General features: G+C 47.5%; 1 protein-coding gene across 1 annotated transcript; it reads left to right on the top strand.

Moving 5' to 3' along the window:
- Nucleotides 1-78,629: 78,629 nt before the first annotated feature.
- LOC140219512 (hemicentin-2-like) lies at nucleotides 78,630-142,479 on the top strand. Its single transcript, XM_072289350.1, has 12 exons — nucleotides 78,630-78,870; nucleotides 112,729-112,832; nucleotides 114,213-114,396; nucleotides 114,842-115,111; nucleotides 118,664-118,939; nucleotides 119,474-119,761; nucleotides 122,010-122,084; nucleotides 123,394-123,560; nucleotides 130,891-131,005; nucleotides 135,353-135,640; nucleotides 141,402-141,615; nucleotides 142,464-142,479. The coding sequence occupies exons 1-12, from the start codon at nucleotides 78,630-78,632 to the stop codon at nucleotides 142,477-142,479; spliced, it is 2,238 nt and encodes a 745-aa protein (XP_072145451.1).
- Nucleotides 142,480-144,179: the final 1,700 nt, after the last annotated feature.

The raw sequence follows: 144,179 nt of genomic DNA, 5'->3' as shown, positions 1-144,179 counted from the left end.
TAAAGAAAGGCGTCAGGCAGGGAGATACGATCTCTCCGATGCTATTCACCGCGTGTTTACAGGAGGTATTCAGAGACCTGGATTGGGTACAATTGGGGATAAGAGTTAATGGAGAATACCTTAGTAACTTGCGATTCGCTGATGATATTGCCTTGCTTAGTAACTCAGGGGACCAACTGCAATGCATGCTCACTGACCTGGAGAGGCAAAGCCGAAGGGTGGGTCTAAAAATTAATCTGCAGAAAACTAAAATAATGTTTAACAGTCTCGGAAGGGAACAGCAGTTTACAAAAGGTAGTGAGGCACTGGAAGTGGTAAGGCAATACATCTACTTAGGACAGGTAGCGACTGCGGATCCGGATCATGAGACTGAAATAATCAGAAGAATTAGAATGGGCTGGGGTGCGTTTGGCAGGCATTCCCAGATCATGAACAGCAGGTTGCCATTATCCCTCAAGAGAAAAGTTTATAACAGCTGTGTCTTACCAGTACTCACGTACGGGGCAGAAACCTGGAGGCTAACGAAAAGGGTTCTATTTAAATTGAGGACGACGCAACGAGCTATGGAAAGAAGAATGATAAGTGTAACATTAAGGGATAAGAAAAGAGCAGATTGGGTGAGGGAACAAACGCGAGTTAATGATATCTTAGTTGAAATCAAGAAAAAGAAATTGGCATGGGCAGGATACGTAATGAGGAGGGAAGATAACCGATGGTCATTAAGAGTTACGGAATGGATTCCAAGGGAAGGAAAGCGTAGCAGAGGGCGGCAGAAAGTTAGGTGGGCGGATGAGATTAAGAAGTTTGCAGGGACAACATGGCCACAATTAGTACATGACCGGGGTAGTTGGAGAAGTATGGGAGAGGCCTTTGCCCTGCAGTGGGCATAACCAGGCTGATGATGATGATGATGATGATGTCTTCACATAGCTTTACACTCGCAAGTGCTGCTTGCCAATGGCCGGCTCCCTTCGCTAATAAGTCTCAGCACCAAGATTGACTAGAATTTGCTCCTAGGAACACTCCTAGCGCAAGAAACATTTGTGAACGCAGGTACAAATTGCCGCAAGCACAACTGACTGCGTTCTTCTGAACTCAAGGGATGTGAAAGCGGCACTAACTACAGCGTCGTTAGCGGACGCAGAGCGGCCGTGAACATGATTTCCCGCGCCCGAAAATAAGCTCACTGAGCAGTGCATGTTAGTGTTTGCCTCTTGCTCATTTGCGTGTATTTTTCTGACACTGTTTTTTGTACAGGTTGAGATGCCGTCGGAGACACTGAACAAGAATGAATAGGCGTTAAGCAGGCGTTAAACACTCCTCATACGTAGACCGATCCCGAAGGTAGTGCAATACCGGCCCGACCCGCGGCGGAGGTGAAGCAGGCGTTAAGCACTCCCCATACGTGGGCCGATCCCGAAGATAATGCAATGCCGGGCTGACCCACGGCGCAAGTGAAGCAGGCGTTAAGCATGCACTCCCCATACGTGGGCCGATCCCGAAGATAATGCAATGCCGGGCTGACCCGCGGCGCAAGTGAAGCAGGCGTTAAGCATGCACTCCCCATACGTGGGCCGATCCCGAAGATAATGCAATGCCGGGCTGACCCGCGGCGCAAGTGAAGCAGGCGTTAAGCATGCACTCCCCATACGTGGGCCGATCCCGAAGATAATGCAATGCCGGGCTGACCCGCGGCGCAAGTGAAGCAGGCGTTAAGCATGCACTCCCCATACGTGGGCCGATTCCGAAAATAGTGCAGCACCGGCCCGATCCGCGGCGGAGGTGAAGCAGGCGTTAAGCACTTCCCATACGTGGGCCGATCCCGAAAATAGTCCAATGCCGGGCTGACCCGCAGCGGAGGTGAAGCAGGCGTTAAGCACTCCCCATATGTGGGCCGATCCCGAAGATAGTGCAATGCCGGGCCGACCCGCGGCGGAGGAAAAGCAGGCATCAAGCACAGCCAATACGTGGGCCGATCCCGAAGATAGTGCAATACCGGCCGGACCCGCAGCGGAGGTGAAGCAGGCGTCAAGTACTCCCGCTGCGTGGGCTGATGCCGAAGATAGCGCAATACCGGCCGGACCCGCAGCGGAGGTGAAGCAGGCGTCAAGTACTCCCGCTGCGTGGGCTGATGCCGAAGATAGCGCAATGCCGGGCCGACCCGCAGCGGAGGTGCAGTTCGCCATTAAGGGGCCCACATACACAGCTTCGCTGGTCATCCTTCTTCACAGAGTGGAAGGGCACTGAGTTTTTCCTTGTATATATATATATATATATATATATATATATACATATATATATATCCCGTGGTCCGTAAACTTGTGTGTTTGACTGTACTTGCGTGCACTTTATGTAACGGGTGTAATGTACTCTTCAAACATAAATAATTTTTGCCGATGTGCAGTGCCACGTCAATGAGAGATTATATTCCGTGCGCGTGACTGTCGATTCAATTGCCTCACACTAAAGGCTTAAGTGGAGGCAAACCAGAAAAAGCTTCTAATTGCCACTATGACCACCAAGAAGCCAATAGTGAGAACGTTCCGAAGCGAGTACATTTGTTAAATTGCATGGGAAAGGACGTTTGGCTCTTGGACTCTAACCAGCTCTGCTGGTGCGGTAGTGATTCCGACGATGTAAATCTGCAAGAAGTTCAAGATCACCCACGTCACGACATCGACAGGGTCAGAGCTTTCAGGCCCTCCGTAGCGCAGTGCTGTATGTGCAGCGACAGTCACCAAATAACTGGGCTACACTCTGTGCCTCAAAGGCAGCCATCCAATCACTATCATCAGCTTTACGCCGCAGCCCACATGAACAGCTCGCAGCAGAGATACGATTACGCTACCATCAAGTGGAGCACAGAGGCCACGACGTTGTATTTCAGTGGCTACCTGAGCACTGCAACATCACTGGCAATGAGGGGGCTGACAAAGCTGCCCGTGAGGAACATGGTGAATGTGAAAGCACCTCGATACCGAGAACGGATGCAACGTCGCACCTCGGCGGTCTTGCCCATATTATTACCCTAGGGAAATGGAACACACCGGAGTTTCCCAACTGGCGCCTATGTGCCATGGACCCACCATATGAGATTACAACTTCTCCCTTATTATAACCGACGGGAATAAACGTCACCGTGCCGCCTGCAAGAGTTCTTTTTTCACAAACGCCTACTCATTCCTAATTTGAATAGCGGACAGTGCCAACTGCAGCACATGTGGTGTCGAAGGAGGGAGGGAAGAGAAAAGTAGAAGGCAGGGAGGTTAACCAGAATAACGTCCGGTTGGCTACCCTACACCGGGGGAATGGGAAAGGGGAAAACAAAGAAACGGCGAAACATCTCTTGTGTGAGTGTGCCACATACGACGATGAGAGGAGTGCCCTTCGGAGAGCTTCGGGAGACTTAGACGACAGGTCCTTCACAGAGGAGAAGATCTTGGGCAAGTGGCCTCGTGCGTCTCCTATGTGCAAGGCCACAAAGGCGCTGGTGCGCTTATTGAAGTGCACCAGCCTGTATGACCTCCTGTAATTGACTCAGCGATGAACGCTTGTGTGTGTGACAGTGCAAATTGTGAACTTCTTTCTTCCTTCTCCTCTTTCAATACCCTTTCCCCTTCCCGAGTGTAGGGTAGCCTACCGGGCTGAGTCTGGTTAGTCTCTCTACCTTTCCCTTATTACTTCTCTCTCTCTCTCTCTCTCAGATTCTAGTTCGATTAGTATTCTAGGTGTTTCTTTAGCGTCACATTGACCGCTAGCTACCCGATATATAAATGGCACCCTTATTGGCAATGTTAAATGGCGCAACTAAGCAGATTTCTGTCAATTTTGATGTTTCCACAACGTAGAATGCCTGGCGATACAGTGTGAACATTATTGTTCGCTTCTGCATGCTCCCTGGTAAAATTGAGCACACCTTTTTTTGCAATTTTACAACAATAAGGTATTCGTATTACCACTGCATCATGGACAAATTTCTAACTAGCTAGCCTACTTAGTAATCGGTGCTTAGATTTGGGCTCGTTGGCGCATTATCATGAATGGTTTCTGGTGTAGCGCGGCTATAGTACAGAGACGCACAAACAAGAAAAAGACGCACATACATCGCTGTGTGTGCGTGCGTGCGCGTGTGTGTGTGTGTGTGTGTGTTTTGTGTGTGTGTGTTGCTTTCGCACACTACTATATGCTACACCAAAAAACTTACTTCTTAAGCAGCCCCAGCTAAGGAAAGCACGCAAGCGATTCACGTAAAAAAATCTGCCATATTGACTGTTTATCATTGCCAACGTATATAGTCAGCTTTTTCCTCAATGCAGTGTGGCCAACTATACTCCCGGACAACTTTCTGTGGCAATGAAGAGAAGGCTAGGGAAGCAAAGCGCGCACAAGTGAGAGCGCTTCTGAAAAGAGCCCCACGTTCTAATCCACTGTAGTGTAGGCTGGGGGAGACTAAAAATAAACACCTTATTAGCAAAAGTTAAAGAAGACAGAGCACACCACTGAGTGCAAAGGTTTACTAATTTCGCGGCTTTTCCCTCCCGCGTTTGGGGAAATGCAAGACCGTCGTACGCGAAAGGTGCGTCGATTCAGCTTCTGTTCCGAGCAACCAAAAGCACTGTGGAACGCTGCCGGACTACTTGGCGCGGTAACACATGCGCAGCAGCCACGCGCCCATAGCTTTCCTTTCATTGCGACAGAAAGTTGTCCGCGAGTATAGTTAGCCTTCAATCCTTTTAGCAGCTCTTAGGCGCTTATTTCTTCGGCGAGCGTCGGTGTATCCGAGTGAACGAGCGCCGCGAAGAATGAAGGCGAACGCGGAGCGCAGCGGGAGATGAAAGCAACGCGGTAGTGCAGGTGGATGGTGCAGTGGAACCATGAGCCGTAATGCGGAGCAGGAGCGCAGGGCAGACGGCCTTGCCATGCGCTCCCGAACGCTAGCCAATTTGTCATACCTACGAGCGGTTGCGCGAGTACGTGTCTGCCGGCGTCTGCGGTATGCTTATGACCTTAGCGTGAAACTTGTATGGCTCTAACATGGGCGATGGGCACCTTTCCGACCTAAGCACTTCAAGCTTGTTGACGGACGTTTTGTTCCAAGCAAGGTTTGACTACGGGCTAGTTGGAATTCCATGTTATAAATCGTCACTTACAGCGCAAACATAGACGGAGGACAAAAAGGACGACGTAGACAAGCGCTGTCTTCCAACTGATTTTTATTTTCAGAAACAAACGTATATACCCTAAAACACCAAGACAAAAACGCCCTCTAGAAGCGACAACCCGACATGAGAATGCATACAGAATTTTACCTAAGATGAACCAGCCTTTATATTATAGCGAAGCTGTTTACCTCTAGCCCCTGAATGCATCACCCGCATGCTTTGACGTGGCCGGCTTTCGTCCGTTTAGGCGACAGGAACGTGCCATACCGGTCATGCACTTCCAGGGGGGCTTGTACCATGGCCGGCTTGCGTCCGTATGACGGCACGCGGACAGGAATGCGTAGGTCTATCCTGGAGATAGTGCAATACCAGGCCGACCCACGGCAGAAGTGAGCAGGCTTCAAGCACTCCGCGAACTTCCGCAAATAAGTTTAGTATCTTGCGTGCAAATAGAACCACATAAATTCGGTGTTGTAAAACAATATATATATATATATATATATATATATATATATATATATATATATATATATATATATATATATATATATATATTGTCACGGCTCACTTCAGACAAAAGTGGAGAGCGGTATTTAATCGAAACAATTAGAACAAGCGCTCAGTTCAGGCTTCTTCTTCTCTAGCACCCTCACTTGCACGCACGAGGTCGTCGTCCTCGTCGTCAGCGTGGTTGGGCACAGATGGCGTCGCGGCATTTGCCCCCCCCCCTTCAAAGGAGCATCGTCCCGATGCTCGGCGGGTAGCACCCAGTGTCCAGCCGACCAGCAAGTGCCCATGTCATTCAGCAAAATAAGGTTTCATGCGCACCACGTGCACAGTCTCAGGCAGGTGCTGACGGCGCCTCGAGCAGGATTGGCTGTCAGGAATGACTTCATAGTTGACGTCGCTAAGGCGTCGTATAACCTTGTACGGTCCGAAGTATCGGCGCAGAAGTTTCTCCGCGAGGCCTCGGCGGCGTACTGGAGACCAAACCCAGACTTTTTGGCCGGGCTGGTAGACGACGCATCGATGACGTTGATTGTAACGTCGCGCATCACGGTCTTGCTGGCTAGTTATGCGAACGCGTGCAAGCTGTCTTGCTTCTTCGGCGCGCTCTGTAAATTCTGCGGCGTCAGTCTCGGAATCGCTGGAATCATGAGGAAGCATAGCATCCAGCATTGTAGTCACTTCTCGACCGTGGAGGAGACGGAATGGCGTCATTCTTGTTGTTTCTTGCCGAGCCGTATTATAAGCAAAGGTTACGTAGGGTAATATTTGGTCCCAGTTCTTGTGGTCCACATCGACATACATGCACAGCATGTCTGCGAGAGTCTTGTTGAGGCGCTCCGTAAGTCCATTGCTTTGCGGGTGATAAGCTGTCGTCATTCTGTGTGCCGTGCCACTGAGCGTGAGTACAGTTCGCAAAAGTTCAGCCGTGAACGCGGTTCCCCTGTCGGTTACGATGACCGCTGGAGCCCCGTGCCTGAGGACGACGTTTTCGATGAAGAACTGCGCGGCTTCGGCTGCTGTGCTGCTCGGAAGTGCCTTGGTTTCTGCATAACGCGTAAGGTAATCTGTTGCAACTATGATCCACTTATTTCCTGCAGTTGATATTGGGAATGGGCCCAAAAGGTCCATCCCAATTTGTGCAAACGGTGTTTCCGGAACTTGAACGGGATGTAATAGTCCGGCAGGTTTCGTAGGTGGCACTTTTCGTCGCTGACAGTCAAGGCACGTTCGAACGTAGTGCTTCACCTGTGTTGCGAGCCGTGGCCAGTAGTATTTCTCTTTGATCCGTGCTAATGTTCTTGTGTAGCCTAGGTGGCCCGAGGTAGCTTCATCGTGACAGGCCTGCAAGATTTCACTGCGGAGAGTTTGAGGGATGACCAGTAGATATCGCTTCCCTGTTGAATTGAAGTTCCTCTTAAAAAGAACACTGTTGCGTATGCAGAATGATGACAAGTTCCTTGAGAACAATCTGGGCTTGTTTGTGGTGCGACCTTGTAAGAAATCAATTAGTGAAGCGAGCTCCTGGTCCTCTTGCTGCTGTTGAGAGATGGTAGCCGCACCAAGAATTCCTAAAAAGCCTGCGGATTCGTCATCATCTCGGCCTGACAACTCGATCGGTGATCTGGAGAGGCAGTCAGCGTCTAAGTGCTGCCTTCCCGATTTATAGACCACTGTCGTGTCATACTCTTGAAGCCGTAGGCTCCAGCGTGCCAAACGTGCAGATGGATCTTTCATGTTGGTCAACCAACAGAGAGAATGGTGGTCACTTATGACTTGAAATGGGCGGCCATATATGTACGGACGGAACTTGGTAACGGCCCATACTACAGCCAAGCATTCCTTCTCTGTGGTAGAATAGTTCGACTCGGCACGTGACAGTGTTCTACTCGCGTAAGCGATGACTCGCTCAGCGCCGTCTTGTCGCTGAACAAGGACGGCACCTAGACCGACATTGCTGGCGTCGGTGTGGATCATTGTCGGCGCATCCACGTCAAAGTGGGCAAGAACAGGTGGAGTTTGTAGACGGTGCCGCAACTCGTTAAATGCCGCCTCCTGCTCCTCGCCCCACACAAACGTGACATCTTCTCTGGTTAGGCAGGTGAGCGGTGAGGCGATGCGTGCAAAACCCGCAATAAATCGCCGGTAATATGAGCATAGGCCCAGGAAGCGTCTGACTGCCTTCTTGTCTGTAGGCCTTGAAAACTTTGCGACGGCTGCGATTTTCTCAGGATCAGGTCTGACACCTGTGTGACTTACAATGTGGCCCAAAAACTGTAGTTCTTCATAGCCAAAGTGGCACTTTTCAGGTTTTAAGGTAAGCCCAGCGGACCGTATGGCTTGAAGAACTGACCGTAGCCGACTGAGATGTTCATCAAATGTGGCAGAATAAACAATCACATCATCTAGGTACACTAAGCAAGTCTTCCACTTAAGGTCTGAGAGAAGCGTATCCATTAGCCTTTGGAACGTGGCTGGGGCAGAGCACAAACCAAAAGGGAGAACTTTGAATTCATACAGCCCATCAGGCGTCACAAACGCAGTCTTTTCGCGATCCCGCTCATCGACCTCTATTTGCCAGTATCCACTTTTTAAGTCCATCGATGAGAAGTAACGTGCATGCCGTAGCCTGTCGAGGGAATCGTCGATGCGTGGTAAGGGATACACATCTTTTTTCGTAACCCGATTGAGCTTGCGATAATCGATACAAAACCTCAGGCTGCCATCCTTCTTCTTAACGAGTACCACGGGCGATGCCCAAGGACTTTTCGACGGCTGGATGACATCATCTTCTAGCATTTTCTTGACTTGCTGCTGTATTGCTTCACGCTCTTTTTCAGCTACGCGATACGGATGCTGTCGGATGGGTATTGCTGTGTCCTCCGTAATGATGCGGTGTTTCGTCAGTGGTGTTTGACGCACTCGGGACGTTGTAGAGAAGCAGTCCTTAAAATGGTCAATCAGTTCTCTGAGCCTTTGTTTCTGCTGCGGCACTAAACCTGGGTCGACGTCGACGACGGGTGTAGATGGCATCGTATCGGTGGTTGATTCCTCTTTTACAGCAAAGCAGTGTTGGACGTGGTCAATTTCGTCAAAGTACGCCACAGCGGTGCCTTTACTGATGTGCCGGCGTTCATTGGTAAAATTTGTCAGTAGTACCTCTGTGCGACCGCCGATTAGGCTGACGATGCCCCGAGCGATGGCAATACCTTGATGGAACAGAAGTGCAGTTAGTTGTTCAGCTACACCGTCCTTGTCAAACTGTTCTCCGCAACTTACGGAGACAAGACTGCATGATAGTGGTGGTATGCAGACGTCGTCGTCGGCTACATGTAACGATGTACGTCGGCGCTCTTCGTCTCGGCTCGTGTCTGTACTAGTTGACAAGGTTATCTCGCCGTCCCGTATGTTAACCACGGCGCCGTACTCCCGCAAGAAGTCCATTCCAAGGATGAGTGATCTGCAGCACTCCTTTAAAATCATAAAAGTGGCGACAAAAGCTGTATGTCCTATCTGGAGCCGTGCAGTACATTTTCCTGTAGGTATCTTTATCTGGCCCCCGGCATTTCGAATATAAGGGCCCGTCCATTGCATTTTGACTTTCTTAAGCCGGTCTGCCAACTGTTCACTCATGATGGAAAAGTCTGCGCCAGTATCGACTAAAGCTGTCACGTCGTGCCCATCAATTATTAAGGGTAGGTCGGCACTTACAAATTCGTCGGCGTCCCGTTTCTCCGGGTTGCTCTGCTCGTTTCTCAGTAATAATGGGGGATTTTCGGCGGTTCGACGACTTGCAACCTTCCCCCCGGAGGTCGCTGATTTCAGTTTCCCCGCCGTGGGCTTGGAGAACGGCCTCGTACCACGTCGGCGAAACTGCGACGGTTCGGCGAAGAATAGCGTAATGGAGACGGCGAGCGCGACCGAAGATCAGCTGAGCTACCTTGTTCCCGAGTGACACTGTCGTCGAAGCGTGGATGTCTCTCTTGAAACTGGCGCGGAGTGGCAGGTGACATTTCCTGGATGCCACCCTGGCGATGAGGGCAAAAACGATAAATGTGCCCTGGTTCGCCACAGTGAAAACACAATGGTCGGCGATCAGCAGTGCGCCATACGTCGGTCCTGCGAAGCTGTGGTCGCCTGAAATGCTCCCTCTGTATCCAGGCAGCAACAGGTGGCCGCTGGTGGTATTGCTGTACCGGCATGGTAGAAAGCGGGCGACGGACAGCGTCTGCGTAGCTATATGCGCGTGGCTCGAAGCGAGGCCCGGGACTCGGTTCAGGGAGTGGCTCAGGAGGTGCTAATGCTTGCCGAATTTCTTGGCGAACAACTTCAGCGACCGAAGCAACAGTAAACTCCTTCGGTGTCACAGTTTGCTTCGCAATCTCCTCGCGCACAATGTCCCTTATCAGTTGACGCAGCGAGGTCTCGTCTGTCACTGTGAGTACTGCGGCTCCTGCAGGCGCATCGTTAGTCAGGCGTTCGTATTGCCGACAACGCTGCTGGAGCGCCCGCTCGATTGCTGTGGCTTCCTTAATGAATTCTTCCACTGTTGTAGGCGGGTTACGCACGAGACCAGCGAATAGCTGTTCTTTGACGCCGCGCATGAGATGGCTCAGCTTCTTCGAATCCGGCATATTGGGATCCGCGCGGCGAAACAAACGAGACATGTCCTCGGCAAACATGGAGACACTTTCGTTGGGCTTCTGAATGCGCAACTCGAGAAGGCGTTGTGCATTATCTCGGCGATCAGTGCTTCCGAAGGTGTCAAGTAGCCGACGGCAAAATTCGTCCCACGTTGTCAAATGTGCCTCGCGGTTTTGGAACCACGTCCTTGCGCTACCTTCAAGAGCGAAGTACACATTGGAAAGCTTCTGGTCCGGACGCCACTGATTGACCTTAGCTACGCGTTCGTACTGGTCCAGCCAGTCTTCGGCGTCTTCGTACGTGTCACCGTGGAAGCTTGTGGGGACTAGATTGTTTTGGATAGTCACCTGTGTTGGACTCGCAATCGCCATTTCCTGAGTCGGTGAGGTCGCTGACGAAGTTCGTTGCAAGAGACCGAATTCCGGGCACAGACCTTGTAGGCGGCGGCTTGCGCGGTGCACAGGTGTCTCGACGCGTGGATGATGTCTTGAAGGGCTGGACGGAGGGTTACTCGTAGGAGTCGTCCCTATCATTAGGTGATGATGCGATACCCAGCACCTCCACCAGTGTCACGGCTCACTTCAGACAAAAGTGGAGAGCGGTATTTAATCGAAACAATTAGAACAAGCGCTCAGTTCAGGCTTCTTCTTCTCTAGCACCCTCACTTGCACGCACGAGGTCGTCGTCCTCGTCGTCAGCGTGGTTGGGCACAGATGGCGTCGCGGCAATATATATATATATATATATATATATATTAATACGGCACCACACTATGCCAACACAAGCGCTGCCGCGGTCACCGCACTTCCTCTGCTTCCTGCTTCCTCCCTGTCATTACTCGTCAAACAAGATTATATATATATATATATATATATATATATATATATATATATATATATATATATATATATATATATACATTGTAAGGAAGATAACGAACGTGCGCACTGGGTCAGCAGCATCGGCAGCATCAAGCGCGCAGCAGAAGCTCGAGCTCGGGAACTGCTCGGTGCATCGTAGAACCGGCGGTCGCTACGAACCCTAATAAATCTCCTTTACAAGTGGTGGAGGTGCTGCGTATCGATCCCAGTACCTCTTCAGCGGAACCGACGACAACGACGTTGAAGAGTGGCTGTCGTCCTACGAGCGGGTGAGCGTTCATAACAAATGGAATGACTCAGATAAACTGGCTTACGTATCATTCTATCTCGCGGGCGTGGCCAGTCTCTGGTTCAGAAATCATGAAAGGGATATCCGAACGTGGTCGGTGTTCAAGACATCGATTGCCGAAGTATTTGACCGACCCGCCGTCAGGAAACTCCGAGCCGAGCAGCGCTTGCGTACACGCGCACAGGACACGGGTGAGACATTCACCAGCTATATAGAAGACGTTCTAGATTTGTGCAGGCGCGTGAACGCTGCCATGACGGAAGCGGAAAAGATAAAGCACGTCATGAAGGGAATCGATGATGACGCGTTCCAGATGCTTCTGGCCAAGGACCCACGCACTGTTGGCGACGTGATCAGCTTGTGTCAGAGCTATGATGAGTTGCGTAAGCAGCGAGCTCTGACAAGGCGACATCCCACACCAAATACGACGTCACTCTGCAGCCTGACCACCGGCCCAGAACAAGCCTCCCTAATAACCCAAATCAAGGATTTCGTCCGCGAAGAAGTTGCACGACAGCTATCTCTGGTGTCCGTTACTCAGGAGTCTGCCAGCACTTTGCCGTCTCATCTCCGTAACGTGATCCATGAAGAGGTCGCGGAAGCGCTGCCGGCTGTTCACCAGCAAGATGTCGTGACTACACCACTCACTTATGCTACGGTTGCTGCAATGGCCCCTAGCACTGTGCCCGTGCGTCACTTCCAGCAGCCTGTGCACCGCCCTCCCCCTCCCGTCCCCTGGACCACCACTGCCGTCACTAACCCGTGGCGTACGCCGGACAATCGCCCTATATGCTTCGCCTGTAGGTATCCCGGTCATGTCGCAAGGTTCTGCCGCCGCCGATCGCAGGCGTTCGATGGCGATCGCCGCGCGCCCTATGTGCCGCCTGATCCACCTGCGCCTTACGGATTCTTCGACCCATCACCAGCTCGCTCCCAGACTGATCGCCGTCCTCGCTTCGAACGCCTCCGGTCGCCCTCCCCACGTCGGCGATCGCTTTCCCCTATGCGTCGACGGCCCGTCTCTAACGAAGAGGGAAACTAGACGACGCAGTTCCTGAGGCAAGAACTGCGCAAGTGTCGACATGCCGAAGTCCTCCTCCTTTACCTGCTAATGTCATTGATTTGTTTATCGAAGATGTCCCGACAGTCGCCTTCGTCGATACCGGTGCCGCTATTTCAGTTATGGATGCAAGATTTTGCCGTTCGCATCGTAAAGTGACGACGTCTCTGTCTGGATTGTCGCTCCGAACGGCGAGTGCTCAACCCATTCGCCCTACCGCTGCTTGTACTGCCCGTGTGACCATACAGGACGTTTTGTACACGACTGAATTCATAGTTCTTTCATCGTGCTCCCACGCCGTTATTCTAGGATGGGATTTTCTCTCACGCCACAATGCCATCATCAATTGCGCTCGGGCTGCAGATTGAACTTTTCCACCTTGGTGACCTGGCCTCCGTCGATACTCATCCTGCCGCTAAAATTGTCGTGAAAGAAGACACCTGTATTCCTCCGCGCTCTTCAGCATTCCTACCAGTCTTCTGTAGTATCATATCCGACGGGACGGTCTTCTTCATGCCCTCTCATCACTTTGTTACCCGAAAAGCGCTTCCTTTGCCCTATGCAGCTCTTGACCTTGCCGCCGGTGTCAGCACGATGCCCATTTACAATCATCTTTCATCGCCGCTATCACTGCTCCGCCGCGAATGCCTTGGTTACGTCGAGTCGGTCGATTCAACACGAATTGTCTTCGTCCTCGACGAAGCGCCTACTACTGCGTTCCATGAACTGAGTGCCCTCTCCGTACCCGACTCAACATGCACTGGTGTGTTCAGCCCATTCATCGCCGAAGATGTGCCGCATTCGCAGCGATCTCAACTTCTCGCATTCCTTCAGCACTTCCGCCGTTCTTTCGACGTTGCGCAACCATCTCTTCGCCGCGCATCGACGGTCGAGCATTACATCGACACTGGCTCTCACTCACCGCTGCGACAAAGACCATATCGCGTGTCCGCTACGGAACGTCGCGTCATTGCAGACCAGGTCGATGACATGCTCCGTCGAGGCGTCATTCAACCTTCCCAAAGCCCATGGGCCTCTCCCGTGGTCCTCGTCCCAAAAAAAGACGGTTCCATCCGCTTCTGTGTTGATTTTCGACGCTTGAACAAGATCACGCTGAAGGACATCTACCCATTACCACGCATCGATGATGCTCTGGACTGTTTACAGGGAGCCGAGTTCTTTTCTTCGCTGGATTTGCGGTCAGGCTACTGGCAGGTTCCGATGGCAGAGGCCGATCGCCCGAAAACTGCCTTTGTTACACCAGACGGCTTGTATGAATTCACCGTCATGCCTTTCGGACTTTGCAACGCTCCTGCTACGTTCGAAAGGATGATGGATAATGTTCTACGTGGCCTCAAATGGAAAATCTGTCTTTGCTATCTTGACGATATTGTGGTGTTCGCCCCTGATTTCGCAACGCATCTGCTCCGTCTCCAGCACGTACTCACTTGCTTGACCAACGCCGTGTTGCAACTTAACCTGAAGAAGTGTAGATTTGCTGTTCGTCAGCTCACAATTTTAGGCCATGTCGTGTCAAAGGAGGGCATTCGCCCGGATGCCGAGAAGCTACGTGCTGTTACTGCGTTCCCAAAACCTACCACTATGAAAGAGCTACGCAGTTTTATAGGCCTCTGCTCTTACTTCCGACGATTCGTTCGAAACTTTGCGTCAATTATATCGCCTCTCGCGCAGATCCTTGGTGGCGCTAGAGATCTCTCATCATGGTCTCCAAAGTGTGACGACGCCTTCGCAACCTTGCGCCGTCTTCTCACGACGCCACCCATTCTTCGCCATTTTGACCCTCAAGCGCCAACCGAAATCCATACCGATGCAAGCGGTGTAGGCCTTGGCGCTGTGTTGGCACAGCGTCAACCTGGCCACAGAGAATACGTCGTCGCATACGCGAGTCGCACGTTAACCAAGGCGGAAACCAATTACAGCGTTACAGAAAAGGAGTGTTTGGCCATTGTGTGGGCGCTTGGCAAGTTTCGCCCATATTTATACGGCCGATCGTTTGACGTAGTGACCGACCACCACGCACTATGTTGGCTGTCGACGCTCAAAGATCCATACGGCCGCCTTGCCCGCTGGGCATTGCGAATCCAAGAATCCGCGTGGCTTACCGTTCCGGGCGAAAGCACTCCGATGCTGACGCGCTATCCCGATCGCCGCTTCCCCCGAAGACCCGTGACGACTCCGCCTGCGAGTGTGCATTATCCTCTCTGGACGTTCACACTATCGCTGCTGCACAGCGTAATGATCCCTGGACTGCATCTCTGCTCGACCTTCTCTCGGACACGTCGAAAGTTCCAGCGTCACGTACGCTTCGGCGCCAAGTTCCTCATTTTGCGATTCGAGACCAGCTACTATATCGACGCAACTATGCCCCAGAGGGACGCACCTGGTTACTCGTCATTCCGAGAACCTTGCGATCAGAGCTCTGCTCCTCGTTCCACGTCGACCCTCAGTGTGGCCACGCGGGAGTCTTCAAAACCTACGAAAGACTTCGACACCGCTATTACTGGCGGGGAATGTACAATTTCGTTCGAACGTTCGTCCGCTCTTGTCGTGAGTGCCAACGCCGTAAAGCACCACCACACAACTCCGCCGGTGAACTCCAGCCTCTGCAATGCCCATCCCGACCCTTTGATCGCGTGGGCATAGATCTCTACGGGCCACTTCCGTTGACTCCTACCGGCAACAGGTGGATAATCGTTGCGGTAGACCACTTGACCCGTTATGCGGAGACCGCTGCTCTACCAAATGCTACAGCGCAAGAAGTCGCCAATTTCATACTTCACCGTTTTCTCCTTCGTCATGGAGGTCCACGTGAACTTTTAAGCGACAGAGGCCGCGCCTTCTTATCTGAAGTCATCGAACAACTGCTTGCTGAATGCGCTATTGCTCATCGTAAATGCACTGCTTATCACCCACAGACTAACGGTACTCTTGGTGTACTAACGGTACTAACTCTTGGTGACATGCTCGCCATGTATGTTTCACCTGATCACTCTAATTGGGACCTCGTTCTTCCGTTTGTCACCTATGCCTACAACACCGCGACTCAGGCCACTCGCACTTTTACCTTCTTTACGGCCGTCATCCTTCGCACACAATCGACACCATTCTGCCCTACCGGCCAGACCCATCCGAATGCCTGCCGATCTCGGAAGCCGCCAGACACGCCGAGGAATGTCGCCAGCTGGCCCGCTGATTCACCTCGGACGACCAGAACCGTCAAAAAGCCGTTCACGATGCCCAGAACTCGACTCCCACTTTTCTCCCGGGCGCTCTCGTCTGGTTGTTAGTGCCACACCGCACGCCTGGGCTCGCTTCAAAACTTCTTCCGAAGTACGACGGGCCATATCGCGTTCTCGAGAGAACATCACCCGTGAATTACCTGATTGAGCCGCTAACGCCGCCGTCCGACATGCGACGTCGTAACCGCGAAGTCGTTCACGTTCAGCGTCTCAAGCCGTATCACGATTCTACCGTCCTTCCAGAAACCTAAGTCGCCAGGATGGCTCCTTTATTTCCGCGGGGCCAATGTAAGGAAGATAACGAACGTGCGCACTGGGTCAGCAGCATCGGCAGCATCACGCGCGCAGCAGAAGCTCGAGCTCGGGAACTGCTCGGTGCATCGTAGAACCGGCGGTCGCTACGAACCCTAATAAATCTCCTTTACAAGATATATATATATATATATATATATATATATATATATATATACTGGGACGTGCACTTAGTAGTGTCGAACGTTGTCCTTCGTGCTCTTTAGTTGTTTTAATTCCTGTTTGGCGAATGATCTGAGGGAGGAAGCGAAGGAAGTGCGGTGACTGCGGCGGCGCTTGTGTCGGCATAATCTGGTGCCGTATTAAAAGAATGTATGATTTAATAATATATGCAGCCAATATATGTATCCCATGTAAGCAGCTTAAACAGCTTCACTGGTAATCCGTCCCCATATGAATGCTGCGGCCAAACGACTTTTTTTTTTTTTTGGCAGGGAATGCAAAGTGCAGATCTCAGGCGTACGGTGTTACAAAGATAGCGAATGTGGACAGGCTGTCTGTGCTCGGCGGAAGGCGTCACCGCACCAACTAGTGCTCAACTTTAATCCTTGGCACCAGATGCTTTACTAGGTACAAGGGTCAGTATGAATTCATCGCATATTGTTGTTCTACTCCTAGGTTGTCGGCACGGACAAGGCAGGCTACCCTGTCAACCGGCTCACTCCTACGGCAATCAAGGCTGAGCCTCCAGGTAAGATCCGATTCCCTTGTATCAGCTCAAGGTCAACAGATCTGCTAATAACGGTTGTTGGCAGAAACAAGTTCGTCCATGGCGTCATGGTAGCGACCTCGTGAAAGGGCCTACCATGCAAACCTGCGTGACTATATTGGAATAACAGATATGACCTAGGTGGAATCGGAATAGCTCTCCCTGGCTTGTTTGGTACCCATATCCCTCGGGGGCGTCCAATGCGCTTTTTAATTCAGCACCAATTAGCCCAGAATCAAGACCCGTTGGGGTTTTACTTGTTGCCTGGGGACACTGTTAGTCAAATTTGGTCTCTCACAAGTCACTGGGCTCACATGGAAAGCAGTTATATATGTTCGGTAGCTAATCGCTTGGTCTACAATGTAAATACTTGGAGGCCTCAGCGTGGCGACGATGAGACAGAATAGCGGCTTGGTGTTTTTTCTTTTATTTTTTTTCTTTACAATTTGCGATAGAACGCAAAATATATCACTCGTTTACAGAGCTTTCCTCAACATTCCCACAGAAATCGCCACTACGGCGTCCCTTATATATCGTGCAGCTCCATCGCTTAGGCGGTCAAGTCCCATCGTGCGTTCGTTCATTCGTGCGTGTGCGTTGTGGTTTATAGTCAAAGTTTATATGGTTTATAGTCAAGAAGCCTTTCTTGCACTAAATGCCTTTTTTTTTTTTACGACAGTACTTTTTTGCAAAGATGAATCGCCTCTGAACATCGTAAGGTCGCAAGCGTAACTGTCAGCTACACTGCTTACAGCTCAGCACAGAAGCGATTTGGTGCACGGTTCAATTAGCTCAGCTAGTGCACCTCAGCCTCACATCGACGGAAACGACAATACATGCTTCATCTCTGTCATGCGATAACAGATGTGTGCTCGCAATAACTACGGTATTTCGAAAAGTACTGAGAAATAAATTTTGCCGGGCGTTTCTCTTCATATTTTATTAGATAACTGCCTACTACATCAACACTATCAGGCTCAGTTTGTTGAACACACAACATATCATTAATTATGTAGCGCTGAAAACGCGCGCCAAGTGGTGCGCAGTTTGCCTGTTATGTCACAGAAGACAGATGTGTTCTTCCCGTGCCATACCTCAAACTACGGACGTGCTGATCGGTCAGCCCAGTGCAGGGGTTGTACGAGACTCCGTGAGTGCTCTCCGCGCGCTGAGCGCATTATTAGGCCGGGATCTTCTACACTTTCTTTCTGGTCACGAAACTCCGCCGAAAGTTTCACATAGGTACAGAAGGTGGCACCAGATGCGCTGGCGTAAGTACTGGTGGAAGGAAAGTAGGGAAACGTCAAACAACGGAGGGCGTACAAAAACAAAGTTCACACTAGGGATTCAGAAAGTTTCGTTATGGGAATTAATCGCTGTTTTTTTTTTTTTTTTTAGCACGGGTAGCGCATTAGGCAACATAATCACAAGATCTTGGTGGCGCAATCCATCACCCCGTTCCAGAGGGGACGCTCATAGAATCCATCCATCCAACCGATGTTTCTTCTGTGCAAATAAAGAAGGAAACGGAGGCGTTTCCTACAACAGTTTAGGAATATAAGCAATTGGTAGTCGTTATGCAGCAGGAGATAAGAAAGACAAGAAAAAAATACTGTTGGATTGGAAAGAGGAAACCACGTAAGTGGTGGAACAGGGAAATAAAAGAAGCTATAGAATAGCCTAAGCAGCCGTCTACGGATCATCGAGAAGCAAAGAAGTTCGGATTACACGAAGAAGAGGTGCTCCTTAGACGGAACAAATACCGAGAAAAGAAAAGGGTGACGAGTGAGCTCATGCAAGCGAAAATTAAACGCATAAGGGAACGTTACGTGCATAACATTTGCAAAAAAGAAAATGGCGCACCAGAAAGATCCTGGAACCATGTAAGGACACTCGGAGCTCCAATTAAAAATTTGCAGACGGCTATAAGGGATGAATACGGTAACATCTTCGAAGGAGACGATGCGTCGCGGCACCTCACAGACGGCACCTCACAGACACTGTTAGGGTTAACTTCGGTAAAAAAAAAAAAGCGTAGTTCAGACCTAAACAAATCCAGCGTCAACATGGAAGCATGAGAGATCGAAACTTACCATAGAACACTTTTACCGCAAAAAAAGAAAAGAGCCGAAGGAAATATCCCTAATAACTGCCGCAGGACCCGATGCCGCAAATCCCATTACAGCTAATCAAAAACCTCGGTCCAAAGAGCAAGGTACTAACTTCAATGCTGCAATTGCAAAGACCAATGATGACTAATTGAACAAGTGATTAAAAGGAAGAAAATTCTGATTGGATGCCGTGAAAGCAAGGTGAGCCTCATTTACAAAGGCAAATGTTATAAGGATAGGACGAGCTCGTACAGGCCAGTTACATTAATGTCGGTGCTATACAGAATGGCAACGCAGACCATAAAATTACAACTGTCGAAATGGGCGGAAACAAATGATGTACTAGGGGAACTACAGAATAGGTTCAGACCTGGTTCGAGTGCCACCAAGAGACACCTAAGTCAAACATTAGGGTGACGTATTATTATTATTATTATTATTATTATTATTATTATTATTATTATTATTCTGAGGACACCTGTGTTTTGTGCTCCGGGCCTTTCTTCGGCAAAGAGCAATTATTTCGCTCGATTTCTTGCGGAGAACGTGCACACGCAAAGGGTATTGCGTGGCCGGACAACGACCTCGAGCTGCTGATGGTGGGTGAGCAGGCATTTACCTGTAACTTGTGCCAGAAAGCCGGCATTTTTGCATTTAGGCTTAGCGGCGTCATCCATCAAGTACTCATAATTGGTGATTTCAGTACGGCTGGCAGTTCCTGGCAAACTGGTGAAATTTCAACCCATTCCTTTTACTCATTGCGGCAAGTGCAACTCGTTACTTGTTTTTATATCTTTTACATCTATGTGCCAATTTCACGATATTCTGAACTCTTGTGGCAATGTATTAGGCATATGCCTTAGTAACGCAGAAGCTGTGAATGTGTCCTGTGGCGCTTTCCCCTTGCCATGCCCGATAAATATCATCCCCCGCTTCATATTTTTTTTTTACAATTCGCCATATCTAGTAGCAGGAGATTAAAGGATATAGCAGCACCTCGGTCTTTTAATTTCTGAGGCGGAGATGACGTGGGTCTTTACCACTATCTTAATAATGCGAGCTAGTCCTTAGTCGCAGAACAAAGGGATCTTAATGACCAAATCACAGTATTCACGAATATACTTCACGATCGATTGAAGACCTTTAAACCACTGAAAGGTGCTAAACGCTCTAAATTTCCCCAGTGGTTTTCTGTTGAACCGAAAACAGCTTTAAAGCTTCAAGACCGTGCTCATAGAAAGTCACAGCGTACGAATCAGGAACACTGGCATATATGTTTCAAAATCATTCCATCCATATAGTAGTACTTCTAAAAAATCAAAATCTTTCTGGAGACACGTTCGTGGGCAGTCATCCAACAATACGAAACAAGATATCCCTCTACTTAGTGGCTACAGTCAATCTGTTCCACATGTCGCGGGAGCCTTCGCCCTATACAGTTCGGGTCTGTATACGCTGAAGGGCACAGTGGCGGAGTTAGTGAGATTTCCAATCACCCTTCCCTGAACTCAAGTCGATCGGTCTCAGAGGAACTTCTTTTTAAGAGCATCAAACGCTTAACACCGCCTTTTTCGTGTGATCCTGATGACATTCCGCTTGCTTTGATTAAGACGTACGTGGTCTTGCTTGTTCCATCTGCTGACTTGTATTTTTAATTCTGCTTTAAAGGCAAACACATTCAAAACTCGTCAATTTTGTTATATGCTGATGACGCGAAATTTTTCTAAGTGGTAAAATATGTTAATGATTGCACCGCTGTTCAGACGGACATTGCGAATTTTGCCTCATCGTGCGGTGGAAACAAGCTTGTCATAAACGTAGCAAAATCGAAAATTGTAAGCTTCACGCGGAAGACTAACAAGACCTTATTTCCCTATAGCGTTAAAGACGTTCTCCTGCCAAGAGGTCGGGGAACGAAGGACCTTGGAGTGTACTTCGATAGCTCTTTTATTTTCTCGCCCCACGCTCAACAGACGAGGCAGCGGGCGCTTCGAACGCTCGGGACAGCATGTCGGGTGACCAGAGACTTCTAACAACCTGGGCCATCTATAATTTTATATGAGAGCGTATGCCTTCCAGTTCTAAGTACGCCTCCGTCGTTTGGGGCGGTACTTGTAGGTCAAATTGTGAACTTCTCAAAAGTGCGAAAAAAGTTCACATCTATATTTCAACATCAATTCTCTCAAAAGCCTCCCATCTCCATAGAGCTAACAGCGACTCTCGCATTACCTACCCTCACCTGTAGACGCAACAAGTCGGATGTTCTTTTTCTTTGCGAATTAATACGTGGAAAAATCTGCTGCTGGCGCTTGCTTTCTAATGTGCGCTTTTACATTCCGAAGAAAAGCACAAGGAAACAGCGCGCCTTTCAGCCTTCCGATTTTTGTGACCCTGTATCTAGACTGCAGGCGACATATAGCGCCCATTCTGAGTGCCTGGATATCTTCGTACCTAACTTTAGTATCTTCCAGAAAGTAGTTAGAGAGGAATTTCAATAACTGAACAAAAACTCTTATGTCTGTTGTGTGTTCCGTCATTCTATAATAATTATCTGTTTCTTCCCTTTTGCTTTGTATTCTCTTCGTGTACACATTTTATGCTGTGTTACAATCTGTAATCGCGAAATTGATGTTTTTTTGTGTGTGTGCTAGCACGCGTGTGTACGCATGCGCTGCACACAATGTGTGCGGGCTTGCGCTGTTTTTCCTGTGCATCGTTTTGCCGAGTGCGCCAGCACCAATACGCTCGACGTTGTTCCTGCGTACTTTAACATAAACTTTGATTGATTGATTGATTGATTGATTGATTGATTGATTGATTGATTGATTGATATTAACCATATCATTCACCGAGGATACCAGTCTTGTTGGATTGGTTGGAAATTAGGGCCAAAGGCGATATCACGCTGATACCTAAACGCTTCTTTCCCCCTTAAGACGTTCCAGAGGTAGCTACCCGCCAGAAGGTTCTCGCCGTAGCCGGGGGGAACGTCACGCTTCGTTGCACCCTCCGCTCCCTCTTGCCTGCAGTGGTACATTGGCTCAAGGATGGCACTCCGCTGGCTGGTCCACAGCGTTTCCGGTAAGCCTTGGCATTGCTGTTTCTGCATTCCAGCAGAATATGATACTGGTTTGCGCGCGACTTAGCAAATGTGATCTACGCACCGGGAAAAGGAAACAAAACACCATTATTGATTTAGCTCAAACTTTTCCTCTGAAGGACACCATTTTTGTCGCAATGCAATTGTTTCTGATATACTGCTGATCCCGTATTGGCAATTCTTGTTGTTTCATATTTTTAGCGCAAGCGTGTTTCAAGTGAGCACCAATGACCAAGCTAGTTCATTTATATTAAAATTCAGTCTGCTAAGGTTTTGTAGACTTTCTTTTACACTGTGCTTTACACGAGCACAGCATATGATGGTATTTTACGAAGGAACACTTCTCGCTTAATTTTTTTCGGCATTTCGTCCATACGTGTTCTTTAGAGAGAGAGAGAAGAAACTTTATTAATGAATGGCCGGCAGTTTCGTTGTGGTGGCCTCAGGTGGCGGCTCCAAGTCCTTGGACTCGGGCGGCATCTTTGGCTTGCCGGACGGCCCAGAGCTGGTCTGCCAACTCTGAACTTTTCAGAGCCGCCTCCCAGCGGTGGCGACGCCGATGGAGAAGGTCCCCGGCGGGCCCCGCAGCTGGGGCGGCGTCGGGGAGAAGCGAGCTCGAGGCTTCCCGTACTGTGGTAACGGCCGCGATTACGGACGCGTCGCGAACGGATGTGGTCCCATTACCGTGGTTGCCGGCACATTCCCACAGCATATGTCGCAGCGTTGCTCGCTGTCCGCAAGCTTTACAGGCATCTGTTGGATATAAACCTGGGTAGATGTGATGTAGGACCGCGGGGCTAGGGTAGCTGCCTGTCTGGTTAAATAGGAATGAGGCCGTAACATTACGTGTTCTTTAAAAAAATTCATTTCTGTCATCCATGCACACAATTCGTAAGTTTCGCAAGCTCCCTCCGATACCGTCTGGCACTTTTGCCAGGGCTGCACAGAACATGAACAAAAAGCCGATGGTGCTGCTTGCAGAAGCGAAGTACTTTCTCTAAGCATTCGGCTATTCGCTTACGCTGATAATCATCCGGGGATTTCGGAGCGCAATTTTATGGCACTGCTTTATCAAAACGCTAGGAACGGTGCGATGATACGCAGCGCTGCTTCTAAAATATGGTATGTAACAAAATGTGCTGGCTTCAGCGATTCCTCTGGCTCTGAGCACATCTGACGCAACAGTGGCTGGCGCACTCAAAGCGGACACGCAACCTTTTACAGAACGACTTCTTTGCGCTGCACACAACGTCAACCTCGCGCGCCGCAGTATTGCCGACTGTGGCCTATGAAAATGCACATGTAGACGCCACTGATCACTGACCCGAGGGTTCTTGATTAATTTCTTACGCCTCGCGCGTTTTTATCAAGCTGGAACACCGTCTCCTGCTGCCACACAATACCTAGTCACATATATACACTGACGACTTCATAAGAACTGAATTATGGGCCATAGCTGCGTGAATTCCATCAACAGGTGTCATTACTTCCACGAAGTTTAGCCGCAGGACCTCCATAAATGCCACGGAGCTGGCTGCACTGTCTAGCTTTAATTTACATATTAAAGAAGCCAGTGAGCACCTGGGACACCTTTACGGTTTCGCGTGCTCCCCTACCATCCCTATAGACCTCAGACTCTGCCCAGGCGGCGCTGCGGAAAAACCCGTCACCAGCGCCCCCATCGCAGCCTTGGTACAAACTGAGTAGTGCAAAAAGCTGTGCGGAAGCGAAGGTGCATAAACCACAATGGAACCTCCTCTTTCGGTTGTGTTGAGACACGGTTTCCTGAAAATCAAGGACCTGCTAAGCTTCTTCCGCCCATCCACGTTTCGGAAAGGGAGGAAGCTCAGCAGGGCGAAGTACGTGTACAATATAAAAGAAGTCTCATGTGTTTTTTCGGCGTGCTGCAACTCGCAAGTACAGAGAGTATCAGGCTTGCTTACAGGCATATCAGCATAAAAATCTAAGCATTTCCAATTTGTTCATATTGAAAATGTCCTGAACACAAGACTTAAGTATCTCCTATATTTTTATGCATCTTATCTTAATATTTTTTCTCGCAATTATTTACAGAGAGTAAATCCTTCCATAACCTTTTTCAGGGCAGCATACAGAAAACGTTTTCCCAGGCAGCAAACAGCGTGCCAACATGACGAAAGTAAGCTCCCTACAGTGCCTGCGCGCCGCGTCTTTCTGTCTCGCAGGAGCTACATCATCGCGCAGTACCTTTTAACTTTTGCAGACGCTTCAAGCAACACACGCGCACATATAAATGTAAATAAACGCGACATTCTTTTTTGCACACGTGCGTTACTTCGCAATTATTCATCCAGTGCTCCTACAGCAACTTCATTGCTCACTTGTGAAAGACGCAGTCGAGCAGGCTTAGCACATTGCCAAACGTGCTTGTTGTATCGGCGCAGGACATACAAAATACCGAAACTAGAAATGAGCTCGCGATACAACGATACTCTAGAACAGGATTTTCAATTCATAAACGAACCAAAATGTTTGGGTAAACTGACCAGCCAAATCTCTCAGTTCCGCTTGTTGAGTCAAGCGGAGGAGGACGTCTGTTAACAGGTGGAAATATCGATGGCACATACACAGGATGGTTCGCAACGCCGTTTTTTTCTGTTGCCAACGAAGTGGTGGCTGCAGATTCTTGAATTTCGCTTGGTTGCCGCGGTCCTCTGTCAGGGCTACGCAGCACAATTACAGCAGAACAACATCATCGCACTTTCTCATGCGAGCCGCTGTTTTCTGGGGAACGCAAGTAATTTGATCATCCAACACGTTGAACGGCCCGTATCCAGCGCTCTCGCCTTTCCCCTTCATACAATCGCGATGGAAATCGGTAAAACTGAACGTTGTTATTCAGTCCTTCACGTTCATGGCAATTTATAACACAACAGTAGCGTCGATTGCAGCGTTTCTTCGTAGCGCGCGGAGCTATCGAGATTGCCGTTGTTTCCTCCATCAGCCAGCAAGCGCTTGGAAGTTCGGCTGGTTCGGCCACAGAACATCTATTCGACGGCGCGTCCTACTAGCGGAGAAATTCATAGCTCTGCTAAATGCGCAAAACACTTCCAATGTGGACCAAAATCTAGTTAAATCTTTGTTTCGCAGTCGCTAGCTGAATAGGCAACTTATCAAGGGAGTCGGGCTTACTGAATTACTGTAACGCTACATTTGGGCCTAGTTGCTACATAATTCTGGACTAAACGTAACAGCCTGCGCTGTTACGTTTAGTACTCAATTACTGCCTCTTCGCACCGGCAGGTGGCGCTACGCGTCTTGCAAAACTCTAGAGTCTGAGTTTTATAGTAGCCACGCGCTAATCACCTATAACCAGCTTATCAACAACGTGAGGCGATTGCTCACCGAACCTTATGTTATGCAACACAGCACATCTTCGCAGTCGCGACCCTCTCATTGGGAAGTATCGGGTCTAGACAATCGACCGAGATGGGAAGCCCGCGCAGAAACGGACTCGTGGGGCATGGGCAGTCCTGATGCAACTGCGGCGCATGCGTTTCGCACACCGACGTGTTCCACTGCTTAATGTCTCCACCACATTTCTTGCATCCGACCACAGCACAGGGATTACCTCTCAAATTCCACATTGTGCAGAAGAAGGTTCCTCATCGCCCGCCAGCGTTCAGCAAACGGCGCTTGGCAGAAGCCGCTGGCTGCGCTTTCGCGGCGGAGCAATGGCACTTTCGTTTTCGCGCCCGCGGCAACGGATATTTCCAAGCGCGCGCCGCGCCAGTGGCGCCACCCAATTTCAGTTGCACGAACCGGCTGTTGCGAGGCGTCTACGTCGTCTGACGTTCCTTCTCGCTCTCTCCTTCATCCCTGTATGCGCTTTCTTGGAATGATTTGCGCCGTTCCGCGCTAGATCTGTGCGCGTTAAATTTGAAGATGTAAGCATTTTTATCTGTTAAAATAACATACGCATATCCGCTAAGTAACTGGAATAGGTGAATAACTTTACTTGCGTTTGATAAAAAGGTACTTGAAGAAACCGCGATTAGATTGCGCAGAACACTTGTTGCTCCATGGAGATTGTATTATTGGTAGGGTACTGCGGCCTGTGCTTCTAATGTTGATTCTAAACAGTCAGGCACATGAGAGCAGTATGCATGTTTCAGGACTTGTGATGTCTGTCGACAAGTGAACGTTTACCTCCTGCAGCGCCCTCCGGGCGCTTAATCAATTAATGGAAGAAATAATTTCGCATTTCGGTGGGGGCGAAATGCGAAAATGCGTGCCTCATAATCAGAAAGTGGTTTTGGCACGTAAAACCCCACAATTTAATTTTTTTAAAGAAAAAAACAATTTTGACGTTACCCTTGAGTAGTATGGGTGATCGAGAGGTTTCGTTTTCGCTCGACTCTGCGCGCTCGACTATGCGGCGCGCGCTTTGGAGTTTCAGGTGTTTCGTTATCGCGTCGTGCTGCGGTGGCCCTCCTGGCTCGCGAAACTTGCATTTGGAACAAGCAGCGAGAATGCCACGTCCATGTGATGTGGGATGCGCAAACGTTCCGCGGAACTTGGCCAAAGGCAGTTGCAGCGGCGAATCCAACGTTACTTATCACTGTGTTCCAATGAGTGAACCTCTCCGTTCGAAGTGGTAACGCGCCGTACCTCTGCCACAGCGCGATGGCAAACTGCCGAAAAATCACGTAGTGTGCTCGTTGCACTTTCGTCCAGAGGATTACGAGTTCAATTCCGACTTACTGAAGTCGTGTGGAGTGCCTTTCAAAGTAGGCCGCCGTAGTAGTAGTACGCAACGACGCCGGCAGCGCGAGCCCTCAGCAGCAGGTCACGTTCATCAGTGCTTAAAGGGAAGCTGAAACACTTTTCGAAAAAAATGAGTTCTCTGCGGCATTCTACAGTTTTGAGTCCCCTGAACACGAATATCTGGTTCAAAAAGGGCGGAAACAAACGCAAGCGGCTGTTTTTCCAAGAAAACGCGCACTAGCGCCTCAGGGCATCGCGCGAACGCCGCTGTTGCCCGTGATTGGTTGGGGCCGCTGTGACGTCATTCGCGGCAGTCGCCGGTCGGCGCCGCCGTTTCAGAGCGCAGCACGCTGTTCTGTTCTGGCTTCATAGCTGAGTCAAAGTTGTTCTTTATTCTATGGCTGAGTTGTAAGCATTATGGAACGTTCTCGCTGTCTCGGACAGCGTGTGTTTTCACCGTACATGTTCGAACCGACAACCGATACGGAAAACGATGGCGGCAACGACGATGTTGAGTGTGCCAACAGCGAGAGCAATGTGTGCACCTTCTCGCGCGTTGGAAATCTCAGCTGGTACGTATGTTTATTTTTTTTTCCACGTAGCTGCACGTTCCAATGACGGGAGAAAAAATGCGCTAAAGTTTCACTGGGAACTTGCTGCTGGAAGAATGCCGAAGCACTAACTTCTCATTAGATTGTAAACACGGGTGCAATTACGCGATTTCAAGCACCTTGCCGCTGCTTGTCTAAATTTCCGTGGTTTTTTGCGTGTTGATACACGATCGCGAACATAAGTGCGGCGTTTGGCTACTTCAAGCTCTTCAACATTATCTGCCTGTGTCCCACTGGCTGCTTCAAACTCTTCGATTGGTGATGGTAGTGGAACAGGTTCATCAGGGGCTCGGTTCTCTAGGCGCTCTGCTAGAACCTGAAAGAGTGCAAGGCATGGATGTCATGAATTTCAACATATCATACATATCAGCAAACATGACAACAGTTGGATTACTTCCAGTAATTGAAATACTTTTTCAGTAATTTATGTGATGGATTAGTTGTCTAGTGATTTAGCAATGTGAATTATTTGGTGTCTGTAATTTCATGGCTGAAGTAATTTATTAATTGCGTTAAATATGCACCAGTAAGTTGTGTACGGTGCCAGAACGTTGGTAGTGTCGTGAGGTGTCGTGGAGGAAGATGGGGGGGGGGGGGGAGGGCATGAAATGTTGGCAAGTGTATGTTACCTTGAAGAAAGGTTGGCGTCCCTTTAAACTTTGCTTTTTGCTTCTTTATGCATGAAAACTTTTTGGAAGCAACCGTAAAGTAATACCATTTCTGAAAGCGGTAATCGGTAATGTAATTCAAATCGATGATTGTAATAAGAAAGTAATGAGTAATGTAATATAATTACTTTCAAATAATAATTTTGTCATGCCTGATACATAGCTAGTTCTCTAGGTACAAAGGCAAGAAAACATTTTTTGTGCAGCAGCGATGCCTGTATTAGGCTAGACGACGTCGAACGTTGACAAGTTCAATACGTCACAACGTTACTTCATTATTTGAGCCCGTTCGCCTTGCCACGGGCGCGGCTGTGCCGACGCTTGTTTTTGCGCCATTTCGCTGTGGTAGCAAGCTGTGAGTGCGAAATCTACGGAATGAAGTTTTTACACGCCGAGTTCAACTACTGTATCGCGAGCATGAAAATATTACCGTAACGCCTCATGTCGTGCGATTTGAACACGAATGCTGAACAGCTAAACCTGCGGGCACCGCGTGGTAGGACGAATAGCAAATATCACGTAATGCACAAGCGTACCCCCGGTCAGTTATTTCACCGTATCACAATAGCACCGAACAAACAGCCGTAGTACAGTGTTCCTGACACACCGGAGGGGAAAAACAGGATGAAAACGGCAAGCTGTTTGCACGCATGTGCATATTCCCGGCTGTGCCTCCACCTCGCTTCGTCAAAGACCGCTGTAAGGCCGTTTGTTCGACACTCAGGTGATCATCTGTTTAAAACATTGCCCGTGTGCACATTAAAACCCTTACCTCACCCTTTCTCCTCTTGGCGAAGGCCACTCTTGGAGGTGGCGAGGTGTTTGTCTTGTGGGAGAATATAGACGGAACAACGCCGGGCTTCAGTCGCGCCGATTTAATTGAAGTACCGATTGCCCGCATCGTTCTCAAGCTCCGATGATAACCACTATCGCGGAAATGCTCCGAGCACAGCACAGTTGATTTCGTCGGCACGAAATTATCTCTCCTCACCGCACGGACCCACTGCGCTGCAAGTTTCTTGTCCTTCGGGAACTTGTGAAACACCAGTCGGCCGCCGCGACGGCGAAAACTGCCGGTCGTTGCTATCTCGAGTGCGCACGACTACACCAACGCCTTCATACAGCATGGAGGTTCAGGTGCAAGGTACCGACATGGACTCGAGCCAGTATGACCCTCGGGACTGGACCCAAGTCCTGAGAACACAGGCGAATCACCGGAAAACCAGAAAAGCGACCCAAGGTCCAAGCGTCGATCCTGCCGATCGGGAATCGCAGAGTCAGTCGCGGGAAATGCGGGATACCGCCGCAACTCCTGCACTACACAGCTAGCTCCTCGACGCAGCTACGCGTGCTCCGTACAGCTGCACAAAAGATCAAGCAACTGCCGGCTCTTCCCCCAGACGAATATAAATTCGTCTTCCGCTCCCAGGGAGGCCTTGACCTGACGATGCTCCAGCCACGCTACCTCCTCACCGCTCTCACGCAGGCCGCTGCACTGACCGACCCATCTACGCTGACACTTCGGATTCACCCGGTCAATAACACTTGCATAGTGTCTGCGGCGAATCAAGCTGACGCTCTCAAGCTTGTACAACTCCAGCACATCATCTACAACCAACGTGAGTATGCCATGGCGGCATATATCGCACCCCCTGATGGCTCAGTTAGGGGAGTTATCACGAATGCCTACTGGAAACAATCGCCGCAAGAGCTTCTAGCAGACTTCATCGCCCGCAACCCCTACGCTAATATACTAGATGCTCGACGGATGGGACTCACACGCTCGATACTTATCACCTTCGGTCAAGCCATCGTCCCCCGAAATATTGTTTATGGCGGAGGACTGCATCTGTGCACGCCTTACACACCAAGGGTCGAGACCTGTAGTAACTGCCGGACCATAGGCCACCGCACGGATGTCTGTATCCAACCTAGGACACACAAGTGCCCCAGATGCGGCGAGTCACACCCGAAGGAACCAACTCCAACATGCACTCCCGTCTGCATCATTTGCCAAGGCCCGCACTTGTCCGGAACCCGGGAATGCGAGCACCGAAACCTCCACAGGACAACGAAGCCTACCCCCGAACGCGAAGCACGATCCCGGCGACAAGACGACCACCACTCACCGCGCAGTTCAGGATCCGAACGCCCGGAACCATCTCCCGGCCAACAAACAGGGCGCTCTAAGAGCTCGGACCGACCGACATGGGCGGACAAGCTGAAGACGCCCAATGTGAACACAAAACTGGCAAGCAACACCCCGCATACCCCGGACCCCCGCGACCAGGAGCTTCGGGCTCTGCGTGTGGAGGTAAGCCGCCTCACAACACTTTTAACACACAACCCCGTTCCCCCCTCCACACCCCAGCATCCCTCCCCAGAGCGAATCCTCCCACCCACTATAGAGTCACCCACCGCATCTGCCATACCAGCCTCACCCCCCCCATAAAAAGAAACGCACATCGGACTCGCATGCCGATTATCAGGCTGATCTCAAAGACTTGGAATCCAAATTTGACGCCAAATTGGTAGCTCTGGAGGCGCGCCTCGAAACCAAGTTCACAACACTCGCCGAACAGCTATCTTCTCGCCTTGAGCAACAGATGGACACACTTTTCACACGCTTAAGCCTAACTCTCGAACGTACTTTTGCACAATTTGAGACGCGCCTTCAGAGGCTAGAGACAAATACCAGCTCTTCACAGGAGGTTTCCCCTACCTCCATCCTACACCTAACTACTTCTCCTATTCCACTACCACCAAGAGAACCTATCCTCGCCCCACCCACGCTCCAATATGGCGGGCCGGGATAATTCTACCCACCTATCACTAATTCAATGGAACTGCCGCGGCTTTCGGGGCAAGCAAGCGCCGCTGCAGCTCTTAATACCTACCCTCCCTGCCATACCTAAGCTCCTTTTGTTACAGGACACACAACACCAAGCCAAACTTCCCAGTTACCACGCAGTACACTCAGACACCACCGCCAACCCTCGGGTATCCACACTGATACATCGCACTATTACCTACCAAGAACACACAATCACCTCCACCACTCCGTCTGTCCTCATTGAAATCATCCCCATGAAACGTAATACACCTCCGATCTTTATTGCCAACATATACCACACCCCACGCCAAGCTATGACCACTCTCGATACTCTACTCCATAAAATTCATAGCATCGCGGGCCGAAATCCCCTACTCATAGGAGGCGACCTTAACTCTCAGCATACAGACTGGGGTTATCGGTACACCACAGCACGGGGTCGCAGGCTTTGCTCTACTGTCCAAGACCTGCGCCTTACTACACATAACAACTTTCACACACCAACCCGAATTGGCAACAGTGTAACCATGGATACTAGTCCGGACCTTACACTTAGCCGTTGCCTCAAAGGTATCTCGTGGTCACGAACGCAACACACACTCGGAAGCGACCATTACATTATAGCCATCCAAATACCTCACACACAACACAGCCCTCGACTCCTCACCCACAATCTTATCAAATGGGATGCAATCCGGTCCGCACGACAAGAACACCCAGACGCCCCGATACAAGACATTGATCAGTGGGTCGCATCTCTCCTAAACGATATAACCGCACACACACAACACATTACCTCATCACCCGACACCCCAACACTGGATACGCGCCTAGCCCACCTCTGGAAGGCACACCACAGCATCCTAGAGAGATGGAAAAGCCAAAAACATAACAGAAAGTTAAAACGAAGACTGGCCACGCTACAGACACAAATCGCTGCACACGTCGAGGAGCTGTGCCGTTCCAACTGGGGTCAGGTGTGCAACAGTATATCTGGCAACCTCTCTACCAAGAACGCATGGCAACTCCTACGGCATCTTGCTGACCCCACACACTCGCGCACAGCATCACATCACATCACACGCCTCATTCACAACTCCACGCTCTGCCCCGACACCCTTCTGGACCAACTCCGGACAGAACACACAGCACCCGGCACCTCCCCCGCTCTATCACCCTACACAGGAGCCGCGAATGAGGCCCTTGACACCGATATTTCGGAGCAAGAGGTCCGCATGGCCCTGCAAAACCTCCGCACAAGCTCTGCACCGGGAAAGGACAGAATAACAAACTCTATGCTCCGTAACCTGGATGATCAATCTATCACACAGATTACAGAATATTTTAATCAATGCTGGAGAGAGGGCACCCTGCCACAGTCCTGGCGCCATGCCAAAATTATCTTCATCGCGAAACAGAACAAACCCCACACCATATCAAACCTCCGCCCCATATCACTCACATCATGTCTCGGGAAGCTTCTGGAGCATGTTGCTTTAAACAGACTCAATCAGCATATCCACGACCACAACCTATATCCGCACAGCATGGTGGGCTTCCGCCCAGGTCTCTCCGCCCAAGATGCAATGCTTCAATTGACGCACGACATCTTTGACCCTCTCATCCCCGCTCATACTAAAGCCGTCTTGGCCCTGGACGTGTCCAAGGCCTTTGATCGCGTAGAACACCAAGCGATCATGGCGGCTCTCTCCCCCCTCAATGTAGGCGCCCGCATGTACGCGTACATACAAGCGTTCCTCTCGGGACGCACGGCCGAGGTTCATATGGGCTCCCATGCGTCCCCTCCGTACACCCTCAGCGGAGTGGGTACTACGCAAGGTTCTGTCCTTTCCCCTTTTCTCTTCAATTCCACACTCATTCCCTTAGCCCATGCTCTTCAAAATATCCCTCACCTTCACCACACCCTCTATGCAGATGACATCACTCTGTGGACCACCCACGGCAGTGATGGTGACATAGAGGAAACCTTACAAACCGCTGCAAACACCACACAACAGCACGCACAAAGCATTGGTCTCTCCTGTTCCCCGGAAACGTCTCAGATAATTTTCATGCGTCCCTCACCACGTACTCTTCCCATCGCCCCAATCACCGTTACTCTGGCCGGACACCCTGTCCCGGAGGTCGACACACTGCGGATCTTGGGCCTACACATCCAGAGCAACGGCCGGAACACTTTCACTATCCGGAAACTCAAGCGGGTGACGGAAGCGCTGTCGCACCTCATCCGAAGAGTTTCCGGCAAACACTATGGCATGAAGGAGCGCGATTTGTGTCGTCTCATTCACGCCTTCATACTTAGCCGTTTCCTCTACACAATACCATATCTTCGACTTCGACAAGAAGAAATCGCCACCCTAGATGCTATGCTTCGTAAAGCCTACAAGGTGGCCCTACACCTCCCCCCTAACACGCAAACCACCAAACTTCTCCAGCTTGGGCTCCACAACACCACACACGAACTCATAGAGGCCCATAGACAAGCACAATACACTCGTTTAGCTCAATCTATCACAGGACGTTACATACTAGACGCTCTCCGAATTCACATACCAGCAGCCGACCCCACACTCCTATCAGTTCCCCGCCCCATACACACTCAGCTCATAGTAAAACCCCTCCCTCGGAACACCCACGCCACCTATCATTCGGCCCGCCGCAAAGCCCGCGCAAGAGCTCTACACAAATACTACGGTATCGAAGCTGACGCCGTATGGGTGGATGCGGCCTGCACGGGCGAAGACGCGGCAGCTGTAGCCGTTAACAATACTCTCCAACCCATCGCAACTCTCCACCTTCCTGGCGCATCCAACCCGGAATCCTCGGAAGAAGCGGCGATCGCGCTTGCCCTTACACATACTAATGCTCGGTACGTCCTTTCCGACTCAAAAACCGCACTCCTAAATTTTGCACGAGGACGAGTCCACGAGACCGCCTTCCGCATTCTCAGATCGCCCTCCGCAAACCCGCCCCGCCAGGTGGAACTGATCTGGGTGCCTGAGCACTCTGGGAACCCCGGCAACGAAGCCGCCAATGACCACGCCCGAGGTCTCATCAACCGGGCGGCGGCGGAATCGGAGTCGAGCTCTTCCCGGGAGCGCATGCACTCTTTCAGCGAGCTGACCCAGGCATATCGCGCCGAACGTCAGCTATACCCACCGCCCCACCAATCCCTTGGCAACTATCACCAAATACTATGGCGCCGCCTCCAGACCCGCACCCTTCCCTCCCCATATTTCCTCTCCCGCATCCGCCCGGGAGCATACACCCCCTCGTGTGCTCAATGCACTCACCCCCATGCTACGCTTACCCACATTCTCCTTGAATGCCCGGCGGACCTTCCCCCGCGGGGCCCGGAGCTCCTGACTACCTGGGAGGAATGGGAGACCCTTCTGCGCTCGACGGACCCGGCCAGGCAGAAGATCGCCACTGACCGGGCCGCCCACGTCATGGAACTCCATGAACTCACAAACGTGTAGTGCAGTGGGGTCGTGCGGGGACCCTGGGACCTACGTGCCCGAACCCCTTGGTCAATAAAGTTGTTTCTCTCTCTCTCTGTGAAACACCACATCATCTCGGCCGCCTGTGTTCGCACAGCCGAATGTGCACAGAACGAGGGCAGGTTAGGCGCCCTTGGCTGTAGGCACTCACGCAGCACAGAAAGGAAGCACAGTTCACGAAAATCGCAAAAAAAAAAAACGTCAGCGGCGGCATATCTCTTGTAGCGTGTTTAGTAAAGCGCAGGACGGGAAGAAACATGCCAGCACGCCGGTCCGGCAGTACGGTCCCCGCGAGTGACGTCACTCTCGCCGGTTCTCTCCTCTGGCAACCACCTCACCCGGCGCTCCGGGAAGCGACGGGGGCGTGTCCGCGGGGGGGATTTAGAAAGGTATTTCTGCCCCTTATATTAACAAAACAAAGAACAAAATTTCAGAACCGTAAATGAATAGGTCTGTTCTTCCCAACCCCAGCAATTCATGGAAATTGAAAACCGCTTCAGCTTCCCTTTAAATCGCTGAAGTCGAGCCCAGCATCACGAGCCAATGTGTCGTTGTCAGGGTCGTCCATGGCAACAAGCGTCGAAGCTGGCGTCATAAAATAAAGAACCAGCTTATCGTCGCGCGCTTTCCCTTCCGCTAGCCACGATAGTTCCGCTTTCGCGCTGCTGTCGGCTCTGTCTTGGCTCTGTTTCTGGCCGCGCTTTTGCGTTTTGCGCAGAAAAGCCGTAGCGCCGTCTGCGGGTGCCGTTTTACTCACCGACGGCGCAACGTCACTATGAGACCATGACGTCACCACTTCTCGATCGGTGGGCGGGCGATTTGAACTACGCTAGAGGCACGCGGACGCTTCAGAACGCATTTTCTCTTAAAATAAGTCTCTTCTTCGCACGAATCAAACGTTTCGAGGTTTCTGGGATGGTATTTCAACAGTCCACGTTGACTTAATATTAACTTTTAGCGTCCCTTTAAGAGCAGAAGTACACGGACGACTGCACGTTTCCAAAAGAACTTGACTTCAACCGACGCCATAGTACGCTACGTACGTACGCTACACACGCTCTCAACTAGACCATGTTAGACGCTCCCAGAATTCCTTCTACTCGTACTCAAGACAAATGCGCAGGCGCAAAGCCTGTTTTCAGTAATTCGATCAGCAGACGGAATTTTCGAGTAACGAGTGCCTGGTTTGAGACCTCTTGGGCGTTATCTATTACACGTTCTGCCGGCGCAAGCAACACACTCCCGTGTTATCACTCTTGGAAATCGCTCTTCGCGTTTTCGACGGGCGTGAGTACCGACAGAAGGTGTATTTGGTTATGGTGGGAGGGGGACATAAAAATCGTCACAAACTTGTCAAGTAAGATTCAGTACACGCGAAACTGACTGCGTCACTACGGTCGAGCTGCGTTTCGCTAACTGCGTCAGCGCCAGGTGCGGCGCGCGCACCCAAAAGGTACCGAAATAAGTTCCATTAATGTTGAGGGTCAGGAAAAGCGTCATAAACACGTCCCAGAAAGATTCAGTACACGCCCAACTAACTGGCCACAACGGCCGAGCTGGTTTTCGCTAACTGCGTCACAAGGTTCAGTGCCGCGCCGTATAAGTCTAAATTGCTTGAAATGTAGCACAGACGACTTTCAAACAAAATTTCTCACCTAGTCGTAGTCCAATAGTGCAGTGGTGGCGCATCGAAGTGGAGAATGAACGCAGAATGCGCCGGGAGCCAAAGAAACAAGGCTACATCCAAAAAAGACAGACAGGTCACCCAACAGGCGGGAGAGAGAGAGAGAGAGATATGCAAACCAGAGAAAGGCAGGAAGGTTAGCCAGAGTTAAAGCCTCCGGTTTGCTACCCTGCATTAGGGGAAGGGAAAGGGGAAGTGAAGATGGAAAGAAGAGCGGTGACAAAATTAAAAGCGTGAAAAGAAATAAAATAAAAAGGGACGGGATGGGATTAGATCATTATAGTCTTTATAATAGGCCACTGCCACGTAAAAAGGTCAACAAAGCCTTGACCGACTTTCTGTGCGACGACAGTTCATGTCGGCATTCCAAGGCTGTCTGTTCTGAAAGTGGCCTGTCGTCAAGCCGTGCCAACACGGCCTCTAGTGCCAGCCGGTGTGCGCTATATCGAGGACAGTGGCAAAGTACGCGTCCTATAGTCTCCTTGGCGCCGCAGTGACTGCAAGCCGCGCTCTCGTTCATACCGACTCGGAAAGCGAAAGATCTTGTGAAAGCGACACCAAGCCACAGTCGGCAAAGTACTGCTGTCTCGAGTCGAGAGTGTCCGGATGGAGGTCGAAGTCGAAGGGATGGGCCCAGTCGGTGTAGACGTGTGTGCTTCAAGTTTGATGTGTTCCATAAAGATCTTATGGTTTCAGTTGTAAGCACACCAATTTTCATTGCTGCGTCTGTTCTTGAGAATGGAATGTAGTCTTGCAAGCCCTCCTCATGTGCAGATCGTGCTGCTGCATCGGCATAATCATAATCGGCAAAGTCTATAACTTGTATTACGCGCAAAACATTTTTATTTTTAGTGGGGAAAATAAAAAAAAAACATTGTAAGTTCACTTCACATTCTTTTTTTTTTCGATACTCAAGTTAGCTAACGGATGGGGCGAACACTAGGCGTGACGTGTTTTCTATTGCCAGTTTTCGCCGAGTGTCCCCTCATGTTGACTTTCTTTCTCTATGCAAGCGTCTAGACTTGTCACAGATGGCCCGACAACTATATGCCTAGGAGAACTGCCGGTTGCATGAATTAAAGTTACTTTCACTGAGAAACCTTACTTTTCTGTTGTGGTCAGCTCTAATAGACATGTTGTTGGCATTTTACAGTACGAGAAAGAGGTCTTGCGCTTCGAGCACACTTACACAATTTGCTGTATATATTATGCCAAACTTGGTGAGAACGCAGCGCATACTGGAGAACGCAGGACAAACACTGACTAAAGTGAGTCATGTGTTTGTTTTTCTGCTGTTGTCGCACTACTCTCACCAAGTATAAATAACTTCGCCCAGACGCAGTCTTATTTCGCCATAATTATTCACAAGACCACGGTAAGCTGTTGAAAAAAGTGAAGCCTCCGCCATTGCGGGGCTTTCAACGATTGTGATTCTATTTCGTGCTTGTTGAACTGAGTGGGTTTTTTGTCCACAAAAAAAGTATTTCGAAGTCGGAGATATTTGTAAACCGCTACCAGAGTCCTTCAATCTTTTTTTACTCGTCATAAAACTTCCGCTGAAGTATGCTTAGCGACATAAGCCGCGGCTACGGGAGTGACAGCTGGTCGACGTCATTCTCGACTGACGCCGAAGGGAACAGATGTGTTCCCCGGAACTCCCTTCTCAGCGCAGCCGGAAGAGCGCACAAAGGGATAAGTTTTTTATTTGATTTTTTTAGAAGTGTTAGGTTAAACGAGCAATATATATTTTTTTCATGCTTTTAATTACCTGGTCTTCTTTTGTAAAATAGAGGTAGGTAATATTAGATTCGTCGGACGATCCCACCGCTTTCAATCAGATGTAGGAGTTGTCAGACGATCTCGCCGCTGCCACCATTTGAAGGAGTTGAGGGTCGTAGAGAGGAACTTGGGAGGAACTGCCTCCCAGGGTTTATTTACATTATTTACAGTTTAAACAAGACATACATCGACAGTCTAGCGTGACTCCCAAATTGAGCCCGCAAGACAAAGCATACAGCAAACGAGCACACAGCTCACGAGTACATTTCGAGCACGACAACGAGCACACTCTAGTAGCCGACAATCGCTGCTTATAAGCACTCCGTTCGACGTCATCGTTCGACGTCAACGCAGACTAAACGCCTTTATGGAGGAGGAGGGCTCACAAACACGTGCCGCACAGGTTTCAGTGCTCTCTCGAGGGCAGACGACCTTTGCAGCGCAGTCGTCGTGGTATCCATTGTCCTGCGTCCCCGTAGTCAGGTGGTCACGCCCGACCCCAGCCGGCGCCGCTAAATTCCAGAGCTGCCTTTTTCCTGTAGTCGCCACGTGTGTCAGCAGACTGTGACGAATCCTGGGGCCCCCGTACCGCAAAGCACCCTTTTGCCAGGGCGGCTCCCCCTGCCGCAGAGAGACCATGATGACCCGGCAAATTAACCAACAATGCACGGGGCGCCAAACGTGGCCAGCCCTGCTGTCCTCACCGATCCTCCAAACGCGGCGCATGGTCGGTTAGCGTTGTCGTCCTCGCTCGTTCTCTGAAGGGCGCCGCCACCGCGGGTCGGTCGAAGCACGTGCAGCGGGCTGAAATAGCTGGCACGTTGCCACCCCGGCCGTCTATTTCTAACAGTAACCAATAATTGTACAAGTAGGCATATTTTTCAAGGACGCCTTGCTAGTAAAGATAATGGTTGGTAGCAGGAGCCCAAGCGTGCGTTTCTTGGAGTGCAAGCGTCCCTACGCGTAAGAAGAAACGCGGTTTGATTAGGCAGTCGAGGCAGCTGTGACGACTTTTATCTGTGGGATTTTGTCTGTGCTAGGGTTGTGACTTGATCTTCTAGAGAAGAAGAAGCTATTCAAGCGGGTAGGAAAGCTAGGAAAGAGCAAGCACAAGCAGAAGGGGGTGGAAGATAAGCTGGCCAACGTAGAAATCAAACTCAAGAGCCGCCACTCCGCAAAGCAGTGGTTAACGCTTCGGATTCTAGCACCGTGAACGGGACTGGCGCGAACCAAAAGAACAAACCTCCAGGAACTGACCAAACAGGAACAACCAGATATCATCGCTATCCAAGAAACTTGTCACACCAAGCTGTGCATACAGGGATACGATGCACACACCGGATCTCAGAGAACAGCCATCCTGACGAAGAATAATCTCACCACGCAAGATTACACAATCCACGGAACAACCGTGGAACACGCGCTAGTGGAAGTGCTACCTGAAGACACACCAAAGACTATACATCCTATGCTTATATAGTCCACCCAGGGATCCGTCATCCGACTTTGTAAACTACATTACGCAAGCCAGAAGACTATCTAAAGGCCATAAACTCGTAATAATGGGGGATTTTAATGCCCAGGACAGTACAAAGAAAGGAGCGCGAGTTCATAGATTCGGCGCAACAGAATCACTTCACTGTCTGTAATGATTCTAAACTAACGACTCGAATGGACAACAGTGTGTCCAGGGATACAAATCTCAACCTCACCTTTACAATAGGAATATCCAAGGCCGAATGTTCCCGACTGGAAGAAAATCTCGGAAGCCATCACCACATCCTCCAGCATGAAATCATAAACCATAAGAAGCCGCGCAAAACCGGAACGGCAAGGCTTATAGACTGGAAGGCCTTCTGAGAACATGATATAGAAGAAAACATCAAAAATATTCAAGAGTGGTTCACTGAAGTGGTCAAGACGGCGGAGAAGCACACTAAAGTCATCCAACTCACATTGGACACGCCGGCCGTAGACTCTCACCTCCTACATCTTTGGGATGCCAGAAGCTTGAGGACTACTGAGGCGGTGGAAAAAAAATGAAACTTACCCGCAAACTACAGAAACGGATCACCCACATAACAAAACAAGCAGAAGAATACGGAGATAAACTCAGCAGTCAGAACTGGCATAAGCTGTGCGACCAAATTCAAGGCAGACTTAGTACGAAGAAGACCTTGCATGTACTGGGAGCCCTTCTAGCTACTACCAAAACCAAGACCTAACAAAGACATGACCTCAAGAAAATCATTAACTCCCATCCAGGAACTGAGAAACAAATTTTGGAAGAAATCAAGCGTAAACTTCTCGGAGACAATGCCCCCAAGGTCACCGATCCCCGATTGTACAAAGGCGAACCAAACCTCTCCCTCGACAGCCCTTTCAAGCTTCCTGAACTCCACGCAGCCCTAGCCAAATTGGCCCGTAACACATCGCCAGGAAATTACAACGTGACCAACAAGATCCTACGAAACTTCCCAGACAATGCCCTAAATGAACTCCTCGACTACATGAATAACTGCTGGGAAAAAGGCGAGCTCCCGGCAGCATGTAAGCACACAGAAGTCATTATGATCTCAAAAACCAACAAGCCACTACAAATCAGTAACCGACGGCCCATCTCCCTTACTTCCTGCGCTGGAAAGCTTCTCGAACACATGGTTCACGATCGCCTCGCCAAATACCTAGAAGACTCAGGACTCATGCCTGACACAATATTTGGCTTCCGAGAGCTCCTCTCAGCACAAGATATACTTCTACAGCTCAAGGAAGAATTCTTGGACTACCTAGAACTCCCCAAAAAGTTGTCTATTTTAGCAACAGATGTAAAAGGAGCCTTCGATAATGTGAATCATGAAGCAATCCTCCAGAATCTCCAAGACACAAACTGCGGAATCCCGACCCATCCCCCCCCCCCCCCCCCAATACGTGCAGGACGTTCTCAAAGATCGCCCGGCAGCGGTGGGTATCGGCAACATCCGAAGTGACAAATTCGAAATGCTCAAAAAAGGAACTCCATAAGGGTCAGTCATTTCACCTTTGCTATTCAATCTCGCTATGATTAAGCTCCCGCAACAACACGATGGCATCGAAGGTTTAAGCTATGCAATATACGCAGACGATATAACGTTATGGACAAAAGCGTCCACAACCGGCCAACAGCAAACTACCCTCCAAGAGGCAATGGATCAGATAGAACAGTACCTATCAAGATGTGGTCTCCAGTGCGCCCCCGAAAAATCAGAGCTTCTTATACTCAAGGCAAGGACCCGGGGAAGACCACCAGCCTACGTCGCCCCAGATCCCAGCGTCAGACTCAATGGAATCGATATCCCTCAAGTGGGCTCCCTCCGCGTCCTTGGCCTCGCAATATCTACAGATGGTTCTGGCACAGCTACACTTCCGAAGCTTCAGAAGACCCTAACACAACTAACCCATCTCATTCGGCGTAGAACTACCCAAAGAAGAGGACTTAATGAGCACGAAACCGTCCAATTAATCCAAGCACTCCTTATAAGCCGGATCACATGTGGCACCCCGTATCTACTCCTCAAGAAAGCTGAAATTGAAAAACTCAACGTCGTCATCAGGAAAGCAATCAAGAGCGCACTAGGACTTCCCAGTACAACCTCAACCACGACACTCCTCAAACTTGGCCTCCATAACACCTTGGAAGAAATGAGTGAAGCGCACAGAGCTAGCCACCTTAAACGAATTAAGCTGACGCAAACAGGCAGAGCAGTACTTCGCAAACACGCATACAGCGAAAACTAAATATCAGACTCAGACGCGAAAGCCCAATCGCAGCCACTTCTTCCTGACTCTATCTCAGTCTCTCCAATACCTCGCAACATGCATGCAACACACCACAAAGACAGAGGACAAGCACGAGTTAGAGCGATCAGCAAGAAATTCTCAAGGAGCCCCAACGCGATATATGCAGATGCGGCAAAATAGCCAGGCAGAAGATCATACGCAATTACCATGACCAACAACCAAGAAAATGAACTATAGTCGCTGCCACCATACGGCCGGAAATCCAGAAACGCGAAGTGGCCATCGTCCTCGGCATCGCCGCAATACACAGCAGTCATCTTGAGCGACTCGCAAACAGCATGTAGAAACCTACAAAGAGGCCGAATTTCTACCGCATCAGTAAAGATTCTAAAAGCGATAACAAGACGCTAAGAACTACCCGAAACCTACGTCGCATGGACACCAGGCCACGAACACCTGGCAGGAAACAAAGCAGCACATGCTGTCGCCCGAGAGCATACCAGCCGGGAATTCCTGCCGCACGGTCTCCGGTAAGCGACGAGGGTGGAGGACATTCCCATAAACTACGCCGTAATACTGAAACATTACCGATTTGACAGAAGACACTATCCTCTAACACATCCAAAATTAAGCAAGGAAGAAGCCACCGCCCTCTGCAGACTGCAAACGAATACGTATGTCCATGGAATTATCACGCACCGGATGCACCCCAACAAATTCCTATACATATGCCGATATTGTGATGTACCAGGCACCCTCCAACACATGGTGTTGGTGTGCCCACACCGCGAGAAAAACAGTCAAGATCATGCCTCAGAACCGCTACAAGCCATCGAAGAAACGTGGGAGGCAATGTTAAAGGCACAGAGCCTGGAAGATAAGCGAAGTCTGGTGGACCAGGCCCGAGCTGCGGCATTAGCCAACGGCTTTCTGAACTAAGAGAGCTGCCCACCTAGGGCGAAGAAAGAACACTTTCCCGCTGTTTCTCACAATAAACGTTCATTCCTCCTCCTCCTCCTCCTCCTCCTCCTCCTCCTCGCAGATGTATAAATAGTTTAATAAAAGCTTAGAAACCTTTGCGTTATGACAGTGGCGGTAGTGACGCAGCACTACTGAACGCAAAAAAAAAGCACCAAGCAGACGCATGACTCCTCCGAAGCAGCTCGGAACACATCGCAGGGGACGCTTTTCACCAGACGCGCTACGGCGCAGCGATCACGTCAGAGGCGTCCCGCATCGGACGCTGCACATAGCAATCGCGCTGTGAGCGGAAAGAGGAGCCGCGTCGCCTAAACACGAGGGTTCGAGTGATGCACGCTGGAAGTTTGAAGGGGAGAGAGCGAGAAAACTTATTAAACGCAAGGGTAGTGGCGCATCCTCGTACCGGTCCCCGCACGGCCCGAAGGGGAGAAGCGGGCGAGTGGCGCGCCACGCGTCGGGGCAGCGCCGCACATTGCGAGGAGGGGTCTTCTGTGTTTGCCGCAAGATGGCTCTGCGTGTGCTCAGAGCGCAGCAGAAGAAATGTAGCGATAACGTACTTCGCTACTCGCGTAATTGCGACTTCTGTAAGTTACATGCTCATAATTACCGATATACACCGCAGTATAACTTTCTACGGCACGTTTCTAAGGTAACACCGCATTCACTAGAGGCGCTTTTGTACCGCTTTGAAGCAACGAACGCGTTTGTTTTGTGTGCGTGTATGTTCATATGTAATGTAACTGCATTGATTTGACACTACCATTATTTCCATGCAATAAAGAAAAAAAAAAACGAACGCGTTGCTGAATGGTAGCGTCTCCGTTTCACACTCCGGAGACCCTGGTTCGATTCCCACCCAGCCCATTTTGCAGGTTGTTTTTTATTTATGAAGTGCCTCCCGGTATTTATCGCTCAGGGCCAACGCCGACGACACCGGCTTTTCTTAAAGCCCCTCAATCTCCCAGAGTAGCGCCATTCGCTTCCCTCCTCCTCCGCTCGGCGCGGCCTCGATGGTGGCGCCGCCGGTGGTGGGCCTGCCGTAGCAGACGACGGCTAACACGCTACGGGAGGAAATCCGCAGAAAAGTTCTTTCGAGCCCTGCGGAGCAGTTTTTTCAATCGAGATCTTTCTTCGTCGGTCGGTAACTGGCCTTTAGAATTTCTTGTTGGAATTGCGGAAGAAATAGAGAAAATGACCATTATTCAAGGCGTATTTAAGGCGTAAAGCGCGCGACGTTGAGAGTTCATGTTGCTGAAACACGACGCAAGCACGCGGTGTACTCAAAAACGCGCGTAATTACCAAAGTTTCAGGTGTTGACAGCGTGGAAGTATGTATACGTGGTTTCGTAGGTTCATTCACGTACCTGCAGGACACTTTTGTTCGGTCGGCGCGTGAGAGATTCCGGCTGTGTGCGGTCAGCAATGCCTGGCAACAGGGCCGTTATTTTCATTGCGGGGTGCTTTGGTAATCGTGACGATATATTGTTTTTTTTTTACAAGTACTGCTCCAGGAGGGCACATGTAATGGCTCACGGAGGCCTCTGAAGAGTACGTAACATTACACTAATGCAGGCGTCGCAGGGAGTGTTCGCATACAAAATTGGCTCTCCGCGATCTTATACCCCCTTGGCATGCACAGGCTTCGGCGAGCCCCATCCAACCCTGGTTCTAGCTTTGGTGTTCCGGTTGCCACTTTGGTGCCCTGGAGGCGCCGTCAATAATACGAAATAATGACAAGTTGTTACAACTAGTAAATAAAATTTATTGAAGAAATACAATCGCGCCGAGGAGCCAACTTCTAAAGCAGCGCTAGAGCGCGAGTATTATGAAACGCCAACGAGGAATTTACCGGCCCACGTACGACTCTACGATCAAAGCGCACGTTAAACATCCCCAGGCGATCTAGATAAAGTTATCCGGAGCCATCCACCGCGGCCTCAATCCTAGCTTTAGTCGCTTCGGAACGTTAAAAACGTTAATCACCACAAATCAAATCAATACATGCGGGCGTACATTCGAAGCTAAAAGACTGCATCGTAAGTCATAGTGAGCCTTGCAAAAGCGTCGAGAATGTGCTAACTTCTGGTGGAGCTCAAAACACACCCTGAATAAAGTCGCTTTTATGTAACAGGCCAGCTGCAGATGCGTGCATTTCACCGCAAGACGAAACTACATGAAACAAAGAGAGCACATTCGAAAAAAAAAAGTCAAACAACGCGCTAAATACCACGCAGAGCATGAACACACACTTTTTCGAAGCGGAAAGCGTGAACTAGGCTCAAAATAAGAGGTTGTGAGGAGCCGTGGCCCTTACTTCACTAAGCCGTGCGTTCTTTGCCAATTCCTCGAAGTCAGCCCGCCCGATCCTGCGAACCCACACTTCTTTTTGCGTTGCGCCCGCCGGACGGCAAAGCACAAAACTTTTTGCCCTCGCTGTGTCTGTTGCGGCAACCGAAGCCGCAGCAGCATGGCATCGCAATTAAGTTCTCGGCCCTGCACATTCTATTACGCTAACGCTCTCAGTCAGTCCGCCTGCCGTACTTTCGTCGCGCAGGCCCAACAATGGAGGTCGGCGCGCGCTGGAAAGAAAAAATATACAAAAGCGCGGCGCCTGCTGCCACGTGACACAGATTGGCCAATGGGGGAGCAGAGGAGGCTGGGGCGACAGGAGGCGTGGAGGAGGACGCGCCAGGGTGAGCGGGGTGGCGGAAAGATCTAAGAATGGCGCCACTTTTGAAAAATTGAGGGGCTTTAGCTTTTCTGCGACACGAGCTCCTTAACGCTGTCGCGTTAAAAACAGGTTTTCAAAGGAGTGCGACATCAAAGCATTGCCGTTAAGCACTACCATAGTCTCGTTGCCCGAGCGTCCGTACACAAACAACGAGAAAGACCAACAGCCCGCTGTGCTAGCCCGAAATGACATCAGAGTCACGAGGGAAAACACGAAGGTAATGCTTCAGTGCCACGACAGAAATGGCGCTCAATGTAGCCGCCCCCCCCCCCCCCCCCCCCATATAGGGACAAAATATTCCTACGTAAATGTCCCTTACCAACTGGCCGTTCCCTCTCCTAAATACATCGTGTTGAACTAAACAGATCTGACATTTGTATCAAATTCACATATAACCAACTTGCTTCGATGTCCGACGACAAACAACACAAAATAAATGGGCACGCATTTTCTTACTGTATCAGGTTTGTTTCGCGTTGTTCAACTTCTGTTGATCCTTGTGCCGCACACGTACAAGCTCTGGTATTGTTCTGCTTAACTCGTCGACTTGACCCTTGGTGACCATTAATATAAGTACCACGGCAACGTTCTATACCTCGAAAAAAAAGACGTTACCGAATACCGATTCGCAACTGCGAATGAGCGTGCTTGTATAGTTTCTCCTCGTCGGCCTCCCTTTACGTTATTCACCCCCTACGCTTATATTAAAGCTAATGTTTCTCTGCGAACACTTCCAGGACTTTCCCTACAGCGGCGCTTGGGTGCTGCGGCTCTCTTGCCGAACAGTCCATGCTTAAAGAAAAAAAAAGAATACTGAATTACGTCTCCAGTGGTGAGTTCGAGCTCCTTCCCACTGCACAGCAGCCCGGTGCTGTAACTATTAGGGCTTGCAATCGCAAGTAAACTTCCATCACTCTGACACCAACTAGCTGTTCGAGATTATTGCCGCCGCGTGTGTCACATATAGCGTATAGCACGGGTGCGCGACAGCGCATGCGCTCGCGCCAGCCTCCTTTGCGCCAAAGACGCAGGAGCGAAATGGGCCAGTTTATAGCATTTGATTAACCGCGTCACATGGATTCCAATATGCGCGTTGCGTCTGCGTAATCTTTTCTTTTTTAAACGAGAGCCCCCCTTTTATAGCTGTTATGTTACTGTGCGTTGGTTTGTGCTGTGAGCCACCTCCTCCGTGCCCACATCTTCCGACGTATGGCTGTTATTGGGCGCCGTGCGTGAACACGGCGTGTTTGCTGTTGCTCAACAGCTGGGGCACCTCGGCCTCTTGCCTGTGCAATCCGTACGGGAATTATTCGGCGGCATCACCGAAGACAGCTAGAAAAGTCCGAAGGCTTGCGTTTCCGGCACTTTCATTGTGAACACGGCATGTCTCTAGATTCGCGTATAACTATGTTAAAATGCCTCTAGACTGCCCTCAAGATACGCTGCCTATGACCTTCTGCAGCGTTAGGTATCTCCATGGTGAAACCAATCGTCTACTTACCTGCCCTAGTGGATTAGCAACTATGGCGTCGCGCTGCTAAGCAACAGTTCGTGGGATCAAATCCCGGCCGCAGGCGGCCGTGCAATTCGATTGGGACGAAACGTGAAAACACCCGTGTGTCGTGCATTGGGTACACGTTAAAGAACTCCATGTGGCCATAAAAATAATCTGCAGTCCTCCATCACTGTGTGTCTCATAATTAGATCATAGTCTTGCCACGTTAAAACCTCCAGAACATAATTTTTTGATCGTTTGCTTTAACTTTTCGCAGGGGAAGCTTCGATTTTCCTCTGCACGTCAGCCGTATATCGTCAGAAAACGAAGGGACGTACTTCTGCACCGCTTCGAACGACATCGGCGCGGCAAGCTCACTTGTGCTGCTCGAGATAAAGGGTAAGTGGGTCAATAACCGCCAAAGTCAATGCGCACGTTTATCGTTGGCTTATTGCTATCATTAGCTGTCGATTTGAACTGTTATCATTTCTTAATAACAATATTGGACAAACATTTTGCCGTCTTCCATAAAAATTTACGCCTACCTACACATAAGCCCTAAAAATATATGGAGACTTTGCTAGTGGTCTGCTATTTCCTCCTTAACTGCGATGGAGATGGAGCCTCACGCGCGTCCGCCGGGCTCGGCAGTGCCCGCGGCGGCTGCCTCCAGGAAGCGCAACGGCACCGAGAGCGACACTGACAGCGACGACACCATGCAGTACTATGTCAGCAGTGAAGATTCTTGCGACGACACCTTCGAGCTGGTGCGGAGTCGTAAAGCAAAGCGACGATTTCTCAGCGCATCATCGAATTCGAGTGAGTCCACCGTGAGATCTTCGCGGGATACCGAGGAGCTCACCATCCTGTTCTCGCCAGTTCTCGCCACTGACAACCTGAGACGCCTCAACAGGCAAGCCGTGTCTTCTCATCTAGAGGCGCTGGTTCCAAACGAAATCAAAGACATCAGGGTGAACACCCGTAAGAACGTGCTAGCTATTGACGTAGAACACGCGGCTGCGTTGGATTCCTTGCGCAATGTCACGGAACTTGGCGGGATGAAAGTGCGCTCTTATATTCCGCTCGGCAAACAAGTCCGTACTGGCGTAATTTACGATGTTGACGAGACCATCGTCGACTCCGATCTGTCAATCTTAATCAAGCCAGCTACGGAAAACACCATCATCACAAACGCGTTTCGTCTCGGCACGTCACGGTGTGTGAAGATCATATTTAAGGGCGAATCCATCCCATCGCACGTAAAAGTCGGCCACTTCCGACACGCAGTTCGCCCCTTTATACCAAAACCGCTGCAGTGCTGGAAGTGCAAGAAGCTTGGCCATGTGAGTAGTGTGTGCAATAACACTACCGTCTGTTCTCGCTGCACTGGGCCCCACACCACAAACACGTGCGAGGCCAGTGTGCTGAAGTGCACAAACTGCAGCGGCCCTCACGATGCGTCTTCGAAGGAATGCCCTTTGATTCGAAAGGAAATGCAAATATTGAAGAAAATGGTTAGAGACCACTCGTCTCACCGAGAAGCAGCAGCATCTATTAAGCGACGACGATCACGTCGCCGACGTCGATCAAGAGCCTCCAAAGCCTCTGCAGAACGCCACACACGTATATTACCACCTACTCTTCCGCCCAGGCCAAACGCAGTCAGCTCAAAGGACAAGGGTGCATCGAACAGCACGGCTGCTGACGCGTGGCCTGCGCTCCCGAAGCTACATGTCCCTACTGAGCGAAATGATACTTCTACAGTAGGGGACACTTCGTCTGTTCCTGATAAATTGGCGGACCAAGATCAACAAATTGTTGTTATGATCAGCTCTCTGGTGAGTGCTATTCGTGTTCTACTGGACAAGCTACAGACACCAACAGCTCGAAGTGCATTGCAAGTGCTGGATGCCATCAGTCCGGTTCTGGCGAGCCTTCAGAAGTCCAGTGCTTGAGAACTTCTACAGCAGAACCATGGCTCATCGACAACAACAAAGATCGTTCCGGGATGATGTGAGAAGTGCCTCCATATTCCAATGGAATGCGAGAGGCCTGAGGTCTCGTATTTCGGATTTCCGACAGTTCGCATTTGCAAACCATTTTCCTATACTGGTCATCTGTGAACCGACCTTATCAGCCTCCATAAGACTATCGGGCTATGAATCTTTTCTTTCAAACACGTGTGTCCGTAGTAGTAAGGTTCTGGTTTACATTCGCAAGGACCTTACGTATTTTTCCCAACACGTAGCGCCACACGACGGTAACCAATACGTCTGTGTTACTGTGAAAAAGAAGAAGCTGTCTTTTACTCTTATTGGCGTCTACCTTTCCCCAACAAGTCAGTTTGATAGAAAAAGACTGGAAGATATTATGGCTGACACTCCCGGTCCTTGGATAATAACAGGGGACTTCAGCGCTCACCACCATATATGGGGAAGCTCCAGGATAAATTCGAGGGGCAGGTCACTAGTATCCTTTGCATCAGGTCACAACCTGTGTCTTCTAAATGACGGAAGCCCGACATTTCTGCGAGGAACTACATACAGTAGCTGCCTTGACTTGACTTTGGTGTCACGTTGCCTGACTTCGAGCGTGCAGTGGTTCACTGATATTGAAACCCATGGGAGTGATCATATTCCGACCTATGTGAGAATCAATGGTCTAGACGCCGCATTACCGGATGTATCTCGTCAAATCGATTGGTCAGTCTTTCAAGATCGAGTAGAAGACACCTGCAAGAAACATATCGCACGCAGACTAGAAGACATAATTGCAGACGCAATGCAAGAATGCACACGTTGCTTCACACATTCCTAAAAGCGTACAGAGAATGACATTGAATTGGAAAGGCTTCGTGCACTACGTCGCCGAGCTGAAAGGAGGTACAGGCGCACGAAGTCAATTCTTGACCTCAGAGAAGCTCGGCGCATGCAAAAGAAGATCAAACGCCGAATGGATAAGCTAGCGGATCAAAAATGGAAATGTTTTTGCGACTCACTAGACCCCCGCAAGCCATTGTCCTGTGTGTGGCGTACCCTACGGGGTCTTTGCTCAAGTCCCCAGCAACGACACCCATTCAACGCCCTTGCTCTCTATCAAAACCGCCGCGAGATAGACGTCGCAGAGGAATTTTGTGCGAACGTCGCCGGCGGCACGGTTTTAGTCCCTGACATAGCTCTAGGCAACATCCCCAGCCCACGAGATGCAAGTATGGACGCTCCATTCTCTATGGAAGAGTTAGAAGCTGCTATGGCGCTATGTAGGTGTTCGTCTTCACCAGGACCCGATGGCATAACATATACTGCTTTGCGCCACCTAGGCAGAGAAGCACGAAGAGAACTCCTCAGCCTATTTAATAGTTCATGGCAAGATGGTGTCGTCCCACAGGAATGGAAACGCAGCCGCCTGGTACCGCTTCTAAAAGCAGGAAAGTCACCGCTCGAACTGGCATCCTATCGGCCTATAGCTCTTGCCAGCTGCGTTGGGAAGCTCATGGAACGTATGATCCTCATGCGTCTCGAATGGTACCTTGAACACCATAAAATTTACCCTGACTCTATGGCGGGATTTCGACGCGGTCGTTCATCGATTGACAGTGTCATCGATCTAGTATCATCTGTGGAACAACAAAAATCTCGGAAGCGATTATCAGTAGCGCTCTTTCTTGACGTGAAAGGCGCTTACGACAACGTTTCCCATCAAACCATTCTAGACGCACTTCTGACAATTGAATTAGGAGGGCGAGTATATCGATGGGTCAGTAATTACTTGACACAAAGGTCCTTGTTCGTACGAACGGAAGATGGTCCGACTACCGACCACTACACATGCCGAGGCGTTCCCCAAGGCGGTGTTCTAAGCCCTATTCTTTTCAACCTCGCGCTTCTTGGGCTGGCCGAATCCCTACCGGAAACGGTGAGTGTTTCAATCTACGCCGACGACATCTGCATCTGGACATCAGCGGTCACTCGCCTGCAGGTTCGCGCACGGCTACAGAAAGCAGCAACACAGGCATCTGACTACCTTCTCACACAAGGCCTTACCATCTCAACAGAAAAATGTGCATTAGTCGCTTTTACGCGAAAAACGATGACTCCTTATCCAGTATGCATCAATGGTCAGCCTATCTCCTACAAGAGAAATCACCGGTTTTTGGGCGTCATTGTAGACCGGGACCTCACTTGGAGCCCTCATGTTGCCCACTTAAAGAAGAAGCTCACATCTATTGTTCACGTCTTCAAGTTCATCGCCGGCAAAACATGGGGATCGTCAGTGGGCTCCATGCTACAGTTATATCGAGCACTGTTCATCGGATTCCTACGCTATAGCTCCCCCGTGCTTGCTAAAACATGCAAGTCAAATCTTCGAGAACTTCAGAGCGTGCAGGCGCAGACACTACGTGTTTGCCTAGGCCTTCCGCGCAGCGCCTCGACAGCTGGAACCATTATATTGGCTCAAGACCATCCGATCACGACTTACATTAGCACCGAAACGCTTAGAGCCCATGTTCGTCATGTTTCACGGATGCAGTCAAGCTCTCTTGCGTGCCTGCCAGAACGACGACCACAGGCGTCCTTCTCCAACAAGGTCAACATCCATCGTGCCTCCTTACCATCGGGTTTCACACCCTGTGCACGTTCAACCTCAGCTTTGTGGTGTTTAAAACAACCTCAAGTGCGTCTTACGATTCCAGGGATAAGAAAGAAGACCGACCTGCCTACCTTGGCCTTGAAGCAAGCAGCTCTGGATTGTTTGCACACTTTCTACTTTGATCGAGTACATATATATACGGATGGCTCTTCTACTCAGACCAGCTCCACCAGCGCAGTGGTTATACCATCCCGTTCACTAAGCATCCAATACAAGATTTCTCACTTGACAGCATCGACTAGTTCGGAGCTTGTAGCCCTCCGAGGTGCCGTTGATTATATTAATAACCAACCGGCTAATCGGTGGGCTATATTCTGCGATTCGAAGGCGGCCTTACAATGTCTTCTGGCATCTCTTCGTCGCGGGTCATGTGAACAACTCGTCTCGGAGATAAGAGCAATGCACCATCACATGATCGCGAAAGGACACGACGTCGTGTTTCAGTGGCTGCCTGGTCATTGCGGTATCTCCGGCAACGACCTCGCTGACGAAGCTGCTAGAAAAGCTCACGAGGGAGCAACCCTTGTTTCCATACCTTTATCGCGGACCGACGCAGCCCAACACTTAGGCAAGCTAGCGCACTCTTTGACATTGGAGAAGTGGCACACACCTGAATTCACTCACCATCGCTTGCATTCCCTCGATCCCTCTATGCAACTGCGGCTGTTACCAGGTCTTCCGCGAAATGAGGAAACAGTGCTGTGCCGCTTACGTTTGGGCGTCGCATTCACAAATGCTTATGCATTTCTGATTGGAATGGCTGATAGCGCCGAGTGCAATGCCTGCGGTGTCGAGGAAACCATAGAACACCTACTGTGCTACTGCCCATCTTATGAAAATGAAAGGCAAGACCTCTGCACAGCTCTCAATCAGCTAGATGGAAAGCCGTTCACCTTGAACAAGATCTTGGGATCATGGCCTCGCATATCACAGCTACAAAAGGCCACAAAAGCGCTGCTGCGATATTTGAAAGCGACCGGATTGAGTCAGCGTCTATGATCCGGACTGAGTGACCGACTGATATCTCCAGTGGACTTTCTCTCTCTCTTTTTTTTTAATCTTTCCGTCCCCCTTTCCCTTTCCCCAGTGTAGGGTAGCCAACCGGGCTCAGTCCTGGTTAACCTCCCTACCTTTCATTTATCATTTTCTCTCTCTCTCTCTTCTCGCTCAGTGCGCAGCGAGGTTCTAGACTTTGGCAATCTCGATGCCCCGAGGCACCTTACGCGGATTTATTGGCCAGTTTCCTGCTCCTAAGACCACGTGGATCGTGACGTGTGCGACGTGTGTGTGACGTATGCTCCACGTCCGCCGTGTTGGTCCTGAGTGGCGCTGGCTGTCCTTCCCATGGAGCTAATCTCGTGCACAAATGCCCAAGAAGGCAGTCCGAGAGATGCAGTCCGCCATGGTAGCTTTAATTGGAAAGCGCCCTCACACGGGTGTGGGTTCGGTCCCCACATGCGTCAGATCATTTGTTTTTTCGCCCACTTTTGTTTCCTTTTACCTGATTATTCGTCGTTTCAGTTAAACGTAATAATAGACCGATCGCTTTGCTTTATTGTGGTTTCATATTCTGTCACTTAGTATGTCTGCGACAAACCAAACTGGTCGAGCCCTTGGGGTCCCCTTGTTCTTTTCGTTCATAGGAGAAAGAGTTCACGTAAATGACAGCGCATAACCATCGAAACTTCTGGTCATTCGTTGACTGTGCACCCATTTCGCATGGATTTGTTCGACTGACCGAAACCAATCCCGGAGAATGACGTCATAAATAGATTTGCGCGATATTTTTCGCACTGTACAAAAGCAGTGACGTAGCAGAGAGGGAACAACAAAGCTATACTTCCGTAATTTGTGTGGGTCTCTCTCCGCTTTTGCGACGCCGCGAACAAGACTGTTGATGTCGCTCACCACACTCGAAAATTATTCCGTGTCGGTGATCTGCCTATGCTGTTCGGAAACGAGATTAAGCAGGCGGGGGGGGAGGGGGGGGGCTTGGAATGCAATATGTAGTAATATTCGAGGTGCAGATGAACAGCCATCTGCGCATATCCTCCTCAATTGCCGCTGAGCACTGCGTTGGCTTCAAGCTGCAAAGGAAGCTCGCAGGTCATGGTGACCAATGCCAACACCGATGCCTCGCCACTAATAAGAAGTTAATAATAAGAAGAAGTTATAATAATAATAAGAAGAAGAATAATAAGAAGTTACCTTACTAATCGATATCAGTATACAGTATGCAGCACTCGGAAGTCACAAATGGGCAAGATCAAATACGGCGTCCCACAGGGTTCTATACTTCGGCCACTTCTATTCTTATTTTATATAAATGACATCGTAAGTGTACCTCTAACACCAGATATTATATTATATGTCGATGACTATAACGTCTTTTTTTTGGGTGAGGATATGTCTACTCTAGCACAAGAAGCGGACCTTTGGCTTAGCAATTTGTCGCTATGGCTGAGAACAAATAAGCTGGAATTAAACATTAAGAAAACAAAGTACATCATTTTTAAACCTCGGAACCATTGTATTCTCCTCAATACCCAGCTCACATTCCAAGGAGCTTTGATTGAGCGCGTCCAGACTCAAAAATTTCTAGGCGTTATCTTTCACGAAACATTGAGTTGGTCCAATCCCATAGATAATCTTTGCACCCACATATCGCGATCCATTGGCATAATTGGCAAAATCAGATGTTTACTACCCCTCTGGGTGACAAAGCAGCTTTACTACACTTTAGTTTACTCGCGCATACATTACTGCCTATTAATCTGGGGCACAACAACAAAAACAAATATAGATAGTATTCACAGGCTCCAAAAAAGAATCTTGCGTATAATCGAAAATGTTCCGCGCCGAACGCCTTCTGCTACACTTTTCCATAAACACAGCATATTAAAATTCGAAAATATATTTCATAAAAAACTAGCGACAGTCATCTACAATCAAATTAAATCGGACGCAGATTATATTCCAGGATACCTACTCGCGGAAAACACACACGTATAATCTTAAGAAAACCACCTATTACACTGAAAGGATTCGAACCAACTACGGCAAGCAAAAACTAACGCACCTTATTCCTTCATTTTTAAACTCTAACATGACGGCCATGAGCATAGTGAATGAAAGCCGATCAGTAGCAATTTTCAAAAAAAAAAAGATACATGCTTATCTAATGGCGCTTCAAACATGACATTTCTTTTTTTTTTTTCTTTCTCTTCCGTGTAAGACTTCCTTATATTGCATACTTTCTTCCAGAACTGTATTGTGCCTCAAAATTCAGCCATGAAAATTTCTTGTCGATAAGCTGTTCATATCAGTTACGTTCTAGTTCACTTATTAAAACCACGGCTTAGTTCTTTTTTTTTTCTTCTGCATTTATGTATTACATGATGTATTAGTGTTACATTATGTGTCATATTTATGTATTACAAGCTGAGTGTACTGCAATAATTTTGTTTTTCTTTTCTTTGTTTTTCCTTTTTTACTACATTGATGTATTAGATAGTGACTCGCTGAGTGTTGTGCAATATCGTGGTCTGAGCGGGGACTGGTGCATTGTCAGGCATTCAGTTGCCTTTTCGCCACCCCTTCCCGCTGTACCACTGGATATGTATGCTGAACTGATGATGAAATAAACCATTCATTCATTCATTCATTCATTCATTCATTCATTCATTCAAAAACTTTCATGAGGCCGCCGAGCCAGGAATTTAGGAGAGTTAATTCCTCCGAGTAACGCCTGGCACCGCTGGTGTCGCGGCGCGCGGACGGGTAATCGTGCGGCTATTTCCATATTTCGCGCGTTTTCTTTATAAGACGGGAAAAATAATTACGCGAGGCATAGCGCACTGAAAACAACTCAGTAGGGTGTTTTAAAACACAATTATTACTTTTCTATCAGTGCTCGAGCCTTCGATTCAGTAATTAAAAATTTCGTTAATTAATCTCATATAGTTATCGATGGTTCAATTATGAAGCAAAAATCCTCCTGGTGGGGTGAGTGATTGCTGACAAAATACCGTTGGCTTCGTTCTTGTATATTCCATATTTTATTTTAAGAGCTTGGTTAATGTTAGCTGGGACATCCTGTATTTGAAATCCTGAAAGCATATATGTCAAGCTGAGAAAGATACATAGGCGACCATAGTAAACGTATGCGCGAAACATATTATCCGGCTTAATAAGTATAAAATACAGAAATGAATTCTTGCAGTACATGCAAAGATGGCTCGTAAATCGTAAATCAGATAGTTATCGAGGAGGAGGAGAAAATAAAGAGTGAAGGCAGGGATGTTAACCAAAAATGCGTCCGGTTGACTACCTGCTCTGGGGGACGGGAAAGAGGGCACAGAAAGATAACATAGAGGGAGGGAAGGAGGGGGAAGAAAGCCGCGGTGAGCTCGCCCACGCACGCGGAGGGCCAAAGCGAGTCAAAGGCGTGCACATAAGCCAGTCGCCCTCAAGAACGACGAAAGTGCCTCCATAGCCTTGTACGCCGAAGAGCGATAGGGACAGTCTCTAAGTAGCACCTGTGCAGACAACGGCCGATCGTCCATGTCGTCGCAATGCGATGGATAATGTTTGTGCATATATTGAGTAATCATGCAGCCCCACGGTCAGCGCTTTTGTAGAATTATTGACAACAAGCGCCACAGCTCAGCCCCACCTCCCTGCCTTTCCCGTAAATAACAACTCATCGTCCTTTATCAGATTCAAAGAGGGTATGATGAACATTTTACATCGCATTAAGGTACATGGTCGAGAAATTGTAATTGCGGTCTTCAAAGGGCAGTAACAAGTTTGTCGAAAAACTGAATGCCCGATATATGCGTGTCGGTATTCACAGCTTAGTGACTCTGTCATACTGGGCTTTGCAGCATCCTCAATGGCTCCACAACTGCGACTCTATCCAGCGGAAGTGCACTTCCGAACAGGTGATACCGTGCGGCTCACGTGTGATGTGAAGGGGCATCCAAAAGCGGTTGTCAAGTGGAACGTGGCGCCTGCCTTGAGGGATCGCGTGCACATAAATGGCTCCACACTGACTCTTCATAATGCCACGGCAGGAGATGAACTGCAAGAACTCTCTTGCATGGCATCCAATGCGGCGGGCAGCGACGTGAAGACAGCGACACTTCAGTACGTGGGTAAGGAAAGGTTTTCACAAATCATTTTGCAGACCAACTTTTGGCCCATTTAATTGGAATCGGACTGTTAAGACTATTTTACAGCAAATATTCAACCTGTCGTCATTGTCACCTGTGAGGCCGAGTTCCACAAGAGTCAAACGATCCGTTCCCTCTCCGCATGGTCGCCACTGCTTTGAGGATTTCACTGAACACGTCGCTTGTCGCGGCATTAAGCAGGAATGCCTTTTTGATGACATTTTTACGCTTGCGCATATCTGTATTTATTGCTGTGGTAACATCAGGGAAGGAAAAGACGACCATTAGGGAGCATGACATCAGGCAGCCTCCTCTCACGCCACCCCTCCTTCTTTCTCTTTCCTATGAGAGGACAGGAAGGGCGACGGCGGTGTGTATGAGGCCTTAGCCGAGTATCAGAACGACTGTTGGCGAAATCTGTCACGAAGTATGAAGGAAGGCGACATATATGTGCAGAACTGGTGCCGTCATAGTTTTACCGTCATACCTTACAGCACCTTCCTATTGCTCCGAGGTTTCGTTTGTTTGTTTGTTTAAACGGATACTTCAAGTATTCACGAGCGCAGCTGCGCAGCCAACACCTTTCAATGTTGTTTATACTGTTTGTTGCCACAGTCCTTTCATTTCGATTTCAACGACCAATAAACGATTTTTTTTTCTGGCCGTACGAAATACGAGAACAACCAACATTCGGGGTTCGTTTGGTTTAATATTCAAATTTGGCTATACAACCTTCCTCTTCCCACCACTCCTTTCCCCTGTCGTCATCGCTTTTGTTACTCTTTCTCTCTTCCCCTTGCCCCAGCGCAGAGCAGCTGGCTGGAGGACTGAACCTTTTAGACCGAACTCTCTGCCTATCTTCTCATAAAACTTATTCCTCTCTTTCTATTAAACTGGGCAGAGTGCACGCTCATTTCGCAGCACTCGTGAGAAAACAAGCATTGTAGGGCGCGTTCAGTATGCCATATTGATTAGCTTACGGTCGGGGCACGGGTGCATGCAGTCTCACTAGATCGGCACGCATTACAATCGGGTCGCTGGTGACCGCAAGTGCAAGCTCGTCGTTCCAGATCCTCCGAAGATCACCGTTCGCGAGGGCCCCGTTGTCACCGTCGTCAAAGGTTCGAACAGGGCACTCTCATGCGTCGCTTCCGGCACGCCGCGGCCGCAGGCGCGCTGGTCCAAAGGTGGCCTGCCGGTCGCGAAAGGACTGCAGCCGGATGGCTCGCTGCTCATCGCCGGGGCAGGCGAGGCTGACGCCGGTGACTATACCTGTGACGCCGTCAGTCCAGGCGGCACGGACAGCTACACCGTACGGGTCTACGTACTGCGTAAGTAAACTGTCGGCGCCACTATATCGTTATCGCGAGGCCATAAAGGGAAACACGAAATCAATTTGCACTGTTAAGTTATTCTTTAAGGAAACTCTACTTTTCTTAATTTACCGGTAATAGATTGATTACTCAAGCATTCAGCTCACCATGTCTGACGGTAGCTGACGACGGTAAGGCGTTTAGCATTGAATAAATATAGGGACACAATGTATTCCCACCGTCGAAACGAGTTATGCATGAAGCGTGTACTGCAGGGGGACTCCTCTTTCACGCTTCCTTATAAGAACACTCGGCGCCACCCGGCACCGTCGCCGCGAAGCCTGCGCGTGGCCTCCTAAATGCAAGCCTCACCGACGATATTGTGAATTTCAGCTGAAACCCCAGCAATGCTACGTAAAAGTGACGTGTGGATTTCAAATTTATTTTACCGCACTTTTGTTGCGTCACCGTTAAAGTTCTAGAAAATGGCTAAGTTCCCTCTCTGACTCCGTTAGAATAATATATAGACCATGTTTACGCCAAACTATTAACTGGGCCTAAGAAGACGCCGTCGAAATCCACAACGCCACGGCGCGCAGGTACGGGGACTTTAAAGTGCCATCACCAACCTCATTTATTTAGTTGTTTTTGCGTCTTTTCCTGCTTATCTATAGCGGCCTCTCTAGGCAACAGCGACTTCTTTTGTATCTTTGAAGGTTAGTTTAATAATGTGGCTTAATTTATATTTAGTTTTAATAATGCCCCTTTATCCTGTTAACCCATGATAGGCTCTCAGGTCATATTTTTTGTGCGGTCTCCAACGATGCTCACATTGCTATTTTTTCAGGTCTATCGAATATTGGGTTTATTCTAAGCCCTTTTTGTAATGGGGGTAGGACGGGAGGGGAGCGCTTTGTAACCTGAATATGACCTAGAAAGCAGCCGCAATTGGTTCTCGGCTCTAGCTCTGTATTCACTACTGAAATCTACACAAACATTGAGATAGACGAATGGCGTGCTTTCATTTTGCGTATATGATTTCCTAACGAAGACTGCCTTCATGAGTAGAAATACGATACTTTCTAATTAGCTAAACGATACGCATGTAGCCACAAGTTTCTTGCATTTTCCACGACGAGGTATACTGGTACAACAACGACGATAGTATACCGTAAAGTCGTAACTTTTGCTGCGCATATCGGACCACAGAACAGAGTGTAAAGCTTCTTTTCCTTTTTTTTTTCTGTGGATTCTGTTCCTTTCAACTGTCGCGCAGAGTGACCGGTCCCAATGTAAACAGCACGTGACGGCGTGGCAAAGCTGAAACATTTTACCCAGAAAGAAAGAAAGAAAGAAAGAAAGAAAGAAAGAAAACGAGCGGTAGAAAACGGGGAGGTTGACAGGATACAGCTCATCGTGTCCACCGCTTCTTTTTGCAACTTGATTGTTTCTTTTTTTCTTCTTTCAAATTTTCTTGTAATTTTGTTTTATATTTTTTGTGGCTTTAGATTTCAGCTAAGCCGAGAAGAACTTTTTCCTTAGCGGTGCGGCTTGACCGAGCCATTGGAGAAAGGTGAGAAGATCTCAGTTTCAGACAAGTTCGAGGAATGCCAGGCACCATTTCATGTAAAAACACGGGTCCCTGCAGACTGCTAGGTGCTCGCAGGACCAGGATCTCAAGATCGAGCGGCACCGCGTATCACTTACTTATCTGGTCAGTGTGCATTGTTAATTGGAGGCCACCTAACCCGTACACGCCCAAAATCAAGACTCGTATAGTTCAAAACAGAGGACTTGTCGGCCACCTACAACTATATAGCTTTTATGTGTGCGACGATGACGCAGATGCACGCACGCACGCATGCCAACTCAAAATGTCACTTTACTGCGTTGTGGCATGAGCGCGGCCATGTTGGATGACGTAGGAATGTCAGCATGAGAGCTTTTGTGTTTAGAAGGCCGGCCAAGCATCGACATCACGGCTGCAGACATAGCAGCGAGTTTCCAAGGCACGGTTGATTGGACGTCGATTATGACGGCGACAATTAAGCAGATGAAGTGCAAAGCGCGGAGTTAATGAATTTTCTGTGCATTTAAGGCTGTGTAGATACGCTCAGTGGTGCTTGCGCAACATGGTGCTCGAGTATGCGCCTCCGAGATTCCCGTCGAACAAGAGGGTGCGGGGGGATCTGCTGGGCCTGGGCGTATTTTCAGATTCAACTGTTTCACGCGCTGCTCGACTGCGTTATTTCTTTCTCTCCTGAATCTGACCAAGCTGCATACGGGCGCCCGTATGTGCTTACCATTGACGTTGAGACTAACGAAAAGAAAAAAAAAAAGCTGTGAAGTTTCAGTAAGTGCGATACGCTACACGATAGATATACAGTTCGGTGCACTTTTGCACACAGAAAAACTTGCAGCCGTCACTGTTATTACATGCAGTTGGTCCGTGTATATCGGCGAAACTACGCACGCGGCATCAGAATACACGGCCACGTAATTCCGTGGGACATACAGTACTATCGAACAACGAACATCGCTTGAATGGTAAATAACGGTATGACGCATTTAAGGATATCGCCATTTCTTTCATGGTGCCATTGGTATATACTGCGTGTCCCAGCTAACGTTAGCCGAGCGGCTCAACCAAAAAAAATATTTTAAACACAATGTGCAAGATTCAATTATAAGACTTGCGGTGTTCAGTTGTCAGAGGTCTGAAAAATGAACGTCGTAGGTCTTAAAATCGTATCTTGCACCGTGTTTTCTCAATCATTTTTATTTCGTTGACCACCTTGGTTAAAGTTAGCTGGGACACCCTATATGTGAAGCGTTACGTTCAGCTGCAATTTTTTCAGAAAACAACAACAACAAAATACACTAGTGTCAGCGCTCGCAACATGTGCTTTTATTCGGGACGGCAGAGAATCGTTGCAAGCCCGTTGCGTGCCTTGAGACATAGCGAAGAATTATAGCCCGAGCATCACCTTGTTTGTCGACAGACCTGCTTTCTTCTTTTTTCTATAGTTATTTTACTACCTTAAGTTATCGGAAACACATCAAACGTATACTGTATGATAACCTAAGCTTTCATCAACCAAAGTGCGCCATTGGAAACTGAGCAGAGTTCGTTTATGGTTTCCGCGACTACGCCAGAATTCCTGAATAACAAAAATCAAACACTTGCGGAATCAAGTATCGTCCACCTGTCGCCGTTGTCGAATCGAAAGAAGCTGGCGAAAGTACTCCTCTCGCTGTTTGTATACGCCACAGAGCCGCGCAAGTGTTGTGATGCCCCGAAATATATAGCCACCTCGTCGTCGTGTCGGATCCGAGATCGTCTGCCTCAGTCGTTTCTCGACTCCCCGCATATTCGGTTGGTTCCAAAATTTCACATGATCGTTCCTCCAGTGGAAGCGTAAATCGTCGCCAGAGCCAAGGAAAACGCGCACAACACTCAGCGACACCCAAAACCGGCACGAGCGTCTGAGCTGAGCAGCCATCGCCGTTTCACCGTCCCATGCATGGCGCATTCGACCGGTTCCTACACGTCGCTCCAACTCGGTTTGCAGCGTCGCGAAGCCCTCTCGAGATTGAGACCAGAGAAAAGTCGCCCCAGCCGAATGTGCTTGCGGTTTCCAAGTACAATCAGAGGTGCCACACGACCGGCTTCTGTCGGATCTCGGTGGCGCCCCCAGGTTGAAGGTGCGTGGGAGCGCTTTCAAGCGCTCTGAGACAGAGCGCGGCGCTCTGAATGAACCAAGCCGAATGTCAACCGCACCTCCAGAGCAGTGCTCAAAAGCGACCAGCCGAATGTACCATCAGCTGATGGTTTCGGAGGCTTTCAGCGCTAGTGCTGAAAACCTCCGAATTTTCCCCAACTCGGACAAAAAGATTTCCTAGATTTCTCCAGCTTTTCGCAAAATGCGGTTACTTAGTATGTTCTCTGCAAGATAAACTGTGTTTGTGCTATGCATATAGACTGCAGATTTCAGTTTTAAGACATATTTATGAAAGCAATAATTGAAGTTACTGCGCTTAAGCTGAAATCATGTAACAGTGCAAGTTGTAATGCTTGCAAAAGCATTTATTCGCACAGAACCTCAACAATGGTAAAGGCAAGAGTAAAATCTTGGTCTAATGCACATTCAAATGAAGCAGATAGCCGCGCTCCTTCACATCTATGTACAAAGTAAAAAAAAATGCAATGAGTGATAAAATTATTAAAGGCTTTTATTACCCAACAACTGCAGGCACAAAGAGCTCTCACTTGTGTGCGGCATGACAGATTGCAAAAGAGGTTTCAGTGGTCTATAGACCGTTCATCCCAAATGGTGCATGCCCGTTCGCATGAGGTCGACGTACCATTGGTGCAAAGAAAGAACGTAGCAGTGCGCTCCCCACCCACCGTGGTTGCTTAGTGGCTATGGTGTTAGGCTGCTAAGCACCAGGTCGCGTGATCGAATCCCGGCCACGGTGGCCGCATTTCGATAGAGGCGAAATGCGAAAACACCCGTGTGCTTAGATTTAGGTGCACGTTAAAGAATACCAGGCGGTCGAAATTTCCGGAGTCCCCCCACTACGACGTGCCTCATAATCAGGAAGCGGTTTTGGGAGGTGAAACACCATAATTTTAGTGCGCTTTAGTATGGGGAGTGCTTACCGCATCTTTCACCTCTGCCGCGGGTCGGCCCGGCATTGCACTATCTCTGGGATCGGCCCACGTAGGGGAGGGCTTAACGCCTGCTTCACCTCCGCTGCGAGTCGGCCCGGCATGGCAGTATCTTGGAGATCGGCCCACGTATAAGAATTTTTTTCTTACGACACCAACGACACAAAAATTTCCTAAGACGGTAGAGGTATGCAGCTTCGCTGTAAAACTCTCTACGGTAGCTCTGAAATGGGGAAGGCACACCAGTTTGCTCACGAAGTTACCTAGTGTCGGAAACGTAGGGGTACCGTTACCTTGCGTACTGTCTCGCACGCGTTTCTAAATATGGTCGACACATCACAACCGCAGACAATCCTAGATCCATGTGGCAAAGATGCCTCCATTCGATGTCGAGCTTGTTGGCGTTTTCTACAGTCACCATTAAAGGGAACGAGGCACCAAGAGAAGCAATTGAAGCAACACGTCTCTCTACCCCACGGCTGGGATCGACTGGCTCCAACCCCTTCATCTGATAACTGTACAGAGGTAATCTTATGAAAATTCGGCTTGCGCCTTCAATATAAAAATCCCAAGCATTTCAGGGGGCATTTGCGCACATCTGTAGGGTCAAACGGTTTAGATAACTCTGACGTTAGGACGCCAATAAGGTAGAGTTCCTCGAATGGCACGAAGTTTCTGGGGTCTTCCCAGCGCAATCGATCGAGAGACATGCCACGCAGGTGTTGAGGTTGTAAATATGTTTCAACAATGATCTTAAAGACTGGGAATGCGGTCATATATAGCATATGGAATCTCACTCCTTCCGCCTGCATTTCTTAACTCGGTGTTGTGAATTGTGAGAGAACATAATGGAGGAAGCACAGGTAAAACCTAGTTGCCGGGTCCTTCTGCTTGCTGAGGATAGAGTCCACTCCTATGACATGGCATTTTTTTCGCAAGAAAGAGATGAACCCGGTGCTTGAGCTAGTGCATCGCGTTTTGCAAGAATAGACCGCAATCTGTGTTGCTGAACAATCGATAGTCTTTTACGTTGAGGATAAGTAAACGGATGCGGCTGAAACGTGTGATGGAATTTGTTTTCTTCGTCCTTGTCCTTTGTGAAAATGAAGTCGCCTTTTGATAATTGTATTTATCAGAGGAACGAATCAGCTGACTCAGTTATCCCCTTGCGTTTCTTGGAGCGTAATATATATTTATGCTCTATTTTGATTGAGGCTTACGAAACCACTGTAGATTGAAATGTTCTGCGAATGGAATTAGTCTTATCAAGTGGTAAAGAACCATGGCACAAACCAGGCAAATTGTCATTTGAAGTGATGGTGGACTTCGTGGATATTGTAGCCCGAAAATGACATACCGTACAATGAATAAACAAGAAACGATGTTCTCTAGAGAAAAACTCTAGTGAAAAACTCTAGTGAAAAACTCTAGTGACTGTTGGTTTCAATTTTTTTATGAAGGTCGTCATCTTTTGTTAAAAATTGGCAAAAATCGAAAATTTTCAGAAAACTAAACTATCAAGTTTACAACTCTGTAACTCAGCAGCCAAAAGTGATGACACAATACTGTAAATTGGATCTAATAGTACATCTCAAGAGGACAAAATTTGTATGTTACATAAGAATCCCGAAAAATTTTGTAACACGGAAATACAGCTTTTGCAGAACCCTTGTAAACAACGTAACAAATTCAGGTAAGATGTAAAATGACATACCGAATTTGTCCGCTTTCAATTATCTAATGGATACCGTCTACAGAACTGCGATACCTGTTCTTGATGCAGAGCTATTAATTTGTAAACTTCGTGCTTGTATTCTTTTGAACTTCGTGATTTTTGAAAATTCTTGTAACAACATTCAGGCGCTCAATCGAAATTCCGCTTGCAGCAGTCACTATAATTTAACTTTCTCTCTCAAATGCAACAAATTTCATTCAAACCGGTCCAGAGGTTATCTCAGCAAAACGTTTTTGCGTTTTACATGTATTTGAATAGGCCACGTCGGAGTTGGGTCCAAGTTAAAGCTTCCTCTTCGTTTTTTTCTTCTCGGTCCTTAATCGATAGCTGGAAACATTGTTATCATTGCAGTGGAGACACTGCAATGATAATGAGAGCGCCGGCATGATTAGCCACGCGTCATAACTTCCGAGTGGTGCAGCAGACAAGCATAAGATGACCCACGAGCAGTCACACTTATTTGGCTAATCTACGCGCGTCTTGCCAACGTTCCTGTCGAGTCAATTTGGTTACCATCAGCCGCAAGCGGTTGCACCGCATTTTTTGGGCCAACCCCTGACTCCTATGGCGTTGGTTACTAAGGAAGCTTTAGCTGGGCCCGAACTCCGACGCGGCCTATTCAAATACATGTGACAAGCAAAAACGTTTTCTGAGATAACCCGTGGATCGATTTTAATGTAATTTGTTGCATTTGAGAGAGAAAATTAAATTCTAATGACTTTTGGCAGCGCAATTTCGAATTAAGGCCTGAATTATGTTAAAGAAATATGCTAAAATACGGATGTTTGAAAGATATATAGCACAAAGTTTACAAATTAATAGCTCGGCATCCAGAACAGATATCACGGTTCTGCAAATGGCATCCATTAGGTCACGCAAAGCGCACAAATTCTGTATGTCATTTTGCATCTTACGTGACTTTGTTGCGTTGTTTAATAGGGTGCTGCGAAAGCTGTATTTCCATATTACTAAATTTTTCGAGATTTATGTGTAACATATAAATTTTGTCCGCTTTAGATCCACTATTATACGCAATTCATAGAAGTGTGGTGCCGCTTTTGGTTGCTGAGTTACAGAGTTGTAAACTTCATAGTTTCGTTTTATAAAAAGTTTTGTTTTTTGCCCATTTTTAATGAAAAATTGACGACCTAAATCAAATTCGAAACCAACAGTCAATAGATCTTATTTTTTTTTAATGCAACAAACCTTGCCAAATTTGGGGCAGTAGTTGCCGAGAAAAACGAATTGTCCTTTTACATATACTTTCTAAGTATTTGTAAGTATTTTTAAGTATATAATTTCTGTCTACCTAAGTACATCCATCGTCATAAATTGTTATTTTCTTGTCCAGATAATTCCAGCAGCCCATATGCTTTCTGGACGAAACGTAAGCTTCAAATCACACGCAACAATTACGGCAAGCAAACACTAAGCTACCGAATTCCCACGGTAATAAATCAATTTCCCTTTGAAACTGCGTATTACCTTCCACAAGAAAGTTTTAAATCTACAATTAAAACGCCTATTGGAACAAACGGACTGAGATATTTATTTAGACGACAGACTGTAATTATTTGTATCTATTTTATTACCTTTGAGATGCTTTTCTCTTATGCACACGTTGCAAGCTTTGTGATATTTTTTTTATGTTCTAGGACTGTCATTTTTGCTTCTAAAAAATTATGTATCTTTATACCGCTCATACGATAAAGTGTTTATGCGATTTAGTTATTTATTTCTTGCACAAATTTCATGCATGTTAACTTACTGTTTCATGCTTTCTACAAGGCTTGAGAAATTCATCGTGAATTTGTTGTGAAGCGTTCGTGCACAATGCCAGCTGTTCTACGGGTGACCAGGACCTTGTCAGGCCCTTGCCTTTTGTCTTGGCGCCCTCGTTTCGTTGAAAAGAAATAAACTTTCACTCAGTTGGAGAAGTATAGGAGAGGCCTTTGCCCTGCAGTGGGCATAACCAGCCTGATGATGATGATGATGATGATGATTAACTTTCACATGTATTTATATAGGAGCACACGAGCTAAAGCTGCCTCTTAACATACACGCGTTAGTTCCACACTCTCGCGACATCTTGAGTTACACTCGTAATAGCACCATGCACACTTCAGGTGAATTCTAAAGCTGTACCACACGAACAGCTAATGTTTCACATTACAGAGACGTGACACCATAAAAGTGATGCAGGACATAAAATAACTTTCCAATGGCTTCCAAGTCACTGCAGGATTATCGGCAGTGACCGGGCCAATCAAGCTGCTCGTTCAGCCCATACTGAGGACCACCACGTACCAATTCCTCTTTCTAGAACTGACCCAGCACGGAAGCTCCGCCCGTTTGCTGAGCAGTGCACCATGTCGCAATGGAATGAGCCACATTTAAGAAATTCTCGACTGTACTCCCTTGAACCCAAATTCAGTCTTCGAGTTCCATCAAAGCTTCGCCGTGGAGACGCCACGCTTATGTATCGTCTGCGGTTGGGCGTTGCCTTTACCAAAGCCTATGCGTTCCGCATATGGATGACCGACACCGCAACCTGTGACTACTGCGGCCATGAAGAATCTATTGGCCATACTTTGTGCGCCTTCCCGCAGTACAGTCCACAGAGGGAATGTCTTCGCCACGAACTTGACCAGCTGGACGACCAACCACTAGGGAAACAGAATTCTACACCATCGAAAGGACCTAACGTCACAGAAAAAGGCCGTGCAAGCGCTATTGCACTTTTGTGATTTACCGGCCTTTGTTAACGTCTCTAACTGGAACGTCTTTTCTGTCTCTGTGTGTGCGTGTTATTTTTTTTAACGTTTTCCTCTCTGTCCTCTTTCTAACCCCTATCTCCCATCCCCGGTGTAGCGTAGGAAACGCGAACGCGTAAGCTTGTCGCGTTAGAAAATGTGACCGACAGAAAAGAACGCGAGCCGTAGGGCAGGGTGGGAATGTCTTTATTTTCCAACAAGTTTGGCGGGGATTTCCAAGCGAAAACGGCAACATACAGCTTGAATATGCGTGAACGCCCGCATACCGACCAGTACGTCTACTTCGAGCATACAACGTAAAACACTAATAATAATAATAAAATTAATAATAACAACAATAATAATAATAATAATAATAATAATAATAATAATAATAATAATGAACATTATCATTTGTCGTACATGCCTGCGGAAACTAAGAAAGGTAGAAAAGTGCTACGTTTACTGCTATGCAGCGAAAATAGAACGCACATTAGCCAAAGGTAGAGAAGCTGCACGTACGTCATGACATCACCGTTGACTTCTCTCGTGCGGAGAAAAGGGCACAGGTGAGCACGTGTCCCTGTTATCTACCGGCCACAAAACCTCCGCTCGTTCGTGTCGGCTAACTTCTACAATGTAATGCATTTTTTAAAAGACGGCTTTGGTTCTGCGCTCATCATACCCACAGTCACTTCGGCCGGCTTCAGATCAATGTCTAATTCCAGGTATACGCGGAAATCGACAGCGCAGCTATTGGTACGAATGGCAACAGCTCTCGGTAACAGCGCTCTGTGAACTAACGCAGGGCATCCTCACCTTGTCGCTTACTTGACAATGTTCGTTCACTGAGCTGCTGTGAGATTATAATTAAGTTATACTTCACATGCCAATGCGAAGGTAATTAAAACACGCCGTCACCTCTGTAGTTTCACAGCGACAGTGGTTTCTCGCCTTAGAGTTCTTTTCTCCACGCGAAAATTTCACTTGATTTGGACAAGTTACCCTTTTCCCTAAAAACTATTTAGATTCCCTAGAGTTGGCGGCACTCTGTACCATCAGACGAAACCGAATATGAAATTCAGGTGAGAGAAATAGAAAGCGCTTTCGTTTCTTTCGCACAATAAAAGTTGTTTTATTTTATTATTTACGAAAACACTGTAACAGCAAACACAATTCTGACACATTGTAATTTTTACACTTTTGGTCGCTTAAATTTTCTCGAAACAGCCGTCCGCCGCGAGGGCGGCGCGGAATTCGGAAATGAAACTTGCGGTTGCTTTCTGCCGGTAGCTAAAGCTTTTGTGGACTGTGCCGTCGATGTCTGAACGGTTCGCTTCACGCTGACTGGACGGTCCAGGATGGCGTCATTGAAGAATAGGTCGTTCACACCGTAGAGTTTCATGCAGTAATTACTAGAGGGAACTGTGGCGCTGTATAGTGTCTACGGGAGCTGCAAGCAGGGCAGTTCAACCAGCATGGGTATGATGGGTAGTGTATGGATTAGCCCAAACTTCGTCCTTCTGGCTTTAAATGGCTTCGTGACTTTGCAAAGTGACTCTGTTTAAGAAAGTGCTTAGCTATAACTAATTAGGTAAATAATATTAAAGTTATCCGATGGCAGGTCTCGACCGCAGGACTTCTAGCACACGAGCCCGATATTGAAACCATTGCCGCACGGACGCTTTTTCTTTTTCTATATTGAATTACGCTACGGATGCATGGACAAGCGCAGCCGCTGCATTTATCAGAGATTACGCGTGCGTGAAGATTATTATTACCTTCTGCATTCACTGCACAAACCGTGGCCCCACATGGTAGACAGGCCGCAGTCCGCTCCGGCACAGGCCATGATTTGCGCGGTGTCACCCGGAGTCGATGTCGAAGACGGGGCCGGCCGCACAGGCAGGGATACGAAGAGCTGTAAGAACAGCAAGGCAAAGAAAGAAACTGTGCCGGAGGGCGCAGTTGTTTTTATTATGTTCTACATGTTTGTTGTATAATTATGCAGAATGTCGATGCTTGTTCGACCTATGGTGTCTTGTGCTGTTTGCTGTCGAAGTACACCTCCGGAGCATGCTTCGCATATATGCTACTAGTTCTCGTCCTTGAAAATCGCTCTCTTGAATAATGATTCATGTTGTTTTAATGTCTAGTATATAGGCGAAATAGTTTCGGGATCTGGCAGGTTTTTTCCGGCCCCTGTCTCCAGGTAATTAAATTAATTCTTCCCTGACTGGTGGCGGTTTGTTTTGCCATAAATATGTGTTTACCAGTGTTGTGATTCAGTTTACAGCTTTCAGCGGAATGATAGGTAGTGTTCTACAAAGAATGCGTATCCAAATGCTTTTGTCTTGATGATATTTATATTTTTTCTTTTAGTGATTTGCCCGGTTTTGCTTCGTTTTTGAGTGTTTTTTCTTCATTCTTTTTCTGACTGTTTCCCACATCAGTCGTGACGGTTTTGCCGCCTGAAAGACGAACGCCAAGTGCTCTTGCCTTTTGGATTATTTGGATTCCTGTCGGGAGGTTTTATATGTTGCCAAAAAATTAAAGTGTAGTTTTTACTTAAATTCCATTGTCCGCCAGGCATTCACGCGTATTCTTTAAACATTTCCACAATGTAACTAAGTCTTCACCCATTTCTTCTAAACATGGAGACGTCGTCTGTATATAGACTGCGAAGCCCTGAATTTGTTGTTTCGTTTACCTTCTTAACCACTGCGCCAATCGATAAAATAGGACCGATTGTATAAAGATCCTATCTGTTATGGCCCATGCTGTTTTCTTTTTTTTGTTGTTGTTCATCTATGTAGTGGGCAAATCTACAAAGTTGAAAAACGACAGAAATCGCCTGTAGCACGCAGTCCAATTTTAGTCCTCAAGCTTAATTACTCGATGAGGCGGACATTACGTGCGCAAGAAAACTAAAATGTATAATCAATTAATTATCACATTCGCTAATATATTTTAATTAATTATCTTACGGTACATATTGCAATTTGCGAATTCTAGTCGCGGTGAGTTCGTTAGCCGTACCATTTGGAACGAATTCTCACGACGACACCAGTTCCGATATACTCATTTTAACATCGGGCGGCTAAATGCATTGGCGGTCCAGATGATTTGATGGTTTAAAGCATGAAAGGACGTTTTGTTAAAAGAGTAAGTGGAACAAGAGTGCATTGTTACCGCACGTTTGACAATACGTACATAGAGAAAGGAATACAACAAGAGCGGATGCTCCCACAGGCCCAGCGGCCCAATTGACTGCAGCGCACCAAGCTGTCGGCGTTAACACCAGAACCACACTTCCGGTTTCGGTTTTATGCGCGCGCGCTTTGAATACTAGCTGGTACGCGTCATGCCAGCTCCACTGGTTTAATATTATTTTTTTTTTTTGCTTCTACAGTTCAACCGCGCGCAGTCTTCGCGCGAAATCGTTTTATTAATAAGTAAAATTGATTACGAACGATCTTCACAAGCCTCCATCGAATATGTGCCACGTGCAATTTCATAAACACGCAAGACTCCTTGTGAAATAAGGAAATGTCTATTTTATTCTTTATAAATGCTCGTTGTGGGCTTTTTGTGCATTCATCCAACGTTGTGGCACCAGGTAAGCAGCAGTAATTTCTGTAGGGAGCTCCACCAGATGACGTCAGCTGAAAAAATTAAATTACAAGCAAGTGTTATTTCGGTATTAACATGCAAGAATAATGCGTGTAGAGGCGAAGCGTGCGAAAGTGGTGAATGGGCGGCATTACAAACAACAGCAGTTCGTATTTACACATACGGCGTAGAACATACCGGACTCATCCGAAACAATACCGTGCATACCACAAAACATTCTAATTCCAAGCATTTCCCTCTTCCCGGGCCTTAATTCCTACACTTTAATAGCACCAATGCACGGGCTGCGGCGCGTTTCGCAAACTTGGCTACAACCGACGCAATAGTACGCTACGAATACACAGAGGTGGCCACAACACAGGCTCTCAACCAGACCATGTTGGACGCTCGCAGAATTCCTTCTACTCGCACTCAATACAAATGCGTGGGTGCCGTTCAGAAGGCAGAATTTTTGAGTTACTAGTTCCTGGCGTTTGTGCACCTTTGCGTTATCTCTCGCGCGTTCTGCCGGCGCAAGCAACACACTCCCGTGTTATCACTCTTGACAATTGCTCGTCGCGTTTTCGACAAGCGTGAGTACCGAAAAAAGGCTTAAATTATTGCGGAGACATAAAAATTGCCACAAACTTGTCGCAGTAAGATTCAGCACGCGCCAAACGATGTGACCACGGCCGAGCTGCTTTTCACTGCGTCACGACAGGCGCGGCGAGCGTACCTCATAAGTAACAAAGAAAGTACCGAAAATAATTTTCAACAATGTTGGGTGTCAGAGAAAGCACAATGAACTTGTCCGTGCATTAAAGCGCGAAACTGCGCACCGCGGCCGAGCTGCTTTTCGCTAACCGCGTCACAGCGCCAGGCGCGCCCACTGCGCTTGAAAGCTACCCCAAGAAGTAACGAAATTAGTTACAATACTGTTGGCAGTCAGAGAAAGCGCGAAAACTTGTCGCAGTAAAATTCAATACGCGCGAAACTGCGTCACAGCACCCTGTGCGACTAGCGTGCCGAAAAACTACCGAAATGAGTTAAAATAATATTGGGGCTCGCAGAAAGCGCAGCAAACATCTCCCAGTACGATCAATTAATTCAAATTAATTGCTTCGCGACGGCCACGCCGTTTTTCGTTAACTGCATCACAAGTCTAGCCTAGGCGCCGAGCAGTAAGCCTAATTGCTTGAAATGCGTCGCAGATTGTCGAACAAAGATTCTCACCTTGCCGTACTCTAATAGTGCAATGAGGCCAACGCTCAGATGCGCGGCCGGTCTCTCTCACTTAAGCGGTGTGTCCATAGTATCAGAGTCCTTCCATGTTTTTCTGGTCACGAAACTCCGCCGTCACGCTGTGGGAGAGGTTCATATGCTGCCCAAAGGGGCCGCGACGCGGCGCCACTGTGCCACAGAGGGCATCGTTCGCGCGTTCGCGTACCGAAACGCGTGCGCAGTGCGAGGCGAGCTGAGTGATCGGGTGCGTTCTGTGCATATACTGCGCTATTTCTCGAGTGCTTGGGCTGTTTAGTTGAAGTGGCGGGGTGGGACAACGATACCGAACACGTGTTGCAAGTAACAGCTGAAGAAGTAGAATGGTGGTATCTCTAACAAGCCATTTAAAAAAAAATTGCTCTATGTGGCTACTTGTGTTCGTTTGAGAGTTGTTTTGCCATGTGCTATGATGTGCTTATGCTTTACACTTTCTTGTTTATAGAAGCAATCGATTATGCATTCTGTATTTATTGCCGGAATCTTGGAAGGACGCTAACATAATCCTAATCCATAAGAAAGGGGACGCCAAAGACTTGAAAAATTATAGACCGATCAGCTTACTGTCAGTTGCCTACAAACTATTTGAAGGTAATCGCAAATAGAATCAGGAACACCTTAGACTTCTGCCAAGCAGAGGACCAGGCAGGATTCCGTAAAGGCTACTCAACCATAGACCATATTCACACTATCAATCAGGTGATAGAGAAACGTGCGGAATATAACCAACCCTTATATATAGCTTTCATTGATTACGAGAAAGCCTTTGATTCTGTCGAAACCTCAGCAGTCATGGAGGCATTACGCAACCAGGGTGTAGACGAGCCTTATGTAAAAATACTGAAAGATATCTATAGCGGCTCCACAGCCACCGTAGTCCTCCATAAAGAAAGCAAGAAAATCCCAATAAAGAAAGGCGTCAGGCAGGGAGATACGATCTCTCCAATGCTATTCACAGCGTGTTTACGGGAGGTATTCAGAGACCTCGAATGGGAAGAATTGGGGATAAAAGTTAATGGAGAATACCTTATAGTAACTTGCGATTCGCTGATGATATTGCCTTGCTTAGTAACTCCGGGGACCAATTGCAATGCATGCTCACTGACTTGGACAGGCAAAGGAGAAGAGTGGGTCTAAAAATTAATCTGCAGAAAACTAAAGTAATGTTTAACAGCCTCGGAAGAGAACAGCAATTTACAATAGGTAGCGACGCACTGGAAGTGGTAAGGGAATACATCTACTTAGGGCAGGTACTGACGGCGGATGCGGATCATGAGACGGAAATAATCAGAAGAATAAGAATGGGCTGGGGTGCGTTTGGCTGGCATTCTCAGATCATGAACAGCAGGTTGCCATTATCCCTCAAGTGAAAAGTGTATAATAGCTGTGTCTTACCAGTACTCACCTACGGGGCAGAAACCTGGAGGCTTACGAAAAGGGTTCTACTCAAATTGAGGACGACGCAACGAGCTATGGAAAGAAGAATGATAGGTGTAACGTTAAGGGATAAGAAAAGAGCAGATTGGGTGAGGGAACAAACGCGAGTTAATGACATCTCAGTCGAAATCAAGAAAAAGAAATGGGCATGGGCAGGACATGTAATAAGGAGGGAAGATAACCGATGGTCATTAAGGGTTACGGACTGGATTCCAAGGGAAGGGAAGCGTAGCGGGGGGCGGCAGAAAGTTAGGTGGGCGGATGAGATTAAGAAGTTTGCAGCGACGACATGGCCACAATTAGTACATGACCGGGGTTGTTGGAGAACTATGGGAGAGGCCTTTGCCCTGCAGTGGGCGTAACCAGGCTGATGATGATGATGATTTATTGCCATTCGTTTGCTGGTGTTTGTTTCCTGCCCCCCAATGCATATCTCTCGCGTTTGATGTTATTTCTTTATGCTTATTATATCAGTGTCATGCTTTTAACAAACTTCTTGCATTGTGAATGGTGGACCATTCGTGACCGGACGCCTCTGTGCTGTCTGTATTTCGCTCCGCTTATTCTACATGATAAATAAATTATCGTGCTTGTGTGTTGTTTTTGCACCAACACGTTCTATTTCTTTTCTTAATCGAATTATAAAGTTTTTAACATATTGTAAATAGTTGCGCATTAAGAACCAAAATACCTAGTCTCGTCGTTTCTGCGTCGAAACCACGAGCAGCGTGAGCAGCTGGGCTTACTGACGCTTCTAAACGACTGCTTGCTAAGGCAATTGCCTAAATACAATACAGCTAGTTTCAACCGCGCAGGTCCTAACACTTCACGTTCGCCTTAATCCGTTGCTAAAAGCCGCACCAAAGACATTTAGTAGCGAAGTTTGTCTTGCATTAATCCTACCTAAATCTCATTCAGAAATGGCATCGCTTTGCAGAGAAATCTTAAGTGCACGGAGCAGCTCAATTTCCTTTTCTTTGTCATTAAGTATTCTACGGTAGCAGCCCTTTGCAATAACAATTTGATTCTTTTGATCTCCTTATAAGATACTGCCCACAGTCGGAGTCCTTCTCTGCCACAGTTTAAAAGAAAGTTAACAGCTGTGCTCGGCGAAGAATCTGGCGCTATGCGCAACGGAGAGTTGGCGCTTACTTACTGGTAACCGAGGGTGACAGCCCATATGTTTGCATCTGGTGATAAGTGGGACCACTGGTGCTTTATTGCGAATGCGCGGTGTTTAATTTCAGGCAAATATTAAAAAGCGGAGCCCACTGAAGCGTTGAGGCGAACAACGATGATGTAGAAATCTGGACCGAGACCACCCGGCCGTGACAGCGGACGCATTTCGCCGGGGGCGAAATGCAAAACACCAGTTTATTTAAATTTAGGTGCATTTTAAAAACATTTAGTAGCAAAGTTTGTCTTGCATTAATCCTACCTAAATGTCATACAGAAATGGCATCGCTTTGCAGACGTTTAGGTGCGTTTAAAGACATTTAGTAGCTAAGTTTGTTTTGCATTAATCCTACCTAAATCTCATTCATACATTTATTTACGTTTATTTAAATTTAGTTGCATTTTAATGGATCCCAGGTGGTCAAAATTAATCCTGAGTCCCCCACTACGGCGTGCCTCATAATCGTATCACGGTTCTGGCTCGTAAAATCACAGATTTTTTTTTTTCTGAGACCGCCGAAAACTCCATGTTATGTGCTGCTTTTTTTTCGTCCCGGGCGCTCATATCATGGCAGAAGACGCGCTCAGGCAGTAATTTAAGCATATTCAATGTTAAAAATAGTTACGTGAAACTAAAGCGACGGTTGAGGAAGTTGAGAAAGCTAGAATACTGAGGCTGCCCCACACACAACCACAGCAGTAGCGGCGTTCGCATGCCCTCTCATGCGCGGTTGCGCCTCTAGCGGCGGGCGCTGGCTCTATATGAAACTGAGGCGCCAGTTTCGTGACCAGAAAAAAAAAATGGAAGGACTCTGATAGTATGAAGAATCAACTTTAGAGAGGGAAATTGTACCTTCCGCAGTGGTTCGAAAATAAGCAGCGGCAGTGCATGGAACTTACTCAGGTGGACGTCAGATGGCGCTGCTCAACCCGGAAGCGTCATCCATAGAGCCAGGGAATAAGGGCTGGACTAGTTTTGAAGTGAGGGAAGCTCGCAGTAAAATTGAGTATGAAGAACGGCTGAGGAATATGGAAGAAAGTTAATGGGCTGGGAGAGTGTTCAGGTATCTGTACAGGCAAAACATTGATTCACAGTGGAGGAAAAGAACTAGGAAGCTTACCAGCAAGTATGCGGCCGGTGGGGTGGGCAACACAGCAACAAGGAAGGTCAAGCGGAAAGTCAGAGAGGCTGAATTAATCTCATGGGTGGCGGCAATGGAAAAGAAACCTGCCATGAGTAACTACTTAAGAGGAAAAAACGAAATCAGGAAAGAAACCATTTATGATAACTCAAAGGGAAGCTCATTACTTTTCGAAGCGAGATCGGGATGCCTTAGAACACGCACCTATAAAACGAGATATAAGAAGGAAGAAGAAGCATGTGCTTGCTGCGGTAAAGCTAGGGAAACGACGGAGCATATTTTATTAGAATGTGAAGACGTCTACCCAGCGGTCGATTTAGGCACCACTGGCCTCCTTGAAGCCCTTGGGTTCAGCGGGAGCAGTGGTAAAGCAAACAGGTCCGCAACAGACATTAGTAAGAGGCGATTGGAGGATTGGTGGAAGAAAAGTAGGGAAGCGACAAAAGACGCAGACGTACAAAGGCACAATTCGCAATAAAGGATCAGAAAGTTTGGACGTGGTAGTTCATAGTGCTTTTTTTTTCATTGGTTAACCTAGGTAGGATATTAGGCAGCATAGTAGCAAGAGCTTGGTGGCGCAACCCACCGCCCCGTTCCAAAGGGGACGCTCATAACATCCATCCATCCATCCATGCATCCATCCATCCATCCATCCATCCATCCATCCATCCATCCATCCATCCATCCATCCATCCATCCATCCATCCATCCATCCATCCATCCATCCATCTATCCATCCATCCATCCATCCATCCATCCATCCAGCGTAAGTCTGTTCTTTTTTAGAGCAAAATTCAATATGGCCGCTTTTTGCTGGTAGCGTACGCTGGTACGCGCCGTGCTTGCCCTGCCGGCTATGCGGCGTGCCTCAATGCCTTGGCTGCCGCGTAGCTGGTGCGTTATAATTGCCAGGAGACCAAAGAGCCTCTACTGACGCCCATACAAACAAGTCACAAGTGAGTGAACGGAACGTGCGACTTTATTGGCAGAAGACAAGCAGTGTACATTCTCGTGCAATAGCGGAAATAAAATTTGCATGTCGAGATACGCTGGAATTATTGACATGAGCTCGTAAACGGCTCACCATCGTCGTCGCACATGGCGGTCTGGTAACGAGCGACAACCAGCGGCGCAAGCAGATTGGACAGAGTGTCCCACCTGTTTGCAGCGGCAGTCGCCGTTAAAGATGAGCAACTTGCATTGCGATGCTATCGGGTGATGCAGGCATCTGCTGCCGCAGCCATGGACTACCCGGCATTTTAGCGTTGACTGCTTTCCAACCTGCACGTTTCTTTTCTTTCGGGGGCCGCTAATGTGTGGCTCACACTTGGTGTCCCACATTGTCTCAATATGGACAAGCTGCTTTCGTGGGCATCACCTTCATCAGCCACTTTTGCGGGCCTTTCCACCCAATTTCATACACGTCAGACCATGTAAGCACGTATGCTGGTCTCCGTTCGTGCTTAATCGCAGCCAAAAAAGGCCACAGGCGCAATTTTCCCATGGCTGCAGTAGGAAAGGGTGAACGGGGAGCAGGAATTACGGTGTGTGTAAATTGGGAGTATGTCGCTGCGCGGACTGCAAGAGCAAATGCTTACTTCGAGAGACTGCTTCTCAATGCAACTGACCAGGCCGCAATATTCGAAAAACATAACACGGCGGCCATAACCAAGTGAGATAACAGCAAAAATAAACAGCAATCAATCACCGCATAAGCTTAAGACAATACATTATACATTGGCTACGAACCATATGGCAACAGTGAGCATTCACATAGGATACATTCAGCCGCCTTTTTACAGGCATAATGCTTGCGTTCGTTGCATGTGGCGGTCTGGTAACGAGCGACAACCAGTGGCACAAACAGATTGGACAGAGCGTCGCGCCTGTTTGAACCGACAGTTGCCGTTGAAGATGAGCAACTTCCATTGCGAAGCAATCAGGCGACGCAGGCATCTGCTGCCGCAATCAACACAGCGACACGGACTACCCGGCATTTTAGTGTTAACTCCTTTCCAACCTGCACATTTATTTTCTCTCGAGGGCCGCTAATGTGTGGCTCCCACTTGGTGTTCCACTTTATCTCAATATGAACAAGTCGCTTTCGTGGGCATCACCTTCGGCAGCCATTTTTGCGGGCCTTTCCACCCATGCGGCTATCAACTTCATGCTTCAAAGTGTTGTTTTCACTGGCTTTACTCAACGAAAAATAACAAAAAACATAGACGTTTCGCCACCTATGTGGGTGGCATCGTCAGTACATAAATGGCAACAAATGAGAAATACATCCTATTTATCTATGAAACTGCCGTAAACATCCGGCAGGGGGCCACGGTTAGAGTTGCATGAAGATTGATTACGACGGATGAACCATGATTCTACAAGGAGACCAAAGCTGTGATGACGTCCTTGCCCTTCGCTGTCAAAATGTACTGTCGCTATGTAGATGACACCTTTGTGATTGTCGAAAATAAAAACCTGCATGCCATGCATGAGGCGCTTAATGCCGTCCATCATGCCATTCAATTTACATGCGAGACGGAGAATAGTGGCAGCCTAGCCTTTCTAGACGTGCTGGTACGACGGAGCGAAGGAGGTTCGGTGGATACAGCCGTATAACGCAAATCTTGCGATAGCGGGAGTGTGCTGAGTTTTGACTCTCACCACCCTACAGAACACAAACATGCCGTGGTACGAACGCTCCTGTCCCGTTGCGATGCGCTCTCGTCAACGCAAAGTTTGAGGGAGCAAGAATTAACGAATGTTGCCGCTCTTTTGCATAAACGGAGTTACCCTGAGCGCTTTGTCAGTGATACGCAGCGCCGCATGCAAAAACCGCGCGAGAGCAAGGCCGAAAGGCCAGCTTCCTTTGTGTGCATTCCGTATGTCCGCGGTGTATCAGAAGCAGTGCGCAGGGCTTTACGGCCTTTGGGTGTTCGAACTGTGTTCAAACCCTCGTACACATTGGGAAATGTGTTCCCGGAGCCAAAGGACCGCACACCTCCGGACGAACAAAGTGGTGTCGTCTACAAGGTCGACTGCTCGGACTGTGGTGCCAGCTACATTGGTGAGACGGGGCGGCGACGTCGCACTCGACTCAAGGAACATTTACGAGATGCTACGAAAGCCACCCATGCTACACGTGCCAAGACGGAATTTGTTGATCATTGTTTATCAAAGGGACACATGTTCGATTTTGACAATGTAACCACGCTAGCACGGGAACACCGATGGGGTCCAAGAAAATTTGTAGAATCATGGTTCATCCGTCGTAATCAATCTTCATGCAACTCTAACCGTGGCCCCCTGCCGGATGTTTATGGCAGTTTCATAGATAAATAGGATGTATTTCTCATTTGTTGCCATTTATGTACTGACGATGCCACCCGCACAGGTGGCGAAACGTCTATGTTTTTTGTTATTTTTCGTTGAGTAAAGCCAGTGAAAACAACACTTTGAAGCATGAGTTCCCCTGGCTTTTGGAACATTTTCTCATCAACTTCATACACCTTGAACCATGTAAGCACATATGCTGGTCTCCGTTTTGAGCAAATCATGGCCGAGGTAGGCCACAAGCACAATTTGCCCATGGCTGCAGCAGGAAAGAACGAATGGGGAGCACCTGTTACGGTGTGTGTATACTGGGAGTCTATGTCGCTGTGCGGACTGCAGGAGCAAATGCTTACCTCGAGAGACCGCTTAGAAATGCAACTGACCAGGCGCCCACATCCAAGAAACGTAACACGGTTACCACAACCAAGTGGGGCAGCAAAACCAGATTCTGCAATCAATCACTTCAATGCAGCTTGCGTAAAGACCCAGGCTATCGAGGAAGAAGAGCAACCATCAACGAGACTAGGAATATAGAAAATGACAAAGCTTGCATTTAAGAGAGAAGCCATTCTGCACTGCAAGCATGGAAGGCTAAAAACATCAAGAAAGGTAAAATGGTACATAGCACACGGTGCCTAGGTTAATGCAAGACGCATGCCGATGCTGCATCAGCTATTTCAGGAGAGGAATTGTGCACGACAACATACACTAGAAGATACTGCTACAGATATGTTAGGCTACTAGACAGTCACTGGTATTAAGTATCAGCGAAGAATCGGTTGACCTTTATGTTTGGATGAGGATGAATTATCTCTAACGAGAATGGGCAATGAAAAAGCTTGCATTTATAGAAGAAAAATTACACTTGGCACAAATGGAATTGATATGGCTAGGATGCTTATTAAGGGCAAACTGACGGAACTCCTTTGGCCAGCGTCGTCCGTGCTTGGTCAGAAGTTGCAGGTGCATCTGAAGACAAATAATTTCTAGAAAGTCCTTTTTGAGTTACCTGGATGACTCAGCCAAATGTCCGTGCTGGTGGAATGGTGACTGAAGCTCTTTTCAGTCTTGACACAGTCCTCTGCAGACTTTATATCTCATCCAAATTCTTCTGCATGCGTTTCTTCGTGGTGTAAAAGCCTTGCAAATTCGGCTCCAGCCCCTTCCTGTTGGTGCACATAGGAGCTCCTGTGGTGACCAAGATGTGCTTGGCATAGACTCTGTTGGGGCAGAACGGTGGCACATGAGATACAGCACAGATTAGCCAAGCTAATGTGTGTTTTTTTTATGTTCGAACCAATTATACTGAACCATAAATATGAACAAACATTCATATCTGCTGCAAACAGCAAGCCAATATAGCATATATCAAACATATTTATTTCTGAACCATGTGTTGTTTACCTTGTAGTAGCAGCCAACGTCCATGGCCTTGTTGTAGCAGGCAGCAGCTTCTGTTTAGTGCGTGGAGTGTGTTGCTTTATACTGGTGCCGTCCTCATTACTGCATGTCTGAAACAGAAATTTTGGGTGAATCAGAAAACGAAAAAGCACAATTTTGCGATATGAAATGCAAAAAGGTGTGGCATATATATTGTAACGGTTTGCCACGACAGAACACATGCAAATGTACACTGTCTGTTCTAGGTTGCTTAAGCAGCATGTCAAATAAATATTGCTATTGTCCATAAAATTGATGTCTGCCTAACTACAGTGCATGTCGACAGCTTAAGTATTATTAACATCACAAATGAGAACATTTGTGCGTTCATTTATACACTAGAAGAGATCACACTGCTGGTTTCACAAGCAAATGCATGAAAGTCACGAAGCTATTAGAACTGATGCATTATTTTTCTGTACGAACGTGATGTACTGCTTCACTACTGCAAAAATAAATGCCCTACGGTAAACGAAACTGAACAGCAAGAACATTTGGAACCAACAAGTAAGAAATATGGGTGAATTATCATGCTTAATTGCAACTGTTTAATACGCTAAGTTCTGTACTTTCACTTCATTTTCGCAAAGGATTATTTGGTTTTGTGGACGAAAGAAGTTGCCGGCGGACTCGAAAAAAAGAAGTTTTATATGTATATTGATAAGGCTACTCAGTCACCTACGACCATGGCTACAATAAGATGAAAAATGAGACGCGCGTTGCGATATCGCTCTTTCTTTCCCGATTGTGTGTGTATAACGACAGCCTCGCAAGTAAAGGTTTATTTAGGAAACAGCAGCTGAGATCCTGACTGCACATATGTAATGCAGGATATAGTTCGTTAACTTATCCCCGCCTCTTAGTTAATGAGACGGATATTACATAACGATTCAAGCAGCGGTGTTAAACGACTCACCATTATTGGCCGTTGACAGCCGCAGCAAAATCCAGCTCCCGTTCCGATGCAGACGTGTTCCCAATGGCTCACGAGCGAAACCCAACTTTCGGGCTTACATGTCCGCTTGCAAACATGTCACTTCACCCCAAGTTAAATAAGGCGAGACATTGAAGCGCAATAAACTAGATTTAGAAACAAAGAAGCAACCAGACTGAGTGTACGAACGAATGAATCCGTGCCGCCGTGCACTCGAAAATACCGGTAAAAATTTTAAATCCAAGCCAGAGGTCACGTGAAAGATCGATGATGCTGAACGCTATTTGCGATTATAATGACGAAGAAACAATAAACTTACCAACAAAGAGTACAATATCTAATTAGCAATGATAATTTTGCCCTGTTTCTATGCAACGAAAATGCTTCGGTAATTGTAAGAGAAAGTTTGTAAGATAAAATTGCTCTTATTACGGCGCCTTTAGCGGGAAATGTTGGAACTAACGTAAGCATTCCGAAGTGATTCCACTATGCTGGTTGTGTTAGCAGCGGCGCGCGGTCGATTTTTCGCCCTCTGAGGCCGTTTGTTGAACTTGAGAGTGTGCTACCCCCACGGAGGAAGGAAACTAAGGAGAGGCCCTGACGTCACTCTTTGTGAAGCAAAAGTGAAGCCGGAAGTTGGCGTTGCTCATGGCGATGCTCCGCCTTTTGTGCCACCCTCCTCTCTTGTTTACATCTTTCGCTAAACCACGCCGCGCTGCGCGTGGTTTCGCACGCGGAGCGCGCGCGCTCGCGCAACATCCGGCAGAGCACGGTGCAGGTAACACAGCGCAACAAGACACGGTGACTAACGCAAACCCGCCCACTCAGCGCCTTTGCCACGGCACGAAACCTACCAGAGCAACACGTGTGCGCGCTCAAAAAATCAGAACAACGCCGCCATTGTGGCCCAAAAGGCGTGGCCATGCAGCAAAAAAAATAAAAAAGCAGCAAAAGAAATGAGAACCTATACGTCATTTCCGCCACACTTTTATCCTAGCGCGCGGAGGGGGTAGGGCCTCTCCTTAGTTTCCTTCCTCCGTGGCTACCCCTGACGCTAGGCGTGCGTCTATTTGTCGTACAAAAATCCCTCACGTGACCTGATCCTAGGTGCCTAGGGACAGCATCGTTTAGGGATTTTTGAGAAGGCGCGATGCTGGCGCCGAGCGACGCCGTGGCGTGTTCGTCCTCGGCGTGATCGTGCTCTAGACCGCGCGTTGTTCAACATTGCTGATGTAATCGTGCGGGCGTTGCTTGTGTGTTGGTTGTAGGTTCTGTGTTACTTGGCGAAAAGCCGTGAGTAGTGGCGGTGCGGCAATGCGGCTTTGGCCTCGATGAGCTCTGGCACTACAGAATCTGCGTTGTGTGACCCGTGCTTTCTTGAGAACCCGGCGGTGGTGACAATTGAAATATCGAAGTGGCCTAGCGCCTCGGCAGCGAAGTTCTGCGAACCGCGATGTGGCGTCGCCGTGTCTGACTTTGCTGAACGGACATCGAGAGGGATGTGCTGCTCGCTGCAAGTCATGTAAATGCAACTGCGTCGACCTCCCATTGTTCAACGCTGAATGTGTGTTTGGTGTGCTGTGCTTGAAACGAGTGGTGCAGCCGTGCAGCGGGGGTGGCGGAGGAGCAGAGTGGCTTAGGGTTTGCGCATTCACAGACATGTGCTCCCGTCTTGGTCTAATTAGCGGCTGTCGCGGGATTGTGGTGCGCTAGCTCCTTGCCTAGTATGAAGTTTACGACACTAACACACAACATGTTCACGTTTTTCCGCGCTATATGTCATTTGCATGACGGCCGAGTTGAAAACGAGACATATAGTGTTCTTTGCGTTTGTGTGTTGTAAATTACGTTCTATTGTGGAAGTTCTGGGAGTCTTATTACGCAAGGAGTGCGAACGTAAACATAAACACATATGTGTGTCTGAAATTTTGAATTACCCATAATACCGTTTACGACTGATAAGTGGACTACACGGCCTGTGTTAATCAGCTACCGTATGTTGCGACGCTCTTTCGTGTGGTAGAATGATGCATGGTGCGCGTTTATTTCTGTACTGTTGTAAAAACCATTTGTTTATTCACTCAATACAAATGTACGGCTTCTTCGCCGCGGTACAGCTTAGTTACGCGGTGAAGCATACTAAAAGTGGGAGGGGGCCGCTATCAGCCAGCATAGTATGTACACTTAGGCGACCTGAGAGGTGCGGGTGCGCGAGTGTATAATTAAAGAACTCTTATTATGTCCCGTGACAGTGCAGATCATTAACTGTAGCACCAAAGTAGTGGACCACTACCAGAACAAAGGCATGTAGTATGCCCATCTCAATTCTTGTGCTTATGCCAGTCTTCTTTTTTACAGCAATAGCTGCTATGGGCTAACTCCCCTGGTTGTTCTGATGTCTACTGATGTTGTCACTGGAATTCCCGAATTTCTTGCTAGAATATTGCAAATAATGTTCTCATTGTGCTGCGAGGATTCAAACATACGATCAAAAGAGTGGGAGTCCACAATTCTACATTTCAGCCACTCTGAAGGTACAGTCGGGGTGAATACTGATCCCGGAGAGCGTGATCTAGCCAACAGGTGCCTAGATTGGCTAACACCTGCTCAATGTCTGCGTACTGTATATAGAGCTGGCATCCACACCTTCAAGTTCTTACACATCACCTTCCCACTTGTGAAGGCAGTCCTATGTTAAGTTTTTTCTTGCATGTGATAATGATTGGGTGCATCTGCTTCATTAATCTTCTAGTGCTTCGCTTCTCAGATTTACTGGATGGAGCTGTTGGTGTCTTGTTTTCTTCAAGCAAAGCGCAAGACAGCAATGCGTAGCCCAAATATAGATTTGAGAAAACCAAAACGAACTCAGCAGTAGGAAGCTAAAGGGTTGTTTTGGTGTAGATCAGTGGCTAAGTCCGGGTATGAAAGAGGAGGAAGAAAAGCCAAGTCTTTCCACTTCAACACTGAGGCACAACTCCCACAAATAAATAGGACTCTTACTTATTTTACTTTTTTAAGGAGATTACCGACTTGCATTGGCAAGTGTTCACTTCAGCAAACACTGCATGAAGTAAGCTTCCTGTGCATATTTCACCAGCTACTGCATCATTGTTTCACATTATGAGTGAAACTGCAATTTTCTTTATGCCACAACTTGCCCAATTTTGTGTTTTGCAGTGGGATGTTAGCAGTGCTAATAAGGCACCTAAATACTCATGAATAGTAATACAGAGAAAAAAAAGTAAGAAAGCAGTGGCTTTTTGTGCGTAGACTATGCATACACCTGGTGCTCTTATGGTCATTTTTTCCCTATCCGCTCAGCCATTCTAAACAAGAAAAGTTTATACACAATTAGTTTATACACAGACCACAACTAAACCACAGGTATCGTTGGTAAGCAAAGTATATTTATTCGGTGACATTTTCTGCAGCCCTGCTACCGAGCTTTCTTTCCTTCCTTTTGAACTGTGCACGTTCATTAAGTGATTATACAGTTTGACAATTTTAATCATTGAAAGACTTAGCGAAACCTTTTTCGGGTTGTTTTTTCTTGGTTTCAGACTCTGCACATTGCATTTTAAGGCATGTTTTCTGTGTTTGTTGCTTTTTCTTTATGGGTAGGGCATGTCAACATTTTTTACACCATTTCAAGTATGTGGTGCCATAGACTGTTCTTAGATGAAGTCTTGCCCTTTCATTCTGTACAATACGATGTCGTTTTTTTTGTGTCCAAGGCCGTTTTACAGCGTGATTGTCGCATTTTGCTAAGTTATGCCTCTGTCACCCAAGCTTGAAAGATTGCTGACAGCTACCCACTGGTGGTGGCATGACACATGTCACGTTTCTTTTTCAATAAAAGGAAGTCTGTCACTTATCCTGTGCACTGGTTGCCTTTTGTCTCTTTGAATTGCAATTCGTTGCCTATATTTGCTCTTTTGTTGCATTTCAGATTAGGAATGGCTATCATAATTGACATTTAACCATATTGCACACAATGTGGATGATATGTAATTGCAATATATGGCCACCATAAATATAATAGAAGTAAATAATTCAAGAATAGTGCCTTTGCATGGTGGTGCAGCCATGAATTGTGGCTATAAGGTACCAGCGCTGCAGATAGCACTGCTTGTGCAGAATATAGTGCAGCTCTACTACTTTCAAACATCATTGTTTTTATCTGCATTTGTATAGCTCCAGTTTCTGTGAACAACACACATCTGGTGGAAGGGTGGCTTGCACCTGCAGTTGGGTCCAATGAATAGCCAAATTTCTGCCCGTTTTCATGTTATTACCATATTCGTAAAGGCAGTCGTTTTTATAGTAGCCTGTTTGCCCAGTATAGAAGCTGCTGCAGGGTGTCAGGATCTCATACACATCTTCAGCTTTGCAGGGGACACAGCATCTGGCACATAGTTTGTCACAGGCCATGTATTCGGGGCAAGTTGAGTTCACTCACTAGCAAAGGGAGAACCAAGCTTGTCGGATATGAAGTAAACGGCCTGAATACTCAGTGGCCTTCATTTCGTGTGACATATGTGGTTATCGCGACCCTTGTTTTAAGCACTTCTTGTCTAGCAGCGGTCGTTTGCTTTTTGAAACACTCAGGATAGCTTTCAGCAAGCTGGACAGGAATAACACTGAAAAACCAGCAGATGTTAATTGTCGCACTTATCATGCAAAGCTTCATACAGTATGATGAGGGCGTAAATAAATGAGGGTGTTCCTCAAGGCCTTGTAGCACATGTTACACGAGTTTGGAGCAACATGATGTATAGCACTTTTTTGATCGCATGCTATAGGTTTAGCAGGTGTGGCCATGGTTGAAGTGCAGTGCAAGGTCAAGAAAACAGATATCTATGAGCAGCACCCTGGTAAGGAGACTCTGGGAAAACTAGTGGGAAGCCTGTTGAACATCTGATTGACTCACTTGCTGGCTCCACCAGGCAAAGTATGATAAAGAGAAGGAAGTCATCAACACATCAGAAGGTTTTTACATATAAACAATGTGCTAAGGTCATAACATGCCAACAAGTCTTAGTGTGCAGGCTATGCACGACCAACTACATATGCCTTCTGTTCGGACATTGCTCATTGTAACTAACAAGGATGGAGTGGACAAAAAAAGAACAGCGGCTCCATTAATTTAGTTTCACTGGTATCGACAGTGTTTTGTAAGCGTACATTGCCATACTCCCCACTGCCTTCTTGGGTGACATCAGCAAAGACCAGCTGGAGGCAAGGGGTAATAGACGTCTTTACAAGCTAAAAATGCATGAATGCATGCACATTGTGTCCAAAAAGTAGGCACTTCACAGGGGCACTGGAGAAGGAACAGGTTATTAACAGTGGGCAAAGACAAGCTACTAAACACCCAACACTGTTGCCATGTAACGACCTCTGAAACAATCCCTTATAAAGAGGAAATCATCTTTGTGTATCCATAAAGGGGGCAGATGGGCAAAGCCCCTTCAGTAATGCTGCCAGCTTCAAAAGCCTATATTGCACATCCTGAATGCTTCCTTCTTAAGACTTTGCTGGGTGCAAGCATTCTACTGTCCAAAAGCTGTCATTGAGAGCACTGTTGGTTTGGTAGCAATAAAGTTCAAAAGCAATTGCAACAAACCTCCCTTCCAAATTGGCCTGGATGCTCACGGTGCTTATGAAGTTGCACCATGAGGCAAGCAAGATGAATGGATGCCTCCAAGCCCTTCTTCGTTTATCACACTGTTCTGTTAGTAACAACCATGAGACTTGAAACCAACAAGCTCTAGCTCAGCACTCGCATGGTTACTGCGGAGGATTCATAAACAGCACAAAAACAGAAAACTCAAGGGAAAGGATAAAGCACCATTTAACACTTAGTATTGCTACAGCCCACCCCCTTCTTTTATTTTGTCTGGTCGTGCTACATCTTTTTACTATATATAGGCATGAACTTAGGTGATGTTCCCAATCAGTGTCCAATATTTATATACACTATTGCTGGTTCAATGGTGTTCGAAACACTGCAATGGAAGCTTCAAGTAGAAAAGGTGCCTGGAAGAAAAAAAATAAGCTGTGCTGCAACCATCTTGGCAACATCTTGTCCCCTTAATAAAAGTTGTGCTTTCATATCAACTTGAGCCCTCCAGTTTAGAGTAAAGTACCAGTGCGCTTATGAACAATGAATCAATTCTCAAAGAGCATGTGCAGTCCAGCCAAAAGCAGGGGCAAGAATCCGCAATGTGCTCCTGCATTGAAGGCGAATAACACGTACCATAATGGCGAATGTGCTTTAGTAAGCTTCATTGCAATATTAATTTGTAATGTACAAAGAATTGTCAATGAAGCTTACCACAAGCACAGATGCACTTGCAAATTATGTCACAATTGAAAGTAATGAGCACAGTGCAAACCTATGTGCCCTTTCCACTCTTAGTATACTTTACTGCACGATGCTTATTTGCACCCATGTATTGCGGTGTAGCAAGCTACAAAAGAGACGTTGCATAATTAGGCTTTTTACGACTATCTTTCTCGCAACACACTATTATTTCGCGGTGAAGCCTAAGCAATGTACTGCAGTGAAGCATACTAAAAGTGAAAAGGGGCCACTGTCACTGGACATAATAAGACTTCTTTAATTATACACTCGCGCACCCGCCGCCTCTCAGGTCACCTAAGTGGACATACTATGCTGGCTGATAGCGGCCCCCTCCCACTTTTAGTATGCTTCACCGCGTAACTAAAATGTACTGCGGCGAAGAAGCCGTACATTTGTATTGAGTGAATAAACAAGTGGTTTTTACAACAGTAAGAAACGCGCACCATGCATCAGTCTACCACACGGAAGAGCGTCGCAATATACGGTAGCTGATTCACACAGGCCGTGTAGCCCATTTATCAGTCGTAAAGGGCATTATGGGTAATTCGAAATTTCAGACACACATATGTGTTTATGTTTACGTTCGCACTCATTGCGCAATAAGACTCCCAGAACTTCCACAATAGAAAGTAATTTACAACACACAAACGCAAAGAACACTACATGTCTCGTTTTCAACTCGGCCGTCATGCAAATGACATATAGCGCGGAAAAACGTGAACATGCTGTGTGTTAGCGTCGTAAACTTCATACTAGGCAAGGACCTAGCACACCACAATCCCGCGACAGCCGCTAATGAGACCAAGACGGGAGCACATGTCTGTGAACGCGCAAACCCTAAGCCACTCTGCTCCTCCGCCACCCCCGCTGCACAGCACACCAAACACATTCAGCGCTGAACAGTGGGCGGTCGACGCAGTTGCATTTACATGACTTGCAGCGAGCAGCACATGCCTCGATGTTTGTTCAGCAAAGTCGGACACGGCTACGCCACATCGCGGTTCGCAGAACTTCGCTGCCGAGGCGCTAGGCCACTTCGATATTTCAATTGTCACCACCGCCGGGTTCTCAAGAAAGCACGGGTCACACAACGCAGATTCTGTAGTGCCAGAGTTCGTCGAGGCCAAAGCCGCATTGCCGCACCGCCACTACTCACGGCTTTCCGCAAGTAACACAGAACCTACAACCAACACACAAGCAACACACGCACGATTACATGAGCAACGTTGAACAACGCGCGGTCCAGAGAACGATCACGCCGAGGACGAACACGCCACGGCGTCGCTCGGCGCCAGCATCGCGCCTTCTCAAAAATCCCTAAATGATGCTGTCCCTAGGCACCTAGGATCAGGTCACGTGAGGGATTTTTGTACGACAAGTAGACGCACGCTGGCGCTAAGCAGAAGCCGCTGGCGGCGCTTTCGTGACGTAGCAATGGCACTTTCGTTTTCGCGCCCAAGGCAACCGATATTTCCAAGCGCGCGGTGCGCCTGTGGCGCCACCCAATTTCAGTTGCACAAACCGGCTGCCGCGAGACGTTGTCTGACGTTCCTTCTCGCGCTCTCCTTCATCCCTGTGTGCGCTTTCTTGGAATAATTTGCGCCGTTTCCGCGCTAATTTTGCGCGCGTTCAATTTGAAAACGTAAGTATTTTTATCTGTTAAAATAACAGACGCACGTCCGGTAAGTAACTGGAATAGGTGAATAACTTTACTTGCGTTTGATGAAAAGGTACTAGAATAAACCGCGATTAGATTGCGCAGAACACTTGTTACTCAGTGACGATTATTTTATTGGTAGGGTACTGCGGCGTGCGCAATCGGTGTCGTTTCTAAAAGTCAGCTGGTACCATGCGGTAGTATGACTGTGACATAACCATTGTGTACACTGTATATATTGAAAATCATTTTGTACATATGACATTTAGTTTATGTGTAACTGTGCTTTTCTGTAGGTATACGTGTTTATATGTTGGTGCGTGAGGACTCGGACATTACTTACATTGAAAACGTGCTGTGTTTCGTTTCTTACATGTTATCGTACCGGTGGAATTGTGCCGTGATTGTGACTCAGTGTTCGTATCGTCTCTTGTCGAAATAAACTTTTTCTAAACACATGACTGTGACGTCTGTAGACAAGTGAACGTTAAGCTTCTGTAATGCTCTCCGGGCAGTTGATCAATTAATGAAACAAAAACCTATTCATGGGGGAAGCATGGGCCGCGCTGCGTGGCGGATAGAAATGGGGAAAATAGTTGGAAATGGATATGAGGTTACCAAAGTCCATATACTGGAACGGCTGAAGAGTGAAAAAAAAAAAGCTTTTCGATGGTGTCATAAATTTTGTTTATAACGGACTGCAACGCGCTAGACAACATGTATTGTGGGTTATATATTTAGACACCATTTCTTGTTTCTTTGCATAATTCCCTACACAAAAGAGCCGGTGACCATCCAGCGGTAGTACCGATCAGCGTGCCGAGCCCGTATTGGACCAAAAACCAGAGCTGAATCTCAGTATTCAGCTGAGCCGGCACCACAGTGATAATAATCGGAATAGCATTCCTACAATGGTCACACCCCAGTTTTCTTTCCTGCTGTCCAAGTTTTTTGACCAAAAATATAGGCCAATCCCGAAAACTAAAACCATCTATCTCTTGAACCATGCCGAACTAATTAATGCAACGTTGTTGCTTTCAACGATTTCCCGCGTGGCAGGGACTAAAGCGTACTTGACTATTTGAACTTGCATCTTAGTAGCTTCAAAGGGCATGACATTCTTAAGCTTTGGAACGAGATTTAAAATATTTGTACTTACTGCATCAATAACTTCGTCCCTAAAATCCAATAAGACGTCTAAAGTTTTCTTTTTCTTTCTTTCATGGTATTTATTACAGTAGCAACAACCCGACAGTCACCAGTTGTGCATAGTCAGAAAATGGAGAGCACAATGAAAGTCACACAGAGAAAAGGCATCGTTCATACTGTGTGGGTAGAAAAGTTCGTATCACTTTAGAAGGGTGGTAAGGATAGGCACCTCACCAAAATGGGGTACCAGTCCGGCTGTGTATCAAGTCCATCATAAACCTGCTTTAGGTGTAGTGTCATTTGGATGAAATGTACCCTTGTAGGTACAACCGTTTCGGCGTTTCGGTCCATCATTCGCGTTTTCCACGAACTGTGCATTCCGATGAGAAAAAACATATCGAAAGGTGCACTGTTATCAGAGGTCGCCAGCAGGTATCGCACGGTATGAGCGTTAATCTCAGTCTTTTTTTAAAAGTCCGTTGGAGGACATCCCAAAATAGTATGGTGTCGGTGCAGCTAATAAAACAATGTTCAATCATCTCTGGCACTTCATAAAGGCGAGAGTTAAGAGGAGAGACAAAGATACCCTTTTTCTCTAGCCATGTCTTTATCGGTGTGGCTTCACTATGAAGTTTATAAAAGAATGTTTTGCAGCAGGGGGTTATATACATTTTACGAACTCGCTTTAGTACATCGTGACCTGGCCATTGAATGTATAGTGATCGGCAAAGTGGAGGCGATAATAGCATGGACAGTAAATCTTTGTACAACGTTTTACGCGACACGGAGTACAAGTATTCAGTGGAAAACCGAACTTTCAGGAAACGAACCGCCAAGTAAACTTCTTGCATGAACGCCCACAAGCATAAACGCGAAGAAAAATTGCAAGAGACAATTAAATCAGGTAACGCATTAACAAGTGCGACTTGCATGAATGACCGAATGTTACTCCGATGACGCTCGAAATCTTTCACATAAAAAGGAGAGACACGTACTTAAGACGAAAAGGTATTTCTCGTGTCGCAGTTGCTACCTTTTAAACAAAATTAAACCTAGCAGTAAGCAACGCCAAGCTGCGCCACTTTCAGCATACGTGGCCGAACTTAATTCGGTCTGCTCCCAAGAAGTTTTGGGGCTTTTTTAGCAGAATATGCATATCAGTAGACCAGATCGCGCATGAAGGAAATCTTGTCGCCGAGAAACAAGATATTGCGGAACGGTTCAACAGGTACTTTAACAGCAATTTAAAAGCGAAGCGTTCTACGTCTCACCATGTCTCACTACATCTACTTCTCACAGTGCGCAGAAAACGCACTGCAGGAAAGCGAACTTACACATCTGCGTAGAACACTACAGTTTACACTCGCAGTACCGCGCCAGCATCGACTGGCCGGCCGGTTAGTGCCTGATAACGGCGCGAAGCGACGAGCTCAGCAAGAGTAGCGCATGCGCACAAAGTTCACTGGAAGCGCAAGTTACGTCTGCTAGACACGTCGCCACCATCCCCTGTAGCGATTAACTGAGCTTTCCTGCTTATCGGAGAGAGCAAGTGCGTGCGAACACAGGCTCGTCTTAGGATCTGGAAAATACAATGTAAACAAGCAATCAAATCACATATGCATAGCATCGGGTCGCTCAGAATTTCTTGGTTTCGTTGCGTGGTTGTTGCCTTTAGACTTTGACTGATTCAGTTTGCATGAAGGGAAAGCTTCGCTTTCAGCCATCTTTCTTTAAGAAAGGGGCTTTGATCTTTTTTTTTAGCTCGTTGGATATCCCTGTTTTTGATCGCATGACACACAATGATGAATATGATACAGTTTCCTTAGCTGACATTTTTTCTATGCATTTATATATAATAACAAATCGACTCCTCTCTGCATGTCGTATCATTAAACTTTTTTTCTTTTTCTCTCTCTAGGAAATAGCGAATATGGCCGTATAACACTTAAGACCAGCTGTTGAATATTTTTTTACAAACACTAATTTATCACCACGCTGCCTTTCGCAGGCACAATGGCCATTCCTTTCTCCATGATACATATATCAGAATCGGTGCAATCCAAATTTGTTCCATGCGGATATGGCTCTCAAACAGCAATATGTACCATATTCAGTAGAATGATTTGATTAGTGAAACTTTGATACGCATTGTGATATCTCCAGGAAGTAATAACGGCAATGACCTTTTAGTATAAGCCACAACCGTTAATAGATTTTCGCAGCCTGAATCTTCGGGGGCATTGTCAACATACGTTTGAATGCAACAATCCAGTAAGTCTTGTGCACTGCTATCCTATCCCGTGTGACTCACAAAGGAGCACAAGTGACATGATAGCATTGCTTAAAAGTGTTGTTTTACGTTCTTTAGACAAAAAAAAAAAATCGTAAGTTTTTAGGTACAAGAAGTCACATCGCACAAAGCCTTTAATTCAACATTTCATTATTAGATTTATTGCAGCGATTATCTTTTGACGCAATTCTCAATGTGATATCAATTGCAGAAGCTAAGACTAAACCTGCCCTCTTTCTCCAGTTTACTCCAGTTCGCTTGTGTACTAAACGCAGGGAATTCGTTCGGCGATTAATTTTAATGTAAACTGGCGGGATACAGTGCAATCCAGAAGAAGCAATACAAACACAAAGTTTTTTTGTAGGAAGCAGATGTGTATATATAGACCGTTTTTTCATAGGCTCCGCTATATTGCGTAGGCAGTGGCGCCATCTATGAAGCAGATGTGTATATATAGACCGTTTTTTCATAGGCTCCGCTATATTGCGTAGGCAGTGGCGCCATCTATGGGCAGTCGGCATGCTGGCTCGTGGGATCGCTCCGTGTTGTATGCCAGGTACACGGTCGGCGCCAGTTTCTGGTGGCTGTTTGCGCGTCGCGCTTAATGACGAAGCGTCTTCTGAGTGGGAAGCGGTTCTGCGAGACGTACTGCAGCGACTTATATAGGTCAGCACGGCCGGGGTTTCACCGGCGTTGAGACGGACGGAGCACCCAGCGCGATGTGTACGCCCGTGTTAGCCTACAATCAGCCTCGGCGATCAGTTGTACATTTACGAAACTTGGTTTCACGAATGTGACCTTACTGCAGCATTCTCGGTGTAGTTCTAAGCTGTCGTTTAGCAGCAATGAATAGTTACGAAACATGATGATCCCAACAGCGTGGGTATAGCGTTCTGCTGCGGAATGGCTTGTGCCATATACATTGACAAGCATTTAAAATGTTAACTGTAGATAAATTGCGCGACCACCTCGTTTGTTGGACGAGGTATCCGCCCACGAAGAAAAAAAATAGTTTTGGTTAGTTAATAACGGCATACCGTACAGTGTGAATCACACTTATCGAGTAGTCGAGCGAACGTCTGTGGACTGCGCAAGCGTCCCAAGCAGCGGTTGATGCCGGGTTATAGATCTGTTTGTTCTACTACATAGCGCATGGTCCAAGCATGCAGCATGACCATGGGAGGTCTTATTGCGGCGGTTTCCCGCATTTGTTTTCTATATGACGCACAAATAGCTGTCGGACTCTTTGTACGCGATACCTTTCCGATATTACTGCTTTAAGGCTAAACCCCATGTGAGCGATTTTGCGCGCGACGGCGACGAGCGACGGCTTCGAGCGACAAAACGGGCCGTCGCTTGAACAGATAGCTCGGTCTTTTTGCTCGATCGCTAGGTTATAGAAATGTAGAATTTGTCGCTCGTTGCCCGGAAGTGCGATGAGCGACTAGCCAATAGCGCGAAGCCGGAACTGGATGTACATCACTCAAATACTACCGATCGTCGCACGGAAGGAGCAAACGATTGAATTTTTATACATGCAAGGATAAGAACCTACTGCATGAGAGAAATGTTTTATGCTGCCTTTTACAGTAAAATACATCAACTTAAATGAATAAAGCGCGCGTCACGCTAGTTCCGGCGCGTATATTGCTGCCCTCATAACGACAACACCGGGGAGACGTCGCTCAAAATCGTCGCTCGCATGGGGTACGACTTGTAGGCGACGAGCGAACGCGACAGCCATTTCCATCGCATCGCTTGTCGCTGTCGCGCGCAAGATCGCTTGCATGGGGTTTACACTTCACATGGCGAAACGGCAATATCGAAGTACAGAGGTTATATGTATCACGCTGGTTTACCAACCACAGTGATCGCCGTGTGTTGAGCAACGCCATCGACCTCATACCGGAGGCCAACGTAGACGTAGCCTAGGAACTTCAGATCTACTAGAGTTGAAATGCGTGAGAATCATTGCCGGTGGCTGACGCAAGCATTTCACGATTGGCGCTTGATATTTCGGCGTTGTATTTGGTTGGCCGTACTCAAGCATGCACTCTATGTTTTAGATCCCACTCAAAACGAAAAGACACCGTATTTTTTTTTTAATTTACGCTGGCAATTCACAGACGCCGGTTCTCTTCTTCGTCTGAAACCGATACAGTCAAAATATTTCACAATACACACACGGCGGCTGCTGATGCACGTCCAATGTTTGCGCGCCCAAGAGAAATTTACGCATGCCGTAGTTACCGATACACCGAAAGGCTACAGACAGTGGTTCTCCGGCGACCTTGTATCAACAGACATACCTTAAATTTCACGAAAAATGACCCCCCCCCCCCCCCAAAAAAAAGAGAAAAAAGTCGCCGGTTCGCTCGAAAAGCGAAGCACCCATTGCGATAGCAAATTAGTAGACAGCTATACGAAGTGAGGATACTAGTTTTATCGGCCGTATATACTTGCAAATATGCAGAATGTTCGTCGTCTCCCGACAGCGCACAGCGTTCAACAAACGGCGCTTGGTTGACGTGGCTGGCTACGCTTTTACGACGGAGCAACGGCACTTTCGTTTTCGCGTCCAAGACCACGGTGGAAGAATAAACCGTGTCCAAGACCACGGTTATTTCCAAGCGCGTGGCGCGCCGGTGGCGCCACCCAGTTTCAGTTGCACAAACCGGCTGCTGCAAAACGTGTAACGTTCTTTACCTCTTTCCCCTTTTAACCTATGTGTGCGTCTTCTTGTAATAATTTGCGCCGTTTCCGCGCTATTTATGTGTGTGTTCAATTTCAATATCTACGCATTTTTTTGTCGGTTGAAATAACAGACGCGTGCCGCGTACATTGCTGGCATAAGCGGTAAGTTTAAGTGTGTTTGGTAAAAAAATTTAAAAAAGAAACGCGATTACATTGCGCACAATACTTGTTGCTCAAAGCAAAGGCTTTTATTTGTCGAGTGGTGCGGCCTGTCTCATGTCCGTGTCAGGCCCCGTACACTCTCGAGGATCAGGCATCGCGACAAGAGTAAACTGCGGCGCGTCCAGCATAAGCGCGCAAGTGTGGCTGCCATGGGGGAAGGAAAGTTTCGTTCCTTCATGGCTCTCGCCGTTTTTCATCCTCCGCTGCTCATCGCGTTCGCTCGGTTACGACGAGGACACAGCGCTGCGCTCTGAAATGTCTTAGTGAACCGCTGACTCGGAAACGCTTTTACAATTGCTAGCAAGTATAGCAGAGCGTGGCATTTCCGGAGGCGCCCTACGTTTTCGCGCAGGCGACAGTAAGAGCGTGTGCGGGAGAAAATCTGGGGACTTTTGCATCTTGAATATTGGACTTTGCCTAGGCACCACGGAGAAGTTTCTTTGCTCGTTTTGTATGCGTTTGTCCCCTAGGCGAGCCGGCATTGCGCAGGGGGGTCGAGTTAACGCTCCGATGCTGGCATAGTGCCGTTGGAAGCGCACCACACCCCTTAAATAACCCAAACGCGCCGCCCATATTTCTCTCCCGCAGACTGAAGTCGTCGCGTGCTGGCTCGCGACTCCAGTTGTATCATGCTTCGTATTCAGCACAAGGTTACCAAAGAATTCATGAATACTTTGTTTAGCGCAAAAAACAACAGGCACAAGAAAGACGACCCAGGACAAGGCGCTACTCTCAACTGACATCATTTTATTGCGTCACTCCTTTATAGACCGCACAAACCGGATGTGCCTTTCGGTACAATAGTCAGTGAAAACAACTGTTGGCAGGTTTTGGTTAGCCGCTTTTTGCAAAAACAGTTGAAGCATTTAAGTATTGACGATCCTTATGGCATAAAGGATTCTTTCGATGTTTCCTTTCTGGAAGACAACCATTCAGTAGCCGACATTTTTTCTGTTGACGTCAAAGATCTTTACTATTCAATACCGCATGATGAGCTATTTCGCAGTGTGATGACGTGCATCGAAGAAAGTGGCGAGGTAGATTTTCGCAATGCGACCGGGTTGTCTTCGGAAAGTTTCATGTCCCTCCTTGAATTTTATTTAAGTGCAACTTTTATCCGGTTCGAAAATAACCTTTTTATCCAGAAAAATTGTGTGTGTATTGGTTCATGTGTGGCGCCTGCTCTTTGTAATATTTTTTTATCGTTTGTCGACCGCGCTCTTAAGAGTGCCTTAAACAATGACTCGGTTCAAATTTTTAGATATGTTGACGATTTTCTTGTTTTGATAAAACAGACTGTTGGGGTCTTGGTGCTGACGCCCGTTATTGCCAATGGGTCGCAAGCCCCAAGGGTAGCGTTGGCCTGGCGGCCTGGGGCACTGGAAGCATCCGAAGGTCCCGGCAAAGCAAGAGTAGACTGGTAACAGAACAACTTGTTTATTCTAACATAGCAAAAGAGCGGCCGGTCAGTTCGACCGAAGTGGAGAGACGGGAGAGCACGTAACTCAACAGTACAAATCGGAGCCTCTCTCCTGGCGTCCGGGGGCAGCTGCTCTTATACTCTCGGCGTCGCGGGCCAGAAGGAAGGTCACGGGATGAGCCCACGCGACGGCGGAGCATGAGCCCACGACGGCGCGCACGGTCGAGCCGAGAGACCTGTTGAGCCGAGTGTAGTGACGCATCGCCAACCCGCCGACGGACAGACCTCCTGGCACCTCACTTGGGGAGCTCCGCTCCCCGGCTGCCGCGCTTTGACAAGCGTGGGCACACACACACACACGCACGCACGAAGACACGTGGCACTGAAACACGCCTGAACACGCTTGGCGGGGAGGCGTTGCGGCGGCGTCGAACGGGCCAAAATGTCCGCCGCTTTGAACGAAGCCCCGGCGTCCGTTGCATCCGCGCCGGCATTACCGCGCGTTGTAGGCGAAACGTAACAGACCGCCCCGCCGGGGGAAGGAGATCCCGATGGTCAGGGGACTGCATCCGCTGTCCGGAGGGATGTCGCTCAATGATGCTCATAACCGAAGTCGGGCGTCCTTTGGCGTTTCTTGAGCGCAGCGCACAGAGAAGGCCTCGTTCTCACGTTCAGGTTCACACAGGACACTGCAAAGTGACTTCGGGAGAGTTGACATTTTTGTTCTCGTTTCCGGCAAGCGTTAGAACCACGCCTGAAAGTCAACCGCTCAGTCAGCAAGCACGGCACAACCCTCACTAAGCCCTGCCAGGCTCTTTCCCCTTTTATACTGCTGCCTAGTTCCTTACAGTAGTTTAGCAGCACTCAGAACGCGTCCACAAATCGGAAAATTGCACTAGAAAGCACATCATCACTTTGAAACACTACACAAAAGCAATAAGTTAAAAAAAAATCCTGCCTCAGGAAGAAAAACATCAGTAACAAGCAATTTTGAGGCTGATTCCCACGTTAGGGGCTTCGACTTAAGCCATCGGCGTTACCGTTGAGACTCCCCTTTTTGTAACGCACCTCAAAGGAATATTGTTGCAAAGCGAGGCTCCAGCGCAGGAGGCGGCCATTTTTGGGAGAGATGGTCTGCAGCCATTGGAGAGGGCAGTGATCCGTCTCAATGATAAACCTCGAGCCAGCTAGGTAACATGACAATTTCTGAACGGCCCACACGATACACGCACACTCTTTCTCGGTGGCGCTATACGCCTGCTCACGACTCGTCAGCTTACGACTAGCATACAGGACGGGGTGTTCTACTTCTCCATTTTCCCGTTGGCACAGTACAACGCCCATGCCTCGCTCACTAGCATCGCACTGAACAACGAACCCTTTTGTGTAGTCGGGCGATCGTAGCACAGGCTGGCTTGTTAGGGCGCTCTTTAGGGCGCTAAAAGCTCTTTCCTTTGTCTCATCCCAGACGACTGTTTGCGGCTCTGTCTTTCTTAGAGCATCCGTCAAGGGAGCCGCGATATCAGAGTACCTGGGGATGTACCTCTGATAGTAGCCGGCGACACCTAAGAACGACCGAATATCGGTCTTCGTGCGCGGTTGCGGGAAGTCTCGCACAGCGGCCACCTTTATTTCAGAGGGGCGGCGACGACCCCGACCAATCACGTGTCCGAGGTAGACAACCTCGGCCTGTGCTAACTGGCACTTGGGAGCCTTGACTGTCAAGCCCGCATCGCGCAGGCGGGTTAGCACTGCCCGCAAGTGCGCCATATGCTCAGGCCAGGATGTGGAGAATATCGCTACGTCGTCTAGATACGGTAAAGCGAATTCTTGCTGTCCCCGCAACACTTTATCCATGAGGCTTGAAAAGCAGTATGGCGCGTTCTTCAAACCAAAACTCAAAACTTTAGGACGGAATGTCCCCATTGGTGAAATGAACGCCGCATACCTACTAGCCTCTTCTGTAAGTGGAACCTGCCAATAACCCCTGACAAGATCTAGGGTGGAAATAAACTGAGCGCTACTCACTCTCTCAAGGCGCTCCTCGATGTTAGGGATCGGATAAATTTGATCCTTAGTGATGGAATTAAGCCTGCGGTAGTCGACGCAAGGACGAGGTTCCTTGCCCGGTACCTCAACTAAAATCAAAGGGGAGGTATAATCACTCTCACCTGCTTCAATAACACCGAGCTGTAGCATTTTCTTTACCTCAGCCTCCATAATATCGCTCTGGCGGGGTGACACCCGGTACGCCTTGGATCGTACTGGCTCTGGGGAGGTAAGTTCTATGTCATGAGTAAGGACAGAAGTCCTACCAGGCCTCTCAGAGAACAGACCTTGAAACTCTTGTAAGAGCTGGTGTAGTTCGGTTTTCTGCTCAGGCGACAGCGATGCTTTACTTATTAAGTCACTAATGACTTGATCGGTGTCTTTCCTGTTCGTCACTGAGCCTAGTCCCGGAAGCTCGACCGGAAGCTCTTCTAACTTTCCCGCATCGGGAATTTCCTCTCCAGTATCTGGTGCCTTTAACGCTACAGGCTCAATTTTATTCAGTTCGGGCGTGCTCTGAATACCAGCTTGCTGCGCCTCTGACCCTTTCTCATCGTTCAACAACGTCGGCCCCGCAACTACCGCCTTTGCAGCGAGCTCCCGAACCTTCGATCTGGTTAAGGCCTGAACGCTAGCCTCACCAAACAAAAGCCCCTTCTCGCGCAGGAGGTGATCGGACCTGTTCGAAAATAGGTACGGGTACTGGGGGGGCAGCATAGATGACACTGCGGCCTCCGTCTCAAGTGCTCCGAAAGGTCCTTCAATAAGCACTTTTGCTACCGGCAGACACACGCTATGAGCTTCCACTGCTTGCTTGATCCATGCGCACTCGCCCGTGAACATATCGGGTTCTACGTAAGACGGGTGAACTACATCCATTGTAGCTGCGGAATCGCGAAGCACTCGGCACTCTTTCCCGTTCACGAGGAGGTCTCGCATGTAAGGCTCGAGAAGCTTCATGTTCTCGTCAGTGCTGCATAAAGACAAAAACACGACTTTTGTTTTTGTTTCTGGACACTGCGCCGAAAAGTGACCCGGCTTCTGGCACGTATAACAAACGCGCGCTTGCCTCGTCTCGAACCGCTTTCTGCGTTCGGCTTCGGTTGCCGCCGTCTCCGTACGTTCGGTCGGACTGCTTTCACTCGCATCCGCACTACGTGTATCCCCCTTTGCTCTCATGGGTGTGAACTTCGGCCTCTCAAACTTGGAGCCAAATTCACCCTTTTGACCGTCCTTAGCTCCACGAGCCCGACGCGTCACAAACTCCTCGGCTAGCTCAGCGGCTCGAGCCACCGTACTAACGTCTGGCCTATCCAAGACCCAGTACCGCACGTTCTCAGGTAACCGACTATAAAACTGTTCTAGCCCGAAACACTGCAGAACTTTCTCGTGGTCACCAAACGCTTTCTCTTCTTTGAGCCACTCCTGCATGTTTGACATAAGCCTGTACGCAAACTCTGTATATGACTCACTTTTGCCTTTCTCATTTTCCCGAAACTTCCGACGGAACGCCTCCGCTGACAGCCGGTACTTTTTTAGCAGACTCGATTTCACTTTGTCGAAATCCTCTGCCTCCTCTCTCTCCAAGCGAGCGACTACGTCGGCCGCCTCGCCGGGTAGCAAAGTGAGCAAGCGCTGTGGCCACGTTTCCCGAGAGAACCCCTGCTTCTCGCACGTTCGCTCAAAGTTAACCAGGAACAAACCAATGTCCTCTCCAAGCTTAAACGGCCGCATCAGGTCAGTCATTTTGAACAATACTCGTTCTCCTGCACCGTGTGCCTGACTTCCATTACGAGCGCGTTCCATCTCTAACTCGAGACGCTTCATTTCCAAAGCGTGTTGACGGTCGCGCTCTTCTTTTTCTTTCTCTTTTTGTTCTTTAAGTTCACGCTCATCTTTCTCTTTCTGTTCTTTAAGTTCACGCTCCCTCTCCTCAATGGTCTCAAGGCATTCCGACAGCTCGTCATCCTCAGCTTCTAACTCAAGAATAGCCCTTAGCAGTTCTGGTTTTCTGAGTTTGTCTGAGACATCCAGACCCAACTCTCTTGCAAGCTCCAGCAATTTCGGTTTGCGCAACGACTTCAAATCCATGGCTGCTCTGAATGCTGCTTTCTCTACTGCCTACTATTGTCTTGCCGCAAACTAACCCGGCAGCAACGACAACCACAATTACCAGCTCTGTTTCTGACACTAACAAAAGCCTGGCAAAACTCAGAAGAAGAAAGTCCCGCACTCACCAAACCTCGCAGCCAAGAATTCAGCGCAGTCGTTCCGCTGCAGGCAACCAGTCATCACACAGGGCTCGTTGCACTGCTCCCGCATGGTCGTTGTGCTGCTCAGCATACATTCAACCGCATCTCTTCGCTGCTGGCCTCCGTTGTCGCGATCTCACCGCTGCCAACCAGCTGTTGGGGTCTTGGTGCTGACGCCCGTTATTGCCAATGGGTCGCAAGCCCCAAGGGTAGCGTTGGCCTGGCGGCCTGGGGCACTGGAAGCATCCGAAGGTCCCGGCAAAGCAAGAGTAGACTGGTAACAGAACAACTTGTTTATTCTAACATAGCAAAAGAGCGGCCGGTCAGTTCGACCGAAGTGGAGAGACGGGAGAGCACGTAACTCAACAGTACAAATCGGAGCCTCTCTCCTGGCGTCCGGGGGCAGCTGCTCTTATACTCTCGGCGTCGCGGGCCAGAAGGAAGGTCACGGGATGAGCCCACGCGACGGCGGAGCATGAGCCCACGACGGCGCGCACGGTCGAGCCGAGAGACCTGTTGAGCCGAGTGTAGTGACGCATCGCCAACCCGCCGACGGACAGACCTCCTGGCACCTCACTTGGGGAGCTCCGCTCCCCGGCTGCCGCGCTTTGACAAGCGTGGGCACACACACACACACGCACGCACGAAGACACGTGGCACTGAAACACGCCTGAACACGCTTGGCGGGGAGGCGTTGCGGCGGCGTCGAACGGGCCAAAATGTCCGCCGCTTTGAACGAAGCCCCGGCGTCCGTTGCATCCGCGCCGGCATTACCGCGCGTTGTAGGCGAAACGTAACAAGACTAATAACGAATGCTCCGTGACGGTAGCTGATATTTTAACTCTGTTGAATGACAATGGCAAAGGTTTAACTTTCACACATGAGCTATGTAGGGACGGTAAACTCCAGTTTTTAGATTTGCAACTATCCTTACAAACAGGCCACGCCTGTTGGATGTACTCGCCATGTTCACGTAAGGAACTTTTACCTTACGCGTCTGCGCACTCAAAGACTGTGAAACACGCCATTGCTTTGATGTGTTTAGAATCTTCCTTAATGAAATATTGTCATCACTCTGCGAACATGAGTTTCATTGCACAGTTAAATAGGCTGCAGGCTGCTGGTTACCCAAGTGTGGTGGTGACGTCAGTCTCGGAGGTATTGCTTCAGAAACTGAAAGGGAAGCGGCACAAAAGTAACTGCATCACACAAAAGAATAGGCCTGAAGTTGCGCCGTATTGCCACAGAGTGGCTCACGATCTAAAGAATGTGGCCACTAGATACCAAATTCCGGTAGTGTTTTCCGCTCCTCAGAAACTGTCCATGTTGTGCAGCCGTATTTCTAAAACAAGTAAAAAACCTGACTGTGAAAAGAACCACATGAAGTTTGTAGATTGCAGCGTCTGTGTGGTTTATAAGATTCCCTTGTCATGTGGCAAAGTTTATGTAGGGCAGTCAGGCCGCTGCGTTAACGAGCGCCTTAGAGAACATGAGCGATCCATACCAACAGGCACAGGTTCCCATTTGGCTCAAGATTGTAAAACATGCAAGTGAAAACCCATGTTTCGTGATACCACGATTTTGAAAAAGAGCCGTCACACCACCGCCCGAGAGTTATCGGAAACATTTTTCATTCAGTCATTGGGGTCACAGTGCAATAGTGTGCCTTCCTTTACCTTGTACAGCGCTGAATTTGGTTTTTTAGATTCTGTCGCATGAGTGCGCTCTTGGTATCGGATGTTGGTGGCTCCACCGCATTGTGCTCACTGCGCATGTTCCTCTAGTTTGAGCAGTCTATAAAGGAGTGACGCAATAAAAAAAATGTAGCGCCTTGTCCTGTCGTCTTTCTTGTGTCTGTTGTTTTTTGCGCTAAACAAAGTATTCATGGATTCGCACCAACTAGCCCGCCAACGCGTTGTACCAACGCGTTGGCGCCAACCGTTGTACCGTTGTACCCGGAGGAAATGAATGGCTTCCGCCAACAAAGGTCCACAATTGATAATGGCATTGCCTTGGTCTCGTCAACTGAAGAAGAATTGGTCTGTGGAAATACACATACTGAATTATTTTTTGACATTAAGGCAGCATATGATTCGGTCTATGATAAAGCAATACTTGACGCTTTGGACGGCTTTACGCATGGATTGCAGACTACATTCAAGGACGCCAACTTGTCATGTGTATCCCGGATGGCCCCACGGCGCTTTATGCCGTCGAGAAAGGATTGCCACAAGGCGCTGTGTTAAGCCTCCTATTATTTATTTAATCCTAGTCCATGTGAGAAGAAACCTGCCCCGTGGCGTTAAAATCACACTACATGCGGACGACATCTGCATTTGGAGCATGGCGCGTTCCCGCAGTACCGCCCAACAACGTCTCCAGAGAGCGCTGGCAAATATATCAGCCTACCTAAATCCAAGGGGTCTGAAATTGTCCCCCGACAAAAGCGTTGCTATGGCTTTCACGCGGAGGCGTATGGGAAGATATCCACTAGTGTTGGGTGGTCGTACCCTTTCATGCGTCAAGACACAGAGGTTTCTTGCAGTGACGATCGATATAGGAACCTCACATGGTCGCCTCAAGGGAAAAAACTGAGTGAGAAGATTTCCTCGCCGTCACGCGTATTCCGATTTTTAGCCGGATCACAGTGGCGCAGCAACTGTCGATCAATGGTGCTCCTCCATAAGGCCTACGTCGACAGAACACTACGATATTACCTCCAGATCCTGCACAAAACGTCTCCCACAAGCAAGAGAAAACTTGAGGCAGCACGGAAGAACGGCCTTCGCGTATGTCTTGGCCTTCCGAAGGGGTCGTCCCGCTCAGGAACTGTAGCAGAAGCTGCATATGCCTGCCTCTTGAAGTGTTATCTTCGCAGAAGACACTGCGGATTCACCTCAGACGCGTCATTCATACGAAGAGCCACTTTTTAAAGGATATTTCTGGAGCCCGTGCTACATCTAGCCTCGGACAGGCCGTAGGAAGCATATCTATCTCGATTCCTGCTCAGGCGTCACAAATTATGCCACGAAACATTTCACCATGGACTCTGTCCCCACTGGAAATCGTGCCGTATATCCCTGGAATCAGTGCGAAAAAGAAAATGCCTCAAGCAGCGACTTATCAGCTAGCTTTGGAACGTATGCACAGAGAATACGCAGCCGCAACGCACATTTTCACAGATGGCTCCCGAACTCCACATCGCTCATCGTGCGGACATTTTGTTTCCTCTACAGGGCAACGATTCTCGTTTCGTCTTGAGCGAGCGACATCATCTACTTGAACAGAGCTATATGGCATTAAGGAGGCCCTTGAGAATGCACTTTGACAGCAGCCGCCAAAGACATGGGTGATTTTCACGTATTCAAAAGCAGGCCTACAAAGTATGCGGAACAGGCACAAGCGTTGTGATAACCAACCTGCAGCATTTGACATTGCTTATCTTCACCACAAGGCTAAGATTGCTGGGCATTGCATCACGTTCCAGTGGATACCTGGCCATGCCGCTACTCTGGCAAATGAAGAAGCGGATGAAGCTGCCCGAAAGGGACTGCAATACCGCAATTTCGAAAGAATATTTTTTACAAAAGCCGAAGCTTCAAACATGGCAACAAAATATGCCTATCAAGAAAAAGACCGCATCTGGAATCTGCCGCTTCACCAAGATAACTTCCTGCGTTATATTCAACCAGAAATGAGACCGAAAATTCCACGGCCACTTCCTTGACACTCAGAGACACTGTACCATTGTCTTCGACTGAACGTGGCATACATGAATAATTATCTGTACCGCATAGGGCTTACCACAAATGCCTACTATGATAACTGTGGCAAGTTCGAGATAATTGAACGCATATTACTAGAATGCCCCGCGTACCACGACGAGAGACAATTTTTTGAGCAACAAATGGACATGACTTGCCACGATCCGTTAACACTACCCAGCATCTTAGGTACAATGCCCGGCCCTTCAATACAGCGGCGGGTTTTGGATTTATTGTTCAAATACCTGTCAGAAAATAGTTTAATAGGAAAGCTGTGAAGATTGCATATTTCATGCACAAAATTCTAACTTTACCCGCCATGTCACATGCAAATATTAGTATCAGGTCCACTTCCGCATTTCACATTTATTTTTCTTCTCTTTTTTTCCCACTCCCCTCTGGAATCTTTTAATGCCATTCCCCATCCCTATACAGAGCAGGCCAGCGGTTGTATACGCACCGACAAAAATCTGTTTTTCTAATAAAGAGTCTCTCTCTCTCTCTCTCTCTGCCAAAGAACATAGACCTTTCCATTATTGCCTGCCATCAGCAACATTCAACCGTCCACAGAATACTGAACCTTTATAACTCTTATTTTCATGATCTTCATATTTTTTCATAACTCTCTGTCATTGTTCTTTTCCGATGTTTGCGTTGTTGTATCATAGTATCACACATTGTTCAAATGCCCTTCTCTTTTTTTGTATTGACCTTGCTCCTTGCTGCATGTACATTATTCTTTTTAAGTTCGTTCTTTTTATTCATTGTCCTTTTTTAATTATATTGCCCTGCTTTTTTTATGTATGCATGCGCCAGCACTGAGACCTCATGGTCGTTCCTGAGCGCGGTAAATAAATGATGGATGATGATGATGATTATTATTAACCTCAATAATTTATTTAGCGTGCTCAGGAACAACCATGACGTATGACTGCTGATCATTGTTATGTTATATTTCATACCAATTGGTCAGCCCGCGTTTGACTGCAGCTGCTAAATAAGTGCAACGTTTCACTTCATGAATCATCGGCCTTAGTCCATTTAACAATTTAACATAGTGAAAAAGCCGTAGCTAACATTTTAAATCACAATAAATAAATAAATAAAATAAAATAAATAAATAAATAAAACCACCGCGACTACAGTGAACGACTGGTATTCATGGCCGGTGCTGCCTCGGCATAACGATATGAAGCGCCTTCCACGCGCATTTTCTCTCTGGCGTTCCTCAGTGTCGTCAGTGCGTCCATGTCTCGTTGCGTGGCAAGCACACCGTCATTCAGACCAAAGTGCGTGCCATGTGTTTTCTGTCTTAAATTCGCTGGCCTCGTGCTACAGATTTTGAGTAAAATTACTGCCAAGCCAAAATTATGCCGCAAATACAAAATTTAGTACTTTTCCTGTGCTTACGCAGGCCTAATCTTGTGCGACACTTTCAATAACATAAAAAAATAATGGACATGGTCTTTTTTAAAGCTAGCGGAAGAATAAAGTACCCTCCACTCAGAGTCAACGACAGGTCACTGAGCAATGATAGAGGAGCCAAATGCTGGAAGGTGCATCCCGTTTACAATGCAACAGCTGCAACTTCCGAAATTATGGAACAACCGGAACACCATATCAAGAAATTAGAGACGACATATTTTTCGTCGTCATGTGCAGATTACGCATTAATGAGCGCGTTCACCCCGTACTGTGTAAGTTGTATCACGCATTTCTCTCCTGAGCGCACTCCATCGGGCTGCGCTATATTTACATCTCCATTTTTACGCAATAATTGTGCGGAACAACGTGTTGCCGCCTCGCAGAAGTGCCGCCTTATTGATGCCAAAGCGTCTAAATATGGCTCAATTAAGCGACAAATCCGGCGTCCCGCACCTGTAGCGACACCTACATTCCCGTTGGCCGCGACGCCACGTCACGAGCGCGCCTCGACGGAGCAGAGCGGGCGAAAGGGAGCACCTGCTGCCGTAGTAGTAATGCGCCAGGTGTTGCGTGAAGGGAGGCGGCATTGCGGCGGCGCCAAATCCCACTCGCTCTAGAAACCCGTGTTATTCGGCCATTCCTTGACCGCGCAAGCTCTCGCCGGCGTTTTAACTACCCCTTGGTAAGGCCAAATCAAAACACGCTCGCTTGCCCGCGAGGAATTCATAATTCATAACTCGAAGCACCGCTCTACAGCGGCGTTCAATAGGACATTAATGCTTTCGCATTCACAACTCATAAGAAGTGCTTAGGTGCCCTCGTTTTTCGTATTTATTTATCTACTTAGTCGCTTGCTCCGGCATGTGATAGAAAAAATTCGCCGACGATTAGGCTTCTTGGTAATGCAATCTTTGAGCGCAGGTGCTGCTTTATTTCAACAACAGGCAACCGCATACAGAACACGCAGTGCCGAACGGAGGCGGTTCCGCTTTTCGGATTGGGCAGCACACACAGTGATCCGCCGCTAACGAGCCGGTGCTCCGGCGATGCGCCATCGCGCCATCTTATAGTGGGTCACTGTGGCGGAGAGGGGGAGGGCAGATTATCAATTATTATTTAATGTTTCTACTGAGGTGGGATGAGGAAACGGATGAAGAACAGGAGTATTGAGTAGAGGTCACAGTATCATTCACTCAGAGGCAGGCCTCAATGTGGCCGCACAACGTTGGGGTGGGAAGTAGAAGTAAGAGGACGAAACGCAACGGCACCGCGCCACGTAAGGGGAGGTATACGCCATGCGCAGCGCTTATGGGGGCGCCACTGAAAGCCGCGTAGCGGCGGCGGTTGGAAACGCAGGCGGGCCTCATGCCGGGGACGCTTGCTTCCACTGCAGGCATGACTGAACTGTGCGCGTGCGATTTGCCGCTTGTGCGCGTCCCACATAGTTACTTCTGCGGTGTCAGTGTGCGCTAGGAAATCGCGCTGTACAATAGTGGACATGTGTCCGACTTCACGGCTGTCCGGGACGACATAGTCTCCTTACGAGCCAAGTGTTTGCCGCATATGAGCCTCAACAAGCTCGCCTACGAAATGGAGCTCATCGCCAGTATGCCGCTTTCATTATAACGCCCTGGCCGCTAATGGCTTCATTTGTTGGCCCGTGAACTAATGTTCTTTATGCACAGACTTGCCTGTTGTACATGCCATGTATTTTTATAGTCGGTTGAGGGAGCCCCGTCGCGCCTGCGAATGGTTCGTACAGGTGCGGCCACGCGAGAAGCCAGCGATGGTTTAACGTCCAAACCAGCACGATGAGTTTGAGAAAAGTAGCCCATATAAGATTACGGCAATAATTAAGTGTTGATTGTTTTTGTGCTTGCGTCTTACCACTGTCTGCACAGCATGGATTTCACAAGTTCTGTCGTTAAACAAGCAGAGCGTTTTGATGATTTCACGGGTGCACGCGAGTGAGATATCAGAAGACGCCATAGCTGCAAATTTGCCTCCCTGGTCAATATTTTATCTGATTTTCTAGTTTTACCGCCATTTTTACTAGTACCACCCTCGCACCCAAATGCAGAATTAAACCGCATGTTGTGTCGCCTGTTGTAGTGGCCCGAGTCTGAATAGCCTTTTTAATTAGTTAAAAGAGTACGCTGACACAATATTAGTAGTTTGAAACCAAATGCAAATCATGCCATTAAATATTTCTTGTAAACCACGTGCTAAATTGAAATCATTTTCAAAGAAGAGAATACTACAGAGAAGCAACATATATTGACCCATTTCATGAATAAGAAGAAAAAGAAAACAAGCACTCGCTAGCACCACTATCAAGAAAAGAAAGCAAAAAAAAATTACAGGCTTTCTTAAGATCCCTCTTAAGAGGTGAACGGCGAACGCCTACTCTTCCTCCTCTTATCCTTCGCCTCTTTCTCTTTGCCTCTTCTCTTTCTCTTCTTTTGTTTAGTCATTGCTGCACACTACTAAGCATTTTTAGACATTTGTAATCAATTGTGGTGATTAGAAGCCATAGTTAGACATGTTGGTTATATCATAGTGATTAGTAGTCATTACATGTCATTTCAGTCATTATCAGTCATTACTGGTCATTACTAAGCATGTTTAGTGATTTCTAATGAATTGTAGCGGTTACAAGTTGTCGTTAGATATATTGTTCGTTTCGTAGTCATTAGTAGTAATTACAAGTCATTTCAGTCATTATTAGTCATTATTGCTCACTACTAAGCATTTTTAGTCATTTCAAATCAACTGTAGTCGTTTCAAGTTGTGGTTAGACATATTAATCATTTCTTAGTCATTACTAGTCATTTCAGTCATTATTAGTCATGACTGCTCACTAGTAAGCACTTTAGTCATTTGTAATCAATTGTGGTCATTAGAAGCTGTCGTTAGACATATTGGTCATTTCGTACCATTAGAAGTAATTAGTAGTCATTAGCAGTCATTTTAGTCATTGCTACTAATTACGCGACATTTCTAATCAATTGTGGTCATTACAAAGCGGCGTTGACATAATGGTCATTTCAGAGTCATTAGTAGTCATTATTAGTCATTATTAGTCATTACTAGTCATTATTAACCTCTACGGATCTTTTATAACGTTATCATTCACTAACTGTCACTATCAATCATTTTTCATTCTTTAATCTGTCTTCATATGGCGTGATGACGCTTCGGCGGATACTCCGGCGGCCCGGTCTGCTACACAAACTTCACCATGAGCCTAGAAACGCCTTAAAAAATAAGTAAAGAAACATGAAGGTTTCAGAATTGATCACAACGCATGACATGGCTGGGGTAAAGTGAGTACGCACTAGTTATATGCACTAGTTGCAGACATCAGTTCAGGCGTTTCCCACTACCACCAAGTAGTATTAAGAGGCATTCAAAACGAGGTTGAATGCCCTGTCACAAGTTTTTAATGCTCACAGAGGCCAGGTTGTACAGACAACATGCAGATAGCTGAGGCGAGCGTAGAGCGAACGTTCTACGCCACTGGTCGAATTCCAGTGCCATAAGTAGAGCAACAGCCGATTCCGTGCAACCCATGGGTGATCGCGTGACGCTTCTATGAAGGCGCCGTCACCAGCTTTTTAATACGGAGCCCTTTGTTCAAAGCATCTAAACATAATGAGTGCTTCACAGCTTCGCTCTACATTCTCTCGCTTAGCTTTTCGAAATTTTTTACGCGTTTCATCAGTAACAAGAACCTAATGTTTATTGTATCTTTTGGACTGCAGACGAAACGACCCGCCGTGGTTGCTTAGTGGCTATGGTGTTGGGCTGCTAAGCACGAGGTCGTGTGATCGAATCCCGCCCACGGCGGCCGCATTCCGATGGGGGCGAAATGCGAAAACACCCGTGTACTTAAATTTAGGTGCGCGTTAAAGAACCCCAGGTGGTCCAAATTTCCGGAGTCCCCCACTACGGCGTGCCTCATAATTAAATCATGGTTTTGGCACGTAGAACCCCATAATCTAATAATCTAAGTTTAAACGCGGTAGCGTACACTAAAGGCACAGCGACATCAAGCAAAAAAAAAACGTAGTAATCGCTCTAAAACTGCAGTAAACAAAGCGCGATTGCTTATTTTCTTCGTCGAAGAGCCGCGATCCACCGCAGCCGTCACTCTTGCTCGTGAAGCAGCACCGCACACTAATTGTGTTAAGTGTTAAAGCACCCAACTACGCAACAGTTGTTTCAAGGCATCGCTGAAGCCTTACAGAAGCGTTAAATCGCGATCAAGAACGCAAACATGACAGCACGCGCACAGGCGCTGACGGGAGCAGTGCCCACCCGAGCCCGCCTACGCTTCGCACCCTTGGCGACAGGCGGCGTTGTCGGCGTTTTGCGCATGGCGTATAGGGCAACGGGAGAAGGACAGCCAGGCGCAAGCACTGCCAGAGGCGACAAATGTCACTGAGGAACGGGCCCTGCAAACGGGAAAGGGAGAGACACGGCTGAGAGCCGTACAGCCACGCGACGCGGACACGGAGGAGCGGAGAGCCGTGGATCACGCGCGAGGCGGCAAGGAGCGCCCGCCGCCGGCAACGCAGCAGTGCCGCGACAGCGGGAGAAGGGACGGTGAGGGCGGAGTAGACGGTAGCGGCGAGAGTCACCGCAATGGCGCTACGCGGAGTAAGGGGGCGAGAGGATAGGCGAGAACACGTGATCTGGCTTTGCAGGACAAGGTCGACAAGGGGAGAGAAGACTCGCGCCGCATGCGACAGATGGCAGCAGGAAGGTGCGCAGCTAGAGCAGCACACGGAAGATTACCTTGGTTACGGCGAGGCACGACGGTGACGCGAAACGCCGGAAGGGGCGCCAAAGAGCTGTGCCCTAAAGGAACACTATGCAAAGAGGGAGGCCATAACGACAAACGGAAAACACTTAAGGAGTAGTGATTGGGGGCAGTCCAGTGGTCGTGACACAGCTACGTCACCAGAAAAAAAAAAAAAGCTCAGTTGAACCCAATTGAAAAAAAAAATCGCAAAAGCCGCCTGACTGAACATACAGACAGGAGCGCCGACACGCCGGAAATCGGTTTGCCAACCCGATATATGCGAACATGCAATAAGGAATGAACACACGCAGAACTTCACATCCCTGGTATTATGAGCTCTGCGTAGTTAGAGGCGCAGCAAACATCGATGCACATGTTTGAATGAGTACTAAAGAAAGTAAGAGAGAAATCAGCACTTTCCAAATTATGCAAAACTTTCTAATTATTTTCAGAAATTCTCGTTTTTTTCAACAAATTTTAAAAACGCACGCACTGCCTGCAGTTGTAACGATTTTTGTTCGTGAGGCACTCAATGATTTCTCCACGAGTGGGAAAATTACCTAGATAAAAAATCTTCAGTTTTCTTGACAGCTTTTGGCGGCTTGGAGAAGAGAGAGAGAGAGAGAGAAATATGCTCACTTTAATGAAAAGCTAAAGATGCCTGGTTGTTCGTCTAACTTGCTATACATCAGGGGCTCCGTGATCGGATGCGAACCGGCGTATTCAGTAAGGTATGACCAATGGCAAACTGCGGTATATACACAGTGATTGCACAAATATACAGCCAGCACATACACTCGCACTTGCACTTACACACACACACTTACACTTACACTCGTATAGCGCTCAAAGCGCGCACGTGGTGCTTTGCCGCGGGCTGGGAATGCGAGGAGTTCTCGGAGACAAGCTGAATATATGCCGCATTGTCCGGAATGTTGTTGGACATCTTTGTCGCAATCTTCGCAGGAGAAAATTAGACTACTATAGGCTCTTGTCTCGTTTAAAAAGCACATTGTATGTAGGCAGTGCTAATGGCTTAACCTATATGTGTGCATGAATATTCGTGTAGCGCGAACGAATTTGATCGGCACATAGTAATTTATACTTTGACATATCCTGCAGTTCCACCACAAATGGAAGAATCCGTATCACACGAGATCTACAAGGTGATCGAGAACGCCCCCTTTTCCCTTCAGTGCCGATCATCTGGAAGCCCGATCCCTCTTGTAAGTGGACCAGCTTTTTTTTAACTCGATTCCCGGGGAGGGTGGAGTGGGGGGGATTGCCGTCGGTAAACATTGGAAGTGGTGTGACATAAAATTCAGGCGGATGTCCACCTATACAGAGGCAGGTGAAAAATGTTTTGTGCTTCTCTCGCTGTTTACTCGGAGGCGCAATTTTTCGGTCTACGACTGTACTGCCTTTTGGACAAGACCACTTTTATTCGGTAACTTTTTTTCACTTAACGCAGTGCCACATTTTCATCTCGGTCTTGCGACAGTAAAATGAAAGTTGACTTTTTTCGCGCATTTTCTACCGCATTCCCAGTTAAAGTGAAGGCATCTCAACATTAATGGGTGTAAACAATATACAGCAGCAAATCGTGACGAAATGAATGAAGTCGACGTGGGGCCATTTCTATTCCTGAGCTCAAGTACGAAAACTGTCAAATGAAAAGAAAAATATCAAGAGCACTCGCAAACGTCGAACAAAGCCTTGGACACCGATTCTGTAGAAATCAAGCAGGAGCGCGAAATTAGAGGTGTTCACCTCGATTAGGGTGCCTACGAAAACTGGAACTGACGGCAGGGTTCTACCTTCCACTGCCGGCGTAAGCGCTTCTCGCGCGCACTGGCGTTATCGCTGAGGGGCTCCTCGCAATTTGTTAGGCAACATCGCCTGAAACAGAGTGGATCGTAAATTCCCAGCTAAATTAACTACATGAAATGGTAGTGCAGGTTTTGGTCATGTACCATACACACTGCCACATTCGTGGACACAGAATGACGTCTTCGTGACTGTAACTTTAGAACATAAAGCCGTGGCCCGTGTTTTGGATGAGTAGGGTGGGGGGTTGTGTTATGCAGCGTTCGACAAACGAAGTAACTAATTTAAAAGGTAATTAGCGTAATTATGCTATCTATTCAGTTAAGCATTTTGATTTCTCCTAGAAGTAATGGCCGCCTCATCGAATAATTTACATCAAAGGTAAGAATGTTGCTATCTGCCACATGCAATGTAAAAACGAATTGGTAAATCCAAACAGAAAGAAAACGAAGCACCCTATATAGGAACTCGCCACACTGCCGTAGGGTATCCACATAAGCCCTTACGCGCTTCCTATTACAGTGACATAATTTCTATAAAGTACACGAACAAAAACAAATGTTTACATGCAAAATAGGAACGTTCCTGAGAAGATACAAATGAAGACCACCTCATTCGTGCCACATACTAAAGACAGCACTGGCAAACACACACACACAAGAGCCATGCAAAAACGAAAGCAATACGTATGCGTGAATTCAGGATTTTCGGCGTACAGCTGAATGTCACGGAATACTAAAATAATATCGCTTTCCTGTTTTTTTTTTTTTCACAATTAGTTGGAGTGGCACAAAGATGGCCGCAAGGTGGACACGATAGCCGACAACCTGGGAATCGAGTTCTCTCCCGAGCGAGACGTGCTGCGTGTGGCGGCGGCCAAGTTCCTCCACGACGGCGTCTACAAGTGCGTGGCCAGCAACGCGGCCGGAAGCACGGAGCGCAGCTTTCGCATAATTGTCCTGCGTGAGTTGCACGAGCGGCTCGCCTAAACATCCCTCACCGAACTTTGGCTGTATAGAAACAACTACACCACAAGCGGGTACACTTCTTGCACTTACAATGCAAGTGGAGCAAAAGCTACGGAAGCACACTCAATATAGTAGGAAATGTGTTCTGTTACGGCCATTGGTGACGCACTGTTTTCCCTTGACAATCCGATTCCAGCTTTTGTCTGAAATAGTGAAAATATGTTTTTCACCAGCGACATGACTAGTTGTGCGAGCTTTGCAGTGACTATAGGAGGGCTATGGCGTAATCATAGCTGACAGGTATTCGCTGAGTGAGTTATTCCGAAGGTTTCTGGCACAACAGGGTTCTTCAAATTTGTATACGAAACTGTTGAATCTCTCTATCGACACTGCCTCTTTAGGCGTCCTCTGATGGGCGCCCTTCGGTACCGCCCTTGCAGTTCCCCCGCAAATCCAGGGTCCTGGCCGCGAAGTATTGCGGGTCGTCGAGGGCGAGGAGGTGACGCTGAGCTGCCGCGTCGTGGGCACGCCGGCACCCACGGCGTCGTTCCTCCGAGACGGTGTCTCGTGGCCCTCGGACGACCGGGGCGAGGGCCGCCGCGAGTTGTTCTTCGCCGCGGCCTCGGCCGAGCGCGACGCCGGCACCTACGTGTGCCGTGCCACCAACGAGGCAGGCAGCGCCCAGAAAGTTTTCGAGCTCGTAGTGCTCGGTAAGTGCCACTGCGTCGCGCGTTGTGTCGTAAATAATAAAGCGAAAGCTGTACCCCATCAGCAATATTGCCTCGACAGTAACTGCCATGGTCTTATACAAAGTCCAGCGCAGAAAAGGCGCAAGCTTAAAGCCAATGATCTTATAACCTGGAAGAGGCACTAACGTTAAGCAATGTAGTAACTCTATGACAGTCTTACTTGTCCTTGCGGTGTGTCGTACGGCCTCGGTTTCTGTAATAGTTCCTGTTGCCACTGGAATCACTGAGAACGCTTCTATTCACATGAACGTGTTTACGGCGCCCGCGTAATTCATCAAAATAAGCTGCATTTCTTTCTTCACTCTTAATCGGCCTCGTTATATAGAATATCAAAGTGACCATTTTAAGTCTTGTGTTTTCTTGTAAAAGAAAGTCGCAGTTTCGTCCAAACTGCGAGGCATCGATTGCGATAGCAAATTAGTAGACAGCTATACGAAGTAAGGATACTAATTTTATCGGCCGTATAAACTTGGAAACATTCGCAAACTAAATAAGTTAGCAAGCATGGTGTCAGCGCTCACAGGCAAGCATGAACATATCACACTCTATGACTGCGGACACTCGCTGTCAAAACGCTGGCGTGAGGAAGCGCGGGAGCAGCAACGAGCGAAGTGGCCTTCGGGCTGCCCAACGCTTCAACGCAAACTGAGCGACAAGAATACAGCACACACAAAGGTATGAGCCGTCTACAGATTGCTTTCAAGGTAGGGCGGGCACGGCCGCGCAATGTACGCAGTTGCTGCCAAAGTAGAAGGCTGCCCACCCTCCCTGATCACGAGCTGCCTCCCCGCTTTCCTCCCTTGTGCGCGCGAGATTGAGCCGAGATCGTCGGTTCCCCTTGCGCGCGGTCGCAAAATACGCAGTTGCTGCCGAAGAAAAACGCCGACCCCCTCTCTCCCTCACATCCTCCCACGGCCGTTCGCGCGACGGAAAACGGCGCGTTTCCTCTCAGGTTTCCTCCCTTGCGAGCAACAGATTCAGCCGCGGTCGTAGGCTCCCTTCGCGCACTTTCACTCGCACATACAGCATACGGCGCGTGGCGACAGTGTTATCGCCCTTGGACTTTATATGGACCGTCACGGCGACGGCAATAATGCGCCTGGAGTATCCATGTAATTGCTACCGCAGTAAAATTTTTAAGAAACGTCTCATACGTCATTATATATACCTTCTCCTTACGATAATGATTTATTCTTGAATTCATGTTCACTATGCCGTTTCAACCACATTTGTTTCATGATAAAATCACCTAGAAATGAGCTGTTGCATGCTTTTTTGGTTAGCTGCAGCATCCTAAATGATAACATCACGCGAAGAAATATATGACAGCAGCTTCGGGAAGCAGTAATAGGAGGTTCAAGGCATAGAAGGCAGTGCGGGGTGAAGCGAGGAAACTTCTTTATCAAAACATGGATACATGCATTATTCGAATGACCACTGAGGAAATGCGCACATTGAAGGTTGATTCAGGAAAGAAAATAAGTAGCCGATTACTTGAATATAGCACCCCCAACACAAGTTCAGTAACTTGGCTACCTGGGCCCAATCGTTTCAAGCGATGTTTCGTGTTCGTGTTTCAGATTCAGGAACTTAGCGCTGTCAAAAACAAGCCCGTGGACTTTTTAAAGTGATCTCTTTTTTTCTGTCCTGCAACTACCCAAAACTTTATCTGATCAAACTTTAATCTACGCGGTGTTGGAGTATGCGCTAGGTATTCGAACCACGCAAAAGGTATCTAAATCACGTTTAAGCCATTCAAAATCGCGCCACTCGAGTTCTTTTATTAAAATTTAAAAGCATTCTTGAATATCACGGTCCCGAAATAGTGTGTGGGCCTTGCCCACCTGCCTTGAGCTGCAACAAAGCCTAATTGTGTCGTCTTCACAAGATAGGGTAATTTATAATCATGCTGTCGCACGCAACCATCACGTCCACTTCTGGACACTTTAAAGGGGAACTCCGGCCGCCGGTTTTTTGATGTCCACTGTTCTTTATAAAAATTTGACTATACGTTGTCTTTTACACTCTCATATTGTGTGCCAAACAATATGGCTGCAAGCCATTCAGTTTGCTTGAAAATCAGTTTTAAAGATTGGTTGCGTTCCCGTCTCATGACTTTATACTGGCCACCCTGTGTTTGTGACGTCATTAATTACACCGCCACCGCCACTGAAATCATCGCTGAAATCGCCGCTGTCTAGTTCAGAAAATGTGTAAAAGCTCCCTGTGTCGTCAGGAGACATCATCAGCTTCGCTTCTTTGGCGTTAGCGCGACTTGTAGCGCGTGTGGAGCACGCGTTCTGCATGTTCACGTTATGGCAGTGTAGCATCTGACGTCATCGACTCATCGTGACATCACACAACGCTGCTAACCGTTTCGGTTTCGGTATCTCGTTTATTGATTATTTAAAATTATTGCTGAATTTCTGAGCAAACTGCACCACCCTACCGGTGACAGGACTGTATATACCATCTGAAAATGACAATATCCTAATATGGTTAAAGAAACGCCGGAGTTGCCCTTTAAGTGTCGAGCGCTTGAGTGGTTGTAATAATACCCAGTACTTTTTTACCTTTTGTAATAACAAAAGTGGAATGAACTGCCACAGTCCATTGTCAGTGTGTGCAATCCGTGGATTTTTAAAGAAGTAGTAATTACTATCCATTACGCATCTTAAATTGAGTATCTCATTGTGTATTTTTACATGTAACATCTGTTTTGCATTATGATGTTATATTTTGTTATTCTCACTTCCATACTATTGCTTACTTGGTGTGATACGTTTTGGCCAGTGACCTCTTTTCGTATATAATGCCCTGTACGTAATACCCCGAAGAGAGGAATTTAAGGCACTAATAAATGACGACCGTCAAACATATGCGTGTTCTTCACAGAAAAAAATCTAGGTAAAAGAACGTCTCCGGGTGAGAAGCGTTTTGCAAAAGAACCCTTATGGGCGTTTCGCAGTCACTACATGCTAGTGCCTAATAACTATTATTGCTTTCAAGCTGAACAATTTCGTTAAAAACTACTATAGCGACATCGAAAATAATGTAGTCAGAGACCATCACTATCCCATTACAAATCATTCCTTCGCTCAAAATTCGGGCTTCACTCATTTTATTACTCAGATTAAGCGCAATGTCGCTTCTTACGTGCTTGTATACTTGAAGACGTGCTCGCGCTGATAAGCAACGCAATCACCCCACGAGCCGCGGACCTCAACGCAATAGATCAAAATTTAATTACTTTATAAATACGGACATGTTTTCTTTAGAAAATGCTCGAGCGATCATGCTACGACCTTGAATTTCGAGTATTCAGTGCCTTGTAATAAAATTGCGTAGCACTGACACATTCGACAGTCCATCATAATTTGCGTAGGGCAGTATCGTAAGGCGCATTTGGCAGCCAGGTATACGCGAAGTGTAGCATTCAATAGCTGGACTGAAATACTGTTCCCTCATACTGGCTGTTCAGCGGTGTTCACAGCGCTCAGTACACGCACGCAGTTCCTCCGTCCATCGAGGACCAGGAGACCCTGGGCGTGGTGCGCGTCCGCGGCGGCTCCCAGGCGGTGCTCCGGTGCGCGGCCTCGGGCGTGCCGAGCCCGGAGGTCAGCTGGCTCCTCGGCGCGTCGCGCATCACGGGCGCCGACGGCCGCGTGCGCCCGGGCACCTCCGAGCTGGTGATCGAGACGGCGCGCGAGCAGGACGCCGGTCGCTACCGCTGCAACGCCGTCAACGAGGTCGGCACGGCATCCAGGGAGTTCGTCGTCGACGTGCTCGGTGAGCGGTCCGCATCGTGCGGCACGAACGATGGAGCGTGTCATCCCGTAAACTTGTGTGCACTAAGACGTTCACCGTATTTTTGAGCTGTCCGTGGTCACCACTTGTTGCACGAGTGTCGTTTCTATAGGTGGGCTTGTTGCCCTTTCTTCGTTACCATCCGGTCCATCGCTATAATAATACACTGATAACGGACATTCGACTCCGTTAGCTGTCATTCCTGACCGCGGCCAGGGTGTGCCAATGGACCAGTAGAGGAGTTACATTTCCTAATCGTCCCTGTCAATTTATTATCTTAACATTTTTGGTTCTTCTATAACTTGTGATAGAGTTTCTGTCTCATTTACGCAAGAACTTTGTTTCCCTGGAGTTAGTAACGAGACACTCCGTAGCCTTTAAGAGGTCCTACGACACTCGCAGGAACGTTTCACTTGCGAGACAAGCTTTCGCAGGCCGCGGCTGCCTGATTTACTTTATTCTAACAATTCCTCAAAGACGCATCTGCAAATCACCTTTCCGTCCCGATCTATATAGCCCCGCCAGCGCTGAAGGTCGGCCAGCGCATTTCCTGGGAGCTGCTTGAGGGTGAGCCGGCTACGTTAGACTGCTCAGCGACCGGAAATCCGGCTCCCGCAGTAACCTGGTCTAAGGCAGGCACCGAGATCACTCCAGTCGCACTGCTCCCGGAAGGCATCGACCTTATCCGGGGTGGCCACGCCATACGCATGCTGCATGTGACCACCGCGCACGCGGGCCCGTACTCGTGCGAGGTAGTCAACGATGTGGGCCGGGTGACCCGAAACTTCTCTCTCAGCGTACTTGGTGAGGATCCTGCACTGTTATTCTCTCGTGATATTAAATTCTATCTCGCGTGGAATGGTGCACCCCGCTTCTGTAGGCACTAATAAAGAAAAGATGGTCCGCAGTGAGGCCCGCAATCTGGACGGGGCCCTCGGAACACGGCGAGGAGAAAGTAAACGTAGTGAAAGGTGACAACCTGGTGCTGTTCTGCAATGTCACTGGCCAGCCAAAGCCAGTGGTCCGCTGGCTTCGGGATGGTCTTCCGCTCGAATTCAGGACCGGCATCTCGCTCCTACAGTCCGGACGTAGTCTCAACCTTTCTTCGCTCCAGGTGGGTGCAAGGCAGAGCTTTCACGGAAAATTGCGGAATTTTTTTCTTTAAAAAAATTAGGAGCTGCCTGGCAAAGGTCGCTGTCTAGTATTAGGTCACGACATATTTTCTCAGGCGTTCACCGATAATTTTCTGTCTATTCATTAACGACACCAACTATGACGGACGTGTGCGTCGATACCTTTATCGGTGAAAATTTCTTTTGGTCGCATAAAAAAACTAGAACTTTTCAGATCGCATTTGAGGAGTTTTGGAGTGTCCTCAGAAATGTCCCGCGATGAAGTTGTTTCCATGTTACCTCTTGCGTGAGTCCTTTTCCCGAACTCCGCAGAAGCCCGCGAAATACGAAAAAAAAAAAAAAATGGCGTCACTACGAGCTTGCGCTTTCAAATTGCAGCGCCCGCAATCGCATTGGTAAAGAACGAAGCCCACATGGCAGTTGAAAGCCGACAAGTGTGTTTGTATTCCTCTAAAGCGCCGGCCTATCTCTCATCATTTAGGACCGTGGCCGATTATGGTGTTAACAACCAAGGTGCAGATGGACGCTGGACGCTGTGGCCGCTCGCTGTCTTCTTTTCTGATTTGTATGCGGGCTTCGGTTTTCGTAAACGCCATTGAGAGTGTTGCAATCCAGACGGGCAACCACGCAGTAACGTGATGTTTTTAATATGTCCTGGGCTTATTTTTTATGCGAGTGTTCTTGCGAGCTTGCATGAACACTCGCATAAAAAATAACGACATAGAAACAACTTAATTGTGTTCATGAGCACGCCGTATACAACTTCTAAAAAGTGAATTAAGCAATAAAATGAATCTATAAAACAATGTTTAATTAAACATAACTAATTAATTAACTGACTGCACTTCAAAACACAGTGTGAGCAACTCAAGATGAATACTCACGATATGTCATTGGTCTCATTTCCCTAAGGTGTGGTTCTATTTAGTTCTCCAAGTTTGGTTCTGTTTAAGTGAAACACCCGGCGTAATCAATACAAGGCTGAAACCGTCAGCGCACCGGCTGGCAATATGTGCAAATAGGCATACAAACTGTACACACAGGTTTCCCAATGGCACTTCTATTGAGAGCGCATTGAACTTCCGAGGTAGTGTGAAGATAGCTTGAAAGCCACATGATTCAACCTACTTGTATACCCAATTTGTAAGGCTATGCCAAATCACTTCATTTGTTACTCTCAGCGCAGCAAGGTTAAAGTTCTTTAGGGCGTAATCGACGCAGCAGTTGCTTCGGAATTGAAAATGTCCACGGTTCAAAAAGAGATTGAGGTGCACTGAATACTTTTCTCCACGATCTACTTATATTGGCGTCGCCGCTACCACGGTAAAAACCTTCTGGACCACAGGCAATGAGGCCATTATGTGAAACCGTGTTTTAAACGGGCGACCAACTGCACGAGAAACCACTTACAGAAACTGGAAACAAATAATCTGGTTGCGTGTATCGTGCAATGAAGTGTTATAGGAATTTACCTTTTACGGTTGTTTTGACGCTGTATGTGCTGTCGCACGGAGGTGACCGGTGCGATTCTCAGCCACGGCAGCCGCATTACGATGAAGCTGGCATGCAAAAAAAAAAGAAAGAAATACACGTGTGTCTAGATTTACCTAACTGCACATTAAAGAACCGCAGACGCTTAAGAATTAATCTGGGGTCCTCCACTATGGCGTCTCTCATTGCCTCAGTGTTGCCTTAGTATGTTGAACCCCGTAAATTATTATATATGCTGTTGTATAAATGCTATATACACTGTGTAATGTTAAATAATAGGCCACAACAACTAGCCTTGACAACAGCATGACGCATAGTGAAGAAGTGTGCACGTAGCCGACGAAGCGACATAGGGCAGGGGTTGTTACATTATTAATATTCGAATTTCGTACTTTTCGTAACTTACACATTATCTTGAAAGCTTTCAGACGGAGGGAAGTACGTGTGCATCGGTACGAACAATGTGGGCTCCGCCTCCAGGGCTTTCGAAGTGGAAGTGCAAGGTAAGTCTAAATGGCGAGCAGGCGGGCGCGGTAAGCGTAAGTTGTGCTTTCCTGCTTTGCGCCGTCGCTCGTGCCACCTGACTCCCTGACGCCGACCCCGTCGTGCCTGTAAGTTTACCAGGGAAAACAAGAAACAAAAAAGTAAAAAAAACGAAAGAAAAACAAGCCTAGCAATTTTGACGGACCTTGCCGCCGCGATTATTTTTGTGATTCTTACGTGCACCGAATGCGCACACACGACTGCGTACAGAGCTCTGTCGCTTGTCCATTTGAGGGCGCGTTTCATTTGTTATTTCAGTTGTCATATGTATTGCGCGCTTCAATGTTAGCGCTTCAAAATGTAATTTGGGAGCCCTGTCAGCGCATTATTCGGAAAACCTGCATTTGTACTGTGTTTATTGAGCAACGCCGATGACCAACAGCGCCTTTCGCAAAAAAAAAAAAAGAAAGTGATTCGCGCGATTGGGTCTGCTGAAGAGCCGTTTTGTGTCGCTTTGATCCTAAAGCATCGCACCTGGTACGATGTATGATTTAACGGTGTCTGTAAACTTAATTGTACCATAATAGGCAGAGCGTGCGGATACTCCAGATTTCTAAACTGATACTTGATATTACTTGGTCCGTATGCGATTCAAGTATTCAGTAATCGGAGTTACCGATTATGCGTCTTTTTTTTTTCTTCGAATATATGGTGTAAGGCATAAAAAAGAGTTGAAGAAGACAGGGCGATGGATGTTCCGAATGATTCTGCAGAAGGGGAGCTGCCGCTGTTAAGCGCCAGTTGCTGAGCGAACATGCGGGCCATATAAGTTTTGTTCAATAATTTTCATTCAGTCATTAATAATGGCTCATTTTTGAGCAGCCTGTATACGCATTCTTGTTTCGGCTTATTATTCGGCTGCCCTCAGCATGTTCAGATCACGTTAAAAGAATATTCGGTGCTGTCGTATCACTCATCTTCGAACCCACTGTATGTGCATCTGGTAACATGCTGTTACCTTTTTTTCGTTACTGTAACTGCTGTCGTACTCCACATTATTGAAAGTAGTAGTTTATGATCTACAAGCACCTCAATTACCCGCATGATTAATTGTGAACGGCATATAAGTGCATATAAGCCTACTGGTTTTATTTTTCTATAAACATACTCCGGGCAACCTTAATATTTCATGTTGCTTTAGAAATGAGAAAGTAGTCGATATTCGGTGGTAGTTATTGTCGAATATTCGCGTTCGATTCGATCCAGAAATTTCGTTATTTGAACACGCCGTAATAATAAGTAATAATAAATGACCCTCGGTTCGTGCAGAGCCACCTTCCATCGACACGTCAAGCCAAGACCGGCACCAGACGGCGTGGCTGCACCAGCCAGTGACGCTCGCTTGCCCAGCATCCGGGTCTCCGGCACCGGAACTGAGCTGGTTCCACGACGGGGTGCCCCTGCTGGAGTCCGACCCGAAGCTGCTCTTCTTCCAGGCAGGGTCCCTCTGGTTCTGCAAATGGCATGAGTTATTCGTAGTAGCGCCTAGTTCCAACTACTTCGTATTGCCGGCTTTTTACTAACACATGTATACTGCTGACCGGCGCAGGTATTTATGGGACGGTTTCCTTTTAAGCGGCTACTTCCGTGCCGCGGCGTTATACAGTATGAAGCTTTCTCTATGGTCTGTACAAGGTATACGGAATGTTGCATGGGCCAAGCAGTAAATTGAGACTGTGTGCGTGGTAGGTTTCGCGTCACACGCGGATTGTCCGCACCCTACTGTAGCGCGTTTGTTGACAGTGAGCGGTGAAAGGTGCGTATTAACGCCGTCTTTCACTGGCGTTGTTTTTCGCAAGAACAGGTTGCGCATGAATCTTATCATCTTGATTTTTGGTGAACATTTTGCAAGCGATAAACGTACTGTCGACTGCACAAGGTTTACGGACTATGGGATCTGAGAAATAGCTGAATATATCCGCAACCTCACAACCCAGCCTGGTATTGCCATTTCCAGCCTCTACTTGCGAACAACGTTATGATAAACAGTTTTGCTAACTATTGATGCAAGTTACTCAGGGTCAACGCTTTCTGAGAGCCCATGGTCCGCAAACTTTTTTGGCTGACGGTACCTATACCACATGTCACCGGTAGCCCCCGCAAACTTCATTATCTGGCGACTAATGAGTCAAAGGAATGACGTCACGTATGTGGGCACTTTCGGTGTGTCCGCCACGTGTGTCCGGGACTTACTGCTATGTGTCCGTGACCTTATTGACGCGCTCCCTTGCGTATTGTATCGTTGCCCTCCGTTCTTTTGCTGGAAATATGGAGATATTCATGCAAATAGCATTCTTTTTATTTTTTTGTTTATTTTTGTACGTACCGATCTCCCATACGGCTATTGGAGTACGGGAGACGCACAAAGGAATAAGCGAAAGCACTGGGATCACAAGTAAGGTCGACAAGACCCAGCATCACTGCAGCTAAAAGCATGAACAAATACTTAAATGATGTATGAAAAAAAGTTTAACTTGTAGATAACAGGGGAATCACAGACATCACTCAAATTAGTACAGTAGACAATGGTTTATGATGAGTTGGTACAGTGCACAATTACGCGTCACTTTGTCCTCGTAAATGCGATTTGAGCGTGGCCAAGAAGCTATTGTCATTTAATGTAACTAGTGCGTTTGGTAGGCTGTTCTATACGGATATCGTGCGTGGGAAAATAGCTGATTTAAATACAGATGTCCGACAGGAAATTTTGCCTATTTTACGGCTATAGTCTTTTCTTCGGGAAATATACGTGGGAGGTTCTAGGTAAGCTCCGTGGTCAATGCCAATTTTTTTTGTTGATAATGTCGTTTAAGAGGTTTATTCGGAAAGACGCACGACGAAGCTGCAGGGAGTCCCAGCCTAGCTGCTTTTTTAACGCGGTGACGCTGCTGTGACGGTCATATAACTTTAAAATAAAACGCGCCGCACGGTTTTGTATCGCTTCAAGTTTCTTTATTAGCATTTTAGTGGGTGGATACCCCACTGATGCTGCGTACTCTAATATTGAGCGTACGTTGGAGATATACAGAGTTTCTTTCCCGTCACTAGGCACATTGCGAAAATTTCTTTTAATAAAGTTTAAAACGCGACCAGCCTTCAAAGCTATGTATTCGACATGCTTGTTCCAGGTTAGAATATAGGAGAAATACACACCTAAGTGCTCAACATCCTTATATGTGGCTATTTGATGGTTAGGTAAAAAGAAGCTACTGAGTATTTTAGCTTTTTTCTACTAAAGCTAATGTGGCAGCATTTTTTAGGATTTAGAGTCATATTCTATTTGCTGCACCATGCAATAATCCGATTGAGGTCCATTTGTAATGCAGCTGTATCATCCGCGTTTTCGATATCTCGATGCAGTACGCAATAATCTGCATATAGACGAATTTTTGATGTCACGCCTGAGCCAATATCATTTGTAAAGATTAAAAAGAAATGTGGGCCGAAGACGGATCCCTGCGGCACGCCAGATGTTACCGTTACGAAGTGTGATTGTGTGCCGTTGATGACGACTTTTTGAGTGGGGTCATGATGGTAGTCTTTTATCCAGCGTAAGATATTACTCGGCAAACCTAGGCAAGAAAGCTTAAACAACAGCAATGAATGTGATACCGTGTCAAACGCTTTTTGAAAGTCCAGCAATAGGCAATCAACCTGTTTACCATTGTCAAAAGATAAGAAAATATCATGTGAAAATTCAACAAGTTGGGTCACACATGACAAGCCAGCTCTGAAGCCATGCTGATAACTGACAACAAATTGGTGATCCTGCAAATGACCAAATGTACAAGAGTAGAGAACGGGCTCCGATGATTTGCAGCACACACTGGTTAAAGATATTGGCCTGTAATTTTCAACTCGGCATCGAGGTCCATTTTTATGTGCAGGCACAACGTTCGCCGTTTTCCATTCACATGGCAAAGCACTGGAGGATATTGATACGCTGAACAGTAAAAGTAGAAATTTGGCAAAAACTGGGGCACACATTTTAAGCACGTGACATGGAATGTTGTCAGGGCCAGTAGCTGTATTAGTTTTTAGTTCCTGTAGAAGCTTCAGGACACCTTCGTAGGAGATAATTATGTCAGACATAGTGTCTAGGCTGTGCGGGATCGGACCAGCTATAGGGCATCCGGTAGGTGCAGAAAACACGGATTGAAAGTAGCTATTAAAGTGAGCAGCCTTTTCTGAATCGTCAGTAATTTGGCCTTGAACAGTGAAGATCGTAGGAATGGAGCTTTCTTCTTTGCCAGTGGCTTTGACATATTTACATATTTCTTTAGGGTTATGTTTCAGTTTTTCACTAAGCAAGGCATTCAAATCATCTTTGGAATGTTTTATCTTTAATTTGACCTGTTTCCCTAACTCGTCCAATTGCCTATATATCCCGTCATCCTTTGAGTAAATGTATCGGTGGAAAAGGCGACCTCGTTGATTCAGCAAACGCTTGATTTCAGTAGTGAACCATGGCTAGCTCTGTCTTTGTTTACTCCATAATATTTTTGATGGTACGTATTCGCCAATAAAAGAGAGCAGTTTGTTTTTAAATAGCTCCCATAGCTCATTAATGTTGGAAGTATCGATGCAGTCTAGAAACTCTTCGCAGAACACTTCCAGGCAGTGCGTAATTAAACTATAATCACCCTTTCCAAAAAAGAGTACTTTCCGCGGTGGGGCTTTAATCGGATAAAATCGCAGGCATGAAATCTGTGCCAAGACGGCTTCATGGTCGCTAATCCCAAGAACAGGCAGGACAGATTCCACCAACCCATCAGGGTTTGAGCAAATCAGGTCAAGTACAGAAGCGCTCTCACCACTTCGTCTTGTAGGGAAGTCTAAAAACTGATAAAGACCGTTGGCAGTGATCATGTGACTGAATTCAAGTGAGAGTGCGCAACAAGAGGACAATACTGGGGACCTGTCTACCTAACGCACGCAAGACATTTTAAAATCACCACCAAGTATGAAATTGGTCGTCTGGCTTTGGAGGGTACAAGAGAGTGAAATAAAACTAGCTGGACTAATACAGCTGGGGCTACGGCAATACGCACCAAATGCAATATGTGTGGAATCATGCAGCCTTACTCGGCACCACACAGTTTCACAGTCATTGTTGGTACTCTCTATTGGAACACTTGGGAGGCATTTGTCAACTAAAAGGAATACACCACCACCGTGCCTGTCGCGGTCTCGTCTGTAAATAGTAAAAGCAGCCGGGAAACCGTCACTGTTGTTCACTGTTTCGTCAAGCCACAATTCAGTTCCGATCACTACATGAGGCTTTGCAGAAAGGATAAGGCTGGCGAGGGCGTCAGTTTTGTTCACAATGCTACGACAGTTGATCAGCAGAACGTTTAGCTTAGTGTGCCGGGGAGTTGGGCAATAAGTAGCGTGACATGTAGTTTCAACGTTTCGGACTACCTTGCCACCATATAGTTATCTTTTAACTGCAGTAACAATGTCTTTATAGGCGTCATATATATAACACCACCCATCCATGATAAGTTTGTCGAAGGGAATTCCAAATGACAAATTTTGTTGCCTTGCAAATTCATCTAGTTTCCTGTGAGCACAGCGCACAGCGGCCGAGAAGTCTTCCCGGACAACATACTCATCTGATTTCAGCTTAAATCGTGTGACAAGAATAGCCTCCTTGTCCTTAAATCGCAGGAATTTAACTATGATAGGTCGCTTCTTGTCATTTTTGAAGCGGCCAATTCTATGAGCTTTTTGTATGTTAGCTCCTTCAATTGCCACATCCATCGTTTCAGTGCATAAGGAAACAAACAGCCTCTTCTTATGGTTTCCAAGTTTCAGTCTGGGAATCGGGTAACCCAAAAAACAAAAGATTATTTCTTCGTTGTCTATTTTCCGCGTCGACAGTGGCAGCTTTAAGCGCAGTGATGTCTTCAGAAAAACCAGTCATCCTAATGCTTTGATTGTGCGCTTGCGCAGGAGACAAATCAGGTGAAGAAAACTGATTGCCCCTAAGGCAGACAATTTTTTTTCAAGGCTTTTTAGCTTGGAATCAACGTTCAGTTGCCACTGCTGTAGCTGCTGAAATGTACTCAGCATCTCCATGTGGTCTTGTTGAATACGCTTGATCGTGTCAAGCAAGGACGAGCATTCGCAAGGCGTTTCGATGGGACCTGCATTCACTTTTATGTCACCAGACGGCAATAAAATCATGCGCATAAAATAGGCACGGAAAACAAGCAGGCATTTTGCAAACAATTTGCGCGCAATATCGCCGGTGTCAAAGGGGCACGACACCTCAAACAACCAAGGGTCTGAACTTTTGCAGCAAGATGAATTGTTCAAGTAACCAACCTGGGTTAGAAATAATGATGAGTGCATTGTCGGTTCGATGTCGAGCCCAAATCTGCCGGTCGACGATAGGCGCTTAAGTAGGTCATCTGTCAGCGTTCCTTGTTGCCAGTCGTATCTCGGTGTTCTGTCCAGATTTAGTGCAGAGTAGCGGAAAAAGCATGCACTTTCCGTATGCTTGCTGTCGTTGGCTTGGCTTTTCAGTTCCGTGGCCAAAGGGACTGTGATGAAGGCGTTGCGTTCCGTTCTGCCAGGAGATGGGTAGAGCGTCCATGCTGCGAAAATCACCTGGGTTAGAAATAACGATGAGTGCATTGTCGGTTCGGTGTCGAGCCCCCATTTTGGCATTGACAGATCAGTGTTCTTTTCGGCTAATTAGCTATCCACATATCCTACCAAAAATGCGGGCCGATCCCGAAGATAGTACAGTCTAAAAATTTCGGAAACGTTGGGCAGAGTCAAATGTGGGCCGTTCACGTGGGTGAGCTGAGCATCTGCGGTTCTTCAATAAATTTCTTTGGAGCCAATTTTGGTCACCTTGAATGGACCACTGGGTATGCGCAGGCTTCACGTCGGCGCCACCAGAAGGCGCAGCGTGTCCAGAGGGAAGTGCAATAGAGGAGCCCGGCTGCAGTGCCCCTAGAGCAACATGAGAGCGAACAAAAAACATTGCCTTCAAAACGCTGTAGTTGCATTACGCACATTCCAAGCACGAAAGGGCTCAATGTCATTAAGCGTTAGAGGGAGATTTGCCTGCTGCGTGTTAAAATAAAACATTCGAATTCACACATCACGAGTAATTGTTTCTATAGAACACAATTTTGGTGTTCCCGTTCATATTCCTCGCCTCATGCACGACGTGTTTCGGCTATCCTCATACTTGCATAATCATCGTAGATGTTTTTTCTCAGATTTATTTTAATATTATTATTATTATTATTATTATTATTATTATTATTATTATTATTATTATTATTATTATTATTCACAGTACATTGAAAGATCCTCAGTCGAGGGTACCACACACGCAGTTGGTTGCTGCCTGGTGACGAAGTAGTAGTGGTAATAGTAAAAACTTCTTTCTGGAGGGGTGGCCTCAAGGCCTGCAAGGGGATGGAGTAAAGCATCACCATGTGCACGTTCATCTATTTGCGGCCTAATTAAATGTTTTAGGGCACCTTAACAGCTTTCCTGTCGGAATTCACGCCTTTATTTTAAGAATGTATATAATGGGGAAGTAATCTAACTAGCCAAGCAATTAGTACACAGAAGTTAATCTGGTGCATGAAGAATAATGATCACATAACACAGAAGGTCTCATAATCGTATATTGTACCAGTTTTTTAACAGCTTCACTAACGTTAGTGGGGCCACTTTCTATACACGGGTAATGCTTCAGAACGCGTGCGTAAGCATCCGAAAATTGCCTGTGCCATCGATACCATACAGTAGTAGTGTACTGACAGGGAAGGACAGCCAGCGCTTAGCGGTCATAGATGCCAGGGGAATAGAACAGTGGGTGTGGGCGACAGGACACACTGAAGCAATCGGCAAAACATGGAGAAGCGCCCAAGGAGGCTATGCTTCGACCTGAACCAGTCGACTAGTATACATTAGCAATAACTAGGAGAGGCGTTCCGAAAGTAAGTTTCGTAATTTATTTTCACACGGGAATTGTATTGCCCCTCCCTCCAAAAACACAATGGCATCGTGAACTATATATATATATATATATATAGATATACACCTTGCGCTGTTTTTCCACATAGTCGCCACCGACGTTGATACATTTGTCATAGCGTGCAATCAGTTTGAAGAAACCACTCTGGTAAAACTCGGTGCCCTGCAATGCAAGAAATTGTCGCACAGCCTGCTCCACCTCAGCATTGTTTTGGAAGTGCCGCCCCGAGAGTGCGGCTTTCAATGCATGCAGCAAGTGCCCATTCATACCCCGATAAGAGAACGCACTTCCATTGGCTACCACGTTGTCAGCACACGTCTGTATGCCACCGTGATTTGTACTCGAATAACCTCGGACACGCCGGTCTGCTGCTACTGTCTCTTCTTCAGAGCTCTGTTCATGCGTCATTCCTCCTCCGCTGACGCTCCTTCCGTCGTTGAACCAGCAACGGGCGGGGATTCTCATCCCACCGCCTGCTGTTTGTTTCACCTGGTATATACCATCTTCTCTCTAAAAAAAAAAACGAAACTTACTTTTAGAACGTCCCTCGTACTTCAAGCTTCCTCTAGTATTCTTGTTTCTGTCCTGAATCCTTCTTTTTTTTTTTTGAAGGACAAAACTGCTCGCTCGACTCCGTTTGTGTAAGGCGTCGCGGTGTGCTAAAGTTCTCATACGCTGTCCGTTTTTGTTCATTTTGAATCAACGAGCGGTGTGCGTGTGCACGGCTTCGTGTCCAAGCTGTGATCATCGGCTCGCAGGGAGGCCGCCTACTGACACTCCGACCGGCACTTCCCTCGAGTGCTGGAATCTACACGTGCGAAGCGGTGAACGTGGTGGGACGCGCCTCCTTGGACTACATTCTCGAGGTACTCGGTGAGTACATGGTGTCGGAAAGGAGCCAGCTCTTACGACAGCTGCGCCTGCCGCGCGATTTTATTGTAACGCGCTCACTTGAAAGAGGTAGCGGGCCTACTAGAGCGAGTGGTCGTTATACGCCACGTGATATCACTCAGTTAAAAAGGGCCCTATGGCCGAGACCTAAGATATGTCGGGATGATGACTGGAGGTGTACCCCTGCCATGCCACAAACGTATAGCAGGAAGAAAAGGTGATTGTAATGAAATTAAAGGAGTTGTGTAGATAGTTGTAGATACCCGCCGTAATTGCTTAGTGGCTATGGTGCTGGGTTGCTAAGCACGAGGTTTCGGTATCGAATTCCGGCCACGGCGGCCGCAATTCGATGGGGGCGAAATGCGAAAACACCCGTGTACTTAAATTTAGGAGCACGTTAAAGAACCTTTGGTGGTCCAAATTATTCCGGAGTCACCCACTACGGCGTGTCTCATAATCAAAACGTGGTTTTGGCACGTAAAACCTGATAATTTATTTTTTATATTCGTAGATGGAAAATTTTACGTATGACAGGTAAATAGAAATTTACTGTTGACTTCAATGAAGAGTTAGGAAAAAGAGATGACACTGCTAAGGCTTGCTGCAAAAATCCTCTATTATTGGTCCGTATTCACATAACTACTACTTAATGTATGATATCAATATTGCCATAGCCGCAATTTTGGTGTCGTTAATAATTCGGATAAAAAAAAAAGTCGGAGTTCCGCCCGAAAGCCGAAGCATTGATAGCGAAAGCAAATTACTCAGTAAGGTTCGTCGTTTTGTAGGTCGAATAAATTGCAGTAAACATTAGCCTACTATTTAAATTAACAAGCATGGTGTAACGCGCACAGGCTAACACAAAGTGATCTCACTCTATGACCACGAACTCTCGCTGTCACAGCGCTGGCATGATGAATAGGTCAGGCACAGGGGAGCGAACGCTTGGCGCTGCCTGTCGCTTCAGCGCATCTCCGAAAGTTGGGGACTATAGTCCCCAACTTTGTTGCACGATCTCTAGCACTAGGCGCGCGAAGACAGCTGACATGCAGCCGTCAGCCATTAGAGAGTTTTGGTTCTTGCGTACGCAAGCCGCTTGCATCCCCTAAACTAAAACTCTCTATTATCTCGGCGCGGCGAACCTTTGCAACCGCCAGAGATTGCCTCCAAGATAGGGCACGGGTGGAGCACGGCCGGGCTAGAGGAGGAGACGAGCGCTCACCGGCAACCCCCTTAATTAGCGCGCTCTCGATCATGGTACCGCGTGCTCGCCTCCCCCAACCCGACTAGCGCGCTCTTTATCACGTCATCTCCTACACTGGACGTGCATCAAGCCAGCATCCTTCTCAGCTCACCCGCGCACGCTTCCCCTTGCACCTACAGCATGAGGCGCGCAGGGCGCGATTGGACTTTATACGGAGCCTAGCTCACGCCGACGCCGACGACAACGGTGAGATTTCGCCTGACGTATCCATGTAATTGATATCGAAATATTTAATTGAACACGCGTGGCACCCAACACGCAGCACCCACCAATGGGAAAAGAGAAAACAGTGGTAACAAAATATACCGCACATATATCCGAAGAGCAGTGTGAGTGCACAATAGCAAACACATATACTGTTATTCTTGCACTCTAGGCGCACAATGCAAATTGGTCACATATATTCAGTGAAAAACAAAGCAAATCGGGAAACAGACGCAGAAAATTCTGAGGAATATGCAAGGAATAGTAATGCCGGCGATGAAATATTTGCAATATGTACCGGATGACCTCCGAACGACGATACTTCTGTAAGACCCTCAAGATTTTACTGAGGCTCTCTAGTTTGTACAGTCATTTCATAAATCTTAATGCGGCGCCGGCTTGTGTGGTACGAATATCGCATTGAGCTGCTTGCTGAGCCCGGAGTCAGCAGTTTCATGCCCGGTCAGGGCCCTGCATTCTGATGCGGTCTTTTTGCAGAAACGCTCGTCCGTTTGTGTGCGTTTAAAACCTCATGTGGCCAAAATTAATCTCGAGTCTTCCACTACTGCGTCCTTCATAGCACACTGTGCAGCTTTGGGACGCTAAGGCGTACAATTTATCATTAGATATCACATCGAGCACGCACGTAGAAAACGTGGGTGCTCATGCGTGGAAGGATTCACGCGCTTTCTTTCTGGCCTAGGCGGATTTCAGTAAAACTGAGCGACACCCAGTGCGCACAATATGTTAGCTCGGCTTCCTCCTGGTAATCGCATACATTATGCGCCAGCACATTTTTATACCGATCTTGCGACTCTATAGCTTGCATATTGCATAATCGCTCTCACGCTTCATCTTCTAAAAACAGCAATCATTGCGCACGTTTCCAGCATCCCACAGTGGCACTGTGAGGAGGTCACACAGTTGTGAAGGGCTGCGCAATAAGTTTTCATTGGCTTAGAGTTCGTTTATCTCCAGCAAAACCCAAATAAACGAGCATCCTTGAATCCCTGTTTCACCAGGCCGGCCAGTATTCTATAACAGAACGTCTTACTGAGGAGCTGCACGCATTTTTACGGTATAGAACCGGTGAAGGTGCGGCCCAAGCAGGATAGAATTATTATTATTGCGATAGCAATTGTAAGGACACTCCAGGCACTCTTATGCCGTCCTCGTTGCTGTGGTTTTTCGCATAATATCATAGGGCGATAACATCGTCGCCGTGCGCCGTATGCTATATGTGCGAGTGAAAGCGTGCGAGGGAGAGCCGACGTGGAGGCTCAATCTCACTCGCGCAACGGAGGAAAGTGGCGACGAAGTGTGCCGTCTTCTGTCGCGCAAAATGCACCGGGGAGATAGAAGGGACGAGGAGGGGCGTTCTACTCCGGTGGCTGCTGCGTATGGCGCGGCCGAGCGGCCGGGCCGTATCTTGAAAGCGATATGCGATGGGGACAGCGGACGGAGTGCTGATAGCTTCGTGCGCGCTGTGTTTTCGGCGCTTAGTTCGCGTTGCATCGAGAGGCAGCACGAACGTTAATTCGCTCGCTGCTGCTGCCGCGCTTCCTCACTCGAGCGTTTTGACAGTGAGTTTCCGCGGTCATCGAGTGACATGTGTTCATGTTTGTTCGTGCGCGCATGCCAACATACTTTTTAATTTAGCTAGTAAGCGAGTATTTACAAGTTTATACGGCCGATAAAGCGAGTATCCTTATTTCGCATAGCTGTCTACTAATTTGCTATCGAAATCGATGCTTCGCCTATCGGTCGAAACAGTGACTTTAAAAAAGAATTATTTTGAACCACAGTGACCACTGATTCACCTCGACGGGCCGTCCGCTGCGTACCATCGTGAAAGTGACGGATGTGCCAATATAGATATTGGCCATTACGTTTAGGTGCGCGTATAAAAGCATTGTGTTGTCGATGTGGCTTCACCGCAAGTACCATAGAAAGTGTACGATGTATTCATTTGATCTGAACAGCTGCTGACGTCGCTGAGAGACAAACTTCTCAAGTTAGCACCGCCTTTTGCATGCGGCATGAATGACGTCGCACAAACAAGAAATTACAACAGCACTTGTCCTCATCCGTTGTAAGGCCGTGACCGGCTTTCCCGCTGTAACCACAGCAACGGGCAGCTCAATTTAGTGCACGTTAAAGAACCCCACGTGGTCAAAGTCAATTAGGATTTGTCCACTCCGGCGTACCTCAATATCTTATTATGGTTATAGCATGTTAAAACAGCAATAATTTTTTATTTCTTTAGGTCCAGCCTACATGTCGACATTTCTCGACAGGCGGCACCTTAGGGCTATAAACTGCACTGCAACACCGGTAGTGACAATGGCATTGCAAGCAGGTGAACCCAACAGGCAATGAAAGCAAGGAAAGCATGGCTTTACTTAGAAAACTTCGCTGTCTGCTGGCTGAACACGGTTGCCACTAAAATATAGCTACTCGCTTTCGTGTAAGTTTTCTCGCACAATGGGGCAGACGTCTCTCGCGCACCTGTGTTGAGAGTGTTTCGATAAAATCTTGTGCCGGTCCTCCCATACTAGCCCCCCATTGCATTCAAGACACACAAGCCCCCGACATGGGTCCAAGACAAGCCACACATGACCACAACGCCGCCTAGGAAGCTACAACAAGCTACCCAGGGGCCCCTTCAACAGACGGGAGGCACACCGCCATTAACTCTCGACATAAAAATAAAGCTTTCACTCATTGATTCCCCATTTCCGCAGCTGGTGTGAGTGGTCCACGTGTGGCAATATGCAGTCGGGATGTAGAGTGAGAGCACTGGGCAAGCCCAGGTGTCGCCTTTTTTCAGTTCACTGTTTCATACCCCTCCCCCATTTCAGTTCCCCCTTCAATACCCACTCGCAACCTGGAGACGCGGCTGAAGGTGGTGGAGGGGGCCATGGCAACACTGCGTTGCCCTGCCCAGGGCAAGCCCGCGCCCACCATCGTGTGGATGCGGGGCCCCGAGGTGGTGACCGCCAACGACGCTGACCCGCGCATCGAGGTGCCCAGCGGAGACCCGCAATCGCTGATCATCCAGCGGGTGCAGCTTGGGGATCGAAAATTCACTTGCATCGCGGGAAACGCGGCCGGTACCGCGGAGATCGACTTCATCCTCGACGTTATGGGTCTGTGCTTATTGTCATTTTTTTTTATTATTGAATTAACTTATTTAGCAGTCTAGGCTGCAGCACTCATAGCCATTCTTGCTCCTCGGCAGTCAGGTCGTGTGCTCGAAGCAGCACTATCCCATAGTGTTTGCCTTCCCTCTCCTACCAGCGTACAAGTCAGCGTATGACACTCACACACGCACATGCGGCCGAGTTTCAAGTACCTGGTAGTCTGTTTGCATAGTACTGGGCTTTATTCGGGGACGGCGCTCGCCCGATTTGAAGTTTAGGGTGCGTGAGAATTTTGGCGCGTTCTCTAACTTGCGAGCGTAATGCCATTATTTCGTTACAGATTTGCGTTCCATCTCTATTGAGTCTATAAAGGGTGTCCCTGCTAACGTTAGCCAAGCGGTTCAACGAAAAAAGAAAGATTTCAAAAATAAGATGCAAGATACGATTTCAAATAATTTGGTGTTCGGTAGGCAGACCTCTGACAATCGAACACCATAGTTCCACCATCTTGCACGGCGTTTTTGAAATAGCTTTTTTTTCCGTAGAACAGCTTGACTAACGTGAGCTGGGACACTTGGAAGCATTCTGCTTTATTTCGGTGCAGAATATGCCTCGTCTTGCGTTTGCGAAAGCTTTGGCCTGGACTGCGCCATAGAGTTTCTTGCATAATCGCTCCATGGCACGGGGACAGGGACCTCTGGGACCTCTACGACAGGGACCTCTGGCGCTAATGTGTACGGGAGCTGGAAGTATAGCTGTTCAGCAAGAAAGGGAATGATAGGCAGTACACCGAGTTGACTATACTTTGTCCTTCTGGCTTAAAACGACTTTATGACAATGCGAATTGATTATTTTAAAAAAATGATAGGGAGTTTCGATTCTTGGCCAACTCAATCAGGTATACAGGGTAACACGTGATATTAAATTATAGCCTTGTTTTGTTCTGTTTCGGTTTTCCTATTTATTCGTGTGTGCGTTTGGAATAAACTTCAGTTGTGAGTTTAGCACTTGTCCCTGTCTTTTCTCGGCATTATCCTCGTGTCTCCGCGCAAACTTTTTCAGTATGTATTTCAACCAACGAGCCCAACTATCTGCTCTCCTAAGAAAAAGAGTACATTCAAAATGTCAAGAGCATCTTTGGTTATCATGTACAATGAGTGTAAAGAAAACTTGGCTGGACGTAACGTAATTGTGGACCGGAAATAATAGCGGAGAGAAGAATCAAGAGCTAGTGGACTGTCTAAGTGCCGATATTAAGGGTTTCGGGAATGGGGCCAAAATTATCCTATTACGTGACATAAATGCCCACATACAGGATCTAGATGGCTATACCGACAACAACGGGAAGTCAGTGCTATATCTTTGTGAACAACATAGCGTCGTTATCGTGAGTACAGGGTCTAAGTGGGAAAGGCAGACCATGGGGGAAGTGGGAAATCGGCAATCGACCATTGATTACTGCCTGATGACAGAATGAATTCACGATAAGTTGGGAGAAATGGTCATTGACGAGGAAGGGCATAGCAGCATAGGAATTGACCATAAAAGCATCCTTTTGAAAATGAAGTATGTAGTTGGGAAAGGGAGCAAGGAGTGCAAAATTGCCAGTCCAAATTCGAACGCTGAAAAAATAACAAATATAGTCATAAAAGTCGAGGAATAACTTGGCAAATGGCCAAGAAAAGAGTGAGAATATGGTGAGCTTCTAAGTGTAACAACGACAGAAATACGGAAAGAGAAGCAACATGCTCGTTGGAAAGGAAAAAAAGAAACCGAAAAGCGGATGGCACAGGCAGATACGAGAAGCGATCGCCGAACGACAGAAAGCATCACGAGAGCACAGGCAGGCAAAGAAGGCGCAGTTGCCGCAGGATGAAGTGCTCAGTAAGTGGGAGATAGACCGAGAGAAAAAAATCTATGGTACAAATGCTGGTTCAAGCAAAAGTAAAAGGTGAAAATGAACGTTGGTTGTCAGAAGTACGTGAGATAAAGAAGGCCGCACCTGGAATATTTTGGAACCACATAAACTTATTGGGTAGGAAGCCTTGAACAATACAACATATTCTAGACGAAGATCGAAACAAACATCTGAAAAATAACAGCCGAATCTTTCCAAGGCAATGACGAGGTTCTATTTGAAGAAAAAAAAAGAGCATGAAAGAGAACCAAATGGAAAAGGAGCTGCTGCTGACAAACTTAAACAGGAAGAAAGCCGAGGAGAAAATTCCGAAGTGCACAGCCACAGGACTAGACGAGTTTACAGTTAGGCGGATTAATGAACTATCACCAAAAAGTAAGGAAGCTGTGGTGAGAGCAGTGGAAAAACTTTAAAATATAGACGAATACCAGACAGTTGGCGACAAAATAGAATGAATTTAATTTATAAAGGTAAGGGGGAGAAAGAATTCACTCGTATAGACCGTTGATCATCACATCGGTAATATACAGGTTAGCAATGCAGGCAATTAAGGCTGCAAGCATGGGCAGATAATAATGGCATTTTGGGAGAACTTCAGAATGGCTTCAGAATAGGTAGGCGTCTGGATAATAACTTATTTGTCCTTGATCAATCTATCCAGTGCAGAAAGGAGACCGTTATATGTGGCCATTTTAGCCATTACAGGAGCATATGACAACGTTGACCGCAACATTTTATGGGATATTCTGGAAGGAGAAGGATGACGCGACAATTTTATGCAGCTTTTGAGAGAGATTTACCTAGAAAATAACGTTTGCGTTGAACGGGAAGGGATGAGGCACAAGGAGAAAGTTGATATCAACAAGGGGCTGAGGCAGGGGTGCCCTTTATCCCCACTGCTGTTTATGATGTACATGGTGAGGATGGAAAAGTCGCTAGAAGGAAGTAATATCGGTGTTAATCTCTCAGGCAAACAGCAGGGTACCGTAGCAGAGCAGCAGCTTCCAGGTTTGTTTTATGCGGACGACATTGTGTTGCTAGCTTACAAGCAAAGTGATTTGCGACGTCTGGCTAATATCTGTGGACAGGAAGGCAACAATTTAGGTTTGAAATTTAGTGCTAGAAAATCAAGTGTTATGGTATTCAATGAAAAAAGTGAACCGACAGTGGCGATACAGGGCCAGGAAATACTTCAGGTAACAGAATATAAATACCTCGGTATATGGATAAACGAAGGCGATATATATCGGGAAACACAGGAAAAACAATAACAGCAAAGGAGAATCGAAACGCCCATAATGAAGCACAGAGCGCCACAGGGATACAATAGGTACGAGATGCTCCAGGGTATGTGGAAAGGTGTAATGGTTCCAGGACTTACTTTTGGAAATGCGGTTGTTTGCATGAAGTCAGCGGTACAATCATGACTCGATGGCAACCAAAGGTCAGTGGTACGCCTCGCATTGGGCGGTCACGGGAAGACTACAAATGAAGCTGTGCAGGGTGATATGGTCTGGACAAACTTTGAAATGAGAGAAGCTCAAAGTAAAATTGATTATGAAGAGCCACTGAGGAATGTCGAATAAAGTAAATGGTCTGGGAGTGTGTTGAGGTATTTGAGCAGGAAAAACATTGATTCACAGTGGAGGGAAAGAAGTAGGAAGCTTACCAGCAAGTATGGGACCTGCATGGTGAGCAACATGGCGACAAACAACATCAAGCAGAAAGTCACAGAGGCTGAGAAAATCTCATGCGTGGCGGCAATGGAAAAGAAACCTGCCATGAGTAACTGCTTCAGAGGAAAAGCGAAATCAGGAAAGAAACAATTTATAATAACTCAAAGGCAAGCTCATTAATTTTTGAAGCGAGGTCAGGATGCCTTAGAACACGCACTTATAAAGCGAGATATAAGAAGGAAGAAGAAGCATGTGCTTAGCTGCGGTAAACCTAGGGAAACGGTGGAGCATGTTTTATTGCAATATGAAGATATCTGCCAAGCTGTTGATTTGCTAGTGCTCCCCTGACCGTAGTGTTCCCACTGTAAATTGACAGGTTTGGTAGATCTTGCTGTCATTTTTGCAACTGCTTCCTAGCCCAATGAACAAATGCTTTTCGATTCAATTTTAAGGTGCTGACGCTTGCAATGAATCTTAAACATTCCTGACTATGCGTACCACCACTATTTAACGAGCCTTGAATGGTTTGCACGTACGTCATTTTTAGGCCCTAAAGGATCTGTCACTCAACAAATTATACAACAAATGTTACACAAGAAATTGCTTTACTCAATTATAGCGCTGCGTTACGCAAATATTGACTAGAAGATATCGTACCTTGCTCTTCAAAAATCTGTTTCGTCTGTTGGAAAACATTTTGAAGAAGACTACAAAACATCTCCGAATATTTCTTACAGCCGTTTTTAAAACGGTTACATGATGTCTTGCAAAGCGTCTTATATTCCTTATTTGGCGGTGCATTAGACGGTCTTCACGATGGCTACAAGACGTTCGAAGGCATCCGACAAAGTTTTGGTTAAATATCTTCAAACAGCCTTAAATATCATGCCAAGACGTCTTGTAAACGTTTACAATTTTCAAGACGTTTTGCTGATCTTGCCAAGATGTCTTGTAGATGGTTAATAGGCTAGTGTGTTCAGTGGGAATTAGTAGCCAATACGAAGTACGGATAGCAGTGTTATTGGACGTGTAAGCTTGTAAACACTCGCTCACTAAATTAACAAGCATCGTGTCAGCGCGCACAGGCAAACATGCTCACATCACACTTGATAACTGCGGACACTCACTTTGAAAATGCTGGCGTCAGGAAGCGCGGCAGCAGTAGCGAGCGAAGTGAGCTTCATGCTATCTATTGCTTAAACGCAAACGGAGTGGCGAGAACATAGCGCACGTAAAGCTATGAGCCGTCGGCCCACGTAGACTCTGCGCCCAGAGCAGATTGCTTTCAAGATGAAGCCTGCGTGGCCGCACGTTGCTACTGAAGTAGACAGCCTCCCGTACATCACCCCATCTGGTTAATTGCAAACGACGGAAGACGGCGCGCTTCCTCCCCGCTTTCCTATGTTGAGCGCGCGAGATTGAGCCGTGATCGTCGGCTCACCCTCGCGCGCTTTCATTCGCACATACAGCATACGGCGCGCGGCGACGATGTTATCGCCTTTGAACTTTAGAGGCATCATGGCGACGACAACAGCAAAAATGCGCCTGGAGTGTTCATCTAATTACTATCACAATAAAATAGAGTTAGGTAGTTTTCGCTTATGAAGAGGACAGAATATTGTCCTCCAGCGATTCTTTATCTGACTGAATTCTGAGTAAAACGGTAGTTGTTGATCGCTTTCTTCCTGGCTCGAGGACAATGCTACTCAGGTGAAGCACAGCAGATTATATTGGGGCAATAATTTGCCTCAACATACACGAAGATCTGCCATTTTATTGAGATGACACTGCATTTTCCTACTCACCTGAGAAATAGCCTGGTTATTTTTTAGGCTTCTCTAGTACTGGGTCATCGATTGTATGCCACATTTATCATTTGTTGTTCTGTTCCAGCCTTTTATTCAGATTTTTGCAAATTACTGCTCCGCATGCAATCAATTGCTGGAAAGTATAATTTCATTTAACGCTGCCCTTTCGTTCACTCAACAATTTAACGTTGTGGAGGAGGAGCTGCAGACGATATGTTTGTTACCAGCAGTTCCAGTAGTATGATGAGTCGATGACGTCAGCTGCATTATGGCTGCCGACGGGAGGTCGATTGCAGATGTAAACCAAGAAGTGCGCTCTTGGGGTAAAAAAAAAGGTGACGAATGCTGTCCTGCTACCCGCGCAGTGCACCCAAAGCTGGAGTCTGGTGAAGAGAAGGGCCCAGCCGGCGAGCTGGTGCTGGCAGTGCTGAACCGTCCCGCCTGGCTTCGCTGTCCCGCGGTGGGCGTGCCTCCGCCCTCGGTGCGCTGGCTGCGGGCGGGCCGCCTTCTCAGTCCACGAGGGGACCCGTTCGTGCAGCCGTCCGCCGACGGACGCCGGCTGCAGCTGCGGCGCGCAAGGTGCACTGAATGCATGCACCCACAAGTAGACAAAGAAAACACATCCGCCGCAGCAGTTTAATAGCCACGGCGTTTTTCTCCTGGAAAGACGCCGTGGCGTACGTTCCCCCTTCAGAAACGGCACAGACGAATAAAGCAATTTCGTGGCGCACCGCTTAGCTAAACCTGTGGACGCGGCGAAAAGACCTTCTCGCTAAATTTAACAACCGAAAATACGTAATCCATTGCCTCAGAATCTTATTTTATCCTGCACTTCTCTGCATCATTATGCGATAATGCTCGTCACACAGATCGGTGCGTTAATCTGCGGTCGTTGTTTTGCAACCGCTCTATCAAGTCTGTCACAATTGGTTTAATTGTTATCGTACCTAAAGACACAAACGCTGGCTTGGGTAATAGTTTTGACCAACTTCTAAACCAACTCATAGATATTTTAGCTGATCCGTCTACGTGCATTTTTAACAAAGTGTTTAAACTTTAGCCGTTTAAAAGTCCTTAAAACCTCGTTTTCCAGCTCTTTCCGCGTCAGTTTAGTTTCCGATCGTGGCTTCCACAAACACTGCGCAATTTGAATACAGCAGCAAAACTCGACAAGGTAACGTTGTTGGTTTTACCTGTGTTTTTCGTTTCTTCTAGAGATTTTGTTTTATTAGTCGCAATACCTTTAGTAAAACTTCACTCATACGTCACTTCCTCTCTTCACAACTCATCCAAATTTGTCTGGATAGCCGCTACCTCTTGCAGTCTGGCAGGCAAGCTGTCCCACCTGCATTTGCTAATAAAGGAGAACCACAGGTCTGATATTCTGGATCCTCTAAAATCCTTACTTTTGATTATTATCCGTCTAGGCGCTTCTTCATCTAATGTGTTTTATACGCTGGCGTTGCAACCATCTTCAAACGGTAACATACTAATTCACTCTTTACCCAATTGCGCCATGACTTTGACACTGTTGTCGCACGTTGCGAGTTGGAAGTCGCACTCATCCTTCTGAAGCAAAATTTCCGTGGACGGCAAGCTACACGTACTTATATCTTCTGCATTATCTTAACCATCTTTGGTGGTGTGAAGGCACGTTTTGTTTTATGAATCGCAACCAAAAACCTCTCTATTACCGTGTCTAAGATGATGTGGCATTTAACTGTTCATATTAGAACGTATTGTAATTTAGTGCAGAATTTCTTTCATCACATTTGGGTTGTACATTCTCTCGAGCGTCTTTGTTCATAACTACGAAGAATTCATTATTTTTTCGCAATTGTATGTATGTGTCCCATTTAAGGAACAACAAGCCCCCAGAAACTCAGTTTCATGGCGACAGACGGGGTGGGGCGCAAACACTGGTGTTTGATCTCCACCTTCCAGGTGGCGTTATTAGAGTCGTTCGTTATTTGCAGACTTCGTGACGCTGGAAACTACAGTTGCATTGCAACAAACGAGGCTGGGAAACTGGAGAAAAACTTCACAGTCGAAGTCCAAGGTAAACTACAATCGGCTTTTTTTTTTTTCATCTTCGTTCGCTACCGTTATCACGTTCCACCTAATTCTGATTTGCTATGTGAGGTCAGGAATCTTGTTCGCTGAAAATTCATAATTAGCAGGCGAGATTCCACTAGCTATAATTATCGAGAGTAAATGAGTGAGTGAGGTAAGATAAAAAATGTATTGGTAATTCACCGAAGCTTCGTTAAGTCAATCAAACGTCTTGCATAAAGTGGCAAGCAACTTGGTGCGTTTGCATTGAGCCAATTGAGCCAATGAAATGTTCATGTTCCTTTGGGGCACTTGTATTAGCGCGACCAGATGTGTCATGGGAACTACTGCCCCTCAACAAATAGTTCAACTGGCCCACCGTCCTTGTTAAAAAATAAAATACTGTAAGGCTCTTTCTGGAGTAATCGAATGAGAGGACCCCATTTAGATTTACGAATGATGAATTTCCCAAAGCTGCACGGTCGGGATGCTGTAGGAATGGCAGGGATGCAGAATAGCACGTGTCGTAAAAAATGCAAGGCAGGTCCGTATCACGTGCCGCGTTAGAGCTGGTGTCTTTCACGAAATACGGCGTGCACTTTGCGAATATTTTTTCTTTTTTTTTTTTTAAGGAAGCTCCGACGCTTGGTCCGCATCATAACAGTGTCGCAAATTGTGCAGCATAGAAAACGTTTCAGCACGTAGGATGATGACACAGAAAAAGAGCACACCACAGTGGAGGGGTACGTGCGTCTGTCCTCGTTTTTTTCTCTCGCCCAATTTGCTTCTGTTGCCTCTCTCTGTGTCCTCGTCCTCGGAGCTACAATGGTTTCCATGTTTCAGTACTACCCTGCCCAACATTTATTATTGGCGTTATGGGGAGGCATGTGAGTTTGTTCCACTTTATTGAACGCAACATGTTTTGTAGAATCTAGGGCGCTCCTCATTTGTAAGTACGCGTATCGTTGTGACGTTACGTTGTGCCATGGCTTGACAATGGGTTCGGGAAGGAGCTCCGGTCACTACTAGTGCTGGGAATAAACAATTCGTAGTACAGATGAGTTCCTAAAATTGGAATGATCAATGCGCGT

This window comes from Dermacentor andersoni, chromosome 1 (assembly GCF_023375885.2).
Source record: "Dermacentor andersoni chromosome 1, qqDerAnde1_hic_scaffold, whole genome shotgun sequence".
Classification (NCBI taxonomy): domain Eukaryota; kingdom Metazoa; phylum Arthropoda; class Arachnida; order Ixodida; family Ixodidae; genus Dermacentor; species Dermacentor andersoni.
The sequence above is the reverse complement of the archived record's forward strand: the minus strand, read 5'-3'. Positions and strand labels throughout refer to the sequence as shown.

Excerpts from the sequence above, each read along its gene's own strand:
- LOC140219512 (XM_072289350.1), top strand. The coding sequence starts at position 78,630 with ATGCAAAAACCGCGCGAGAGCAAGGCCGAAAGGCCAGCTTCCTTTGTG. Across the intron at positions 119,762-122,009 it reads CTTCTCTCTCAGCGTACTTG|ACGGAGGGAAGTACGTGTGC; the intron begins GTGAGGATCCTG and ends GAAAGCTTTCAG. Across the intron at positions 122,085-123,393 it reads TTTCGAAGTGGAAGTGCAAG|AGCCACCTTCCATCGACACG; the intron begins GTAAGTCTAAAT and ends CGGTTCGTGCAG.